At 34.9% G+C, this 107,854-nt stretch overlaps 12 protein-coding genes across 12 annotated transcripts; 6 read left to right on the top strand and 6 right to left on the bottom strand.

Annotated features, from left to right (window-relative positions):
* Nucleotides 1-1,302: 1,302 nt before the first annotated feature.
* Nucleotides 1,303-1,821, bottom strand: LOTGIDRAFT_123557 (hypothetical protein; the record flags this gene model as incomplete). Its single annotated transcript, XM_009060704.1, has 1 exon — nucleotides 1,303-1,821. One exon carries the CDS (start codon nucleotides 1,819-1,821, stop codon nucleotides 1,303-1,305), a length of 519 nt encoding a protein of 172 aa, XP_009058952.1.
* Nucleotides 1,822-6,883: 5,062 nt separating this feature from the next.
* Nucleotides 6,884-7,899, top strand: LOTGIDRAFT_123545 (hypothetical protein; the record flags this gene model as incomplete). Its single annotated transcript, XM_009060703.1, has 2 exons — nucleotides 6,884-7,064; nucleotides 7,700-7,899. Coding segments are annotated over 2 exons (381 nt in total), but the record flags the coding sequence as incomplete, so codon positions are not given.
* Nucleotides 7,900-13,033: 5,134 nt separating this feature from the next.
* LOTGIDRAFT_123677 (hypothetical protein) lies at nucleotides 13,034-13,258 on the top strand (the record flags this gene model as incomplete). The annotated part of the gene is made up of 1 exon (XM_009060702.1): nucleotides 13,034-13,258. A coding segment is annotated over one exon (225 nt), but the record flags the coding sequence as incomplete, so codon positions are not given.
* A 4,129-nt stretch (nucleotides 13,259-17,387) lies between these two features.
* On the bottom strand, nucleotides 17,388-21,635 carry LOTGIDRAFT_164195 (hypothetical protein; the record flags this gene model as incomplete). Its single annotated transcript, XM_009060701.1, has 6 exons — nucleotides 17,388-17,626; nucleotides 17,906-18,088; nucleotides 18,241-18,411; nucleotides 18,520-18,690; nucleotides 20,289-20,471; nucleotides 21,512-21,635. 6 exons carry the CDS (start codon nucleotides 21,633-21,635, stop codon nucleotides 17,388-17,390), a joined length of 1,071 nt encoding a protein of 356 aa, XP_009058949.1.
* Nucleotides 21,636-27,253: 5,618 nt separating this feature from the next.
* On the bottom strand, nucleotides 27,254-27,860 carry LOTGIDRAFT_123688 (hypothetical protein; the record flags this gene model as incomplete). The annotated part of the gene is made up of 2 exons (XM_009060700.1): nucleotides 27,254-27,453; nucleotides 27,674-27,860. 2 exons carry the CDS (start codon nucleotides 27,858-27,860, stop codon nucleotides 27,254-27,256), a joined length of 387 nt encoding a protein of 128 aa, XP_009058948.1.
* LOTGIDRAFT_66885 (hypothetical protein) lies at nucleotides 27,705-33,968 on the bottom strand (the record flags this gene model as incomplete). The annotated part of the gene is made up of 2 exons (XM_009060659.1): nucleotides 27,705-27,844; nucleotides 33,800-33,968. Coding segments are annotated over 2 exons (309 nt in total), but the record flags the coding sequence as incomplete, so codon positions are not given.
* Nucleotides 33,969-35,263: 1,295 nt separating this feature from the next.
* LOTGIDRAFT_164193 (hypothetical protein) lies at nucleotides 35,264-35,740 on the top strand (the record flags this gene model as incomplete). The annotated part of the gene is made up of 1 exon (XM_009060699.1): nucleotides 35,264-35,740. One exon carries the CDS (start codon nucleotides 35,264-35,266, stop codon nucleotides 35,738-35,740), a length of 477 nt encoding a protein of 158 aa, XP_009058947.1.
* A 529-nt stretch (nucleotides 35,741-36,269) lies between these two features.
* LOTGIDRAFT_233807 (hypothetical protein) lies at nucleotides 36,270-51,900 on the top strand. The gene is made up of 2 exons (XM_009060698.1): nucleotides 36,270-36,301; nucleotides 50,233-51,900. Exon 2 carries the CDS (start codon nucleotides 50,247-50,249, stop codon nucleotides 50,493-50,495), a length of 249 nt encoding a protein of 82 aa, XP_009058946.1. The 5' UTR covers nucleotides 36,270-36,301; nucleotides 50,233-50,246; the 3' UTR covers nucleotides 50,496-51,900.
* Nucleotides 51,901-53,267: 1,367 nt separating this feature from the next.
* On the bottom strand, nucleotides 53,268-55,010 carry LOTGIDRAFT_217974 (hypothetical protein; the record flags this gene model as incomplete). The annotated part of the gene is made up of 3 exons (XM_009060697.1): nucleotides 53,268-53,514; nucleotides 54,267-54,541; nucleotides 54,914-55,010. The coding sequence occupies 3 exons, from the start codon at nucleotides 55,008-55,010 to the stop codon at nucleotides 53,281-53,283; spliced, it is 606 nt and encodes a 201-aa protein (XP_009058945.1). The 3' UTR covers nucleotides 53,268-53,280.
* A 2,602-nt stretch (nucleotides 55,011-57,612) lies between these two features.
* LOTGIDRAFT_233805 (hypothetical protein) lies at nucleotides 57,613-64,511 on the bottom strand (the record flags this gene model as incomplete). The annotated part of the gene is made up of 2 exons (XM_009060696.1): nucleotides 57,613-60,453; nucleotides 64,439-64,511. 2 exons carry the CDS (start codon nucleotides 64,509-64,511, stop codon nucleotides 58,418-58,420), a joined length of 2,109 nt encoding a protein of 702 aa, XP_009058944.1. The 3' UTR covers nucleotides 57,613-58,417.
* Nucleotides 64,512-87,099: 22,588 nt separating this feature from the next.
* LOTGIDRAFT_164189 (hypothetical protein) lies at nucleotides 87,100-95,561 on the top strand (the record flags this gene model as incomplete). Its single annotated transcript, XM_009060695.1, has 4 exons — nucleotides 87,100-87,112; nucleotides 89,220-89,332; nucleotides 94,104-94,226; nucleotides 95,487-95,561. The coding sequence occupies 4 exons, from the start codon at nucleotides 87,100-87,102 to the stop codon at nucleotides 95,559-95,561; spliced, it is 324 nt and encodes a 107-aa protein (XP_009058943.1).
* Nucleotides 95,562-104,255: 8,694 nt separating this feature from the next.
* Nucleotides 104,256-106,355, top strand: LOTGIDRAFT_123438 (hypothetical protein; the record flags this gene model as incomplete). Its single annotated transcript, XM_009060694.1, has 2 exons — nucleotides 104,256-104,446; nucleotides 105,995-106,355. Coding segments are annotated over 2 exons (552 nt in total), but the record flags the coding sequence as incomplete, so codon positions are not given.
* Between the last annotated feature and the right edge of the window lie 1,499 nt (nucleotides 106,356-107,854).

Genomic DNA, 107,854 nt, shown 5'->3' with positions numbered 1-107,854 from the left:
TAAAACATCCTAAATTCCCTACATTTCATACACCAAAAACACCTTCAATCAATTTCCTACATTCCATCAAAAAAAGCATATTAAAAATACCCTTATATAAAATAACATAACATTTTTAATAGCCTCGTTTTAAGTAATGTTATTTTTAGTAGAAGGGAGATAACTCTTTTTTGGATAAAAAAAAAAACAGGCCATAATTTTCTACTCAATTTTCAAACCTTAAAAATGGCAAATAAAATACTAGATCCAATCTTTAGATTATACGATCCAATTCGTTATTCATTTAACAAGAAAAAAGAGGATTATATTATCATCTCACCCACTATTGGTTCTAAATCCCAAATTGAATGATGGTGGTAGAATTACCTTCGAAATAAATTCATTATCGAATTGGTTGCTTCTTTCCGATGCTTATTTCAGATGCGATTTCAAAATTAAAGACGCCACTCAGAATCAAGTTCCACAAACTAATACAACGTTAAAAAACAATTTCTTTCCATCTTTATTTTGCGAGATAGTTTTGGAAGCTGGTTCAAATCCGATAGAAACAATCAAACATCCTGGGGAATTCGACACAATGTTGAAAACAGTTTTATATCCTAAAGATTTCGATTCAGTCTCAGGTTGGATACCCGATGTTGGTGATGGAAGTGTTTTAAAAGAACCGGTAAGATATCTTGCAAATGATGCCGATTTAGCTAGAGTGAGAGTTGTTGCTCGAAACACGATAGAAAGAGTAGCACGAGCAGCTAAACATGGATTTGAAAAACGAGTACTTCAGTACAATAATATTGTTGAGAATAATAGGTGGGGTAATTACGTAAATTGGAAATTATATCCTTTATTCTTTCTGTTGGAACACAGAAAGGTTTCCATAGGCTTACCATAAAAAATTCATCTACAAAGAGAAATCAACGACGATACGATATTCTTTGGAGAGAATGGTTCAGATGCAAAATTAGAAATAACGAATCTCCAACTTTTCATACCCGTAATAACACCATCAATTGAAGTAGACACGAAAATATTCAACTCATTAACTAAAGATATTGAAATAGCTTTTCTTCATCGTAACACTGTAGGTAGCATGACTTTAGCTGGAGAATCCACCACATGGCCAATCACTAACAGCAATTAAATAGTTGGTTTCAAGAACTTACCAGATTCTCAAACGAATAACAATAATGTCTTTACAGTGGCAATGAACCAAACTCAAGATCCTTTAATCCATAAAGTTCAAGTAAGATTAAACGACGATAATTATCCTAACCAACCTTTAACAATTAATCCAACCACAAAGGATTAAGCAAGACAGTAACCATAGTGGTAATCATGACAGTAAGCAAGGTAATAACCATAGTGGTAATCATGACAGTAAGCAAGACAGTAACCATAGTGGTTATCATAACAGTAAGCAAGACAGTAACCATAGTGGTTATCATGACAGTAAGCAAGACAGTAACCATAGTGGTTATCATGACAGTAAGCAAGACAGTAACCATAGTGGTTATCATGACAGTAAGCAAGACAATAACCATAGTGGTAATCATGACAGTAAGCAAGACAGTAACCATAGTGGTTATCATGACAGTAAGCAAGACAGTAACCATAGTGTTTATCATGACAGTAAGCAAGACAGTAACCATAGTGGTTATCATGACAGTAAGCAAGACAGTAACCATAGTGGTTATCATGACAGTAAGCAAGACAGTAACCATAGTGGTTATCATGACAGTAAGCAAGACAGTAACCATAGTGGTAATCATGACAGTAAGCACGGGCTATAAAAGAATCAGATGTTTCGGACCAATTACTTACCATGGCATAAATAATGATGGTAATTTTCCTGTAATTTCATTCATTGCAGTCTGTGCTACTCAACTTAATAGCGTATTCGGAAGGTAAATTCATTTTAGGGATTATAACACCTACTGTTTAGTTGACACATACCATACATTCTTTTACATTACTCGACCTATATTATTTTTGTAGTATATTGTCAAAAATGATTTTCTATGAAAGGACACCTTTAATATCCCGTGTCAACGAAAATTCCCATTTGGAACAGCAACACCACTCTCTTATTATGATGATAAATGAGATAAGTTGTTACGAGTTCTTTTCATTCATTTCTGTACTTTCGGCAATTTCCGTAAATCTGAATTTTGATATAATATTTTCTACTTCGCGTATTTTTGGATGGAAGTTTAAGTTACATGATATTGAATCATTTAGGGAAAAATGAATGCCTAAGATTTTGATAGAGGATGTGCACAAGCGAATGTTATTTTCAGAGAGCAGTTTTGTCAAGTTTTTTATTTTACTGTTCAAATCTAATGTCTCCGTTTTTTGAAAAGTTTACTGAAAGGCCAGATACAAGACTGAATTGTTTAAGAACCTCAATCAGGTGTCTTACAGATTTGTAATCTGTGAAAAAGCACGTTAAGTCGTCTCCAAATCCAATTATTTTTAATTCTGTTCTTCCAAAGTAGAGACCGTGGATGTTACTGTCATGTCGTATATATATACAAAGAATTTCTATTATGAGATTAAATAGGTTAGGCGCACACCCTTTTCTATTGGGAAGTAATGGGTAGTATAACCATTGTTTCTGATAGCACATTCAATATTGTAATATAAAGTTAGTATCCAACGAATGAATATTTTACCAAAACTAAAATGTCGGAGGACTTTAACCGTAAATTTATGACGATTGAATAAAAAAGCCTTAGAAAAATCGATTGCCATAAGGAGTCCAGATATGCGCTTTTGTCGAGCTAAATTAATACAATCATCTATGATTCTGGTATTTTCTATCATATGTCTACCGTTTGATTTTAATGTCATGCTCTGTTTATATTCATCGTTTATTTGTATTACATTGATGCCTTTGAACGAATTTTACTGAACATGAATTACAGAACAATTCTGTCAGATCAAAATTGACGAGTATAGTTACATGCAGCTAAAACTTGATCGCCTTCCTACGTCTCGGGGTTTCAATGCCGGCATACATTGAGGGAATACTGTCGTGATTCACAGTGTCAGTGTTTCAGGTCAGATGGGTAGATACTCTGATAGTATCAGATAATAATAGTCGAATCTATGGAAGCCGGCTGCGCCCACGAGAAAGCGAGAAAACTCGACTGTTCGCCCACGAGAAAGCGAGGAAAAATTTGAGGAAAAAGGCGAGAAAGTGAGGGTTAAAAAAAGACGAGGAAAAAGACGAGGAAAAAGGCTGGAAAGCGAGGAAAATTCTCACCTTTTTTCCTCGTATTCTGGCCTTTTTCTCGCCTTTTTCCTCGCTTTCTCGCCTTGTTCCTCTCTTTCTCGCCTTTTTCCTCGCCCTTTTCCTCGCCTTTTTCCTCGCTTTCTCGCCTTCTTTCTCGCTTTCTCGCCTTCTCGCCTTTTCCTCGCTTTCTCGCTTTCTCACCTTCTCGCCTTTTCCTCGACTTTTTCCTCGCTTTCTCGCCTTTTTCCTCGCCTTTTTCCTCTCTTTCTGGCCTTTTTCCTCGCTATTAATATCTATGTATCTACTGGTCAAACTGAATTTGATTTCAATCCGTTAATTAACAAATGGATCGTTAATTACTAATTAGTTTCACCTAGTTTTGATGTTTGTCTTTTTAATGGCTCGATAATTTTAGTTGGAACCTTCAGAAAAATTAGGCGACATATATTTCTATAAAATAAAGCGTTTAATTTGCTTAAATCCGTACAGTAGTTTTCTTGCAATGAACAAAAACAATATTAACTTACAAAGTTTATGTAATGTGTAGCCTAGGCCTACTTCATAAGCTTATAGAATAGTTTTGGCGTTTATTGGCTTGATTTTTTAAGTTAAAACTTTCATATATCATTATTCAAGGACACTTTTTTCTAGATTTTGGTATATCTTTTTGTCAAAAATTTCAGCTAAAAAAAAAATTTCTTTACCTACAAAAAGAGGAATGCCACCGTTGAGTGAATTTCATATCAATCTGAAACCTAAAAATTGAATTTTTGTAAAAATATTTGTACACATATATCTTGTTACATATAAAAGAAAACCGAGTTTAATTGGTCTATATATAAGCCCTACAGACTCACAAAAACAGGTTTTTTTAACAGTGTGCCCCGGTCCGGTTTTTCAAAAGTTTTTATGTTTGATAGTCTATTTTTAATAGAAGAATAGTGAAGATATTCGATAACACTATATATACTCTTTCCTTTCAAATTACACACTAAGATATAAGTCCTGTGCCTGTGCTTTCGTAACTATGTCATTAGTACCAAATTACACCCGACATGGGTACCGATTTTAAATACGGAATGCAAAATACCGTATGCATGGAACAACAGCAAAACTATTTTGAAGGAATATCTGTTACTTCTGATTAACATTCTTTCAAAATGAATTTCGTTTTTTTTTTTTATTTTTCATTAATTCAATTAAATTAACAATATGAAAAAAATGTGCACTGAATGAAGAAAGGCGGGGAAAAAGGCGAGGAAAAGGCAAGGAAAAAGGCGAGAAAGTGAGAAAGCGAGGGAAAAGGCGAGCAAGCGAGAAAGCGAGGAAAAAGGCGAGGAAAAGGGCGAGGAAAAAGGCGGAAAAAGCGAGGAAAAAGGCGAGAAAGCGAGGAAAAGGGCGAGAAAGCAAGGAAAAAGGCGAGGGTAAAAAAAGGCGAGGAAAAGGCGAGAAAGCGAGAAAGCGAGAGAAAGCGATAAAGAAGGCGAGAAGTCGAGAAAGCGAGGAAAAAGGCGAGAAAGCGTAATTATGATAGTAACTATGACAGTAATCATGATAGTAATTATAACAGTAATCATGACAGTAATATTGATAGTAATTATGGCACTAATCATGGCAGAAATCATGGTGGGGAACCATGACAGTAACTATAATGAAGTAATCATTTCTCTACAATGTGGCAATTATTGTTTCCTAAAATTCGTACATTTCTAACACCAGTCAAAAACGTAGCGATGTTTGAATTTAAAGGGATTGCAAAGAGGTATTCTAGCCTTTTTATATGTACCAGTGACCGGTTTCTAATACAGTGAGGCGATCATTTGGTCCAGTAGTAGTTGTATCACTGGAAAACATTATTTACCAAATCGCATCCTTTAAATGTTTATATTTTCAACAACTATTCAATTTATCGCTCGGCGCAATATTGCCCTTAAACCATTCAAAATAATTTGTTTTGTACAAAATTATTTTCCACAGCAGTTTCTTTTTCACATGAGATAACACTGCGGAACGTTACGTTCTTTCTACTGTGTAAATACAGCTCACCCAGTCCTAGACTGAATAGGAAAGAATTTCTTAAAGATGGGTTTCCTTATTTTTATTAAATTCAGCAAACTATTTGATTAGTTGGTGTTTCTATTGAATTATCATGTATTCTTAATCATATATCATTATGTCCTTATTGCATATAATTAGAAATTTTAACCAGTCATAAATCCATGTATGTATAGTCTGGATAAACAAAAAAAAAACCTTTCTTGATCGGTCACTCATTGAAATTCTGCTGGTAATTCTCTTCTCATTTAGCTGAATATGAATTAATTATGGACATGTGACACAAACTGGTATTTTTCCAACTCATTAGATCACCTCTACTTTCTATTCATATAAGTATTAGCATTACATTTTCATAAATAAAAATAAGGGAACCCATCTTTAAAACCATTCAAAATAAATTATTTTGTATGAAAAAAATTTTCCACTACAGTATCTTTTTCACATATATAGGTATATCACGACTTATAACTAAATAATTTTTTCTACATTCGTGACGCTACACTGGCTCTTTTTAAACTCTTTTCTTGTTTTGTTCTCTTTTAACCTGACCCTAACAGTTAACTGTAAAAACTTTGGTAGAGTCGGATCGAACATTTGACGGAAACGGATCCAAATTTTGGCAAATGGGTACGGACCCTATCTTTGACGAATAATATCATTTTTAATTCATTGACGGTGGCGGATATAGGTAGCCATGAGAATTCAAGTTTCAGCCATTTTGTTATTAGGTGTTATTGTAGCCTCGGGGGCAGAGCCAAATGAACTGGTTTCCTTTGCGTGTCTGTTCTTTAAGGACATGTTTCAAGATTGTCTGAAAGGTAAGGTTTGCTTTTTTAAAACGTTCGATATCTTGAAGTTGAAGGATTTTCAAAGAGGTTTTCTAAATTTTTTATGTGTATCGGGGACACTGATAGTACCCATTTGCACCATTCCCATTTTCGTTCATACGTCTATGGTTCTCGAATTTTCACCAAAACTAAGTGTTTGATGACGTCACTAATCGCAAACTATGTTTTATCGCAGTAAGTTAAGTCGTAAAACACGTAGTTTAGTTAAATTACAGGATCCAGATACATCTGAACGAAAATTGGAATGGGGCAAATTAATGCTATCAGTGTCGCCAATACACATACAGTTTTTAGAAAACTTCTTTACAATCTCTTTAAAAGGCACAGATCACAGTAATAATCATAATTATGACATGAAAAAGTCATGTAACTTCTAACCTATATATAGAAAAACAAGATATTGTACAAATTTGTATCAAAACGATGTAAAACCGGTGTTTTAATTTATCTTTAATATTAAAATGTAGAATTATGCTTATACAAATTTCACTCATTTGTTCAGAAGCCTTCGATTCATACGCCTTTGATATTACTGGATAAATCATTGATACAGAGAATGGATGTAAATCTTGTTAAACAAATTTAAAATAATCCCAGAAATGGAAAAGTGAAAATATCAGAAGTAAAGAAAAGAAACAATCTAAATTAATAGAATTGATGGTTATAGGGCTTGATGATAAGTGATTCAGCATTTTTAGGTCCCAGCACAGCTTGCTATTGATTTGGACAAATTGATGTTTCAGTGGACGGAGTGTGGGGAACATGGGGACCTTATTCACCATGTTCATCAAATTGTATCGGAGGAACTCGTACACGAACCAGAAACTGTGACAATCCTTCCGCATCAAATGGTGGATCCAAATGTCCTAACAGTATCACAGGCGCTACACAGACAGAGGACTGCAACACAGAAATTCCATGTCCTGGTACGTAAAATATATATCACTTCCTCGTACTGGTACGTATAATATACCTGGTACGCATAATATATACCAATTCCACGTTCTGGTACGTATAACATACACCAATTCCTTGTCCTGGTATGTATGATAAACATCACTTTCAAGTATTAGTATGTATAATACCCGTTCTGGTAAGTATTATACACGTCAATTCCACATCCTAGTACGTATGATAAACATCACTTTCATATTTTGGTATATATGATAAACATCAATTCCTCGTCTTTTGGTTTTAGTTTTAGTTTATCATAGGTTCAACAGGAAATAACATTAATAAGACAGAACGCATTGATATTTTCGTACTACTTATTTCTGAAGTAGGCAATCAATCCTATATTCTTTTACATAATTCATGATTTAAATTGTACAAAACCCTGTGGTAATGGCACGTGAACTCGACAACCCCTTTGTGATAATCCAAGTCCTGCACATGGTGGTGAAACTTGTTTCGTAAATCAAACTGAAACTGTGGCATGCGCAGAATTTCTCTGGCAGGTAAGAATTATTGTTTGTTTGTTTGTTTGTTTGTTTGTTGTAAATGTTATATTTATGTTTGTTTGTTGGTTTATGTTTTAGATGATATATTGATCTATTTACAGTGGATGGAAACTGGGGAGAATGGTCGGATTTTAGCGACTGTTCTACAACATGTGATGGAGGAACACAAAACAGAACAAGACTATGTGATAATCCAGAACCGAGTAATGATGGTGCTACCTGTTCTCCTCCTGGTAGCGAAACTCGATCATGTAATACCACTTCATGTATAGGTAATACCTACTTATTTATTTTCAAATGACTTCTGATTTGATTGTCACATACATCAGCTAAGGTCTTTCAAAATACAGACCTGGATGTTTCACTTGCGTTGTCACTACACTTGTACTTGATATCAATGGCAAATGTCAACCACAGAAAAACTAGAATTGAGCTCACTGACACTGTGAAACACGACAGTATTCCCTCGTTGTATGCCAGTATTGAAACCTCGAGCCGTAGGAAGGCGAACAAGTTTTAGCTGTGTATAACTATACTCGTCAAGTTTCATCTGATAGAATATTTCTGTAAATCATGTTCAGCAAAATTCTTCCAAAGGCATCAATGTAGTACAAATAAACGATGAATATGAATAGAACATGCGGTAGATATATTGATCAGAACATCCTATCGATATATTAGTATATATTGTATGACCTAGAACACGAGATGTATAAAACTTTCGTCAGATCATGGATGTGAAATTTGAATTATCTAGCTCAATAGCTCGGTTTCCTGTCAAAACTGTTCTTATAATCAAATCTATATGCCATCAATTAAACTGTTTCAGAAGAAGTTTGTGCAGAGAAGCAATATGTTTATGATAAAAAAACCAACATTTGCATCAAGCTATATACACAACTGAACGACTTCGACAATGCCAATGCTCAATGTAGCGTATATGACGCTTTTCTTTTCATAATGGATACAACTGACAAATTAGAAGTTGCCAAAGCGATCAGTGAAAATACAGGTAATATCATTTGTTGAAACTTTTATCCAATATGTTGATTGTATGCACGTAGATCTTTTCTTCTACGATCAATGAAAAGCTACAACCCTCTATCAATCTTCACAATGAAAAGCTACAACCCTCTATCAATCTTTACAATGTCAAGCTACAACCCTCTATCAATCTTTACAATGTCAAGCTACGACCCTTTATCAATCTTCACAATGTCAAGCTACAACCCTCTATCAATATCCACAATGTCAAGCTACAACCCTCTATCAATCTTCACAATGTCAAGCTACGACCCTTTATCAATCTTCACAATGTCAATTACAACCCTCTATCAATCTTTACAATGTCAAGTTACGACCCTCTATCAATCTTCACAATGTCAAGCTACAACCCTCTATCAATCTTCACAATGTCAAGTTACGACCCTCTATCAATCTTCACAATGTCAAGCTACAACCCTCTATCAATCTTCACAATGTCAAGCTACGACCCTCTATTAACCTTCACAATGTCAAGCTAGAACCCTCTATTAATCTTCACAATGAAATAGTACAAATTGATGTGATACACAAAAAAAGTTTCGAAAATCTCTTTACATTCCCTTTATGGATTCCCTTATTTTCATTTATGAAAATGAAAATGCTAATGAATAGAAAATAGAGGTGTTCTAATGATTTGAACAAAATACCAGTTTGTCCATGATTAATTCATAATTAGATAATTTAGAAGAGAATAACCAGCAGAATTCCAGTGAGTGACCAATCAAAATGTCGTGATTTATACCTGAAATTATTTCTAAAGTATGCTGTTTATATCTATGCATCTACTTGATCAAACTGAATTTATTCTAAAGGGTTTAATTAATCAGTTTGACCTCATTTTGGTGTTTGGCTTTATAATGGCCTGTTATATTTAGTTAAAACCTTTACACGAGAAATATATTTATCTACAATTAGGCGTTTATTTGACTAAAAATCCGTACAGTATTTTTCTAACAGCTTGCAGAAAGTATAACGAACTTTAAAACTATGCGTAAGCTAAGGTAAACTTTTCAAATAGTTTCGGTGTTATGAAATTAACGGCTGGATTTTTTTATTTAATACTTTCAGAAAAAAAAAATTCGACTTACAAAAAAAGCGGAATGCCTCTTAAAGCTACGACCTTGTAACATGATATCTTATTTCTTCCAGAATCAGATCAGACTGGCTATTTAATTGGAGCACGAGATGACAATAATGATGGGACATTCAAATGGATTGATGGTTCCGATGTAACGTGGATTGGAAACGCCCCAGATAATCCAGATGAAGATTGTGTAAGACTCAGGAAAGATAATTATCTTATGGATGTAACTTCCTGTCTAGAATCTCAATATTTCTTTTGTCAGATAACTGTACCCACCAGTAGATATCCAATAATATAACCAAAGAGAAGTGTTATTTTATGACAAAAACAAATTTCTCCCCTTTCTACGGTGGTTTGTTTAAGGCATGTTTAACCTTTTTATGATTTGATTCTTCTCATTTTTCTATTTTTGTTTTTTTTTTATATTCAGTAAACAAAAATGAAAAATAAATAGAATTAAATCATAATTAAAAAAAATAAAACCAGCGTTACTTTCCGCTACAAGATTTTATATGAAATGTTTTTATTGATTCATTTTTCATTAGAATAAATTGTATTTCCGAGGGTTTTTTGTATTTTAATTTCTAGACACCAATATCGTTTAGTTTTAAGTTGACAGAGACTAGATACTGTTCATAATTCTATATCAATAGCTAATCTCAAACACCCATCACTTGGCAAGGGCATTTACTGAAAAGGCTTCAGTAAGTATGGATAGACGGACATGGGTGAGGATAGACCGAACTCCATGTAGATGTGTCATGTAGTAATAGTAAAATAGGCCAGAAAGCTTCTATAATAATCTTCAAAGCGCATGTATAGATGTCGGTATCATTCGGTAATCCTCGGCAGTGAATGAATTTTTATGTTGATTAATAGACTTTTTTTTATTAACAAACTGCGATGCAACATATTTTGTGCCAATGTTCCTGCCGGTAACGGAAATTCGGGAACATTCGGTAATCCTCGGCACTTTCCGTATATGCTGTATTGCGCTTGTAGAACTTTCACGGTATTTCCGTCTGAGTTCGGTATGTGTTCCGATATACATTGTAAAGTCTCCCCATCCTATAATACAATAGTCACAAACCTGGTGCTTCTCTCTTTTAAATTTCAATAGAGTTCTTTCTTGATCGAAGTAGTTCACCAGGTTACGTAAGTAGTACGTTAAAAATTGTATCCTCTAGATTGTTTACCTGCTAGAAATAAACGTGTTTCGAAGAACTTGGGTAGTGACTCCAATTAATCTAAATTCATCCTTTGGTGAAATTAAAAAAAAACACCAGAGTTTCCTTCATAGATTTTGTCTTTCAGAATGTAAACGAAAATTATATTTACAAAAATTTCAAGGTGCAAGGGAAATAACTCTTATAATTATTTTTCGAGTTTATCCTTGAGATATATTCCGAATAAATCCTAAATTATGCCTACAGAATGTTAACCATATTAAACTTGGAAAAATTTCGAAGAGGACTCACATCAAATATTTATTTTTACTTCGATATAGTTCATTGTTGTTGATCAGCACTGGGTTTCCTCCAAATCAATCAAGAATTCTGCCTTCTTGAATACAGAATTGTGGAAAGACGGGTGAACACGGGTTACTACAAAATGTGGTCTATATTTCATGTGGGCAAATAATAATGGAAGCGAACTGGGGCTGTGACAGTACTAGTCCGAAACATCTGCCTCTATAACGGCCTCTATAACAACTATATAGACAAATGATCACGTGATTCTGGTAATTTAGATATTAGAGGCTGGCTGATCAGGACTACAAGTGTTTGTAAACAAAAACAATGAAAAACTTCGTGCAATTTGGATCCAAAATGATGATAGAATGTAAACTGATAGTCGCAATAAAATAGTATATCTTAATCTTACGTCAGAATGATGTTCTAAGGTTTTATATTCTGGTCTCAATATTACTATCGCTTGACAAATATTTACTTTTCTACTATCACTCCCTTCAATAAACAAGTTAGCCAAATCGGCGTTTATTTTCCAATAACTGTAGTTTGTCACGTGACAATAAGGCGTATGAATACATCGAAAACGAAAACAAGGATTGACCCAAGTTTTTTTACCTAGAGTCTAATCTAATTTTACAATTTATTGAAATTTACAATTGTTGTTAATATTTCAATGGAATAATAAATATTTGATAATTCTATCATCCAAATAAGACTGTCGATTTATAGAACTATATTGTTAGGGGCGGGTCGGTGCAGATAGGTTTCCCTTTAATATCATCTAGACTCTATGGACCTCCTCTAGGAGCTGTCCGGGTTGGTACAGTTATCTGACAAAAGAAATATCTTGGTTTTGTACAAGAAGTTTCATCCATCTGATAAGTTGACTTCTTGAGTCTTACACAATTTTGATCTGGATTATTTGCGGCCTTTCCAATCAGATCAGTCTGATCTGATTCTGTAAGGGATTGTAGAGAGGTTTATTAAACTATTATATGTATCGGGGACACTGCTAGCATTATTTTGTACCATCCCAATTATAAATCATATGTCTGTGGTTCCTATATTTCCACCAGAACTAAGTGAAGCGGCAAAACGCACTTACTGTTTTACTGGAATTGCAGGAACCAAAGACGTCTGATTGCTAAATTGAAACGGTGCAAATGTGCTATCAGTGTCTACATTACAATTCAACTAATTGTAAAACTTTTTAAGAATCTCTTTTAACATTGTAAAGATGGATGCAGTATCGTAACTGGACATGGTGACAATTGAGTGCAATAGATACCTATCGCGTGTCCCGGAAGTTTGTAATGCAGCTATCTGATTGGAATTTTGGATGATGAAGTCTCTGATTGCCAATATACGCTGGTGAACAGTCCGATCAAATCGCTGCATCGCTGCATCGCTGCATTGCTGAAGAAAACAGGTATCTATTGTAGTCAAGGTATAAGAAGACGAAGATCTTATTAACTTGACATGGAAAGAAGGCCTGCGTACATGCAACATATTGAATAAAAATTTCAGAAAATGATAATACTTCTATCTTCACTGATCGCTTTGGCAACTTCTAATTTGTCAGTTGTATCCATTATGAAAAGAAAAGCGTCATCCGCTGTACATGCAGCACTGGTGAATGGGTCAAATCAACTGTTTTATTATCAACCCTGTCTTTAACATCTACCTGGCAATCAAATCAGTCCTTTCAATTAAATGTTATATTTATGTTTGTTTGTTGGTTTATGTTTTAGATGATATATTTATGTTTGTTTGTTTGTTTGTTTAAGATGTTATATTTTTGTTTGTTTGTTGATTTATGTTTTAGATGATATATTGATCTATTTACAGTGGATGGAAACTGGGGAGAATGGTCGGATTTTAGCAACTGTTCTACAACATGTGATGGAGGAACACAAAACAGAACAAGACTATGTGATAATCCAGAACCGAGTAATGATGGTGCTACCTGTTCTCCTCCTGGTAGCGAAACTCGGTCTGAGTTCAATCAGTTTGTACCGCTAACCCCGTTTTTTAATCCTGCAAATATATATTCAATATAAAAAAAATTTACAATATAAAAATGCTCATATATCACACTGAGCCCAGTACACATTTTCCTCAAGAGGATCCCACTTGGCATAACCCACTGAATTACAATGTAGAGATCGCGTTGTATAGTCATTCCTGTGAGTAAAGTCTCTTCCAGATATGCTTGGAATACCCTGCTTGTATGAGATGGCATCTCGGGATGGAAAAAACGGTTGCGATTGGTGGTCGAAGATGATGGAGGGTAACTTGAATAAAGGTTGAAATAGGTAAGTTGCCTTGAAATTGTATTTTTTGGCATGTTATTTTGTTAGACAACAACAACTTCTGGGTTTTGGAAGAGATGAGACAGCTGAGATACTGATACTACCCGTCGAACTTTTGGGTGTTTGTTTTGGAGCACCCGCTTTATATGTACATAAGTAACCACAGTAGTCATCATTGCTCGATAAAATGAAACATTTTTAATCTATTTTCAACAGAACATATTGTTATTTAATCCATATTCAATTCATATATACATAATATCTTAACATACTTTCAGATTAATAGCTTATTCAGAGATAACATCAAGCATAACAAATAATGAATATCGAATTTGAAATATTAAAAAAAGAACAAGATTAAAATGAGTATTAAAAGAGCCAGTGTAGCGTCACGAATGTTTATGTAATTCAAAAGGAGGGGTGGGGTTTCGTAGCTATCAAGTGCAAGGCATTACTACATGCCCCAAAATTAGTTAAGTTCAATTTTTTCGAACAAAATACATAATAAATATAATTGGCTTATATCTTTGAGATGAAATCTGTCATTAGGTGAAAACCAAATACATAATTAATTATCATTGAAATGATATAAGTATGTGGTGATATCAAATAAATTTGTGAAAAGGTGAAAACACGAACAACGGAAATGTTTCGAGCGATCGACACGATTCCGGGGCGCAAGTATGCGAAAGTACGCTGAAGTACCTGGAGGTACTCGCTTCCGATGTCTCCGTTCTTCCACCGTTCTCCTGATATTGGTTAAATGCGCTGAATGCAGGAAGCCTTTGTATTACCCTCATTTCATTAAGGATTAAAACAATCTCAACCAGATTGTCTCCCTCCGATGATTTATTTTTTTCTGATTCGTATAAATCATCGGCTCACAAGATTGAAATCAATTTAGTTAGAATAAAATAAAAGCGCGCCAAGCATTATTTCAAATATGCCGAATACATTTACAAATCAAATAGACATTGTTTACTAAACTAGTTTGGAGTTGTCAATTAAATTGCGTTTATTTTTGTTTATATTTCCTTGTGTCGGCACTATTCGCCGCGTAATTGCGCTTATTTTCGACATGTTTAATAAAAACAGATCAAGCTTCGGCGATTTGTTCTGGAACGCACTACGAGCGCTCTGGGATCGAGAAGATCGTCAGCCAAGCGTTGTAACATCACCATGAGTGGTATAAAGCGTCGTACACGCCTGGCAAAGACGTTGCAAAAACGTTAGAACGCAATATGGTCACATAATTCGAGTGTTTCTAAGTTTGTAATTTTAAAGGATTTATTCTCAGCTTTTCCACTTTTGACCGCGACTTTGTACATTCCCAGTCACTGTAAGATCGCAAACGATCACAGTCTGGTGTGACAGGGCTATAAACAATTAGACTAAGGTACCCCTTAAAGCGACTCAGATTGTATTTTAATTTTTAATTTTAATTTTTTCTACCGTTTTCAGCTTGGCCTTGACATGAGAAAATCAAATTGTGTAACGTTAGATTCTTTCGCTATGATTAGGGATTACATAGGCTCACCCAGTCATTAACTGAATATGAAGAATTTCTTAAAGATGGATTTCCTTATTTTTTAGTGTCAAATTAAGCAAACTATTTGATTAAATGATGTTTCTAATGAATTATCATTTATTCTTAATCAAATCATTATGTTCTTATTGCATATAATTAAAAAAAGAAAATAAATGTCCATTTATGTACAGTCTGAATAAACAAAAAAAGACTTTTTGACCTTGATCACTCATTGGAATTCTGCATTGTCTCAACTGGAGGGCTAATATTGTCCTGTCACCTCCAAATTTAAGATACTCGTGAAGAAAACTTCAAATCAAGCCAAGGTTATAGTTCTTCCGAAACTACGTATGAATCTTTACAGGTTATTTAGTTATCAGTCTCCAAGCGATAAATTAAATAGTTATTGAAAATATATACAAAACGATGCGATTTGTTAAATCAAGTTTGTCCAGTAATACTACCACTACTAGACTAACATTTAATTGAAAGGACTGATTTGATTGTAAAAATGGTCTGAATCAGGGAGACGTTCTGCCCCCTATACTTTTCTCAGTTTATGTTAATGATTTTGAGTCTCACTTACGTGATGACAAATGTCCATTCATTAAATTACAGAAGTTAAGTTTATTTTTGTTCGACTCACTGTATTACTGGACTAACATGATTTACCTAACTGTATTCCCCGAAACACATACAAGGCTAAATGAAATGAATGGAGTTTTACATCCTACTTTCCTGCACCACGTTTGCTAATGAAGACAGGCAATGCCATGCAGGGTGCAATGAGGGAAATTTCGGAGGATTAGCCATTGTGTCCAAACCACACCTCCATTCGTCATACTTCCATGGGGGCCGTGGTAACACAAGTGAGAAAAATTACGTATTCATAGCTAAATATTGTCCAATTAAACTTGGCCCTACTGTATTGGTAGCAAATTTCAGCCAATCAAAACAAATCACTTGTTATGACGCTTTATATGTTGATGAATATGTAGGCCTATGGTACAGAATTGAGTAAGATTTTCGTTAAAGAACTGAAGCCGATAGAAAACCAAACCTTACTTTGAAATATTTATTTGGAAAGAATGTGTTCTTATCACTTCAAACGGCGGCAAAGCGATGTTGTGTAGTGGGCTTAGTTTTAAACGGGTTAATAAGACCATGTCAAAACCCGTATTCGTGAAACGATGTAGTATTAGCCTGCTCTTTTTCGATGATCAATCGTCGAAGGTCTTTAACAATCTGAAGCACCCGGGGACTCGATGTATTGTGCCATCCTAACGACTAGACGCTTGAAAACCTATTCAAAATCCCTTTAAAATCAAAATGAAATGAATTGAGTTTTACGTCTTACTTTTCTGCACCATGTGGGCCGAGACGGGCAACGCCATGCAGAGTGCAATGAGGGAAATTTTGCCAGGACAGCGGGATTAGCCTGCTCTTTTTCGATTTCCAAAAGGGATCTTCAACGTGCACAGCCTTTAGCACACGGGGATTCGGTTTATTGTCCCATCCGAACAACTAGACGCTTTTTCCATGTCAGCCCCTCTAACCTACATCACTGTCAGGGGTATAAGCGGGTTAAAAAATCCGAAAGTATTATCTCGACCTATGCCGTGATTGAACCCTGGACCTTCAGGTTAGCGAGCAAGAGTCTAACTCAATGAGCCACCGCGGCTCCCCCTTTAAAATCAAAGGATGACAGAACAGAAATTTCAATACGCAAAAAAAATATTTCAAATAAAATCTTGTTGAAAAATTGTGAGAAATTTGCTTCTGTCATAAAAAAGATACATTTTTTCTAACATATTTTTATATGATATCCGAATTTAATCTTAAAATAATAATAGTCCAATTAACACCAAATTTTAAAAATGATACCAATTCTAGTTATCTAATCGAACGATTAGCTAATTATCTTTGGTCATATTACTTTTAATCATAGTGACAAGAAAGACAGACGTGCTCTATGTGTGTTTCTTGATTTATTACATAAAGTTTCCTTTAAAACTCATCTCCACATAACTGAGGTTTGTTTAGGTTTGTGATGATACTGATTTCGATATTGTTACTTACTTACTACTAAGGCATATTTATCAATGGTTCAGGGATTTGGGGCTTTCACAATGGTATTGACATTGAAAAACTACACTTACACTTCTGAAAGATAATTTTATCACTGGATTTGTATGGTTTATTTCGAGCTTGGTCAATTCACAGAAATATACATATCTTTAAATTGTAGGAAAAATTTACTGTGAATTAAATGGACAAGAACGCCAAACTTTTTCTATGTGTGTTTCTTGATTGATTGCAGATAGTTTTCCTTTTAATATCATCTAGACTCTATGGACCTCCTCCAGGAGCTGTCCAGGTTGGTACAGTTATCTGACAAAAGAAATATCTTTTTCTTCCACAAACAGCTTCATCCATATGATAATCTGCCTTCCTAAGTCTTACACAATTTTCATTTGGATTATTTGGAGCGTTTCCAATCCACGTTACTCTGGAACCATCCAACCATCTGAAAGTAGCATCCGCATTATCATTACGAGCTCCAATTAAATAGCCACCCTGGTCTGATTCTGAAAGAAATAAGATATCATTTGTTAAAGGGATTGTAACATGTTTAAAAAGCTTTTGTGTGTATCGGGGACACAGATAGCATTAATTTGTACCATTCCAACTTTAAAACATACATTATTGTCCTTACAATAACACCAGAACTAGTTTGATGGCGTCACTTATCATCAAATCGCAACCAGTTCTAGTGGAATTACAGGAACCACAGATGTCTCATTGAAAAAATGACAGTCTAGGTATAAGATGACATATTGGATAAATATTTCAGAAAATAATACTACTTCTATCCACAATAATCTCTTTGGCAACTTCTAATTTGTCAGTTGTATCCATTTTAAAAAGAAAAGCACCATCTGCTGTACATGCAGTATTGGCGTCGTCGAAGTTTTTCTTATCTGTATATAGCTGGATACAAATACCGATACTGGCATTGTAAACATATTGCTTCTCCTCACAAACTGCCTCTGAAAAAAGTTTGATTTATGGCATAAATTTATGATTATATGATCAAAGAATATGAATTGGAAACCGAGCTTAATGAATTAGTAATTGCAAATTTCTGACTCAAGTGAAACATCTATGTTTGTATTTTGAAAATAAAATAAGAAGGTCCTACCTAGACATGAAATGGGATTACAGGACCTAGTTTCGCTACCAGGAGGAGAACAGGTAGCACCGTCATTACTCGGTTCTGGATCATCACATAGTCTTGTTCTGTTTTGTGTTCCTCCATCACATGTTGTAGAACAGTCGCTAAAATCCGACCATTCTCCCCAGTTTCCATCCACTGTAAATAGATCAATATATCATCTAAAACATAAACCAACAAACAAACATAAATATAACATTTTAAACAAACAAACAAACAAACAAACAAACAAACAATAATTCTTACCTGGGCAGGGAATTTCTGCGCATGCCTCAGTTTCAGTTTGATTTCCGATACAAGTTTCACCACCATGTGCAGGACTTGGATTATCACAAAGTCGTTGTCGAGTCCACGTACCATTACCACAGGTTTTTGTACAATTGGAAAAGTCTCCCCAGTTTCCCCAATCGCCATCAACTGTAAAGTAAATCATGAATTATTTAAAAGAATATAGGATTGTTTACCTACTTCTGAAATAAGATGTCACGTACGTGCGTTCTTCCTTACAAAAATTTTATTTCCCGACGAATCTATGATTAACTGCAAATACAGAAGGACTATATTATAGGTTCTAGGAGTTAAAATTGGTGTATATTATACGTACCAAGATGGGGAATTGATGTATATTATACTTACCAAGACGAGGAATTGATGTATATTATACTTACCAGAACGTGGAATTGTTGTATATTATACGTACCAAGACGAGGAATTGATGTATATTATACGTACCAGGGCGTGGAATTGATGTATATTATACATACCAGGACGAAGAATTGATGTATATTATATTTACCAGAACGTGGAATTGATGTATATTATACTACCAAGACGAGGAATTGATGTATACTATACTACCAAGACGAGGAATTGATGTATATTATACTTACCAAGACGAGGAATTGATGTATATTATACTTACCAGAACGTGGAATTGATGTATATTATACTACCAAGACGAGGAATTACTGTATATTGTACGTACCAGGACAAGGAATTGGTGTATATTATACGTACCAGAACGACGAATTGATGTATATTATACTTACCAGAACGTGGAATTGATGTATATTATACATACCAAGACGAGGAATTGGTGTATATTATACGCACCAAGATGAGGAATTGATGTATATTATATGTGCCAAGACAAGGAATTGTTGTATATTATACATACCAGAACGTGGAATTATTGTATATTATACGTACCAGGACGGTGAATTGATGTATATTATACATACCAAGACGAGGAATTGGTGTATATTATACGCACCAAGACGAGGAATTGATGTATATTATATGTGCCAAGACGAGGAATTGTTGTATATTATACATACCAGAACGTGGAATTATTGTATATTATACGTACCAGGACGGTGAATTGTTGTATATTATACATACCAGAACGTGGAATTATTGTATATTATACGTACCAGGACGAGGAATTGTTGTATATTATACGTACCAGGATGAGGAAGTGATGTATATTATATGTACCAGGACGTGGGAGTGATTTATATTATACGTACCAGGATGTGGGAGTGATTTATATTATACGTACCAGGATGTGGAACTGATTTATATTATACGTACCAGGATGTGGAATTGGTGTGTATATTATACGTACCAGGAAGTGGAATTGATGTATATTATACGTACCGGGATGTGGAATTGGTGTGTATATTATACGTACCAGGATGAGGAAGTGATGTATATTATACGTACCAGGATGAGGAATTGATGTATGTTATACGTACCAGGACGAGGAATTGGTGTATATTATACGTACCAGGACGAGGAATTGGTGTATATTATACGTACCAGGAAGTGGAATTGATGTATATTATACGTACCAGGACGGTGAATTGATGTATATTATACGTACAAGGATGAGGAAGTGATGTATGTTATATGTACCAGGACGTGGGAGTGATTTATATTATACGTACCAGGATGTGTAAGTGATTAATATTATAAGTACCAGGATTTGCAAGTGATGTATTCATTATACGTACCAGGACATGGAATTTCTGTGTTGCAGTCCTCTGTCTCTGTAGCGCCTGTGATAATGTTAGGACACTGGGATCCACCATTTGATGCTGAAGGATTGTCACAGCTTCTAGTTCGTGTACGAGTTCCTCCGGTAAAATTTGATGAACATGATGAATAAGGTCCCCATGTTCCCCATACTCCGTCCACTGAAACATCAATATGTCCAAATCCAAATCACAATTATTGACGGATTTGGATAAAACTTAGTGTATTTGTTATTTAAAACGCGTTCAATTTATTTATTTCTTAACACTCTAGATGCCACAATTTTTGAGACGGTTGTTTAGATGAAATTTGATTTAAGTTTTATAATCACCCAAGAAAGAGCTCTATCGAAAATCAGAAAAAGTTTTAGGTCTTAAACACTGTAGAAGGCACAATTCGTGATGAAATTGGTCATTCAGTACAAATACCTCATGCTTATACTCTGAGAACAATTCGTGAATGTTAAAAGTGTCTTTACAATTTTTTTTATTTCAAATCGTACAACATCTTGTAGAATATATATGACTTTTTCTTGCTATAATCAGTACTATGATACGTACCTTTTCAGGGGATTGTAAAAAAAATATGTGTATTTGAGACACACACAATTCCATGTGTTTGATGACGTCACTTATCCCGCAGGTCCTTATATGAGAAAGCATAGTTTGCGATTAGTGAAGTGATCAAACACTTATTTTTAATGAAATTGCAGGAATCACAGACGTCTGTAAAAAACTATCAGTGTCTTCGATACACATATAAAATTTAGAAAATTTCTCTACAAACGCTTTAAAGATGCTTTCCTTATTTTTTAGTGTCAAATTAAGCAAACTATTTCATTTATTGGTGTTTCTAATGAATATCACGTATTCTTAATCAAATCATTGTGTTCTTATTGCATATAGTTAAAAGAGTTGTAACCAAACATAGATTTCCATGTATGTAGTCTGGATAAACAAAACAATACTTTTTAACCTTTCTTGATCGGCAACTCATTGTAAATTTGCTTGTAATTCTCTTCTAATTTAGCTAATTATGAATTAATGATGGTCATGTGAGACAAACTGGTATTTTTCCAAGTCATTAGAACACTTCTACTTTCTATTCATATAAGTATTGGCATTTTTATTTTCATAAATGAAAATGAGGGAACCCATCTTTAACTTCAAGATATCGAAAGTTGTATAAAAGCAAACCTTACCTTCCGGACACTCTTTAAACATGTCCTGAAAGAACAGACACGCAAAGGAAACCAGTTCATTTGGCTCTGCCCCCGAGGCTACAATAACACCTAATAACAAAATGGCTGAAACTTGAATTCTCATGGCTACGTAAGATATCGCCAAAAAGTTAAAAGATATCTGCCTCCGTTAATGAATTAAAAGTTATATTATTCGTCAAAGATAGGATCCGTTCCTGTTTGACAATATTTCGATCCGTTTCCGTCCGTCATTTGTTCGATCCAACTCTGCCCAGTTCTTAGAGTTAACCGTTGCCTTCGTCTGTATATATAATAAATATATAGATATTCTTATGTACCTCCAAGCATGACAAATAATGATGATTGCACCTCAAATATGTAAAATAAAATAAAAATTAAAATGAGTTTAAAGGGACAGGTGTGCCAATTTGATTGATTGATTTGAGTCTTCAGAAGTCCTAAAAATGTTAAAAAATTGCATAATTCTTTCAAAACTAGGAATTACTTTTCCTATTTCTGTGTATGTCTCTTCTTTACATGTCAGTATCTCGAGAAAAGACGAACCGTCTTTAAAAACTGTCAAATACAGATAATTCTAGACACACGTGGATTTAAAGGCGTAAATTTCGACGGTGAGCTGTGAACACTATTACCGATTCACTCAGCTAAAACCTTCCAGCAACTATCCCTTTAAAAGGGCCAGTGTAGCGTCACGAATGTTAAAGTTATTCGAAAGAAGGTGTGAGGTTTCGTCAACCATTACACGTCATTAGATTAATTTCAGAAAATACATAATTTATGTAATTGGATTACATTTTTAATATGTAATAAGTATATCGATAAATATTGTCGTTCAGGTGAACTCCCCTGCATGTGTTTGGTGCTCACTAGCGCGGTTTTACCACATTATGCTAAAGGGATAAAGAAGATTTCTAAAAATAGCATGACCAAGTAAGAAAAATTGCGTATTTATAGCTAACTATTGTCCAATCCCTTGACGTCTTCAGCTTGGTAACGTCTGATTGGTCAGATTTAAATGCCTCCAATCTCATTTCCACGCCCCTAAAACGAAGTGGAGTGGGCTTAGTTTAATACGGGTTAATAACATACTGTCAAAAACCGTATTCATGATACGATGTTCTCTGCCAAGTTTCACATCGATAGCAAAACGGGGAGGCGGCGAAACAGCAACAGTGTCGTTAAGGGCAGTTCTTCGCTGTATAAAACAAAAGATATCATTAGTCTACATATAAATAGAAAAATTATTTCAAAGAACGGTACTTTATTCCGTTCCTTATATCTTGTTCAAACTAGTATGGGTTGTCAAAAGAATAAAAAATAAATTTACACATTAATGAGCTCATAAAATCGATTCACAATTCTGAATTCAAAGTCACGTGGTAAGTGGAAATTAGGAAAATTGTACGTTAAGCCCGTTTTACTCAGTTGACTTTTTCTAGTATAGAATTTTTTACTCTTTTCTGACAAATTAACTTTATGAACGTTACGTTTTTTCTGTGCTATAATTTATCAATTAAACTTCTCCTTACAGGTAAGCCTCGATTAATTTATAAATTCAGTCATACTGTTTGACGTAAGCTTCGAGGTCACGTGAGACTTCAAAATACGGGGCGAAATACCTGAGGTTGCTCGAATTTCTAACCCCGTTATGAAATTTTTTCATTAGGGGCTGCGAGGGGGAGGTGGATAACCATCCTGTTCCTTTGACTCCGCCGATGCACAGACCTAACCGAATGTGGTGTAAAAACAGAAGTATCTACTCCAGACATTTGCAAAAAGTGTCTTTCGAAACACCTTAGCAAAGTGAAACTTAACTTATAAATAACTTATTGTTACATCTTCATGGAGAAATCCTACCTAAATATTCAGCATAAACAGTATATATATATATATATATATACAAAGACGCCTATCAGTTGCATAACTTTTAATAAATATATATTTTTAATGGACACCTGGCCTAGTTAGTTTAACAATATCACCAATCCTTATCTTTATTCCAGACGACCTGAAAGTATTGTTTCCTATGTATAATAAGTGTAGAGACTGAACGCACTGTCCACACAACAGTGCCAATAATTTATAAAATTACCATTTTAATGATAATTTACATACTGGTGAAAGCATCCTGAGATATAATATTAGAACAAACATCCCATATCACTACCCATTTCTGGGTAAGGAAGGCCTTAAATTAAAGCCAGAAAAGAATGGATTTAAGATTTTCACCAGTTTTGAATTTATATCTTTTTACCCGTCTTATCTGTGAATATATTTTAATACTAGGGTATCTTCAAAGAGATCACCCGTATCCGTACCACCAGTTTTACTGGGTACTTTTCTTGATTAACTTCCAGCAATTTATTGATTTGATCATCAACTTCCTGTACTTGTTTGAACCTATCTTGGGTCAGTGCCAACGATACAGAATCCGACTCACTGTTCAACTCATCTCGTAAAAAGACCCTTTTCTCGCAGATTTTGATTGTGAGCTCATAGTGAGTCTATTTAGGACATTGGAGCTATTATCAGATTGCTCTATGGAATCGCTTATTAATTTCTTGAACTGAGCGAATGATTGTTCCGTGCGATTTGCTCATTTGGGCCGTTTCTTCACTAAAAGAGTCTAATTCATCTTTCCTTGTATTCATCATGCTGCTAGAACTGCCCGGTCTCTCGTCCGTCTGAGCCAACTTACGAATTTCACTTCGATATTATTACCGGTGTTTTTAATTTAGTTTAGATCCACTTGCAATTTTGCCAGTTGATTCCCTTTTATTATTAGAAACCGGTACTTGAAGCACTTTGTTGTCGTACTTCTTAGAAACCGAGTGCTTAAAAAGGCTTCGGCCATTATGGCGATAAACGATGACAAATGTAACTTGTGATTACTTACACAAGGTAGCAAACAAATCACTATCATAGATGTGATGTGAAAAGAAACCAATTATGGTTTAAAAATGGGTTCCCTTTTTTCATTTATGAAAATAAAAATGCTAATATTTATATGAATAGAAAGTAGAGGTGTTCTAATGACTTGGAAAAATACCAGTTTGTCTCACATGTCCATCATCAATTCATAATCAGCTAACTTTGAATAGAATTACCAGCAGAATTCCAATGAGTGACTGATCATGAAAGGTCAAAAAGTCTTTTGGGGTTTTATTGTACACAACGTTTCTACAATTTACATTGTCATCATCAGTTTATATGGTATGATACTCCTGAGTTTATTGTACACAACGTTTCTACAATTTACATTGTCACCGTCAGTTTATATGGTATACTACTCCTGAGTTTTGTTGTACACAACGTTTCATCAATTTACATTGGCATAATCAGTTTATATGGTATACTACTCATGAGTATTATTGTACACAACGTTTCAACAATTTACATTATCATCATCAGTTTATATAGTATACTACTCATGAGTATTAATGTACACAACGTTTCTATAATTTACATTGTCATCATCAGTTTATATAGTATATTACTCCTGAGTTTTATTGTATACAACATGTCAACAATTTACTTTGTCATTATGTTCACCTAACCAAAACTAAAGGGAAATAACTGTTACATCTTACATTTGAAAACTTTTCACTTGTATTTTCAACAGTCGTCTCATAAAATTCGATGAGCACAAAATTACTGATTGTCAATTCGGATTCCGAAAAACAAATTCAACAGTGGACGAAATATTCATTTTACCATCTTTAATTTTCAAAAAGAGATTATACGTGTTCTTTGTGGATTTCACAAATCGTTTTAATCTTTGGTTTAAACTCATTAAAGAGTAAAAGTACAAAAAAGTTCAGTGATGTGTGAAATATAACGGCAACGTCTAACATTTTAATGGTAAAAATGGTCTGTTTCAGGGAGAAGTTCTCTCCCCTTTATTATTCTAAGTTTATTTTGAGTCTCACAAACGTGATGAAAAACACCCGAAAGCTTCTTATATCTTTTAAACTAGCCATTAACCAGTGGCGGCTCCGGCATCTCGAGACTGAGGGTACTAGGGAAGTTTCGAGGCTAAATCCAAATGAAGCAATTCTGTGGAAGTGTCTTGTCGCTAGCCTCCCATGAGAGGTTTCTCCAAAGAACATGTTAGAAAATACAAAATAATAATGTTAATAGCTTTAACCATTTGGGTATTTAATTTCAAGGTGAAAGTCTATGGCCGTCAGTCCATTCAGAAGCATATTTTCTAACCATAACATTCTTAACAGTGTCTGTATTAAATCTGTACGAAAATCCATTAAGACAGATAACTTCTAACAATACTGGAGAGAAACATTAGACTTGTGATGTTTGTAGTAAATCATTTAGTTAGAAAGTTTGTATAGAAACGCATCTATAATGTATATTTGTGATTTTTGTTATTGTCGGATAGGAATAACTTTACAACAAATGTCCAATTAGATAACTATATATAGCTGTATGTCCTAGAACACATTGTATATATAGGAACTCATATGACAGTACACACATTCCAATACGTAAAATAAACTGGAAATATATTTAATTTTGATGAAAACCTAATCAATGAAAACATATTTCAAATAAAATCTTGTAGTGGAAGGAGGAGATATTTGTTTTTGTATAAAATGGACACTTTTCTGATGTTTTTATACGATATCCGAATTTAATCTTAAAATAATAATAGTCAAATTAACACCAAATTTTAAAAATGATAACAATTAAAGTTATTTGATCGCACGATGAGCTAACTATCTTGGGTTATATTACTGTGAATTATATGGAGAAGAAAACCAAACTTTTTCTATGTGTGTTTCTTGACTGATTACAGATACTTTTCCTTTTAAAATCGACCTCCTCCAGGAGCTGTCCAGGTTGGTACAGTTATCTGACAAAAGAAATATCGTTTTCTTCGACAAACAGCTTCATCCATATGATAATTTGCCTTCCTAAGTCTTACACAATTTTGATCTGGATCAACTGGAGCGTTTCCAATCCACGTTACTCTGGAACCATCCAACCATCTGAAAGTAGCATCCGCATTATCATTTCGAGCTCCAATGAAATAGCCAGGCTGGTCTGATTCTGAAAGAAATAAGATATCATTTGTTAAAGGGGTTGTAACATGTTTAAAAAGCTTTTGTGTGTATCGGGGACACAGATAGCATTAATTTGTACCATTCCAACTTTAAAACATACATTCGTGTCCTTGCATTTACACTATCTAGAGTTTGATGGAGTCACTTATCGTCAAATCGCAACCAGTTCCAGTGGAATTACAGGAACCACAGATGTCTCATTGAAAAAATTGACAGTCTAGGTATAAGATGACTTATGAACATGATATTGGGAAGAGGACCCACGTGCAAAATCAACATATTGGATAAATATTTCAGAAAATAATATTACTTCTATCCTCAATAATCTTTTTAGCAACTTCTAATTTGTCAGTTGTATCCATTTTGAAAAGAAAAGCGTCATCCGCTGTACATGCAGCACTGGCGTCGTCGAAGTTTTTCTTATCTGTATATAGCTGGATACAAATACCGATACTGGCATTGTAAACATATTGCTTCTCCTCACAAACAGCTTCTGAAAAAAGTTTATATTATACAGATTTTGATTATATGATCAAAGAACAGATTTGATAGGAAACCGAGCTTAATGAACCAGTCAAAAACATCCAGGTCTGTATTTTGAAAGAGTTAAGTTGATTCGATGGGACAATCAAACCAGAAGTCATTTGAAAATAAATAAGTAGGTACTACCTATACATGAAATGGTATTACAGGACCTAGTTTCGCTACCAGGAGGAGAACAGGTAGCACCGTCATTACTCGGTTCTGGATCATCACATAGTCTTGTTCTGTTTTGTGTTCCTCCATCACATGTTGTAGAACAGTCGCTAAAATCCGACCATTCTCCCCAGTTTCCATCCACTGTAAATAGATCAATATATCATCTAAAACATAAACCAACAAACAAACATAAATATAACATTTTAAACAAACAAACAAACAAACAAACAAACATATATATATAACATCTTAAACAAACAAACAAACAGACAAACATATATATATAACATCTTAAACAAACAAACATAAATATAACATCTTAAACAAACAAACAAACAGACAAACAAACAATAATTCTTACCAGGGCAGGGAATTTCTGCGCATGCCACAGTTTCAGTTTGATTGCCGAGACAAGTCGCACCACCATGTGCAGGACTTGGATTATCACAAAGTCGTTGTCGAGTCCTGGTACCATTACCACAGGTTTTTGTACAATTGGAAAATTCTCCCCAGTTTCCCCAATCGCCATCAACTGTAAAGTAAATCATGAATTATTTAAAAGAATATAGGATTGTTTACCTACTTCTGAAATAAGATGTCACGTACGTGCGTTTCTTCCTTATCAAAATTTTATTTCCCGACGAATCTATGATTAACTGCAAATTCAGAAGGACTATATTATAGGTTATAGGAGTTAAAATTGGTGTATATTATACGTACCAAGACGGGGAATTGATGTATATTATACTTACCAGGACGAGGAATTGGTGTATATTATACGTTCCAGGACGTGGAATTGATGAATATTATACGTACCAGGATGTGGAATTGGTGTGTATTATACGTACCAGGATGTGGAATTGATGTATATTATACATACCAAGACGAGCAATTGATGTATTCATTATCTGTACCAGGACGAGGAAGTGATGTATATTATACGAACCAGGACGAGGAAGAGATGTATATTATACCTACCAGGAAGTGGAATTGATGTATATTATACGTACCAGGATATGGAATTGATGTATATTATACGTACCAGGATGTGGAATTGGTGTATATTATACGTACCAGGATGAGGAAGTGATGTATGTTATACGTACCTGGATGAGAAAGTGATGTGCATTATACGTACCAGGAAGTGGAAGTGATGTATATTATACGTTCCAGGACGTGGAATTGATGTATATTATGCGTACCAGGATGTGGAATTGGTGTGTATTATACATACCAGGATGTGGAATTGATGTATATTATACGTACCAGGACGTGGAATTGGTGTAAATTATACGTACCAGGATGAGGAAGTGATGTATATTATACGTACCAGGATGAGGAAGTGATGTATATTATACGTACCAGGATGTGGAATTGTTGTATATTATACGTACCAGGAAGTGGAATTGATGTATATTATACGTACCAGGATGAGGAAGTGATTTATATTATACGTACCAGGACGAGGAATTGATGTATATTATACGTACCAGGATGTCTAATTGGTGTATATTATACGTACCAGGATGAGGAAGTGATGTATATTATACGTACCAGGATGAGGAAGTGATGTATATTATACGTACCAGGATGAGGAAGTGATGTATATTATACGTACCAGGACGAGGAATTGATGTATATTATACGTACCAGGATGTGGAATTGGTGTATATTATAAGTACCAGGATGAGGAAGTGATGTATATTATACGTACCAGGATGAGGAAGTGATGTAAATTATATGTACCATGATGAGGAAGTGATGTATATTATACGTACCAGGACGTGGAATTGATGTATATTATACGTACCAGGACGAGGAATTGGTGTATATTATACGTACCAGGAAGTGGAATTAATGTATATTATACGTACCAGGACATGGAATTTCTGTGTTGCAGTCCTCTGTCTCTGTAGCGCCTGTGATAATGTTAGGACACTGGGATCCACCATTTGATGCTGAAGGATTGTCACAGCTTCTAGTTCGTGTACGAGTTCCTCCGGTACAATTTGATGAACATGATGAATAAGGTCCCCATGTCCCCCACACTCCGTCCACTGAAACATCAATTTGTCCAAATCATAAGCTGTGCTGGGATCTACAAAATCCACAATTGCTCGGAAACATACAAGTCACAATTATTGACGGATTTGGACAAAACTGCAATTGTTATTTAAAACGCGTTCAATTTATATCTTCTTAACACTCTTGTTGTCACAATTTTTGAGACTGCGGTTTAAATGAAATTTGATTTAAGTTTTATAATCACCCAAGAAAGAGCTCTATCGAAAATCAGAAAAATCGATTTAGGTTTTAGGTCTTAAACACTGTAGAGGGCACAATTCTTGATGAAATTGGTCATTCAGTACAAATACCACATGCTTATACTCTGAGAACAATTCGTGAACGTTAACTTTGAAAGTGTCTTTACAATTTTTTTTATTTCAAATCGTACAACATCTTGTAGAATATATATGACTTTTTCTTGCTATAATCAGTACTATGATACGTACCTTTTCAGGGGATTGTAAAAAAAATATGTGTATTTGAGACACACACAATTCCATCAAACTATGTGTTTGATGACTTCACTTATCCCGCAGGTCCTTATATGAGAAAGCATAGCTTGCGATTAGTGAAGTGATCAAACACTTATTTTTGATGAAATTGAAGGAATTACAGACGTCTGTAAAAAACTAACAGTGTCTTCGATACACATATAAAATTTAGAAAATTTCTCTACAAACGCTTTAAAGATGCTTCCTTATTTTTTAGTGTCAAATTAAGCAAACTATTTGATTAATTGATGTTTCTAATGAATTATCACGTATTCTTAATCAAATCATTGTGTTCTTATTGCATATAATTAAAAGAGGTGTAACCAAACATAAATATCCATGTATGTAGTCTGGATAAACAAAACAATACTTTTTAACCTTTCTTGATCGGCAACTCATTGTAAATTTGCTTGTAATTCTCTTCTAATTTAGCTAATTATGAATTAATGATGGTCATGTGAGACAAACTGGTATTTTTCCAAGTCATTAGAACACTTCTACTTTCTATTCATATAAATATTAGCATTTTTATTTTCATAAATGAAAATGAGGGAACCCATCTTTAACTTCAAGATATCGAAAGTTGTATAAAAGCAAACCTTACCTTCCGGACACTCTTTAAACATGTCCTGAAAGAACAGACACGCAAAGGAAACCAGTTCATTTGGCTCTGCCCCCGAGGCTACAATAACACCTAATAACACAATGGCTGAAACTTGAATTCTCATGGCTACGTAAGATATCGCCAAAAAATTGAAAGATATCTGCCTCCGTTAATGAATTAAAAGTTATATTATTCGTCAAAGATAGGAACCGTTCCTATATTTCGATCCGTTTCCGTCCGTCATTTATTCGATCCAACTCTGCCAAAGTTCTTAGAGTTAACTGTTGCCTTCGTCGGTGTATATAATAAATATATAGATATTCTTATGTACCTCCAAGCATGACAAATAATGATGATTGCACCTCAAATATTTAAAATAAAATAAAAATTAAAATGAGTTCAAAGGGACAGGTGTGCCATTTTGATTGATTGATTTGAGTCTTCAGAAGTCCTAAAAATGTTAAAAAATTGCATAATTCTTTCAAAACTAGGAATTACTTTTCCTATTTCTGTGTATGTCTCTTCTGTACATCTCAGTATCTCGAGAAAAGACGAGTCGTCTTTAAAAACTGTCAAATGCAGATAATTCTAGACACACGTGGATTTGAAGGCGTAAATTTCGACGGTGAGCTGTGAACACTATTACTTGCTTAGCTAAAATCCTCCAGCAACCATCCCTTTAAAAAGAGCCAGTGTAGCGCCACGAATGTTAATGTCATTGGAAAGAAGGTGTGAGGTTTCGTCAACCATTACACGTCATTAGATTAATTTCAGAAAATACATAATTTATGTAATTGACTTACATTTTTAAATCGTAATAAGTATATCGATAAATATTGTCGTTCAGGTGAACGCCCCTGCATCTGTTTGATGCTCACTAGCGCGGTTTTACCACATTATGATAAAGGAATAAAGAAGATTTCTAAAAATAGCATGAATCACATTCGACCAAATTGTCAATTTTTCAAAGCGGTGTAGATGACACTTTCGAACATTAATCTAAAAATTGACGATGCGACACAGTAATGCTTTCTGATAACTCACATACTTACTTCATACTTATCAGACACATCGTACTATATTTAATCATAGCGAGTCATGCCCTTATTGCTGCATCGCACCTTGAGTATTGGCGATCGCGATATTGGCACGAAACACTGTGATAACTAATCTTAGATGGATAGAAACGTTGGACACATTAAGTACATGTACTTCTCTGCCAGTCGTGTCCAAACCACACCCGATTCGTCATACTTCCTCGAGGCGGTGGTAACACAAGTGAGAAAAATTACGTATTCTTGTCTAATCAAAATTGGCCCTACTGTATTTCTAGCACAATACAGCAAGTTGAACAGTCAGATAGAAAATTAGTTCTTTACATGATGTCTTCAGCTTGGTAACGTTTGATTGGTCAGATTTAAATGCAATCTCATTTCCACGACCCTAAAACGAAGTGTAATGGGCTTAGTTTAATATGGGTTAATAAGACCACGTCAAAACCCGTATTCGTAATACGATGTTCTATGCCGAGTTTCACATCGAGAGCAAAACGGGGAGGGGGAGGGGGCTGTATAAAACAAAAGAATACATGATAATTCATTAAAAACACCAATTAATCCATAGTTTGCTTAATTTGACACAAAAAAATAAGGAAACCATCTTTAAGATTTCTGTCTGATCAGAAGCTAATGATTTCATGCTCGGCAGCATGTGCATCTCACGTGACCTCGAAGCTTGCGTCATATAATATAATAGAATTAGACACACCCAGTCATTAACCGATAATAACGGGCCTCGTCTAAAGAGGTGATAGGAATTTAAAACCCACCGTCACTTATTTCTTCTGAAGGTTTCACTCTTGCCATAATAAGGCGAAACACCAACCCTAGATCAAACTGTTAAAACAACAGCTAGTATACTCTGTTAGGTGTTCAATTGTATACATAGTCCTCAAGGGACATTTACAGTTGTCTCAGAACACAATTATATGGTATACTACCTCTAAGTTTTATTGTACACAACATTTCAACAATTTACATTGTCATTATGTTCACCTACATTAACAGTCGTCTCATAACATAGCACAAAATCATCCAAACACAATGTTCAACAGTGGACGAGATATTCATTTTACAATCTTTAATAAACAGAAAGAGATTACACGTGTTCTTTGTGGATTAGACTAAGGCCTTCTATTTCATAAATTGTTTTAATCTATAGTTAAAGAGTAAAATTACAAAAAAGTTAAGTGATGTGTAAAATATAACGGCAACTTCTCTGAATATTTTGATTTTAAAAATGGTCTGTTTCAGGGAGAAGTTCTCTCCCCTTTCCTATTCTCAGTTTAGGTTAATGATTTTCAGTCTCACTTACGGGTTGAAAAATGTCCATCCATCACATTACTATGGAAGCCGGCTGCGGCCATATTACCCTCGACTTCTCGCCCACGAGAGGTCGAGAGACGAGAAAGCGAGCAAAAAGGCGAGAAAGCGAGGGCCTTTTTCCTCGCCTTTTTCCTCGATTTCTCGAAATTCCTCACTTTCTCGTGGGCGAGAGGTCGAGATTCCTCGCTTTCTCGTGGGCGAGAGGTCGAGATTCCTCGCTTTCTCGGGGCGAGAAGTCGAGAGTAGATATGGCCGCAGCCGGCTTCCATACATTACGTTAAGTTTACTTATTTTTTTTGCTGTATGCTGATAATAAAGCAATAATCTCCGAAACACCAGAAGGCTTCTTATATCTTTTAAACTAGCTATTAACCAGTGGCGCCAGCATCCCGGAAGACTGACTCAATGGGGGCGGGGCAAGTATAAATTCAAATGCAGCCATTCTGTGGAAGTGTCTTGTCGCTAGCCTCCCATGAAACATCTGAAAAGGTTCTTCCATGAAAATGTTACAAAATACAAAAATCGATGATGTTAATAGCTTTAACTGTTTGGGTATTTAATTCAGTTCCAAGATGAAAGTCTACGCCTCGTCATTAGTGGTTGATATTCGGCATTGATAACAAATGTAGTAACAACGCAAGTGAAACATCCAGGTTTGTATTTTGATCAAATTGTGGTATACTGTTGTCCTTTCTTCATCAAGTAAACCGAGACCCCATGTGTGCTACAGGCTGTGCACGTTTAAGATTGGAAATCGAAAAAGAGCACGCTTATGCCACTTTCCTGGCAAAATTGCCCTCATTGCACTCTGCATGGCATTGCCCGTCTTCATTAGCCCACATGGTGCAGAAAGTAAAATATCCATTCATTTCATTTCATCAACCAAAAATGTGTCAGAAAAGTTTGGTGTAAAACGAAAATTAATAAAGTAATACCTATACATGAGACCGGATTACATGAACTAGTTTCGCTACCAGGAGGGGGGCAGGTAGCACCGTCATTACTCGGTTCTGGATTATCACATAGTCTTGTTCTGTTTTGTGTTCCTCCATCACATGTTGTAGAACAGTCGCTAAAATCCGACCATTCTCCCCAGTTTCCATCCACTGTAAATAAAAACATATTAGTAATTTACAAGTAGTAGTGTCATCGAACAAGCATTCAGAGCTATGGAGGAAAGGCCCCCTTGAGAACCTCCCCCTCACTTGGAATAAATGTGTTTTTCTGGGCAGTGATTTACTTCAAATGCCATAGTTTCAGTTTGGTTTACGAGACAAGTTTCACCGCCATGTGCAGGGATTGGATTAACACAAAGTCGTTGTCGAGTCCAGGTACCATGATTATTACCACGATTACTACCATGATTACTGTCATAATTACTGCTACGATTACTGTCACGGTTACTACCATGATTACAACCATGATTACTACCATGAATACTGTCACGGTTACTACCATGATTACAACCATGATTACTACCATGAATACTGTCACGGTTACTACCATGATTACAACCATGATTGCTGCCATGAATACTGTCATAATAACTGTCATTATGCCCGCCATGAATACTGTCATAATAACTGTCATTGTGCCCGCCACGATTACTGTCATGATTTCGTCCATGATGATCAGAATGAGACAATGCATAAAGAAGGTTATCGGAAACTAGGGACGCAGATAATCTCACTCAATAAAAAAGCATTTATTAACATAAGAGAAATTTTGTTCTTATAATGGGAGATAAATCGTCCTGTTCTGTTAATAGAAATCATTTATGAATTTAGTCCATTTCGTAATTTGGAGAGTTTAACCTCTCTACGAAGCACTTAATTCCAACAATCTGTTTACAGCATGCTCTGAAACTCTAGTGTTTCTTTCTTTCTATATTTCGTATATCAAGCCAATCGTCAGTTTGTTTATATTCTAAAATAAATATATTTCACGAGTCAGTGAATCACCAACCTCTTGACCTACATGCTATATTATAGATACTTCACATCTCACATGATTAATAGTGAGGCTGCATATGACTTGTGTCAAGCACGTTAAAGTTACACATTAAAGAGATATAAACGTGTTTTCTTATCCAGCTGAAAAAGCTTGAAAATCAGGCAACTTTTCGAAAACTGAACAGATTTAAATTTCGTCTTAATATTAAAGAGAGGTTGTCTAAATTAAGAAATAAATTATAATTTACCAGAATCACAACTTAGGTGTCCCAGAGCTGATCCTTTGCTAAATTTCCTGACATTGATTTTTCCTAAATTTTCCTAAATTTTCCTAAATTTTCTGCCCTATCTGAGAAAAAATATCTTCACCAGGTCACGAGTCTTGGATTTGAAACAATTGCTAAACGTTTGACTCAAGGAAATGGCGTCTTGCTTAGACGTAGATTAGAACCAATGGCTCAACATTTGACTCAAGCAAACGACGTCTTGCTTAGATGTAGATTAGAACTAATGGCTAAACATTTGACTCTAGCAAACGACGTCTTGCCTAGACGTAGATTAGAACTAATGGCTCAACATTTGACTCAAGCAAACGACGTCTTGCCTAGACGTAGATTAGAACTAATGGCTCAACATTTGACTCAAGCAAACGACGTCTTGCTTAGATGTAGATTAGAACCAATGGCTAAACATTTGACTCTAGCAAACGACGTCTTGCTTAGATGTAGATTAGAACCAATGGCTAAACATTTGACTCTAGCGAACGACGTCTTGCTTAGACGTAGATTTGAACCAATGGCTAAACATTTGACTCTAGCGAACGACGTCTTGCCTAGACGTAGATTAGAACTAATGGCTAAACATTTGACTCTAGCAAACGACGTCTTGCTTAGATGTAGATTAGAACCAATGGCTAAACATTTGACTTAAGCAAACGACGTCTTGCTTAGACGTAGATTAGAACCAATGGCTAAACATTTGACTCTAGCGAACGACGTCTTGCTTAGACGTAGATTAGAACCAATGGCTAAACATTTGACTCTAGCGAACGACGTCTTGCTTAGACGTAGATTTGAACCCAGGATTAGAACCCAGGATTAGAACCCCTCCTCACTACGCACTTACGCTCTAGCATTGTACTTTTGTCTGTTTTTTTAGATTTGAATAAGCGAGTGGTTGGGTGGCATCAGGTGTTCCGAAGGTGTGAGATATTTAATAGTTAGATATGTTGACATTTTCATTGTTGTAACGAAGTTGTGTCAAAGGTCTCGTTAATATTTCGATATTATAGAAGTTAATAAAGGTTATCAGAGATAGAGATAAAACAATTATAGAAGGGCCTAGTAAGCACTGTGATGGTGTGAGTTATATTATAAACTATAGCTATACGTACATCTGGTGTACTCGAACGTGGCTGAGTGATATTATACAGGTAATACCGGCGAGTTCAGTTGTGTTGTGTGTTTTAGTGTTTGGATAACTTTCTGCAAGGTAAGAAAAGTTTAATACGATAGGTGGCATGCATTTTGAAATGATTTTTGCGTCCTACTTTTCTTCACCATTTGGTCTAATGACGACGCACGACGCCATAATATGATGTATAAGGATACTGAGAAGCCATCATTTCTTTATAATCAATTAGTGAACGTTAAGGAGACTTGCTTTCTATTTTATACATGTTTTCTGCATTTGTGCTACCGAAGACGGTAACCGCCATTCAGTGTGCAGGGAGGGAAATTTGGCAAGGACAGTAGGGTTCGGATTAGGACTCTTTTTCGATATTATCTGTCGAGGAATCTGTAACGAGCACCGTCTGTAGCACACGGGGGTGAATGGTTCAAAGGTAAATGGGATGGAGTTTTTATTCCCAATCCTTATGTTTGTCTTATGCGACTGTGCTGGAATGAATTGGAGCCTATTATTACCCCCTAGCCTCTATTAACCCAGTTCCGATGAAATAGATTTGACCTCGTATCGTACTGCTTTAATGAAATAGAGTGGAGGTTAACGGCCTATTATTAAAATATGTTTTACCAAGTTATTAAGATATTAATTCTCACTGTAGATCAACAGCTGGTATAATAGTCGATATCCTAGTTGTCTCAGTTCAAAAAGGTCGCTGTAAAGTTTATTCGTAGTGAACTGTAGATATGCCTTAACTTTTAAGGTAACCACAGTCCTAAACCCCTAAACCACATTCACACGCACAACAATAGATACATGTAGGTTTCCATGCAGGTCCGGAGCTACAGGGCCCGACAAAATGCCCCCCCCCCCCCCTCCATTACTGCAGCTAAACACCATATATAATTGCCCATCAGAACAATCCAAACGGGTCTGTTCCCTTGTAGCATTCAAAGGAAATCAGATGCGTTTCGTCCCTTCCAAATAACGCTAGTCTTCAATCTCATGACTTAGTACGTAACTTGTTCTCTGTGAACCAGTTGAAGTATACGAGTCAATGGACTAGAGTTTAGTAAAACAAGGTCACTTCAAATATTTGGTCTTCTATCAGTTCATAAAGGTCAACTTTGTTTGGCTTAAACTACGTCGTAGTGAAAATACAAACTAAGTAACAACACGAACGCTCGTAGACAGATCAATATACTATGGAGAAAGTTTTGATATATAATTTTGAATATGCCAAGTAAGCAATATATATCGGGGACACTGATAGCATCATACCATTCTTCAATCAGACGTCCGTGGTACCTGCAGTTCCACAAACACTAATCGTAAAATATGATTTATGCGATTAGTAACGTCATCATACACTTAGTTTACGTTAAATTGCAGGAACCACGGACGTCTGACTGAAAATTGGAATGGTGCAATCAGTGTCTCCGATATATATTGCTTACCTGGCATATTCAAAATTATATATCAAAACTTTCTCCGTAGTATATTCCGATATATATAAACACATTTTTTACAATCCCTTGAACTAAAAGTATTTTATGAAAGCGATGCAGAGTTGACAGACAGTGGTTCAGGTTCAGAAAAAAGACTCGCAATAAGAATTTGTCGTATTTATGGTATGATAAATTTAAGGGGTAGGTACGGGGGGGGGGATGATTTTAGTCTTGAATATATATGAATATAGTCTTCAGAAGTACTAAAAGCGCATAATTCTTAAAAATTTCTCAAACTAGGATTTGCCATAGATGTCTTTTCTATATATGGTAATGTCTCCAGAAAAGAAAAAACGCAGAAAATTCTGGACACACGTGGACTTGAAGGCTCGAATTTCGACAGTGAGATGTTAACACTATTACTGATTGACTTAGCTAAAAACAAAGTTGAAAATGTTTCTGAGACTAATGTATGATTGGTCAAAAAATTGCGCTAGTGTCCCTTTAAGAAGTACCATACTTGCGACAACATCGGACATTTTGGGCGAAAAGGGGGTGAATCTATATCGATTATCGTGGATTTCTTCGCTTATGAGGGACTGATCTGCAAAAAAAAACACATCACGGAAAGTCTTTGATATCTTAGTGTAGACTAATGTCAGTGCCTGGTAAAAGTTCCCTCAGTGACCTTGCTGTTATGTTATACCCTTACCAGCCAGTGTGACGTGAACCTCCAGTAAATTAAATGTTAACTGTCGTTACGGAGCTACCTTCTAAATATCAATAGTTCATATTGTTTTGGTTTGAGTGAAGTAAAACTTAAATTGAATATGGTAAGGTAAGAGCTTGGTCAGCGAAAAGTAGACAAATTTGTTTCAATAGGCGTTGATGTTATACCGTTACGGGGCTACGTTGATTGTTATACGGTTACGGGGCTAAGTTGATTGTTATACGAGTATTATATCTTAAGTTAACCATTGTTCGGGTGATAAGACACAGACTATAAATTATAACTGTAATAGTTTTATCTCTAGTGTATTCACAACACGGTCACCCGAGATTAAATCATATCGTAACGTTATTAATTTATCAAGGGCGGCTTTATTGGTCGCTAACAACGCCTTAATTCTAGTATCTTCAGGTCAGTGATACAGGTCGGAGGACTGACACGGAAAGCGACTAGTCCTTCGGATGGGACATAAACCGAAACCCCATGTGCTACAGGCTGTAAACTGTAAATTGAGTAGGCTAATGCCACTGTCCTGGTAAAATTTCCCTTCTTACACACTGCATGGTGTTACGGTTACCAGTTTCCATTAGAATAGTCAGATGCAAAAGACGAAGATCGTGAGACAATATGTTCCCAATCGCACCCCCCACCCCCCCACCCCTTTAATATCTTGACTATCTGAAAGATGTTACAGTTGTTTGCACCCATGCGTACATTACGACTATAGGCGTAGAACTCTAGTTTCGTAGTATCTGTCTAATGGTGTATACTTTCAGCCCCATTGCATATCATAACACACCATCATCGTATCATAGCTGTATTCAAACAATCCGATAATATAGCACCGAATTTTGCAATCGTTTACTGATTGGGGCTAGACTAATAGTCCGACCCCACGCACGCTCTCTCTTATCTCTTTCGCCCATGACTGATGATAAAATACAAACAACTGACACACACAATATGATTTAAACGCCCTGTTATTAAATCATATACTCCTAGTAACACAATATCCTTGTCTGTGTATCTCTTCATTGTCTTCACTCTTCATCGATTTCATTCACCTTAACCTCATTGATTTATTATTCCAATAAAACATCAGATTTCATTGGTTAACTGGCGTCATCGATACCGGGCTGCGCTAGTGCTCTCTCTCAGGTCCGTGTTGATAGTACTTAATGTAACAAAGTACAGCATGCGACCATGGCGATAACATAAATACAAACAATCAACAAGTATTTACCTGGGTGACAGAAGAAAGTTGGGTAGCTAGGATTGCTATATGATTACCTACTGGTTTAACAACAATCTAGAGAAGTAATTTGGAGAATACAGAACAGGTAAGTTAAGTATTTCTACTAGATGTGAACAGAAACTAGGAAATTAATATGTATGTGTAGTATTTTTCTATGCATGGAATTCAGGAATTGCAATACAGTTACCTTGATCGAAATATTATGAATTGTTTTGAATCTAAGGAAGAAAAAAGATAATTTCCTTCGTGTTTTAACGAGTTAGATGTTTTGAGGCATACTGTATAATACTGTGGATGTTCATTCGAAATAGTAAAAATATTTGTACATAGCCATTCAAAGTAGTTTCAAGTTCATAAATTATTATGCTACAGGATTGAAAGTTTCTATGTAGCAATGCAAAAGAGTTCGTAGTTTGTATATTATCGTGTTAAATAGTTTGAAGTTTGTACATAGACATAAGCCATGCCAAAAATAATTAAACTTGTACAGAGCGATTAAAGTTTGTACACAGCCATGTAAAATAGTTTAAACCCTATCATTAGCCATGCAAAATACTTCAAAGTTACATAGGAATGCAAAATATTTAACAATTTGTGCAAAGCAATGTAAAAATTTTCAAAGTTTGTATATAGCCATGCGAAATAGTTCAAATTCTTATGCATTGTCTAACCATGCAAAATAGTTTCAACTTTGTATATGCTCACGCAAACTAATTAAAAGTTTGTACACATCCATACAAAATAATTAAACATTTGTATAAAACATTGTTTAAAACTTTACATCTCTCGTCTTACCCACTAGATATGGTCCAGAAAATCAGTCAGTAGAGCAATATATTAAATGACAGTAAATCTAGGCAGGTCTGTAGAGCGATATGTTTATTTGATGAAGCAGTTCAATATCGTCTCTATTGTAATATTGATTAACTCCTTGTCTCGTTTAGTGGCGGTTGTCAACCTTCCTGCCTAGGCATTGACCTACTCCGAGCCCCGAGCAAACGGTCTACCGTGTATGTTCTACTAGGGCTCTGTAACACATTCGGGTTTACCGAAACTGTCGAAGATTGTCGAAGAATGCGACGTCCTCTCATCCAAAAAAACAAACCAGTTAATTTAGTGGTGGTTGTCAATTTCAATATTAATCTCTCTGGTGGAATGTCTAGGTATTGACATACTCTAACAGCCCGAGCAAACGATCTGCCTTGTATGTTTTACTAGCGCTCTGTAACAGATTCAGCATTGCGGAAATTGTGGAATGAGCCTCGAGCTCTAAAACTCTGGGCTATCAGCATATAGAATCATTGGGTAATTAACTGCATCCCTACCAATCATTATCCGAACATCACCCACTCTGCTAATCGGGTGCTGCCATGTTGTTTTATAATGCCCCCATTCCCCTATCCTCGAAACCGTTGAAGTACCACTTCCTGGCTCTTTACTAAGCAATTTAAAGGGGTTATAAAGATTTTTCTTGCCCAGTAATACTACGACTACATTTCCAGTTAACTCATTCTGGAATTGCAGGAACCACAGCGGACGAAGGAATGAAATGTCCCTAATAGATGTCAAAGGTGTCCCCGATACACATTAAAAGGCAAGAAAACCTCTTAACAATCCCTTTAAAATAGATTTTAAGCATCATGATCTGTAAAATATTTGAGATGAACCCTGCCCAGACGACATTATTTAGTCGGACATATTTTTCATATCAAATTCAAATCATTCGAAATAACTCGTCGCTTTTCATTGTTTTGTCGGTATGGGGATTTAAATAGGTTGCGAATTGAATAGGTGAATATCAGTTTCCTCTTGAGATCCTACCTTTAAACAAACTAAACAATTTCTGAGTAAAAAAATATATAATTCCTTTACAACCAATTAACTATGTAAACTATAAATACAGGATACCGAGTCCTTCTGTAAATTTACTACTTGAAATGTTCTGTTTATCTCATTATAAACCTTCTGATATTACCACTGATAAACATCTTGGTAGAACTATTTTATGAACTAGGTCAGATTTGGGTACTATGTTTAGTAGTTTATACTCTCTCATGTGTAAGTATAATTTGCTGACTCAGCTATCTACCAGGCTATATTAGAAACTAGACAAAATTCGGGTTCTACAGTTTAATAAAGAAAAATGAATGAAGTTTTATGTTCTATTTTTCTGCACCTTGTGGGCTAATGAAGACGGCCAACGACATGCAGGGTATAATGAGGGAAATTTTGCCACGACAGCGGTAGGATTTCCAACTGCCAGGGCATCTTTAACGTGCACAGCCTGTAGCACACGGGGCCTCGGTTTATTGTCCCATCCGAACAACTAGATGCTTTTTCCATGTCAGCCCCTCTTACCTTATCACTGACAGGGGGAAACCGGGTTGAAAAATCTGAAGGTATCATCTTGACTTATGCCGTGATTGAACCTTGGACCTTCAGGTTAGCGAGTTTGTATAAAACTATGGTTATATTCTCGTGTATAACCAGTATTTGTTGTTAATTTCTCTATCTTGGTTAAAAGCTAGTCAAGATTTTACAAGTATATTTGTGGGCTCAGCTATCTAGTATTAACAATTGTGTTAAAAACTGTCGATTGTTGAGTTTGTTGAGTAAAGAGAAAAATTGAAAGGTATTTTATAATTTTACATTTTGTGTTATTTATCTTTAAATAGATATCTTAAAGAGATTGTAAAGAGGTTTTCTACAAAATGTATGTGCATCAGAGACACTGATATCATCAATTTACACCATTCCAATTTTCAATCTGTGGTTTTAGCAACTCCACAAAGTGTTTGATGACGTGTGATAAAGCATGTTTTGCGAATTGCAGGAATCACAGACATCTGATTGAAAATTTGAATTGTGCAATTTGATGCTATCAGTGTTCCTGATAAACATTAACAAAATTAGAAAACCTCTTTACAATCCCTTTAATGTCTATCTTCATTCGTTCATCCATTATTCGAGCTGAGAATTTCCTTTCTATGATATCTTCATTTGAAATATATTTTTCATATTAAAGGGACAGATTCGCCATTCGTTTGACTAATCGTAGAAAAAAAGGTATATAGAAATAGAAAGTGAAATTCCTAGTTTGAAGCATTTTGGTAGGAATTATGCGATTTTCGCATATTTCTAGTACTTTTGAAGATTATTTACATATATTCAAAACCAAAGTCAACCCCCAAAATGGCGAAACTGACCCTTTGAGTATAACACCGAATTTCCTGCCACCTCCGCGTCGTAAACAGTAAATTGTTGATACGGGTAAATAGGTTTGTATACAATCGGGTCAAACATTATAAAACCCCAGTCACTGAAATACCCTGTGTATATAATATTTCTATTCACTCTACTATGGTATGTGTAGTATGTAGTTATATTTGAACAGTTTCAACAATATTTCGTGTTTCATAATTCATAAGTTATAGAAGTTTACTATAGGACGTACACGATCTTTCTACGGTGAGCTCAATTTTACTTATTCATTACATGTAACTTGTCGAAACGGGGTTGTGTTGTAAATTGCTGAAATGTTGCGATGCTCAATATTTTATTTTTATTATGAAAACCTTACAAGATGCTCAATTAAATTATGAAACATATAACTGTTTTATTCTAATGAATTTACTCCGATTATTGTTTTATAGTGTAAAGCGATATAATATGTTTTTATTATTAATTTTAATCTTAAAGTATTAAAACCTGCAGGTGCCCGCTTATATTCACTCAGTTTCTCAATCTAAGCCACATTATAACGGCACCCGTTATTCCAGTCCGTTGTTTGATTATTTCATATCCTGGTATAGGTGAGAATAAACGTGGTGCATTTTCCGGTTGACCGATACTATAAACAATAGGAGAAATGAATCGTGATGGCAAACCGTTCTTCTTGTATTCGCTTTTTCTACTGTATCGATAATCACGTACCGTATACCGTACCTCGTATCAATCCCATTTTAAATCAAAACCACGCCCAAAACTTGGTGAATCTTATCAAACCATCCAGTAAACAAAGCACGCCTCTCACTGTTGTAACGACATGCATGATGTATGTCGAATGATGTTTTATGACTATTATTTTATAAGTTTAACCTCTCTCAGCTAACCAGTTTCATTGTTCACGTGATATAATAAACCGACAATTCTTCTAGCAAAAGAGATTCCATAAAACTTTTGATGATGATGGTGATTTTGGTTAAAATCTAAAAGTTGATTATCACTCTTATTACACTTCAGATAGTACCGTACTGATGATACAACTATTCCGATTCGAGTGCCATTTACGGCGGTTATTGTATAATTATCGTACTAAAGTAGTCGCAAGTCAGACGGGGATTGTCTACTCTTCTTATATCATTAAGCTGTTTCTTTTAAAACAAAGTTTATCAGTATCTAGTTTTTAAAATTTGTTCATGTTCATGGCAAAACCTAATCGCCAAGCAGGACATTTTGCATCTTCACTATATCGTCTTATAACCTTTAACCTATAACCTTTCTTATATCATCCAATGCAGAATGATTATTGGATTGTACGCCAGCGGATACAGTCAATCATATCCCACGACAAACATACTGGCTTATTGTTTGAATAATGTCTGTCTGGGAATCCGAATGGCTACATTGGCTGACGTGCAATCCAACCAAAATCGCTGCATTTACAAATTTGGGTAATACAAAACGGTGACTATTGCAGTCAAGGTATTTTTACGAACCGGCGCTTTCCAAACTGTTCAATGTAACGTAGCTATATGAGTGATGTGAGTGATGGAGTAGAAAAAGAAAATACATACATCATTAATTTGATAGAATAATGTCAACATCACATGCTAGTTAACATACATAATGAGATGAAAAAAAACTTCAACTGTTCTATCTGAATATCAAAACAGCGTGTATATACTTTACATAAATATTCGTTTTTTCTCGTGATTTATGAATTTTAAAACATTAAATAACACATGAATATATGAATACAAACGTTGATTTATGTTTTTAATTGTCTCTGTATTTGTTGAAACTTGTATGGCTTGGATGAAGATAACTTGAAAATGGCTGAGGGATAGGGGTTGATTGAGAGCCGCTGACTATTCATTAGTCTACTGTCGATTGATCGCCAAATAAACCGACTGTTATTATGTGTGATCCGACTGTTAATGATCGGATGTTTATATACAAAGTAGAACATTAGAAATTGTTGGTAACTGTCGTGACTAAATTTGATTGAACGAAATGTCAACCTGGACAACAGTAAAAGAAGTATGCGCTTAACAGTGTGTCATTCGTAAAATTTGGAAAGTTTGGAAAGCGTCGGTTCGTAAAAATACCTTGACTGCAATAGTCACCGTTTTGTATTTGTAAATGCAGCGATTTGGGTAGGATTGTACGTCAGCCATTACTAAATGTGATTGATCGAAATGTCAACCTGGACAATAACCACAGCAAAACAAATATGCCCTAAACAGTGTCATTTGTAAAATTATTTTATCTTTATTAAAAGGTTAACATGAATGCATTCTATTCAGCATAATACCTATTGAATCTGTCTGCTCAAAATTCAACATATAGTTTTATATTGAATGGTGGTTTGAGAAGAGAAGGGTTGAAATAAAAAATACTATTACGTATAAAAGAATAAGAACTATTCAATTCAATCATGGTGGTGTTTTGAACGTAATTCGATCGCATTCCCATACATGCACATGCAAGTTTTAACAATTTAAGTCACGTATTTTTGTGGAAAATGGTTTCATTTCATTTCTTTTCAGAATGTCAAATATTAAATGCAAGTTTTATAATTCCACATGATATATGGTATGAAATGTGTTTTGGTTTTCATGTTTTTCTAGAACGTGGATTGTGAGATCTTTTTTTATGAGATATAGGTCGAACCATTGTAATATTTCTGAAAACATAATGTTGAATTGCATTCATTTCCAATCATATGGTTTAGCGTTGATATTTTTGTTTCTTTCTTATCGGCAATTTGCTCCAGTTGACTAACTAAATTAGCTTATTATTGGTTATACTTCGACAGTTTCCATTTATTTGTATCGAGTCGGAGCGTAAAAGTCAGAGTATTATTATATGTATAATGACCTTAAAAATGAAATGAATGGAGTTTTACTTCCTACGGTATTATGGTCTTAAGGCGGTGTTATAACTGAATGTTATGTTGAATTTGTTTATGATGGGACTTTTGGAGAAAATAAAGTTTTAATAACAATGATTATTGCCTCTTTTGATTTAAATGTTAAAACCAAAATACTTCACTGCCGTAAAAATATGATTATATATCATTGGCCTATTTGTTTGTTCAAATTGAACCCTTGACCTTTATATAAGTAAGCATTGAGCGACTGTGACCCCTTGTCAGATTTTGTTTTGCACGTATAGTCATGTTCCATTTCGGCATGTGCGTTAAGATTTTATATTCTCATCAGGGCAAAATGAAATGAATGGAGTTTTACGTCCTACTCCTGCACCATTTGGGCTAATGAAGACGGGCGACGCCATGCAGGGTGCCATGGGGGAAATTTTACCAGGACAGCGGCATTAGCCTGCTCTTTTTCGATTTCCAACTGTCGAGGGATCTTTAACGTGCACAGCCTGTAGCACGCGGGGCCTCGATTTATTGTCCCATCTGAATGACTAGACGCTTTTTCCATGTCAACCCCTCTTACCTGCATCACTGACAGGGGGAAACCGGGTTGAAAAATCCGAAGGTATTATCTCGACCTATGCCGGGATTGAACCCTGGACCTTCAGTTTAGCGAGCAAGCGTCTAATTCACTGAGCCACCGCGGCTCCCCTGAAGATAATATTGAAAGCTAACTCAACTAGGACGAGAAGAAAGCAAAAACTCGAATCTCCAGTTGAATTTCTCAATTTAAATCTAATTGGCTAGAACTCGTATATTATTACCAGATACGAGATATCTAACCTATTTATGAGATTTCCGCCCGAAAAAATTGCTTTCGGGGCTGCCAAAGGGGAGGGGGGGGGGGGGTGTTAATGACCCTCCGCCAATTCAAGTTTAGTAGTATTGACAGGTCTATAGATGAGGTTTGGGTGCGATGTGGACATGATTGGTTATTTCGATTTACTATATCGATATTCCAGCACAGTACAACACACAAGACACAATGACTCGCTTATCCACCGTCACCTAATTTGACTCAACAATAAAATCTTGCGTTATAAGTGTTTTGACAATGACACGGTGTCTATTGTTGTTATTGACAGATATTGTAGTAGCTCTAGAATATTAAGAGAAGTTGGACATTGTCAATAAGTCAAGTCAAGTTTTATATCAGACAATAACACTATTAAGAATAACTATGACAACTGTTCTGAGCAGGCCATGGCGTGATATAGTTTAATCCCTCACGTTTGAACACAAAGATTACTTTTTTCGCATATTTATTTGAATAGGGTTGTTCATTCTTTTTCCTTTTATTTGTGTGAAAAAAAATATTGCTTACTGGAAAATATATTATTTAATCAATATAAGATTTGAACGACATATAGAAGCGAGGAGCACATATAACAAAAACACAAGACAATATTATGGAATATAACACACTTCTTTAATAAGGTTAGGCATATAACGTTTCAACACAATATACACGTGTCGTTATCAGATGTTTTGGAAAACAATAATATGAAATTTTATAGTCCATAAGTGATGGAAAGGAACCAGTTTAATTGTTCACTTCTAGAGGTATCTAATTTGAGTTGAATACTCACAAAGAGCTTATTAATTTGATGTAAAAATCATAAATGGTACTGAAACATTTATTATTATCATATTTTATGTTAAAAATCTTAAAACCTTTTTTTTCTAATTTCAGATAATTTAAAATGGGAGAAGGAGGCGGAGCAGGAAAAGGAGGTTTATGCCCAGGAATTCTATGGGGAATCTTATGGTTTCTAATCTTGTGGTTTATTGGTTGGCCGGTTGCCTTCTTCATCGCCTGGTTGTACGTGTTCCTCATCCCCTTCTCTGCCTGTATCGAACCATTGAAGGGAGTCTGTGACGCCATTTTAAAACTAGTTCAGTTACCTTTAACGTGTGCTGAAAATATGATCGCTATGAAACCACTATGTGGATAAACGCGAACTGACTTTAATAGACCTGTATATACAAGACTACAAATTAAGTATAGACTTGATTAACCAAGCATTATTAGTTTCAATATATTAGTGATATGCTGCTATCTGCACTGGATGATTTTCTACCTAAATAAGAGTTATCTACCTCTACAGATAGCCTAGAGTTACGTATCTTGATAAGTTATAATCAGAAGATTGATCGACCTGTATCCATTATAATCAGAAGATTTTTAGACCTCCATCCATTATAATCAGAGAAGTTATCGACCTTCATCCATTATAATCAGCAGAGTTGTGTACCCTTGAGTTTCCGAACATCAGGAGTTGTGTCTCCTTGTCCTTGGTTATTGAAAGTCTCGAATTATGGACTTTAATGTGCTAAGTTTAAAAGAGTTATCGACCTTGGTATCAGGAATTATAAGTTCTAAGTTATAACCAGCGGAGTTATCGACTTTCGTCCATTTAATCAGAAGAGTTATGGACCCTTGAATCATTATAATCGGAAAGGTTACCTGCCCTTGTAGTGCCTTATAAAGAAATATAACTGCTTATCGTCTGCTGTATCAGAATCTCTTTACTTGTCACTGCTGCAATCTCTCACCTGGATTTTTTGATCAAACTGTGATACATTAAGGCAGCGTTTTACACAGAATTTCGCATCAAGTCAGTAGCTTCACTATAGACCCAAACGATCAAATGATACGAATGAATCTCGTCCTTTCTCTTTCTCTGCGAGAAAACCTTGCCAGTATATAACTTTGTAATGTATATCTAGATATAAGATATTTGCCAACAGGAATATATCTATTTAATATATTATGTATGAATGAAATAGATATAAAAATATAATATAAAACATTCATTATTAATTTATATATTAAATATCAAAATAAGTTTTACCAAGGATACGAATCAGGCCTCGCTCTATATTAAACACTTTGATAACTCTGTTAATTCGTCGTTTCGATTCTAGAATCTGCAACCTACCATTCATGCATTGGGGTGGGTGATATCCACAGATTGCGTTATAAATGTCGGCGTTATCTTAAGACAATTCGACAAGAATTCTGGCAATCTATTTGGTCGGAAAACCCTGGTCTGGTTTAAGGGGGAGTCATTCGGCAATCTTCGGAAGTTTTCGTAAAGCTGATTCTATCATGCAGAGCGCTCGTGTATAGCTTCTACGGTAGGCCGCTTGATGTAATACCGCCTAATATCGTGGTATATAGAGTTAGTCCTGGTACTACCTGTGGATAATGTTTATATTAAATTATTTATATTTAAAGGTACATACATTTATAACTATTATAAATCAATTATAAGTATTAGTGTAGAATTTGTTATAATGTTATTTTCATTTGATATAAAAAGCTTATACAAAAATAAATTTTTTCGTACTTAAAGCACAATCGTGTTAAAATGAGGGTTTTCATACAGTGTGTAAAGAGAGAAATTGTGCTAGGATAGCGGCATTAGCCTACATGTTTGGCCCTGGGGGGGGATTTGCAACTGTCGACGGATCTTTAACGTGAGCTAGTATCACACGGGGCCTCGATTTATTGTCCTATTCGAACAGCTAGACGCCTTTTCCATGTCAGCTTCTTCATCCTACATAACTGACAAGTAAATACCTGATTCCGAAGGGATTGAACCCTGGACCGACAGGTCATTCCATAAACTCCTATTAGATACAGAACGGTGGGTCATTAACTTCCATTTCATTTCATTAGTCCAATTAGATACAGAACGGTGGGACATTAACTTCCATTTCATTTCATTAGTCCAATTAGATACAGAACGGTGGGACATTAACTTCCATTTCATTTCATTAGTCCAATTAGATACAGAACGGTGGGACATTAACTTCCATTTCAATTCATTAGTCCAATTAGATACAGAACGGTGGGACATTAACTTCCATTTTATTTCATTAGTCCAATTAGATACAGATCAGTATGGCATTAACTTCCATTTCAATTCATTACTCCAATTAGATACAGATCAGTATGGCATTAACTTCCATTTCATTTCATTACTCCAATTAGATACAGAGCACTATGACATTAACTTCCATTTCATTTCATTTCATTAGTCCAATAAGATACAGAACAGTAAGACATAAAATTCCATTTTTTTTCATAAGTCCAATAAATACAGGTAGGACAAAAACTTCCATTTCATTTCATTTCATTGATACAGATCAGTATGACATTAACTTCCATTTCATTTCATTACTCCAATTAGATACAGAACAGTATGGCATTAACTTCCATTTAATTTCATTTCATTACTCCAATTAGATATAGAGCAGTATGACATTAACTTCCATTTCATTTCATTAGTCCAATAAAGTGAACATTAAATAAAGTTGGACATTCAGGATTAAATTTTCATTGTCCTGTATAACGACTAATAGACCAGGTAAAGAACACATGGACTTGAAACCCAAATCATTTTATATTTTCAGAATAAGACGTTAGAATGGGAGAGGGAAGCGGTTCTGGTAAAGCTGGTCTGTGTCCTGGTTTAATCTGGTCCCTGTGCTGGTTTGTCCTTCTCTGGTTTATTGGTTGGCCGGTTGCTTTCTTCATAGCCTGGTTATACGTCTTCCTCGTTCCCTTCTCGGCTTGTATACACCCACTCAAAGGAGTCTGCGATGCTATTTTAAAAATCGTGCAGCTTCCTTTGACCTTTGCTGAAAATATGATGTCTATGAAGCCGTTGTGTTAACTCTGTTTTAAATTTTAAACCAGAAGTGCAATAACTATGCTCAATCTGAATACAGCCGTCTACATATTTATTTCATAAGCTGATAGACCTCTGTCACTTTTTAGATAGTGAAAATCCGTATTTCGGTTTTGTTTTTAAATAAAAAGGTACCAGTGGACGTAACCTTTATTGTAAACAAACACATCGTTTTTCCACTACTGGACGTCGGTGATTGATCGTCATAGAGGATCTGTAAACTTCAAAGTTGTTCCCTTTCTTTGGTGCCTTTTATTTAAAGAATGATGCAAATCGATGCTATCAGTGTTACCATAGACATATATTTTTGTAGAAAACCTCTTACAATTCCTTTTATAGCTGAATAGATTAATTTGACGTCTATCATCTGTTGAAGGCAATATTTAGACGGCTGTGTCACTTATTAACTATGGTGCTTTGGAATCTAACGAGTCAAACGATGTCTTCAATAACTATATCTATATTTTCATAATTTTGTACAATGTATGTGTGAAGCCAATTCGGTGTAAAGCGAACATGGTCGATGACGAGACCACGAGGTTATGGAGTTATCTGTCCAACTGTGGATCCGCTAGCGAGTAGAGTCATAGGCTACTTACTCTTCCAGAAAACCGTATACCTCTTTACATTACTTTTTATGGATTAAGGTTTAATTGCTATAAAGAATATATGTATATGATTCTCAGTAAAATATAGTCACGACAAAAAAATGTCTAAGAGTTTGATAATTATGTTAATACTTCACAAATAATCCGTTTAGCTTATCATTAAAATTTGAAAGAAACGATCATGTAATAGTTTTATATGTTGTGGTAAGGTTTAGGACTATAACTCGAGAACTGCATCTTAACACTATGGGTTTTTGGGATCCTTGTTTATTATATCTGCCATTTTGTGTCTTTACTACAAAAAGTTTAAATGATAATTATTGTAAACAAACCTATAAAAAGTATTTATAGTCAAAGTCGACTAAATATACAACAACAAGTGTCTTGTAAATGAATATGTATTATCATTCAACTGTGAGTAACAACATGTTTCAGGTTCTGTCTTGATTTTTTCTAATCATTCATATTTAATAATTCTCAATATATTCTAATTCGCATACAGATTACTTTGTGATTTTTACTATTCGAGTCATTGTGCGGATGCTGTATTCATTACGCCTTGTATAAATGGGAAGTGGGGATTTCGCCTGTTGCTAAAGAAATATAAGTCTTATTGGAATCTTTGTTAAACCACATTTGATGAGTTCTGACGTAAAGATGTGGCAACAAATTTGCTTTATCGATGAATACTATTTTCCACAACCAAGAGGTAATGAATACAGTATAATTCTAGTCTATAATATAATATTATATCCATCGCTTATCAATAAATATCTTATTACAATGTTCATGTATTACTAACCAATTCTTCATATCCAAAAACCCTATTGAACACCCTGTAGATCTTGCTAGCCAGTTGCGGCGTGCTTACCCTATCTTATTGTCCGATTCAGTCCAAAAGCGTTGTTCAATATAGCTTTCAGGGTTATGACAGGCATAGATCTACGTAATTACTAAAGAGATCTTTAAGGAAGCTTTTAGGGTGTTGGAGTCATTCAGAGAATGCTTTTCCTTCGGATCTCCTAATGACACATTTGAAGTGTTCACATAGCTCGACACACTGAGAAAACAATCAGGCTATCAGTCCAAAGTCCGAAATCTTCATTTAATGGATTCGTCGTTTATTGTAAGACAGTTAGAGCATGCTTACGTTTTCAGAACACCTGGCCTGTTTCACTACGAATGGTGGGAAGTGTGGAATTAAACATTGAGAAATAGCACACTCAAGACAATAGTTATTGTTGTAAGTTTTATTTACAAACTTGGGCTGATCCCATGTAGATACACTATCTGGGTTTACTCACTCTTTACACCATCTAGGTTTACTCACTCTTTACACCATCTAGGTTTATTCACTCTTTGCACCATCTAGGTTTACTCACTCTTTACACCATCTAGGTTTACTCACCCTTTACACCATCTGGGTTTACTCACTCTTTACACCATCTAGGTTTACTCACTCTTTACACCATCTAGGTTTACTCACTCTTTACACCATCTAGGTTTACTCACTCTTTACACCATCTAGGTTTACTCACTCTTTACACCATCTAGGTTTACTCACTCTTTACACCATCTAGGTTTACTCACTCTTTACACCATCTAGGTTTACTCACTCTTTACACCATCTAGGTTTACTCACTCTTTACACCATCTAGGTTTACTCACTCTTTACACCATCTAGGTTTACTCACTCTTTACACCATCTAGGTTTACCCACTCTTTACACCATCTAGGTTTACTCACTCTTTACACCATCTAGGTTTACTCACTCTTTACACCATCTAGGTTTACTCACTCTTTACACCATCTAGGTTTACTCACTCTTTACACCATCTAGGTTTACTCACTCTTTACACCATCTAGGTTTACTCACTCTTTACACCATCTAGGTTTACTCACTCTTTACACCATCTAGGTTTACTCACTCATTTTACAGTCAAACTGTGAGGGCAGCAGATAGTTTGAGACATACCATGAAAAAGACTGATTCCTAGTTAAAACAACATTTTGCTCTCTTTACTAAGCAATGAAAAGAGTTCCAGGATGTACATTAATATCTTTCGATCTGCAATGATGCTAAATATTCCATCAAACTAATTCATTAAATTACTATATTTATTTTACAATTAATAACAAGAGTGAAAATGAACACAAACAAATTACGTAGCTTCCATAATAGCTCGCTTTCTTTTCCTATGTTTTTTCACCATGTCTGACGTAACAAGTTTTTCTGTTTCACGAGTCTCCCATCTCTGAAAGTCAATCAAACCTTTCTGTCCGGCTATAAATAAATGTCTCTCTGTTTCGTCGAGTTTCTGGGTGAGTCTAGAAATATCTTCGTTTAAAGAATTCTGTGAAGAATCCATGATGAGTCGAATCCTGGCTTGTAAAGTCTGAAAGAAACAAATAAAATTGAGTTTAGGTCATAGACTTAAACTCTGGGGTGGGCTAATAAAGGCAAATAGCACATTTGTCAAGGGTTTATGAATTAATTTGATAGCCGAATCTGTCCAAATCCACCATTTCAATATCCTTTTCACTCAATTAGTCCTGTTAAGGACAAAATTGGCTGCCAGTTATGTTTAGTGGAACAAACGTAAATTGTACAAAAGGGATTCCATAAAGGCGGCTAATTTTTATAGCTACATTATACTCCATGTGTGACAAAATCACTAATTTGTGTACAAAAAAGGAAATTTCATTTTGACAGCTACTTCATGACTAGTAGTACAAAGGTCCTGTTAAATAAAAAATGCATCTTTTGTGTTATTGATTAAATGGAGACAAGTCCAAAATAGAATAATATATGGAAATTTTCATTATATCACTTAACAAATGTGTTAAAGAATGAAGTACTTTTTAACTCACTTTTTGGCCTTCGGGGTCCTCAAAGTATTTAAAGCTAAGAGATAAGTAAGAGGGCAATACTTTTAATAAGTGGTTCAACTATCATAGGGACTGTTTAAACCAAGTTCAGGGATTTCCACCACTAAAAGGTCTCCATCCCCTGACAAAACTATCAACAGGCATTAAATTGACTAAAAGAGGGGTTTCAAAATGCAGAAGAGCAAAGGTTAAAATAATATTCCCAACCTACTGGCTACGAGCGCCCATTCACCTAGTTGAGCCACTACTTTCAACTCACCTTTAGAAGTGACTTGGCAATGTCACTGACTTCAGGGTGCTCAAAATTTAACAACTCAGAACCAAAATTATAGAAATACGGCCCTAACTGATGGAGGTCCACTACTGAAGCATCAGCTGTGAGGATTTCCCTATACCCCTCACGATATTGTCTGGGCATCTCTATACTGACTATCTGTCTACGTCGACTACACAACCCCCGGGCCATCCAGTAGGGAATTTCTAACTTTGTTCCTGCAACCAGATCATCACTGTCACTACTACTGTCTAGGTAACCTGGAATAAAACAATAATTAGGTTAAAACCACACTATGAAGTCAGGGTAGGTACCTTTTATGTGGGTTGCATACTGGTCCTATCTAAACTTCCTGCTCAGACATAATAGGCCTACACAAAGGTAGAAAACTGCATATGATTTATTATAATATATACGGTGGTCTGATCTCAACACACTTGATTATGCTACAAAGTAGTCAAACAGCTAAGTAAGCCCTCAACAAAGCAAGGAAGATATGAACACTGGAACTTGAGAAGGGGTTACTGATATACATGGACTGGCGACTGCTATGAGACCACGCCCACTTCTTTCTTCGCAAGTTTGAAGTTTGTTGACAAAGTATCAAAAAACAGATCTAAACACGATCTTACCTAATCTGTAGATAGGCATTTCAACTTTACATGGTATCCTCTCTTGTGTGGACAAAATTCCGTCAATACTGAAGTAGTTATCGCTTAATTTCGCCATTTGAAATTCACGATCGTGGAAAAGCAGTGATAAAAGCCGCCAAGTTGTTTTCATCTGAGGTCAAGGACGATTACGGACCGGTTATTGTGAAAAATCATATTTATATTAAATTTATTGAATTGTAGCTTTTATTCATATGAATTGATTATCAAGTCATTTGTCTCTATCAAGTCATATTTTACTCCTTTACCATAGTATCTACCTAAACAGAGAAAATATGCTTGAATATCTAAGCTTACAAAAACCGGTCCCCACCAATATCAACTTCCGGAATTTCCAACACACGTGGGTTTGTTTACATCAAGATTGTGGACTAAAATCGAGCTAAACACCTACAGGTAAGTGACTCTACGTGTACATAATTTTCTTTTGAGTTGACAGATTTAAATTTTCTTCGGTGATTTTCATCTTATGATGATCAAAGTTAATTTAAGGTTCGAATCTTCAAGTAATACGAATCGTACGATGGGCAGCCAAGAGTTGTCCCCCTTAGTGAGGGATTGACTAATTTCCGAGAAAGGTTCACATTATAAAAACACTAAGGGAGCTTTCAGTCAGTCATCTACCAACCAACCAATGTCTTCTCTTGTCCTGATGTTTGTCATGCGTTTAGTTAATTGAATATATTATGGTTTAAGTTTATAACATAAATACTAGCTACATTAGGACATTGTTATATTTATGAAATATCTGTTAGCGGGGCTTATCATTACAATAAGGTAAATTATTGCTGAGAGTTTTACCAACTCAGAGAGGATTCATGAATTATTTGTGGGTTAGGAACATTGAATATATTTGCAGTTATTTCCCCTCAATAAATTAAATCTCTCTTAAATATGTTGCCCAATGCATGCATCCCAATTCTAACTAGATAACGAGGAATGAAAAATCTCAAAACCGCCAAGGGCGGTCCCATCATAAAGTTCAGTGTTTAAGGCATGAATTTTTGGTCTTGGCCGAGTAAATAAGATATTGTTTCTGACCTTTCTGCTTGCCATCTTTTGAAATTTAATGCCATGACTAACGGGCTATATAATGTCAAATTCAGCTACTAAAACTTTGCTTCAATGTCTAGTGATCACAGACCATAAAGAATATTCGAAAGATTTCAACAAAAAATAATTTTTATTAGTATAATATATCATCAATATCATACGTTAGATACGATATAATACAATATAGCCTTACAGAACAAAATAATGGCACAGTTGTTACGCTTTGTTTCTTCTCTAATTTAATACAAAATAAAATTCTAAGAAAGTAAAAGAAAGAAATAACTATATTTCACATAAAAGGCTTACAGTTAATGATCCTGTTGACCATCTGGTCCATGGTCAAACGTCTTGGCATCGATCTTTCTCGGATTCAGTGGCGTTCCTAGGAAACATAGGATGAGAGGTGCTGTGCAGGGGCCACAAAATTTTCCAGGGGAGCCACAGGTCATTCTTCGACTATGTAAAATAATAAAATATTTGTAAGGGGGTGGCGAGGCAAAGCCAGGAAAGAATCTTTTCATGCCACCCACCCCTCCTGCACTAAAACCAATGCCCTGAAATTATGAGTGAAAATGAAATATTTATAGCCATTATAGTTATAAATGAGTGATCGTTCTCCAATTCGTCCAATTTAGATGCAGTGTGCAACAAAGGTTATTTCCCAGAATGCAGAATTAGCCTATACCATTTTCAAAGAGCAAGGGCATTGAGTCAATATCTAGCCCACCGATCTATGGAACAACTCGCCTATCTAACTGACCTATCTATCCCTAAACCTCAAGAAAAGATATAAGACAACTAGTCTTGACATTATTTGATTGTACACAGTGTCCGAGACGAAATCAATAGCTGATTGTTTGAAGTTCTAATCGCCTTCTGTCATGGTTTTACCTAGCTATTAATATTGGTCTTATTAATACAGTAATCCGATTAGTTTACTTTCACTTTATATCCGTCTTAGACTCAGATTTATCTTATAATGTCATTCACACTTTGTCTAAATTTTCTTTGAAGATCTTATTCCTTGGTGCTAGCACGAAGGTCACATTCTAGTGTGGTCTTAACCCTCTTGTCGACAGTTTCAGGGTGCTAGTTTGAGGGGCGCATTTGACATTGCCTAATTCTTCTTGGTTGATCCGATTCCTTGGAGCTAGTATGAAGGCAACATTGTCAGCTTGTCTAAGCAATCAGATAATCAGTGCTAGGAGAGGGGATTCTGACCTTGCTTCAACCAACCTGCAGTCAGTTCATAGGTTCTAGCATGAAGGGCACATTATTATCCTACCAAAACCATCTTTTAGACAATCCAGGGTTCAAGGACAAAGGGCAAACCAGTCTAAACAAGTGTGTTAACAGTTCCAGAGATCAAGCGATCACGTTGTTTGAATATCAAGAGCTCAAAGGAATGAGTTTTAAAGGTCTAAATCGTCTTATTAGTTTCTGGAAAAACCTGGACGATAGTTAGACAGGTCATTCTAATTTTGGCTATAGTTTGGAAGTAAAAGTGTCATAAAAAGTTTGGTAGGGGGCATTACAATAGATTTTTAGTATTCGCCCCGGCCTTACTGTTACCAGCAGTACTGAGTACCAGTAGTAATAACAATAGTAATGTTTATAAGTATATGAGGCACTTTAACAATATAAAATAATATACACAAATTATCAGCAATATGAACACCATCCAATACAATGCAAAAATTTTTGGTCCCAATATCACGATCCCGAAATACCAACATAGCTATGGAAGGGCATAACACAAAATATCTGTATTATCTACATAACATTAGTGAATTAGACATTTCTACTTAGCATCGACTTTTGGCACTGATGCCCTTCCATACATAGCTGTTTTGTCGTTATTCAAATTTCCAGTTCGCATTAAATGCTTAAGTGAATGCAGCCGTCTAAATATCTGCTATGCTAGTTGATAGCTCAATTTCATCCATTTCATATCACTTTAAGGAATAAAAATCTGACTTATGGTTCTCATACAATTCAACACGATTGTAAATTAGCTGGTAAAACACATATTTAGACATAAAACGAAACATCTGACTCTATTCCAGCCTCTATTTCGATGTTTCGGACTAATTTAGACACTAGATACCTTTAAATTTGAAAACTGAAATTCTCATTAATAGATTAAAATCAATCTTTTTGCAATTTATATTAAATTTGTAAAAAATCATCTGTTATATACACAAAATATACATTCTTTAAGAAGATAGCTCAACTCAGCAGCCCCTTCCGTGATCCATATATAGCTCCTTCACTAAAATCTCTCAAATCCTCTCCAATTTTTATACGAATTCTGTGACCCATGCAAGGTTTTGTCCATCCTGATTTTTTCGATTTTTACGATTACTGGTATGTAGAATAATCATAATAATAATAGTCATACAATATAAAAGATTACAAATTTGATGATTTTTCCAAATAAACGGCGAATTTATCTTTCTTGTCTTTATCGTGGTAAGAAATGATTAATTTGGGATGGTAATTAGTGTCCGCTTTCTGAACTATCAAAGTTTCTAATTTATCTTTTGATAGACCTAATTGGAACAACCATTTTGTCGCTTCCTCCCTTGTAAACACTGCCGAGAATTTAGGTTTCCCGTAATGATTGGAGACGTCTAAGTAAGACAGTTTGCGTCCGGCTTTAGCGTTTATTTTTACTGTTCTTTGTAGTTTTGGAGTCGTTAACCCGTAGTACATTTTAAAATTAACTTTTGGCGTATCGTTCTGTTTTAACAGAATAAAGGATATTTTCTGCTCGTCCTCGTGTAAGATGTAACTCTGAACTAAAGGATGGTAACCCTTCTCCAAATACAGCTCGATTAATTTCATATATGGTCTCGGAAAGTGGTGAATACCGAATTTCATTTGAGTATTGTTGTCGTAAGCACCTTTTCTAAAAATGGCAAGAAACGCATGTCGCGAGTCGTGTGAAATGCTTTTATAGTTCTGAAGGAATGTCATATTATAGCCCCGACCTTCCAGTAAGATCTTTTGCCTCAATAATTTATCCCCCATTAACCCATGTTGAACAATGTAGTCGTGTTTGTCCAGCGAATATTTTGGCGGGAGTTCGAATGGTTTTGAAATGATGGTGAAGTGAGTGTTTTGGTTTATATTAGAAGCACTAATCCACTGTAAGTCGAGATTTTCCAGTTTTAAGGCATTGATGTAGGCACCAAGATGATGTTCATTTAGCTTGTATTTGACCACCATCTCTCTATAGCCTGTAGAATTACACAAGTCCGATAGATCGGCGTAGAAAAGGTTAAAGTCGGACTCGGCTTTAAGAGATGACACCAATTCGTGCGATTTGTGCTTCAGATGTTGTAGACCTTTTCCATTCATCAGAAACACGAACGAGTCAACATCGTGAGCTTCTTTTGGTGTGGATTCATCTTTTGTTTTGTGATAGAGAATAAGGTCGTCCGTGTGTGGATCGGCTAGAGTCCAAATAGCACTGTGAGAATTGATTTTAAAGCCAGCGCCATACCAAGTATCACTATGTTGAATTGGAGCTGCGACTGGTCGGAGAAGCAGTTTTTGGAAGAATTCATCTTCAAGCAGTTGTCCATGGTGGTTCGTGTCTAAGCATCGCATGAAACGCATCAGATCGTAGACGTTAGACTGCCATCCTAAAGCGGAATCAATATCTTGAGGATCCAAGATGTCGTACAAAGAAACGTCGCGATCCTCGAAGCTGTCAGCTGGCTTGTCCGGGTCCGTCATGCTCGTTCCCAGATTCACGATCTCGACATTATCGTCGTAGCCACCAATTCGAGTGTGCCACATTCCACAAGGCACTAAAATGTTCGTTTTTATATAATCCTCATAGCTGGTTTCGGCAACTTCTTCGATGATTCGTCCTAAAATAATGTACCCGAAATTAGAATAAACCATTTTTGTGCCAGGGGTAAAGTCCAACTTCTGCGAGAACATGTATCTCATGGTTTCAGATGGCGTCAATGGTTCCGAGTGGCCCATCGTCTTCAGAATGTCTGGCACTTTGTGACCTCTTTTGAGGTAGAGTTCGTTCATAACAGGATCGTAAATTGGTCCTTTAGACAGATCCCAACCAGCAGTATGATGTAATAGATGATCCACTGTTATGTCATAGATCCGTGGATCCTTGAGATCCTGAAACGGTTGGATCATGTGTAAGACGCCTTCTTTACCGAAGACCTTCTCGTCCAGGCCTAAAAGTCCCTTCTGAACGAGCTGCATAATGGCTATCGCCGTGAAAGACTTTGATACACTGGAAACTGGAAATAGAGAACTGGCCGATAGTTTGTTATCAAAGCGATCCGTTCCAAATCCTGCCGCGTACACTAACTGTCCATTTTTCATGGCGGCCACAGAACCTCCTTCATACCCATGTTTATCAATGAATTCTTCAAATTTGGCACCAAGTTCATCCTTGGCTTTAGATTCACCTGAAATAGAGAAGAGGATGTCTATTAAACATGTTATTTACAATTTTCTCCTTGCTGGAGTAGATATACTGGTTTCTACTATCCAAGCTATAACAGCTTTGTACAAAGCTAAGAATTGTATGGGGTTTAGATCCCTTTCGAATTCTTGATTCTTATACCACTTTAAAACTTTCATTTCATTTCATTTTCAAAACTTTCATGATATTGCCTACCAGTGTATACTTGTTTTTTTGCACCCCAAAAATATTTACTAACGATGACATTTGACCTCGCATAACAGAGCAAAACCTTTGAATGGGGCGGCTCTTTTCAATTGTAATATTTATGTTAGGATAATATGAGATATCTGTTTATATTGCGAATAATGAGATTTGAAGGTTCACCAGTACACAGGCTCTCTCGACTTATATTTAAATGACCAATATCTTTTTAACAGTGTCGTATCATGGTATTAATTTTCACGTATCAATGACAGAATGAACCGAATGCCTGTGTGTAAGTAATATTGATAGGTGATAATAACCAGTCAGTCCTGTAGTATAGAGATAAGTAGAGTAATATAATATAATAATTAATATCTAGAATACAATCAATCAGTTCAAACTGTCAATTATCAGTCAAATATCATTCTATCTCCTTCTACAATCAGTCTCTATATAACAAGTGATATATATAATGATAGCTTGCTCTTAGTTTAAATTGCTACAAGAATTTAGGATTAAACCAATATATAAGCTCTGTGGAGTATTAAAATTATACTCTGAAAGTATTTCTTGTAGTTTTTGTAGGGATTGAACCCTGGACCTTCAGGTTAGCGAGCAAGCGTCTTACTGAGCCACCACGGCTCCCGACAAATTGTTCAAGTCGAAACATTCTTGTTTCCAATGTTATGGATCATGATATGATAATTCCAGTAAAGTCGTAATCTGTCATTTGTCAAGAATTCGTGCTGAAAACTTCTGCTCGTGGGATTTCAATGGCCGATTCGACTTCTTATCTTTTCCCGTCTCCATTATATTAATTTAGTACTCAGCTATCTTTGATCCCAATTGGCCATGCTCATTAACGAGGTGATTAACCTTTGACATAATGCGGTTCTACAGATTCCAAGGACGATGTTTGATGGTTAAAGAGGGGGTATGTGTCGGTTTTATCAAAACAGTAATTGGGGCCCAATCCTTTCTTGCTTCCAGTGTTCAACATTGCATGTGCATGTATGTTTTGTTATTGTATTTTGCAGTTTTTAATTCAAAATAAAAAGTGATATATGTCGTATGTGAGCCACCGTAGTACAGGAAGAAATCTTTGTTAAAGGGGTAACTTCTGTCAGCTTTATTCTATATGAATAATTCCCTCTCAGCAATATATGGTTTTCGTTTAATATTCTATTTATGGGAGTAGTTCTTGATTTGGAACTTCATCATTGCTTCAAATGCAGTCCAATTTTTAGAATTTCAACATCAGCCTTCTATCCAAATCTTCATTATGAATATTTCAAAATATACTCTGTAAATTGGTGCAAACTGCCACTTTACCGGTTAATATTATTATATGTTATTATGACAGATGAGGATTGGACAAAGATAACATAAATTGACTGATAATCTCTTGAGTCTATCTAAGATGAACTGTTGGCTCTTTACCATAAAGTCGTTACAATCAGTCGAACTAACCAATATTTAACGATATGATCTGGGGTGATATATTCCACATCCTACCATACTAATAGGTTCGATCAAGGACGACTTCGTAGACAGGATGCACGACATCCTAAAGGTTGATAACTGCCACCGTTTCTAATCTCGGAAGCACTGTCAGTGGCATCAGAATCTGTCTCACCTTAGGGATGATTCGACCTAGGAATGTTTAGGTTCTAATTGTCCAAATGTGTCTTAATTGTATTTGTGAAACAGATTAACAAATAATCTATTCCTTGAACATTATCAAATGTATTATCATTGCCGACTAAATGAGAGAATTTCTCCCATTTTTATTAAAGTGATACCCTATTTAAAATGGTGTCACTGTTATAATGCTAATAAGAAGCATCAGCCGGGGATTAAGATATAATGATAGCTTTCTCTTAGTTTGAATTGGTACAAGAATATAGGATTAAACAATATATAAGCTCTGTAGATTATTAAAATGAAAGTATTTCTTGTTGCTATTTAAGAGAAAGGTCCACAGATCCAGAGAAATTCTGATTTTCCCAAGAATTTAGTTCGATGCCTTGTTTTAAATTTTACTTTGTGAATACTTCTGACAACGATCCCCCTCCATATTCAAATACTAATTGATCCAGTTATCCAATATATATATCTGTTAACGGAAACGAAATGCTAGAATGGTTAATTTACGATCTTAGACTGTCGGTAGAATCCCACTGATCGATCAGGCTCCTAGAATTCAGAAGACAGAAGACAATCAGTGTAATGAATAGTTCCACAGTTTTCAGACTTCCGATTTGTCTGTAGAAAAGGCAACTTGAGATCGCTAGCCTGACAAACACGAATAAAGAAAGAATCGTCTCTTGATCACTAACTTGACAGATCAGAATAAAGGAAGAATCGTCTAGTTCAAAGTTAAGAATAAGACCGAAAAGAGTAGAGGAAACACGTTCTAATTCATACGTTTCATTTTTCATTACCTTTTGAGGTCAATGGGGCCAATTTTGTGTTTTGACGGCAATCGAATTTTGGATTAGACTGTCAAACTCGATAGGTGTTATAAAGACAGAAACAACAGTATTTCATAAGGAGAACAACTTCTAACAGCTGGTCCTTTGCTAAACTTTTTTCGAATCATCCGCACCCATTTACAACTGAGTCGACTGGAATTATGAATAAAGACGATTTATTCAAGCTCATCGGACTTACACTCGCTGATCGAGATAAGAACCCACAACCGCCATTTTTTACGTACGGTAACAAAGCAAATGACCTAATGCACATAAAGAAGCAGCGTAGGCCTAGTACAGTTAAACTGATATTACACTCTAGATTAAGTAGAAACTAATTTAATTATTTTTCCAAATCAATGACAAATCATTACAACAACTATCAAATCAATATTATAGATCATGTTATTATGTTTAATGTAGAACAGCTTCAAATACAATTACTGGTGAATTACGGTTATAATTCAATATAATTGAAAAATGCAATTTTCCCCATTAAACAATTCTGTCTAATCCGAATAACGTGAAACGGAAAACAATATCCTCAACACAAACGAGAAATTATCATTAATTTGATCGATCAAAACAAATAAAAAAAAATCGATGTTCAATTTTGATTTAATATAATCTAAAACAGTTTTGAAAATTTACAATACAATGGCAAACTTTTATAGCCATCTACCAAATCGAATCTGAAATTAAATTAAAGGAAATTATGAAATCATTGCGGATTACAATGAATGATGTATTTTGTTGAATTCTAAGTATGTTTTCATGATTAGACTTGCTGTAGTCTTATCGCTGTGGTAATTAACAATAACAGGTATGTGTATTAACATTGTTCATGATTGTATCGTATGTTCCTCGTGTATTGATTGTAGGTTTGTATTTGTGTTTTGGACTGACATGGAAATCTTGTTTCATTAACTGTTGGTGATATTCTGCCAATATTCGTCTTACCAATTTGAACAAAAACACTCGTGAAAATATTCTGATTGTCTTTTATTACTATTTCAACAAAAATGTGCGAAATTCCACAATTATCCCTGTAATTCCTGCAATTTATATAATTACTGTTGAGCATTATAATTTGTTGACGAGTTATTTTTTCTGTATATCTGATGAAAGTGTTTGTTTATTGAAGGCAAGGTTTGCCAAAACAATTGAAATGAATTCTTGTTTTTATCTCACTATTCTATGTTGTTCTTGGCAGTGACGACGAGAAAGGGCAAACACCACGCATAGCCAGTGAACCATTGGAAAATAGTTCCTGTAATTTTGTTGTTTTTCTCACTCAGTGGCATTCACCATTCACTAATTTAGTCATTGCAAGATAGTTGCCACCATTTTGGACAGTGGCAAAAACCATTAACATTGCCATTGGGAAATAGTCAAGTTGCTATACAATTTTGCAGTTTTTGACAATGTTCTAGTTTATTGGCAGGTATTGCATTTGTTACATTTTGATTCAAGAAATTCAATTGCATTAAAATCTTAGTGGGTCATTGAAAGATATTTGCTGGAATTTGACGATGTCCGAGGAAGAAGGAATCCCAGCATCTGGTATCTTGTGGTTAGGGATTGTCGTTGTTTTACGTGGATGGAATTTGCCCAAAAATAAGTCATAAATGTCCCATGTATACATGAAAATCATTTCAGAGTGAGCTGAACTGGTGGTACTTAGATTTTATACAAGTAATAAGGCAATTTTGGGAACCTTTTTAGGTGTGGAGAAATGTATATGAGACAATAGAATTAGTGTTAAATGGTAATTGATATTCACGATACAGAGTGAGAGCAGGTGCGCGGAGTAAGATATGTTTTATCAGGGTGTAGTGCTACTGGAGTATGTTTATGATTTTATTTATCATGGTGGTGTAGATAGAGTCGTGGATAGAATATAAACACTGAACAATCAGCTTAATGTTCCTATACTACACTACAGGAGACAAGCTTATTATTAATCGACTATAGCAGGGGTTTTCAACTAGGGGGTATTAACGCCAAGGGGGTAATTTATGATTTTTTGAGAGGTAATAAGGCGCTCTGTAGTCTAGAATAAAATGTGTGGACAATCATCATTTAATTTATACTATATACAGCCATCCTATATTCTTCAACTTAAAAAGATTGCAGGGAAAACCTGGGAGAATATCACGAAATAGTAAGGATTAATAATAGAAGAAGGGTAATGCAATCTATCATGATATACATTGGTTATAGAAAGGAAAAGGTTGAAAACTCCTGAAATATAGTCTAAACATTCCAGTAAATGTAAAGAGAGGCGAACTCTTGTCAGTAGAGTTATGAGACCAATAGTTCAAAACAACGTTGAGTGATAGACAGAGTGTGGAGGGTTGGGGGGGGCGCTATACAGACTATATAATATTACCAGGCTAACAACATGTAAATTTGATTAATCATTAATCACCAATAAGTAATATAAGTTTATAAATAGACGCACAACTATTACAATGGTCTAATGCAATATTCTAATATGTAAAATATCATTAATCACCTATTAGTATTACCAATATTCAACAGTCTAGTCTTATAATGATACTTAATCTCTTTAACAACCCCCTTGAAATACATAAAACTAATCTAACCCAGTTTGTAGCCCTCGGTCGCGTGGGTTCGAATCTACCACAGTCAGTCTTTCTTTGGGAAATAACAAGCCGTTGGTTCATTCTTAACAAAGTCAATGGTCTATTTTGTTTAGAAGAGGATAAGGTACTGACTAATAGTTGAATCGAATTGTATATATTATTTTTCGTCTCAACCGTTCATAAGTTCCTTAGATTTTATCAAGAGTTTTCATCTTGCACTTCGTCAGAAAACTTTGCTTTATATACTCTGATCGGCACCCTATTTTAAGATCATACCTATTAGGTCCATTTGTTTTTCTACATTAACAAGACACCCTGTATCGATTGTTGAAACTTGGTATTTTTAATCTCAGCTAACAAGATTCATGTGGAAAAATTAAGCCAGTTTCTATTAAATTGCCTTGAAAAGTTTCCGGTTTCTCATTGTACGGAACGTGGTTGATTACCCACGAATTTAACTCTCCGATGTTTTGTAAAGTGACTCGGTATGATTATAAGATGAAATGACTGAACGTGTTGATATTTTACAGTAAGCTGAAAGGCAGGGTCTCAAGTTACAAATGTTCATATAGTGTCCTAGTAGATGGTAATTTGTAAGTTCTTTTCTGTTGAGTTTATAAATCTTTGAGCACAAAACGTCATAGAGAAATATAACGCAGTAGTAGGTGAAGATATGACGGTCCTTATTTCCTTCGTAGGTGCTTGAAGTTTTAAAATAGCTTAACATAGGGCGATAGAGCGTCATTGCAGACTTAGACCTTCAAATCTTGAAAGTATTTATGAGAGGTCTAGAAAGTGTTTAATTGATTGGGGTGTTTTCAATTCAACAATCATCTCGACAAAATTGTCTTAGTGGTAGCATTGCACCTCGTATAGCAGTGCAGATACAGGTCGTAAAGTCTGGCATAAAACAGAAGGATGTAAAGGGTTTAATTTCAAGGTTAATAGTTAAACTCTATACCACACTGATGGACTATTTCATTACTAGTGACCAGCGGATTATCTAAAATATTGTTGTAACAGACTTCTGAAATTTCTACTGAGTCTTAATTTTGCTTTCTGTGTTGTTACAACTGCAGTAGTTGAAAGCTGAATACGGCTGTCTAAAGTAAAAAGTAATTTGTGATGTGAAAAATCAATTGTTTTGTCAATACCTAATTACATTACATTACCTCATTCAGTAGAAACAGTTGGTTTGTATGTCAAGTTTTATTAATCAATATACAACCTAACTAGTTATACATAGTACTACAAATCACCAGTAGATATCTGATATAAATGTACTGGTGATTATGTGGATAAAAATCACCACCATGCTGAATATTGAAAAATGAAATGAAATAAATGGAGTTTTACGTCCTACTCTTCTGCACCTTGTGGGCTAATGAAGACGGGCAACGCCATGCAGGGTGCCATGAGGAAATTTTGCCAGGACAGCGGCATTAGCCTGCTCTTTTTCGATTTCCAACTGTCGAGGGATCTTTAACGTGCACAGCCTGTAGCACACGAGGCCTCGGTTTATTGTCCCATCCGAACGACTAGACGCTTTTTCCATGTCAGCCCCTCTTACCTGCATCACTGACAGGGGGAAACCGGGTTGAAAAATCCGAAGGTATTATCTCGACCTATGCCGGGATTGAACCCTGGACCTTCAGGTTAGCGAGCAAGCGTCTAACTCACTGAGCCACCGCGGCTCCCGCTGAATATTGAAAGCACTGGCTAGGGCATTTGAAGCCGCCGCTGCCTTTTAGATTAGTTGACGATAATCTCAAGTGACTGAGCTTACCACTGGCAGTTCATCAGTTCATTCATATTCATATAACTCATGATAGGCAGAAACCAGGAAAAATGTCTCACCATCCAATCACAAGTTTATATTCCACACAGATACAGCAACTGTTTATTGTAAGAATTATTTATATTGGGATCTTGCATTTAAAAATAGCTCACTTACGACTAACGACAGTTGTTGATCGTAAGATTTTGTTAAACGGAGACTAAATGAAATTAAATGTATGGAGTTTTACGTCCTACTTTTCTGCACCATTTGGGCTAATGAAGACGGGCAACGCCATGCAGGGTGCAATGAGGGAAATTTTGCCAGGACAGCGGCATTAGCCTGCTCTTTTTCGATTTCTAACTGTCGAGGGATCTTTAACGTGCACAGTCTGTAGCACACGGTAAACGGAGACTAAGGGGTACTGGAATATCATGCCGTATTTCAGAACAATAGGTAGTAAAACTCCGCTTTTAATAGACGGAAACAGTAGTGAGTAGAAAGTTGCTGATCTGTGAAAGATCAGAGAAAGGTTAATAGATGAATTAAACAGGTTTGGTGTGAAGGGAATTGCATGTCATCTTTACATCATAGTCGCATTAATAATTCAAAACTATTGTATTTTATCGCTATGCTGTCGTGGTACGAAACAAATAGACATTTATTGACAGACCAACACATTGTTTTTATGACTTTTTCATCTCGAATTCTTTCTCGTCGTATTTATTGTCTTCGTTGTTTATTTTGGGTATGAAAATAGAACTTCCGTTTGGCATATTCAGATACATCTTATCAACAGCATTCTTCAAATCATTAATGTTAAAGAAGTCTGTAGGATTAATGAAAAACCGTAAGCATGATAGTTGAAGTTTTATGGGTTATCATCTTAAAGTTAAGATTCAAAAAGAGACATGTCATTTTCACAATGGTTAAGGTATTACGTTTTCATCTGTCTTATAAGACGATGACATAAAACCTTGAACATTGTGAAGATATGTGCATGTACATTTCTACCATTAGAGTACGCTATGTTAGGTCGTGTGAGGTTGTAACACGAGTAGCGGTTTACGTGTTTCGTTTCTGATTTCCCCTTCACAATTAACAGAAAAAAACGAGAAAACCACTCATTGATATTCATTGAACTGTTGTTTGCTTTGTTTTGACGGTTATGTTACTAATCGACTTTGTGCAATGTGTTACGTTCAGACGACCAGAAACAATAACAATCCGAACCACCCTTTTCATGAAGTGTAAGATTTAAATTGTAATGATGTAACGTAACTGTACTGGGCGACAGAAGTTATTTACATACACTCCGATATTAGCATGGACCTGAATAACACCCGATATTCTCTCAGTATTCACTGTTTATTTTTAATCCCTGTTCAACTCTCAACTTCACATATAATCAATGAGTTGGCCAATAAAAATAAACCTTTTTTCCATCAAGATTTATTTTAATCCTGCATCAACAAACCCAGCATCTTTATAAACAGTACTCAAGATCGTGAAGAACAAGCAGCTTACTTTTCAGATTTTACTCATGTGCATCAAGTCCTAATATTAGAATGCAAAAAGTCCAACAGCTATCCTGATGAGGATTTTATATCATAAACATATACCGACTGGTAGAGGGCTCAGTGGATTACTTTTCCAAATTTGCTCAAACGCATTCAGTACTGATATTATTATGTTAAATCCTATCCAGATGTCATGATGAGGATTGTATATCAGAAACATTGTTGGATTCTTGTCTTGGGTATCTCGATATTACCTTCATTACAAGATTAACTGTTATACATGAAACGGCGACATGTGGGAAATCTTGATCAATCACTGGATTCTGAACACACCGTGACCGAACAATTTGCAATTTCTACCAGTTGCATAACTTTGATCTTGCAGTGCATCTGGGCTGTCAAAATCTGCGATTATGGAGTTTATGGTAAGTTTACCTAAGCTCACCTATTTGTGAAGCCCTAAATACAGAACAGAACACTTAAATCAAACATTTTTAATATAAAACAAAATTTCGAATTCAATTTTTTTTTGCCCGAGGATGAAATATTGATTTTGTAATATTGATTAATTTTCAAAGAGATTTATTAGTCTACAAGTCTGTAATTACAATCGACATCGTCACGATTTTTGTCTGAAGTTAAAATTACAAAATTCCTCACTTATATCTGAATATTATCATCATTAAAATATGTTGCCTAGTAACAAGACTAGAATCACCTAGAATGACAATATCAGTAATTAAAACAGGTACGAACACAGAAATCATTGCTAGATAATGACCCATTGTCAGGAACTACCGGCACTTTCTATAATACTAGTAATTCTTTATTAGATTATACCACGATTGATTCCAAGATTTCCAGATTTCTTATTCATGAACTCGTGTCAATATTGGTCAGTCTAAATATACACAATAAGTCAACTCTGAATTATGCTCAAGGTGTCCAACGTGGTAGAAATACCAGACATCACCTTACACGGGCTTACAAATGTTACACTGTTGTACAACAGATGCCACCAAGCTCTGGGTTATATTCTATAGAGAGTGGTTTAGTGTTGTACTATTGTCTGTTTATATAACACCACACATCACCTAACTCGGGTTTATATTCTAGAGAGTGGTCTACTGTTGTACTATTGTCTGTTTATAGAAACATCAGATATCACCTAACTCTGGATTATATTCTAGAGGGTGGTCCACTGTTGTACTATTGTCTGTTTATAGAAACACCAGATATCACCTAACTCTGGGTTATATTCTAGAGAATGGTCCACTGTTGTACTATTGTCTGCTTATAGAAACACCAGATATCACCTAACTCTGGGTTATATTCTAGAGGGTGGTCCACTGTTGTACTATTGTCTGTTTATAGAAACACCAGATATCACCTAACTCTAGGTTATATTCTAGAGGGTGGTCCACTGTTGTACTATTGTCTGTTTATAGAAACATCAGATATCACCCAACTCTGGATTATATTCCAGAGGGTGGTCCACTGTTGTACTATTGTCTGTTTATAGAAACACCAGATATCACCTTACTCACGGTTATATTCTAGAGGGTGGTCCACTGTTGTACTATTGTCTGTTTAATGAAACACCAGATATCACCTTACTCACGGTTATATTCTAGAGGGTGGTCCACTGTTGTACTATTGTCTGTTTAATGAAACACCAGATATCACCTTACTCTGGGTTATATTCTAGAGAATGGCCTACTGCTGTACTATTGTCTGTTTATAGAAACACCAGATATCACCTTACTCACGGTTATATTCTAGAGGGTGGTCCACTGTTGTACTATTGTCTGTTTAATGAAACACCAGATATCACCTTACTCACGGTTATATTCTAGAGGGTGGTCCACTGTTGTACTATTGTCTGTTTAATGAAACACCAGATATCACCTTACTCTGGGTTATATTCTAGAGAATGGCCTACTGCTGTACTATTGTCTGTTTATAGAAACATCAGACATCACCTATCTCCAAGTTATATTCTAGAATGTGATCCACTGTTGTACTTGTGTGTTAATATTCTAGAATGTGGTCCACTGTTGTACTTCTGTGTGTTAATAAAAACACCAGCAGACATCATCTTAATGTGGTAAAAAGTTGTATTATGGTCAGACATCACATAACCTTGTGTAACATATGATAGTGGAATTATATTGTATATTCTTTTACATGTTATATGGCTTTTTTGCTGATGTACCTTATTCCCCTTCCATGTTTTGTTTTTATGTTTATTAGTCATTAGGAGAGTTATCAATGTGTATAACGTATTTGGTTTTTCTGATTGTTCATCCTATAACTACTATTGTATGTTAGGATTATCAATTGGTTCTATGGTGTATTGTTCAACTGACTACTTCAACTGACAGAGTTTGTTAGGCTAGTTGTTTAGATTATTGATAAAATATGGTCTTTATAAAACATTGTGTGGATGATAAACGATTGTTGAGGGCTAATATCATCTTCACAATGTCAAGCTATTACGAACTGCGTCTAATGGCAATAGCCACGTTTCTTGTATCACGCAAATTTGTTAATGTAGTGACAGTTTTTGAAATACAGAATGCAAACCATTTTGCGGTGCGTGTAATCACGGGTCTGTTACAAAAACGACATTTACAAATTTTTGTGATACAAGAAAAGTATTTATTGAAGTCAAGGTATAAAACACTATTCGTATTGACTTGATATTGTGAAGATGAGCTGATACAAGCTGGAGTTGTAGGAAACCAGGTTGGAGTTGACAGATTACATTGTAAATAGATCAATAGTTAATCGATTGATTGGTTTATAAACACTCAATTTACAATAGCAATTCTTCTACAAATTATTGGATTGGAAAACTTTCAAAGGTTTTATCCTTGCGTTCAATAGAAAAAAAAAACTATAATTAGCGTGTTCTTTTTTTTTAGCTTGGCCACTGTTAGTTTGCGATATCAGTATCCGTTGGAAGTGAACGTTAACTTTTCATCTACCAACTAACGTGGCCTCTGTTTTTCCGAACGAGTTGCTCTGTTGCATGTTACGTAGTCCACTAAAATCTGTCTTCCAGGGAGCCAATCACTCTTTTTCTTTTGAAAATTACCTTTAGAAGCAATCGTTTTGAAATAAATATGCATTTTTAGATCAATTTTCTGAACGTGAAGACTGCCTTTTCCATGAAGTGTGAAATGAGGGAAATTTTGCAACGACAGCAATATTAGGCTACTCTTTCGATTCCAACTGTCGAGAGATCTCTTGCATGCCCACTCTGTGATAATCTTGGTTAAAAATATATTAATCTTTTACATATTTAATAAATAACAGAATATCGTGTCAAACTAAAACTATGTCGTGATAAAAAAAAAAGAACTAAAGTGAAAATGGCAGGTTCGTGATGAATCGGTTTTATAAATCTTCAATTTACGTAAGATACAAAAAATACGAACTTACAGAAAGAGACTTGAATATATCTTGAAATAAATCAGCTTTTACAAATTACATAAACATGACATAAAAGGGAGATATTAATATAATCCACCTTTATACGGTGAAATGACATCAAAATCAGAATTAGATAAAAAAAAAAAAAGTTGAAAAAAGCGTCATAAAAGTCCTTTGCAAGAAGTTTATTGTATGTAACTATAATGTCTGTTAAAGCCTACTATTACAAACTGACATAAATGGAAGATTTATGATTTATATCTTATATATTGCTACGACTTTACATAAAACAAATACATGAGAATATTATTGCACTCGATGTCTTTTATATCTTACTATTACAAAATGACAAAAAAAGGAAACTATTTTGAATATAACTTATATATTACTACGCCATGACATAAAAGAGGAGAATAAATAGAAATATATAATATAGAAATGGTTAAATTTTATTTCCTATTCAATATAAAAATCCCTTTCTATAACAATGAAGGTAATTTAAAGAAAGTTATGTTTTTATGAAAGATTTGTGTCTTTAAAATGGCTTGATTTATACCTAGTTCTGTTCCATCATGACATTTAGCTTTTAGTTTCTATCATCTGACTTACACAAACAACTGAATAAACTTTACGTTTTTCATGGTAGTAAATGGGAAATTCGCCTCAAATCAAAGTATTGAGTATTTAAAGCATGCTTACTCTTGATAGATATTACAAGTTTAGTTTCTGTTTTGGACAGCGGGAATTTTTTCCAACTTTACAATATGTGGCGTGAATATATATTCGGTAGTTTAAAATCTCCCCGCAAAAATAATTTAAACATTTTTGTTGTCAAAAACGCGATATTCATATTTTTAAAAGTTTAAACCGGTTTAGGTCGTCAAATTGAAGGTATAGTTACTGTCAAATATGTAAATAAATGGGTGATTTATAATAAACTAGAGAAATACAAGGTTAATTTAGTTTAAATTTTGATATTTATCATTTTAATGGCTCTTTATTCTTCTTTTATACCCTCTAGTCATTTTAAATCCTAACATGCATTGTATACAATAGATCTATCAACTGCTTAGGCGTCTGGTACACTGATACAGTTATAACCCAAACTTAAGATGTTTATTTCTTTAAAGTTATTCAGGCTCAGCGAGTTAGATGTTTGCTCGCTAACTTGAAGGTCCACTGTTCAATCCCGGCATAGGTCGAGATGGTACCTTAGGATTTTCCAAACCGGTTTCACCCTGTCAGTGATGTAGGTTAGAGGGGCTGACATTGAAAAAAGTTTCTAGTCGTTCGGATGGGACAGTAAACCTAGGCCCCGTTTGCTACAGGCTGTGCACGTTAAAGATCCCTTGACAGTTAGAAATCGAAAAAGAGCAGACTAATGCCGCTGTCCTGGCAAAAGTTCTCTCATTGTACCCTGCATTAGCCCACATGGTGCAGAAAAGTAGGACGTAAAACTCCATAAAACTTTCATTTTATTTTAAAGTTATTAAGTTCTTATACCCTACAGTCATTTAACATCGCAATATGTCATTTTAGTCAAATAATCTAACAAAAGTGTATACTAGAAACAATACAGTTATAGTAAACTTAAAACTATTATATCTTCAAGAGGGAAGAGTGTGTCAGCGGTGGTTCAAATAGATTAGTGGAGGGAGGGACGTTGACTTACGTGGGGTGGGGCCTCTCCCACAGGAATGGGGCCTGTAGACTTGGTTCAACCAGTCCCTGTGGTAGTTGAGCACTGTGTGTAAGCTTTTTAAAACCAGGAATTGTGAAAAAATGCTTTTTTCAACAAATATGTCAAACAATGTACCGGTACAATATTGTGAAGTCAATTTTAGATTTTCTGTAATGTCAGCAGTAATAATACTTGTTTTATGAACTTCATGTGTTTAAAATGTTTTCAAACCAGCCCGATTTCAAAACATTTTCAACATTAGCTTTAATTCGAACTCTATAATTACGACTGATATAAATATTTCAAAATATACCTTATACCTTGACACACACAGCTATTTTCCAAAATATAAAAAATCGTTTGAAGAGCATTCAGTCTAAAATGTCACATGAAACATATCTTGAATAATCTTCAAACTCAGGGAAAAATATAGTCGTCTTGTTTGATTCATCGCCATTTTTTTAGCCAAGTCTTGACTTACTCTTTTTATATGGTGATATACTTCAATACATTTGCATAATATACACGCAAGTATTTAATTGAGATTAAGTGATGTGCAAACTAGATTATATCTGAAGAATGCTTTGAAGAGTCGTAGTAAAAAACTTACATTTGACAAACTTATTAGCACAATTTTGTACACATCTATTTATATACATTGCTAATGGTAACCAGACCCGTGATGTACATGTATGTAATTGAGCTAAATGTATTCCGTTTGGTTACAAATCCAAATATCAAAAAATTATGTCATAGGATTATTACGAACGTGTGATGCTTCTTTTATCACAAAACTATCAGATAATTATATCGTTTATGCAATTCAAATAAGGACAAGAAATAAATTATTCGTGGAATGGCTGGAGACAATGTTCTTTAAGCACTAGTAGGATATTCTTTATAGTGGAATAATTATAAACAATATATTCTACCCGTGCTTAAGGAACATTGAAAAAGTGAAATTCAAGGGAGTGTGAATAGCATGAACTATTAAAGACGGATATTGTTATGTAGTGAGCAATAAGGGTAGCCTTATCAATCAAGTTTAGAGTGATATACAAGGGATTTAGCCTGAAACAAGGATTGATTTAGTTAAATATTATGCACCGAATCGTATATATGAAAGCAGGCAATGCGGAAGTTGCGAGGTGCCAACGTACTGTCTATTTAGCTTCCTGTATATATTTTGACAGGTTTTTATTATGTATATAAACATTATCAATCTGATTAAATTAAAAAAAACGATATTTCCGTTGGTGATTCTTTTGGAGGTCTCGTCTGTTGTCATACATCGTGTGTATTCACCTCTAGAATTGACTAACAAAATCTAGGTATACATATTATGACTTCTATTATATAAATACCAGATATAACAGAGTTAACGTCTTTACGATAAGCACTCTGTAGAGACAATAAGACAGAAAACGAGATCGCTTATGGAAGGTAAAGAGACGGACAATGAGATCGCTTTTTCAGAAATGAAATGATGTTTTGCGTCCATTTGTTCTGTACTTGGCTGGGAAAATAAATAAGGATCTCTCGGTTAGAGACATTTATTTCACACTTCCTGTGTATGTTTAGCTGGTTTAGATAATTACAGAAAAACTGTGTATTTTGGCTGGTTTGTCACAAGGTAAATACAATCAAGTTCGGGACAGCAAAATATGTCTAAATTACCTTAACTGTAAAATTTCTATGATGCAACTGGTGTATATTTTGGCTGGTTTGTCATTAGGTAAATACGGGAAAATAAAGAATTACATCACCTTTTTAGATTAACGACATATTTAAACTAGGTCTGCACTTGGGGGTAAAAAGTTGTGTATTTTGTTGTGTCAGTGAGATATTTTGACTGGGTGTTCATTAGGTAAATACAGGATTAAATGGAATTATACTTCGATTTACATTGATGCATGTTAAGTAAATCTCTGAGCTAGTAACATATTTGACAGATGAAGGGTAGTTTAACGCCCTAATGTGTTCACTTTATACTTGTGATAAACTTGAGTTTTTCACCTATAGAGTTATGTAAGTTATGTACCTTTTTCGGAGCTCGTAAAATATTTACAGATAAAAAGTAGTTTTACTAGTCTATAGAGTTCTGAATGCAAGTGCCCTTTTACAGACAGTAAATTTACATATTCGCCTGGTTTATCATGACGTACATTCAAACTGAACTGGACTTTTACATCTTCACAAAATACATGTATACGATATGGATTTGTTATTAAATAAACACCAGAATCTGCAGTATGTGTAAACTCTTATGAACTCTTATCTAGTGAAATAAATAAATAGATTCTGTCCTGTATGACACATATAGATTACCTGTACCTTTCTCTCATATATTATACCAGTCCTAGCAGAACAATAGGTCTTTATATTCTTTACCTATATACGATCTAGGTTACACTTGCCATTCAGTTTTCTTATTTATTATTTATTGGTGGGTTATATAGCGAGAAAACTATAACATGTTTAAACCCCTAAATATCATGACAACCATGTAGTATGTAGCTTGTATTTTTTGTAAGTATAAAAGTAGAGGCAATAAGTTAACGAGTATGCATTTTTCTCTTTCCATTGTTAACAATGTTAAATATCTATAGTTTGTCGTCAGATACACCAATTTATACTAGTTTAAAACTGTGATACAATTAACTGTAAGTTTTTAACAGGTGCCTGATGACCTAGCATTGTATACTGATTTAAGTAAACTTTCAGATATGATTTTAATTAGTTTTAAGGTTTATAAATTTGTGACAAACTTCTTGTATTTTTCTGAATTTTAAAAATGTCACCCAAATAATGACAGAATATGTCTATGTTATGTATGGTGTATATTTCTAGGCCTATATATATATATAGTTTGTTATCCAGGTATAATTTAACTATATTACAAGGAAACGTTGGCTGATACAGTGTATGTTGTGTATAGTTTGGAATTTAAAAAAATGTTAATCAAACATAGACCAAATTACAACACGTAGCTGTTTAAAATTTTAACTTCTTACAGGGAGACTGTGGTTTAAAAAGTGTTGTGCAGGCTATAGTTTGTTAGTTATTTTACAATTAAAAGCTCAACATATGCCCAAGAAATCAAATTTTGAAGTTTGAAAATTTTACTCAAACATTACACCTAAAAATCACAGTACGAAGCTGTTTAAAATTTAAATACTTTACAAGGAAACTGTTTATATTAAAACTTGTGACTTACCTATTACTAACTGTAAAAATATACAGAAAATAAACACAGCTATATTCCTCTCCGCCATGGTTTCAATGGTTTACTAATTATCTATATCCAAGATAAGGGTTTAAGGTAAGACTAACGACTAATCACATGGTCGTGACTATCTGAACACCTGTTAAACTCCAGTGAGTATATCTCTCTCACTCACTCGCTGTATTTGTATCTACCGTCGTCTACCGAGAACTATAGTCAGTTTCAGTATGATCACGTGACTTGTAATGACAATACAGCCTGTTTAACAGTCAACAGTGGAGGTGCATGGTGTTTAAAGGAGATGTTGCATGTGAGGAAATGAAGCTTTACGTCCTAATTGTATGCACCTACACACATTTTATGAGTAGAAATTTTGATTTCCAACTGTCGAGGGATATTAAACGTGCACACGAGTCTGGGTTTATCGTTCCAACTATTATATGTTTGTCCCTGTCAGTTCTTCAAACCTGCATCACTGTGAAATCTAACGGCACTGTTTAAACCTCTGTTATCACTGACAATGTGTTGTTAATATTGGAAGTAAAGGTTGCCTGTAGAAGAAGAATCTTGTCTTGGTTTCGGTAGAATGAATTATTGGAAAGACATTAAGAACTCTTTAGGCAAATGTCATTGGGTAATTATTACTTTAAAACATATTGACTTTTTCTAACAGTAATACTGCTTCCACTCGAGTTGGGAATTGGAGTGAAGTATGGAGTGTTTAAAAGAGGTCGACATTTGTGGTTTTGCGATAGTTATGTCATCAATGGCGGTTGTAGTAACTCACAAAAAAATACTTAATGAAATAATTAGTATCTACATTCATGACATTATAATAAATCGAAAAATCTTTTGTTATGTTTTTATAAGTAGAAAGATCCAAGGGACAGATTTAACAAAGTAATTATAATTATTAGTCAGTCTTTCAATCTGCCTGCACCAAAGTGGACTAAGAATTCTAAACATTTCATTTCTATATGAGTTTATTGCCCTCCTTTCAATGTATATTCATCAAGGCTATTGTGGTTGATTGAAGTATTAAACTCATTAAAATAATATATTGGAAACAACTTGAGAACTTGGCTAACTATTCTGGTGGTTGTTGGTATTTATGATAGAAGGTATAATAATATTGACAGTAGTAGATCTAGCCTCTAGCAATAGTCTCCCTCTCTCTATTGTCTTCAAACATAAGGATGATAGAGCTTATTCTATTCACAATCTACTTTATAATTTATATAAATTTAAACAAATGTTTATGAAGTTCTCCTACTTATAGGGCTCAAGTTAAAAGGTTTGAGAAATGAGTAAGAAATTGTTCGCAAATCTGTCACCGGTTTACTCGGGTTTACAATAGAAAACATTCATTTATTTAGAGAGCACGTACGTAGAAGAATAAGGCGCTAGCTATCTGACTTGGGGTTCAAGTATAAGAAGGCCAGAGTTAGAATATGGAATAGTTCGGAAGTTGAGGTTACATATAAAAGAACGAGCAAAAAGATTGTGTAGTTTGGAAAATCTTACTTGGTTTACACCAAAGATTTAGATCATCTAATTCGCTAACATGGAAATCCTAATTATTGTAATTCAATGCTTGAAACGTTTGAGATTTTGCTCCTGAATTTTTTAGACGGTTTCCGTTTGTTCTGTTATATTATTGCTACCAGCTTCGGATTCATAACGTAAGTTTGAACAAACTTCAACGACCTCTACGAAGAAAATCTAGAATTCTTCCATTTGAAAATAATGTAACTAGTAGACCAAATACAACATTGTGTATGATGGCAGTGGAAGTTTAATTTCCAGTTGCAAAAGGCAAAGGAATTGAGACTATCACCAGCTTCCTTGGTAAATTAAGTCTAATCGATCTATTTCTTGTTTCTCTTGTCTTATATTCAACACATCTATCTATTGTCACATTCTTGTACTATGTTAGATTTAGATATACAAAGGATAGATGTTTTTTTTTTACAAATGATCGATCTTTGTTTATTTAGTGTTGTTATTTTTTTATCTATATGTCATATTTGTAGTCAAGTGTACATTATTCTTTGATTTTATTTTTACCTGTTTGTTTTTATGGAATTCCACTAAGACGAAATCAAAATTCGTCTTCAAAACTAGTGTTTATAGACCTGGAATATATGTTCTACAGTTTGTATATGTGGTAATGTTTGTACAATATGATAAATCGTTTAACATCGTGGGAGATCATCTTCATTACCTGTTGTCCGAAACTTACAAAATACTGACTTCCACCGAAACGTAGATAAGGTTAAAAAGACGCCAGACCATGTTCATAGGAGAGGCTTCTGGACATGCTATTTTCTACATAGTTTACAGGGTTATTGTACCATTGTTATCCCAGTATCAGGTTGATCGTTTTTGATGAACGAATTATTCAGATGATAGATTGTTAAATCGGTCAGATTTGTTACCGACTCTTATCTGTAGTCGAACATTGTCAATTGACAAACGATAACATTGTACTAGTTTCATTAGAACTATTTGTAATATTGGAATAAAAATCGGTACAAGCAAGACAATTCCGTTAATCAAAATCTCGTCCAAAGCATGGCAAAATCGAGAGGAATAACTGTATGGGAGTGGCCTCCTCAAACGATAAGTATCATCTAGTGTTTGGAAAAGTTTAAGCAGGGTCTTGCTACGACAATGTGTTCAAGAGCAGTAATTTTAACATGAAATGATTTTACAGACATATTAAATAGAAAGATTGTAATTTCTTCATATCCTGTTAATTTAACCCCTTTCATTATGTCGTTTGTTCAGAACTCATGTAAGAAATCATAAAAACGGGAATTTTTGCTGCTCCCATGTCAAGGGAAGTGTAATTTTCGGGCTACAGCATCTCCTGCAGATACCTGATTTAATTCATCCTATATCGTATTACTCATTAAATCTCATCAAATTAATATTAAAATTCTCAACTAGTCAGTCAGTAGGTCTCCAGTGCGATTCTTAACCTGTTTTTCATATTGCTAATGAATTATCAAACAGTGCCTTGGCAGTGGTATACACAGTTGCGGTGTATTTTGTTTATATTTTAGTAAAATATTTATACTTTTTTTTCCAATCTGCAAATTTATTTCAGTGCTGGATTTTGAATTAATTATGTGCTAATGGAATATCAAGAATTACTTTTATTTACCATTAGTGAACAGTTTCTGGCGTTTAAAGTTTACTTTTTTGCTCTGAATCTGCCAAGACTTAGAAATTTCTTACATAAATTTTGTTGACTTTCGTGTGGCATTCCATTAATTTTTTACGTTCTTTCTGTAGGCATTTGGCGATTTATAAAATGAAATGAAATGAATAGAGTTTTACGTCCTACTTTTGCGATTTATCAGGTGCACAATAATAATAATAATAATAATGATAATAATATGCATGTTTGAATGCACATCAGAAGAATAAGATGCAAAAATACATTGATATAACGGAACATATTTTGATGGATTACTACACCTGACGTTTGTACAATAAAACTCAGAAGTAGTATACTATATAAACTGATGATGACAATGTAAATTGTTGAAACGTTGTGTACAATAAAAATCAGGAGTGGTATACTATATAAACTGATGATGACAATATAAATTGTAGAAACGTTGTGTACAATAAAACTCGGGAGTAGTATACTATATAAACTGATATTGATAATGTAAATTGTAGAAACGTTGTTTACAATAAAACTCAGGAGTAGTATACCATATAAACTGATGATGGCAATGTAAATTGTTGAAACGTTGTGTACAATAAAACTCAGGAGTAGTATACCATATAAACTGATGATGACAATGTAAATTGTTGAAACGTGTACAATAAAACCTAGTAGTAGCATACTATATAAACTGTTGATGACAATGTAAATTGTTGAAACGTTGTGTACAATAAAACCTAGGAGTAAAATACCATATAAATTGATCATGTAAATTGTTGAAACGTTGTGTACAATAAAACTCAGGAGTAGTATACTATATAAACTGATGATGACAATGTAAATTGTCGAAACGTTGTGTACAATAAAACCTAGGAGTAGTATACTATATAAACTGATGATGACAATGTAAATTGTCGAAACGTTGTGTACAATAAATTTCGAGAGTAATGTACCGTAAAATCAGGTTCCGTTATTTAATGATATATGCCAAAAAAAAAAAAACTAAAAAAACTCCATGCCATTAGGACCTCCTGTTGAGATCTATCAGAATCAGACATATATTTCTTTCTGTTTGCTAAGGTTTATGTTTCTTTAATTGGTGTAATAAAACCAACATCAATTTAAATTCTCGAAATATTTTAAAAGAAATATTAAACATTAGTTCTGATTCATGGCTTGTTTTTCGAGTGATATCGATGCCAACGCTCTGCACTTTTTAACGATACCATCCGACCTAGTATGGGCATCAGCACCAAAATTATTACGAAATTATGACATATTAGAATGACACTTGACATATATTTGCTATACAACCTGATGGAGCTCGATATCAATTATCAATAATACTATTCAGAATTGAAATGAGATGTTTGATTTTCTTTCAGAAGCCTTTCTCCAATCAGCTGTTAAAGAGACAGATTCGCAATCCGTTTGACCAAACGTACCTTAGTCTCAGAAACGGAATATCCTGTAGCTAAGCTGATCCGTTATAGTATTCACAGCTCACCATCGAAATTTTAGACTTCAAATCCATGTATGTCCAGAGTTTGAAAGTTAAAAAGACGAGTCGTCTTTTATAGAAAAGACATACATATATAGATGAATGTATATAGAAATAGGGAGTCAAATTCCTAGTTTGAAGTATTTTGAAAGGAATTATATGATTTTCGTATACTTCTGAGGACTATTTACTTATATTCAAGACCCAAATGCCAAAATGGCGAATCTGTCTTTTCAACTATTTAGACGACAATGAATTTAGAGAAATACACCCGGAATAAAATATCAAAATGATAACATTATATTGAATGTATTGAGTATTTTTAATATGAAAATACGAAATCATAAAATCATCATAGAACGCCAATAGCGAATGTAATAAAAATTTCAAGCAAGAAAATTTCGTTAATCAAAATCTCGTCCAAAACATGGCAAAATCAAGAGTAAAATTATTATAGTAGTGGACTCCTCCAACGGGAAGTACCATCCGGTGTTTCTAGAGGAGTAAGCATGATCTGCTTCGCGTAGAAAATTCGGGAAAATATAGCCTAAATGACTAGCCTTAAACTAAATGGCTATTTTGAAACACTTTTTAAATCTTTATAAGCCAATGTTTAAAGAAAATGGAGAATAAAATTGAAAAATGAGTTGATAGCGTTTTTGCGGATCATTCTATCTAGATCTTATAGAACATCAAAGCTAGTATCTAATATCTTTGTGCATTTTATCATGCAATCTTACTTACCCGATACCCGAGATGGTAATCTTTTTTAATGAGGGCATTAAACTAAATACACAATAAAAACTATCTGTCAATATCTAAAGTTTATAAAGATTATTAGGTTTAACGTGTCAAGATTAAAGTTGAGTTTCTATACGAGGCTAATTAATAACGTATTTTCAAATGTAACACAATATATACATACAAACTTATAAAACTGTATTGTGTTTAGATGAAAATGTCGTAGAGCAACTTCTTATACAGTAGGCTTACTGCTTTATTAAGACAAGGAGTGCATGCTCCATGCAAAGGACCAATACCTCAAGAATAACGATCCGAAATTTTGATCCGCCTTTGCAGCGTTACTACAGCCTAATTGTGTAAACTTGGGTGGTAGTTTTTGCTTATGCCAGTTCAATTTTGTTCAGATGTTTTCTAAAACTCTTATCATCATGTATAATAGCACCTTTCATAGATAGTTGTTATCGAATGGAGTTTTAATGTACCCATGTATTTATAAGATATGCTCAATATTTGTTAGTTTTTTTTTCGTAATTCTGGTCTAGATATCAAATTAAATTAAAATTTATTATCTATTTCTGGATAGTATTTAATGTCGAAATACAGAATTTTCAAGCCCTCTCTAACCCTGAGTTTATTTATTAAAATCAGGTTTAAATTCGCAGAAGTTTTTCATAACTCGAAATCTTTCAGGCCCTCTTTAACCCTATGCACGCCGTGTTGAGTTTATTCACTTACTGTCAAATTAAAATACAGGTTGACTGGGGGTCAGAGGTTAAGAATTTCACCAGTATAAAAATCTACTCTCGTGTTTTATGTTTCTCCACATGCATGTCTTTGAATTTTTATATCGTTTTGTTTAAGATCTATTATAATATTATAAAAGATTTATTTTATGATAGGTATGCCAGATTTTTTGTATAAAATGACATATTTATTTTTTTTTCGATATTTTTGTCTGTTTTAAAACCACCTGCTATTTGATAACGGTTGTGCTCTGGTGGTATTTAAAATATGTCGATACAGTAAACCTTGTTTAATCCGACATACATTGGGATCACATAAATTTGTCGAATTATGGAGATTGTTTTGTATTTCTTTGTCAATCAAAGGAGATTGTTTTGTATTTCTTTGTCAGTCAAAGGAGATTGTTTTGTATTTCTTTGTCAGTCAAAGGTGATTGTTTTGTATTTCTTTGTCAGTCAAATGAGATTGTTTTGTATTTGATGTCAGTCAAAGGAGATTGTTTTGTATTTCTTTGTCAGTCAAAGGAGATTGTTTTGTATTTGATGTTAGTCAAATGAGATTGTTTTGTATTTCTTTGTCAGTCAAAGGAGATTGTTTTGTATTTCTTTGTCAGTCAAAGGAGATTGTTTTGTATTTGATGTCAGTCAAATGAGATTGTTTTGTATTTGATGTCAGTCAAAGGAGATTGTTTTGTATTTGATGTTAGTCAAATGAGATTGTTTTGTATTTCTTTGTCAGTCAAATGAGATTGTTTTGTATTTCTTTGTCAGTCAAAGGAGATTGTTTCGTATTTGATGTCAGTCAAAGGTGATTGTTTTGTATTTGTTGTCAGTCAAAGGTGATTGTTTTGTATTTCTTTGTCAGTCAAAGGTGATTGTTTTGTATTTGATGTCAGTCAAATGAGATTGTTTTGTATTTCTTTGTCAGTCAAAGGAGATTGTTTTGTATTTGATGTCATTATATTTGTTCCAGCCACCCTCAGTATTTTTCTTTGTTTGATGAAAAATGTCAACAACTCCATTATGACAAGTTTAATGAAGGCTTCAGACATGATAATACTTCTCGTTACGGTGATTCTATTGTCTTTTTAACATTTAAGTTTTTAAGTTTCCAATGATGTCTGGAATTTTAATCCTCATGTTCTCTGTTGATTATTCTGACTACAATTACTAATTTATGCTAAATGGACAGAAAACGGATTATTTAAGTAATTCAACAGGTTAGTTGAATTTGCTACGCTTGCCATTGTGCAGGGTATATTTCGAATCAGAGGGGTCACCCGGACACCCCCCCCCCCCCAAGACATGTTTTTCGGGCACAAAAATCTCATAACAAGGTTAGAATTTCGGGCAACCTCACATATCCCCCCTCCGGACGTAAACCTGATTCCGCCACTGTTTTGAATATACTTTTATCACAGTCGTAAGGAAGATTTAGAACTAGAGTTAATGATGAACGTATTTTGACAATGAGACCGTGTTAAAGAAACTATTCCTTCTGTTGTCATTACAGAAAAAGCCAAAATTAACGAAAAAATATTCAACAAAAACGCAATCATATATTGTTTTATACTGGGAGAAAAGATTTAGTTATAGTCAGTTTGGTTTTATTATGTATTATTTGGAATGTGAAAAGTTAGACTATGATTGTCGATGATCATTAAGAAACGTGAGAATAATGTTCAATGAAGTAAGGATACGGCCACTTCGGCTCTTAGTATTGAGAAAATAATCTAATTCAAACCTAGTTTTATTATGAATAGTTCTGAGTGTTGTGATTGTTAATAGCTGAATTTATAAAGGTAAATAAATAGCATGTGGTTTATTATTATTCATTAGACTACTGCTCTCACCTAGTGTAGGTTATTGATATTGGTGGGGTCGTAACCTCTCGAGTATAATCACTCTCTAGTGCCCCGGTGTGATGTACGTGACGGCCGTATTCATTTTGTCACATCCACGTCACACACCGACAGCTGCCAGATTTCATTAATTAATAAACTACTTAATGCATTCAGAAGAAACATCAAGAGATTGTAAATTGTAGATTATTGATCATAGATCTAGTTAAAATCGAAAAATGTGATTTCGAGTAAATCTGTTGATAATGTCAGAAGAAATTGCACGTGATTGAAAGATTGTAAATCTAATATTGAAATCTAAATAAAATCAAAACACGTCATTTCAAAATCTATATCGTCTATTAATTGCACTAATTTAGTACGTAAATCTCCAGTTCGAATCAGTAACTACCGTGGAAATGAAATGAATGGAGATTAACGTCTTACTTTTTATCATGCACTCTTCATCTAATGTCCATAGATGCTGTATCACTCATCTGTTTTATTGGCCCAACCTGGACGCAACATTAAAAGGATGTTAACTTCCAATTTTGATAGAACCCACTTCTTTTTAAATGAATCACCTACGTTTCAACAAAATTAACCCTGTCCAGATCCCTGTTTGTTGTTATATTCACAGTACTGGTCAAATAGCCTTTTTTCAGAGTAGGAAATAGGGTAAACTGGTATTTAAATGCTGATAAAAATTTGTTTTAATGACATTTTGTAATGAAATTTTGCATACTTGTTGACTTATGTATTGTCTTGAAATTGTTTGCATTAGTAATATACTGTATGTACTTTAGTAGGGGCAGAAGAAGATCAGTTGTCGAAAGATCGCAAACGTGATTATACTCTGAATAACAATATGATTTAGGTTCTTATATCTTCTTTTTATTTCAATGTAAATGTTATAAGTCTCTCATCTCAATGTCTAGATATTTAAAGGTTAACTGGTGGGAGTTATAAAATCTTGTTTAATATAGTGATAATGAAAGAGATTAGTCGAGTGGTTTTGTTAATCTATTTATTACAGTTGACACCAGACTTGACATTTGTTAATAATATTGTTAATATATTTCTCAGTCTTTATTGATATATTCAGTTGTTATCTCACTTTCATTGTTATTCTGTAGGACTTTTAAGTGATATTGATTAACAGAGGACACTGGGCCGACTCCCGGAAGCACTAGCCATGGCAAAGGAATTGGAATAAAGTAGTAATACCATATATGACAAACGGTGACAATGTAAATTGTAAAATGTTGTCTAGAATTAAAGGAGCATATTAACTGATGTAGCCAATATACATTAAGAAGCACACAATATATGGGGAACAGTGTAAGTTGTAGAAACGTTGTGTACAATAAAACCCAGGAGTAGTATACTATACAAACTGATGATGACAATGTAAATTGTTCAAACGTTGTGTACTATAAAACCCAGGGGTAGTATACTATATAAACTGATGATGACAATCTAAATTGTTGAAACGTTGTGTACAATAAAACCCAGGAGTAGTATACTATATAAACTGATGATGACAATGTAAATTGTCGAAACGTTGTTTACAATAAAACCCAGGAGTAGTATACTATATAAACAGATGATGACAATGTAAAACACAATCATCGAAATATTTTTGTTAATGGGAGAAAATTACTTTTGTTGATGTAAAACTATACTGTATGGGTTTATGTGACACAATATGGCCAATCGGCGTATGTTACCTTGCCTGACAGTCCAATCCTGTTAAAGTTGGATGGTCACATCGCTATGGTCAGCTAGTCAAGTCGGCGTATGTTACCTTGCCCGACAGTTTCACCCTGTTAAAGTTGGATGGTCACATCGCTATGGTCAGCAGGTCAAGTCGGCGTATGTTACTTGCCTGACAGTCCAATCCTGTTAAAGTTGGATGGTCAAATCGCTATGGTCAGCAGGTCAAGTCGGTGTATGTTACCTTGCCTGACAAGCTATTATTATTACTATCAATATAAAATTTGTCGTTTCGCAATGCCAGTTTAACCCTGTTATAGGATGGTCATCTCGCTATGGTCAGCTGGTCATTGTAGATTGTAAATGAAAGATTATTTGATATTGTGTAAATAGATAATGGCCTCTATTGTTAGAGTAAAACATGTCAAAATTCGCCAATACTTGATAATGTATGAATAAAGAACTTTTTTCAACCATTTGATTAGCTGAACTCTTTCAACTGATTGAGAGGAGAGGAGAATTTAGATTAAGGATAGTCAAAGATATTTTAGTCGTTGTATTTGAAGCTTCTTATTACACCATTCCAATCTCCAATCCGACTTCTGTGGTTTGTTCAATTCCAGAAAGACTGACCATACTTTGTAAATTCAATGCAAAACCCTTTGCAATTTTGTATGTGGTAAAAGAATTTCAGGAACCGCAGATGTAAGGCATGCAAATACATGTAGAAGCAATAAGTGAGCACATTCACAGACCAGAAAACCTTTTTGAACCTCGTTAAGTCCTATGTATTTTATTATTCATATTCAATTCTAACTATTGTGCAGAAAAGTAGGACGGAAAACTCCATTCACTTCATTCATTCATTTACTCAATTCTAACCATTATAACAATAACACTATCTCACGGACCACTTGACTACAGATAGCCCAAATTAAAGGCAAATTAACTCGTGTATATAAGGTCACTTTTATTATTCAAATCCCCATTCAACCATGATTAATCCCTGTTTAACACGCTGACCACTTGACTGAAAAGGACTACGGTTAAAAATGAATAACTAAATCTCGTTGGAATATGAATATGAATAATTCAACCGGTGGTAATCCAGTTTTACACTCTAGACACTTGACTGGAAAACGGGATAAAGAATAAAGGGATATTTTCGTCGAGATATTTGTTTAATCAGCAGATGAAACTCAGTTGCAACTATCTATAGTACTTGCCATATCATTATGTGCCTGAGGACAACGGGGGGAAACACGTCGAAACGTTGCATAAACTTTAACCAGTGATTGTTGTTCCATAAAGCTGTATATATTTCGTACTCACAATTACTAAATGCTATTTAAAGACTTTATCTCTAGTACTTTTCAAAGTGAAGCCCCTAGCCTGTCAAAGATACCTTCATTATATTCCAATTGAAGAATTGAGTTAAAAGAATATTATTTGTTCAGTTCGTCGCCAATAATAGTAGTTATTGAAAGCAAGTATTCAGTCTCTGTAAATCAATTCATGAATCAAACTGGTTAAAATACAGATCTAAATGTTAGTTTTGTGGGTTTTGTTGGCGATGGTGACAACCTGCTGTAAAAACCCACAAAACGAAAGACCCCAACAGACTACTCCAACATATAGCCTATTTAGGGGTACCGGTAGTTGAAATATTCAATAATCTCAACCATGTGTATTTGATAGAGATTAACATAGGGACCACTTGAATGAATTGATAGCTTTATAATTTGTTTAGTTGAAAACTGAATAGTGATAATGCTCACACTATAAAGTGTTTATTTTCAATGTAAATAATTTGATCGTCTTATATCGCCATTATTAAGATGTAAAATTGTAAAACTGTAAAATAAAATGCTTCTAATTCTTGCTTGATTGCTCTTCATGGGTTTAGTTTTTATTCACCACTACCGGTTCAATAGCAAACGGTTTTAAGTGTTCGTCACAGCTTCTTTTTTACCATTTTGACTTTTTGTATGTGGTTCCCATTGGTGTTTGCTTTTGCAAGTTTGGAACCATGGCCGTAAATCATAGTTCTTAGACACGTTCATCACTCTGCCTTGTTGCTGTATTAAATGGGTGTATATATGTATATTTTAGAGATGGGTAAGAACAAGAAAGGAAAGAAGAACAACAACAATACAGGAGATAAAACTAAAGTTAGTAGAATAAAGAAACTGAAGGCCAAACCAGTGGCTAAAAATTTAAAAAGGGTAATTATTTTTCGTCACTTCCGATAGAATGTTTGCACAAGAAACCCTCCACTTACTAAGACCTAAGAGATCACCCAATAATAAGACAGTTAAAGGGAAATACTAAACTTCCCAACCCCCAAGTATGATTACGTACATGAACCTCAACAATCCCTTTTAGATATAAACAGGTGCTTGCAACCCTACCAGTGATCAGGACGTTATATTGTTATATTTTTGTACGACGTAAAACATCAATTTTACAGCAAAATATGTTTCCACAAATAATTTTGTTTGTATGTATATAAGTTTGGTGAAATGCAAGAATGGTTTTGGGTCTTATTTCTTACCCTAATTAAGTGATTATTATTATTATTATTATCTTTCCAACAGACATCAAGTTATATTTCATATCCAAGATCAGGAACAATTTAGACATAAAATTCCAATTTATCTCGTTCTATTTGTAATCTTCTATTACCAGTATTCCCAGTCAGTCATAAATATGACACCAAAACCTCTACTGTCATTAATCCCCCTCTTGGTTTATGTATTTTATAGAGCTAGAGTCATGTGTTGTAAGAGAATATTAATATTGGTATAAGCCAGGGACTGAGTACAGCTCGTTTCAGATCTTCTATGTGTATTTCTTTATTAGATCATAAAATAGCGGGTAATATTTGATCACCCTGATGTATTGAATCAGAGCAATAATCTCGTGTTTAACACGGTAAGACGTGTGGATTGCCCTGAAATTCTAATCACTTCCCAGCAGGTAATAAAGGAAGATGTTCTAGTAAACATCTGAACCTTTTTTTTTCAACCTTTTCTTTATATTACCCCTTTCATAATCCTTGATCAATTGCATTACCCATATCTCCCCTATAAATCCTTACTAATTCGTGAATTTTTTAACTGTTACCACCCTTCCTCTATAAATCCTTACTAATTCGTGAATTTTTTAACTGTTACCACCCTTCCTCTATAAATCCTTACTAATTCGTGATTTTCTTAGATTTTCCCTGCAGTTTTTTTCATGTCGGATAATATAGCCTGACCGAATTGAACGACTTAAATTATAATTGTCAGAAAATTTCATGCTACACTACAAAGCGCCTCGTCCCCCCTGATCTGCAATGGCATCTTCCTGAGTTCTTTACCACTGACACAGGGAATTCAAATGCGTTGAACCTGTAGGCTAGACATAGTCGAAACCGGAAGTGTAACATCTTTCCAATGTGTCCTCTGTCATAAATAACCATAAATATTCAGACTGCTTTCAGAAATCTTTGAAAACGGAATTCCTTCTGGTATAAAACACTCGCGTATAATGTAATGAAACTCCGAACCCCACATATTGTTACCTTAACGAGTTACATTCTCTTCGTTTATTGGAAGGCCGTGGCTAAATGGGCATTAAAAACATATGGCCATCCCTACCTAACCCTAACATAGTCACTTAATATCATTCTTGACAATCAAAATAGCTTCACACTTAAAAAAAACAAAAAAGAAAAAACGGTGACGGTGCAAATAGCCAGTGTGTTATTTGGAAACCAGTGATTGTACTCGATGTCATTAAAATATTTCCCTTATTACCCACTGCTAAGCATTACCCACTACAAAGCATTACCCCTACTTGACTTTAATATCATATCAATTAATTGGAAGCACGTCCTTGAATATACGGAAAGAATAGTGGGTATCATGTTGGTGATAAATCAAGAGATTGAATAGAAACAAGTAGTGGTCTGATTCCTCTCTCGAGATTTCCTTCTCTGCTATTTTTATTATTACCTCATCTCTTGCATAAAACATGATGCATATTTCATTTTATTGACTGATAGGTCGTGGGAATTGAAGGCAAGTCAAGCTTCAGCCATAATGGTATTAAACATGGGGTTGGAATATTATGGAGAATGATTAGGTAGGGTGAAGTAGGGGAAAGGAATTGGTTTCGAACGGATGGGTTGGGATAATAGGAAGAAGCTTTAGTCATTAAACTTGGGGATGCAATGAGGTATGAGGACTAGATTTGGGATGTGTTTAGGGATGGGATAATGTGGAGGGGGGGGGGGGGTATGAAATGGAGTAGAGGGTATGGGGAGGTTGTGATGGAATAAGATATGATGATAGTGTAGGTATATAAGGTGCTATAAGATATTAGGATAGAATAGGAAGGAATAGTTGAGATGTGCATTAGTAAGATGGTATAATATAGGGATGAGATAAGATAGAGGGAGATAGTATAATATTACTGTATGATACAGTTGGATATCATGATATATAATAGGTTGTGTTGATAGCATAGTACGGATTATAATATTATAAAAGAATAAAACAATTACATGTTCTTCTTGAAATGGATCTTTCTAACTATTGAAACTGTTTAAATTGACATTCGATTGTCATTGACTAAAAACTAGCAAACACACAACAAACAACAAGAACACCTATTCAAATGGTTTATACACGAGGGCGTTAGTTATCACCATCATCACCGTCCTATAAAAATGCTTGTAATTTAGCACGAAACCGATTGAAAAAACCTGATCTGAGTCCATGTTCAATGTGATTATCTGTAAATAGATTATGGCTGTAAAAAGATAATGTGAGTAAAAATAGACGATAATAAACGATATATTTTAAGAGCGACTAATGGGGGATAATGACTTGAGACAAACACAATTACAGATTTACCGTTTCCTTATCTTCAAGAACACTTTCTTAACTTAAATCAAATTTACTTTCTCATTGGCTTCAAGAACACTGTTTTAAATAGAATATTGACACAATGTCGCTGTGATATTTAAATGACGTCACTAAGGAATTACCAGTTGCCTATTAATCAACTATAATGGTTAAACTTGAAAATTCGAGCCTTCAGCCCAGTCACCAGGAATGAATTGGTGCTGGGGCTCAGATTTAGAAATTTCGAAGAATTAAAGGCCCAGAGAACTCATTTCTGACATTTTTGAGGTGCCAAGATAATATCAAAATCTATATCTTTTTGATTTTGTACAAAGACACTGTAAATAAATCTATGCTGAACTGAAGAAGTTTTTACTGGGGCTTAAGTCTCACTTGCTGGGGCCCAGCCACCACGGACCCCACCCTTACGAAGGTGCTGTACTGTTCTTTACTCTGTGACCTTTAAGAATTTGATAATCCAGATTTATTCATATATTATAGAATTATCAATACTAACAGTGGTATACCTTGTAGTTAAAGGCAACACACCTCCCTGATTCTAGCCTGACTAGTGAATCAGAGACTGTTCTTATGCTTTCTGTTTGGTTTTCCAGCAACATAAGCATTACAAACATAGATACAGCTTAACGTTATTGTTAAAGAATCGCTGGTTAATGATGTATGCAAAGCTTCGATGTGTTTCTCTCATCGCCCTACCATAGTATTTAATGGTACAAAAACAGAAACTTTCAGAAATTGTAATCTACCAGAAAGCGCCGTATTTTTAGACGAGCTCTAATTGTTATTACAGCAATACGATCTTTTTGTTTGTTGACGGAAGGTAAAATAAACCGTAGTTGTAAGTGAAACGTAAATAAAGTTTCGTTCCATTTCAGTAATTACTATCAATTAAGGTAAAGAATGGAGGGAATGGGTTGGAATAATCTCATCAATTTAAAGCGTTAATACTTCATTTCACTTCAATAGTTTTATTACTATAACTGACAACAGAACTGTCCAATATTGAAATATTGACAAATGATTTTTATTTTTGTTATTTTGCTAAAATCGTTGGGTCTGATGTATTGCTTATTTTATTATTTGAATTATTACGTTCCCTTAAGGTGCGAATGGACGATAGATGGTGTCCGGTGCTGTAGTATCAATACAGTAGAAAATAGAAGAGGCGATGCACGGGGTACGGGTCATATCACGTTGTATTTCTTTTAAATGCTGTCGTATCGACAATTCCGCACTGAAGACTGTACCTTGTTGGGTTTTGTTGGTTTGTTGGTAGACGACAAGTTATCGTACTTTATTTCATGGACAATCTTACGGCTGTATTTTGATATTTAACGATTAAAGAGATTGTTTTAACTTTTAATGAACATAAAATTTGAACGATATTTAGAAGGGAGAGCATAAGGGAATATATAATATGGTATAACACACTTCTTTACTAACAAAGTACATAATCTTGAGAAATTGTAAAGGGTTTGTTCGAATATTTGTCAAGTGAAAGCTGAATTTGATCTATAAATATTTAGACGACTGTATCACTTAAACTATAATGCTCCTACCAAGATTGAACCTGTCACAGTATTCCATGTTTGATAAATGATATCTGTGTACTGTTTGATGATAATATTGATATTCTGTCAGTTGGTAACTTCATAATAAATCTTTTTATCTTGTCGAGTTCCACAGCTGGCTTTGTCATTTATCCTTTTTTACAATTACAAAATTCAACCATATCAGATCGAACTCTCAGTATTTCTTTAACACGAGTAGTTTTGTCCGGACCGGACAATTTGGCAAGTCGTAGAGTAAAGTGGGTGAAACATACCAGGTCTATCTCAATTGTATGCAGATATGATATAATCCAGCGACTATATTGTGCGTATGCCCAGACACGAGAAGAATAGAAAGAATACCACATAAACATTGCTAGCTAGGGAACTCTCCGAGAGGGAACCCTAGCTAAAAAACGCAGTCACAGTTTACACGCCCTGCCAACATCAATACATCTACAGTGTCCATTAGAGAGAAGCTTCAGTTATAACCCGGCAATGAGTTCCTTGTATACATTTTCTATTTTCAGTTAAACCAGATAAATAAAGCTCAAACTGAAGATTTAGATAAAGGCTATGATAGTTTTAGACATAAAGTTATAAAAACAGCTCAAGATGGTCAAAAATCTCAACAGAAACCAGTTACACAGAAGGTAGGTCGAATAAAGTTCTTGATTAAGCATCGAAGCCTATTCTTAATGTGTAGGCCAAGAATCCCTCCCCACCCCCCACACACGCACACGCACACGCACACGCACAAACACCTCCTGCTGCTTGTGACGCTACTTTAAAATAGTGAAGAGGTATAAAAGTGTGAAAAAGCCCAGATGGCATCTACCAACCAACCTAGAAAGCTTATTCCATAATATTATCTCGTGTTTGTGATATCTAGGAACCGTATTTTATTCTATCAAAGATATTCTAAATCTTTCTAAATTGATTTTGTCTTTAATTATTGCTGTTTCTCGGTGATAAATCTTATAAAAACATGGATTTGTTGTGAAAGAAAATAAAACTAAAATAAAAGACAAACGAAGATTTATTTTATCGTTTGAATTAATTTCTATTTTATTTGTTTTCATTTAATTTACATGTAATTTAGAAGCTATTTAATATCTTGCTGAACATATAAAATTGATTAAAAGCCAAGGTTTTGCTATCTGTTCTTTTATTTCTGTTTAATGTATAATTTATTTGTCAAAATTGGTGATTTTCATTAATTCTTTTTAATATTTTATCATTAAAGATGGGTTCCCTTATTTCCATAAATGAAAATGCTAATACTTATATAGAGGTGATCTAATGACACGGAAAAATTCCAGTTCGTCTCACATGTTCACAATTAATTCATAATTAGCTAAATTAGAACAAAATTACTAGCAGAATTCCAATGAGTGACCGATCAAGAAAATAAACTAAAGTCTTTTTTTGTTTATCCAGACTGTACATACATGGACATTTTATGATTGGTTAAAAATCTTAATTATATGCAAGAAGAACATAATGATATGATTAAGAATACATGATAATTCACTAGAAACACCAATTAATCAAAAATAAGGAACGCATCTTTAATTATCTGATGGGACTGTACAATAGAATACAATACGTGAAAATTAATTGTGGACTTACTTTCAATATCTTATTCAAACTACAGACAACTGCCATTGTTCCGAGCACAGTTCTGCTTGCTTTTGGACAGGTATATCTCCACTAGCACCATTGTTAGAATTCCACTGGTCGCATATGTAACTTAGCTGTGGTCATATTATTAGTTAGGAAATAAATTTGATTTTATTCTTAATGAGATAGTGAAGATGTAATGACCAATGAAATGGTATCAATTTTAACTTTTGAGACGACAGGCTTGAATACAAATTAATAAACAAACAAATATAATATCTATGTTTCAGGTGAAGCCAAAACGAGAAGAAAGAAAACCGGAACCGGATATTGATGTTGCTATGGAGGATTTCTCTAAATTATAACTGTTGTGATTGTTATTGTAAATAATAATATAGGGAATACGTTTGTATATAAACTATGGTACATTCTGAATGTGTGATATATTCAAACCATTATTTCGAGGAGGTTTCCATTATTATTTATTTTACCCTCATATAAAGTAGGCACTGTATGTTTTGAATCGTCCACAGAATATGTAAAGTTCGATAATGAACAATATGACATAAGCCTTTTTTGATTAGCCCAATGAACAAGAAATAGAACTGTAAACTTTATTTGATTAATTTTGGGTCTGCCTGAAGTAGAATTTAACCCAGATATATGAATTCTCACGAATAATGACAATCAAGTCTTGTAACAGTAACAAAATAACAACTGGTGTCCTAACCTAGATTTCTAGCAACACGAAACTTACATTATAATATATGAATAGTTCCAACAAAAGGCCTATTTGATTTGTTTATTTATAAATGACCGAGTAGTCTTTAATACTTTACTTTGTACATTATAGCCCCGTCACACAATACTGCGACTATTTGCGATCTTACGGCAACTGGAAAGTACTGGCGGATAAACGTGAGGAAAACTAAAGAAAAGGTCCATAAACAATTGTAAACTTCAAAATCCAATCCCTCGAGTTATGCGTCCTTGCCACGCGAGTACTGCACATTTAAACCGCTCAAGTAGATGTTACATCGCTTGTCTGACGACCTTCTCGATTCCATGGCACGTTACAGAACAGATCGCAGAATCTTGGCGTTCGTTTTGAACATGTCCATCAAAATGTTTTATCATCAGGTAACTTACGAAAAAAACAAACAACACACCCCTCACCCTTTACCCCTATTCTATGTTTGAACGCATCTAATACTCTCTCACTCTCCATCTGTCATGTAAAGGGAGGAGATGGAGGTGTAGCTTTACCAGGCGTCTCAAACCTCATTTGGTTTACAAAACGCTACCATTTTAATTGTCCATGAGACCTCTCAGGTACCCCTGTTGTGTTCGCTGGTAAAGAATCATCACCCTCCTTGTTCCTGGGCTACTAGACTGTAACCTCGCCATGGAAATATGAAACTATATTTTCCAGTACAGTGATTGTGTTCAATTTAATATTAAAAGTTGAAGTAAGCTGATATTAAGATATATTTTTATAGAAAATAATCTCTATTCAGCTCGTCTCAGTTGAATTATTGTTTTGATTTGTAACAGATTACACGTATTAAGGCAAAGCGTGTCGAAATCTTTTATTAAAGTGTTGAATTGAAAAGAGGGTGGAATTTGAGTCTTTATCATGCCTAATTAATGCACTTTTTAATTTCTTACATGTGCACAAATTGCTCGTAACATTTAGTCTACCATTTTTTTTTTCAAATTAAACCTGTAAGCATTAATATCGGAATTGTATAACGAGGTGTTCTATATTTCTATGTGCATCGGGGACACTGATGGTATCCTGCAATTCCACTAAAACTAAGACGTCCTTGATCTCAAAATATAGCAGCGTCATAAAACAGTTTTTAAAAGAACCACGGACGTCTGATTGAAAATTTAAAAGGCGCAAATTGATGCTATCAGTGTCCCCACAACACATACAAAATTTAGAAAACCTCCCTACAATCTTTTAAACTATAAATTTAATGTAATCACTTGCAACGTTTAATGAAATGGAAATGAGGTATGTCTTACTTTTTTGCTCCAGGTTGGGCTTATAAACAACTGGAACAACCAGTGGTTCAACTATACCATATGGACTGGTTGAACCAAGTCCACGAGCCTCAACCACCAGTAAAAAAACTTATCTTAAAATGACAATATCTTAATGGTTAAAAACTAATATGGTTAAATTAACTAAAATGGTTCGCAAGGGTCCTACCATGGTCAATATTATGTCCTTTTGTAAAAAAAAAAATCCCCGGGGAGGGGTCCAGTTCACAGGACTTTACTCATATAGTTGAGCCACTGGCAATATACGTTATACTGTTGCCCAACCTGTTGAGTTATCAGGTGGAAAAGAAGGGGAGCAGAATTATCAGGGAGGTATTACAACACCAGGCGTTCTCTATGTAAAATTATAAGAAGCGTTAAAACGATTTAAGATTTAACGATGAGATAAAAGATAATTTCAGATTTTGCGATAAAGTTAGCTAATTAATGTAGAATTAATATTAAATCTATATAAGAGATATCATCGGGGTTTAATCGCCTATAAATATCAACATCGATACACGTGTCCAATTTATACATCTAAATCAGATATAACTGACTAAAAAATAACAAGCCCAGTTAATGTATACGTCAGTCTAACTTGAAAAACATATCAAAATATCGAAAAGAAGCTGTCTAGCCTTTAAATGTGTATCGTGGACACAATATATAGCTTCTATAATGCAACATTACGATGTTAAGTTCGACGTCGATGGTTAAAATATTTACCAAGTTCTGACGTCACTTTCCAGAATACCATTCACACTATTTGATATCTGACAATATTGATTTAAAAATTCTGCCTTTTGGTGGACCGCAACTTCCTGACTATATGCTATCATGTATCGTGTATTTAAACTATAATTGAGTTGGTAAGTCTAAATCTTACCCTAAATAAGGACTAATAATAGGGCAAGAGAAATCAGACCCAGTCTTTGAACAATTAAAATAAAGTGTAGGGGTAATACGATCCTACCCCAGAATAAAAGAAATATATAGGGCACAGGTATCTAGACCCGACCCTGATCTCACGATGATAATTCTAAAAAGAAACCAGAGCCGACCCAGACCAAAGGTAATACCTGGTGAATGAAGTTACTAATTGGACCCCGACCTCGACATAATATCTATAATCACTGGTATCGGGTAGATAATAATCTGGATTAGGTGTCAGTATCACCATTCTGGATCATTCTGAAAAAATGCCACCTAGAAGAATTGTCACTTAAAGCAGGAACCATCTCGCTACGATAAATAGAAAGATACAGCTGACCGGCTGAGCAATCGCAGTCGCCGCTAGCCACCCGTTGGCAAAATTTAATCAACCTGAGAAATCTACGACCTTTCAGTTGATTAAGAGACAATTTGGAAAAAGTGCGTGTCGAATCTGAAATCCATTTAATCACCAGCCTTGAACCAACTTTAATATTCCTTCTACATGTGAGATGAAAACCATCAAATTCCTAAAAAATTCACAACATTTTCTATTTGGGTATATCAATCAACCATTTCATTACTAACCCCACACCAATGGTTGGTAATCGTGCTGCCTGCCTGTCACAATCACCATCACTTCCTCCCAACCCCACCCTACCCCCACCCCCACCTGTCAGTAATACATTTCCCTCCTCCGAAGATCTCACCATGCTGCCTGACTGTCACAATCACCATTACCTCTCGACCCCCATCCCCACCTGTCAAAAACGTAGCTGGATGATAAGATACAGTAATTAAATTAGAATATATATAAGATGACTTGACTATTGTGTTACAATATAAATCTATTTTGACATTTTTAAAAAGAAATATGATGCTGTACAAAATAATGACACATTTTACAAAGGGTTAGATTTATATTGACGATACAAAATATCATGGTACTAATAAAAATCATAGGTAGAAACTGAGTTGAAACTTGTTGAAAACAGGTAATTGAACTGAAACTAAACTCAAATGGAGTTTTACGTCCTATTCTTCTGCTCCTAATTGGGCTATTGAAGTCGAGCCACTCCATGCAATGTGCAATGGGGATAATCTTGCCACGACAGTGGCATCAGCCTTCTCTTTTTTGATTTCCAACTGTCGAGAGATCTTTAACGTGCACAGCCTGTAGCACACGGGGCCTCGGTTTATTGTCCCAACTAAATGAATAGCCCATTTTCCAAGTCCGACCCTCGGACCTACATCACTGACAAGGGGAACCGGGTAAAATAACGTTTTAAATCCTATACATGTTCATGAGTGAAAGAACTCTAATGATTTACCTCAGTGAAATGTTACTGGCAATGTTGTTCTGGAGTACATGAAGAACAAAACCACAAAATAATGATTGAACTTTGATTGATAGAAACATCAACCTTTTTAGTTATTCAACTTATGTCGCTATCCTGGCAAACTCTTTGTAAACTGCATGAATTTTCCAGTCATCGTAATCCCAACCATGTGCAGAAAAGTATGATGTAAAACTCACCTCTTTTCATTTAATCGTTAGACCGAAACTGGTCAAACCATGGGGAGTTATTTCCCTTTCACAACTATTACGAACTACACTTCTCCAATGACCACAAAGAAACGGCAAAGCAAGAATCTGGAAATCCAAGGCACCGATAACAGTGTATTCAGTTCGAAGGTGGTAACAATGAGATTGGCTCAATCAGAAAATGTTAATATTTAAATAACTTATTGATTCGACCCAGATTCCTTCTCTTCTACGAACAAAATATCACCGTAAACATATTTTTGAAAGTTCAAAATATGTTTTACCGTCATTGGTCCGCAGTAAAGAAACGTACCCAATTAATTTGAACGACGCCCTTATATGGCAAATGATAATCAAGGCGCCATGGACTGGACTAACCTAGCATAGTAGTGTTATAGCTCAGGTAGTAGCGGATGTTTCCTCGTGATAACAAAAAACTGGTTAGATTGTCGTCTGCTTGGTTCGAATCCCCTATTCTGATGTCACTGCCAGTGCTCCCGTGTGTCGATACGGTGTTGGCTTCCAACCACATATACCTAGAAATAAGCCTCTGGAAAGATCTATGGTATATTATGAACTAATAAATCATAAACAAAAAGCAAATCAGATGAGAATGTGTCTCAGTGATAGAGGAATGTTTTGATGTCGTAACCGAGTTTCTGACCAAAGTAATTATTACCTCCTTTACTCTTCAATCAAAGAGAATTCTGGGCGTCGAGTTGAAATATTGGTCGACAGTCTCAAGGGTCCAGCATAATTATTGTTTATTTTATTAAATTAAAGTATGTGTTACCACCCCACACCTCTCCAAATACCCCCAAAACATAAATGACGACATTTACATATGAAAATAAATGTAATGTGCACAGAAAAAGGGGCATTGGACTGTTTCTGTCAATTACAAGTTAAAAATCAACCTAACAACCTATCTATTCTTTAATATAGATTACCCTGGTGTTTACAGATACACCTACCCTTTTTACCGATATAATATATAGATACGCCCTTTATAATGACCACGTGGGAACTTTCCGAAAAACGTGTTTGCCTTCTGATTGTCAATAAGGGCTGACTGAACAGTTAAAAGATATTAGACATTAAAGGGTACATTTAGGTCTTGTAAAAAGTAAGAAGTACTAGAAAAGTACGGAAATCTCATAATTCCTTCAAATATACCACAAACTATATATGTCAGAGTCGCAAGAAAAGACGAGTCGTCTTTTTAACTTTAAAACGCGGATAGTTCCGTACACAAGTGGAATTGAAGGCTCAAATTTCGACGATGAGCTGTGAACGCTATTATTGATTATCTGAGCTATAGAATTTCCGTTTTTGAGGTACGAATCTGTCTCTGTAATGATCTATCAACGCTGTGTTTCGACAAAAATAACTGTCTTTCTGCTTGATATTAACACGATATTTTGTGAGGCTCATTCTGCTGTCTAAAGACATTTCCTTCATTTCACAGCGTTTTCATTCTTCTTTCGGCCAACTGTCTTTATTAGAAAACTAGCCTATAAAACATCTCATTAGTTCAATCACGTGCAAACAGAACGATGTAATACTCCATTTCATTTCTACGGCGCAATCAATAGTAGAAAAATCAAAAATATGACGTAAAACTCGTTTTATTTTATTACATTGAACGTTAAGCTAAAGGAGGATTGTACAGAGATAAAAAGTAAGAGTAAAAGTGAGTATCAGTAAGAGTCAGTGAAGGTAGTAGGTAGGGTAGGATCACCACTACCAACATGTTGAGATCACCACGCCTCTATCTGACAGTTCTATTCTGTTTTATAGGTAACGATGTTTTTACTTATTACAAACAACTTCTACAACAACAGTCAACTAAATCAGGCTTGGTTTTTATTTGAAGTAGTTTTACATTCGAAACTGTGGATATGATATTCGAATCAGAAATATCACTAATAATTTAATTCGCAACGTTTTAGACTTAAACTTAAAATGTAACTTTGTGTTTCGTTTTTGTAATGAATATCCGACCATTTACGGGTTCGTTCAAAATCAAATATTAGTACCTTACTGCAAAATTTACGGTGGTTGTTATAAACCACTATTTGAAGAAAGGGAATTACAAACATTATATGATAAATTGGATTGATAGAAATGGTTCCTACATGTTTCTGGTGATCCTGAAGACTAGAAAACATTTTAAAATTCTTGTAATATTGAGGACAGTCATCGCATAGTCCAACACTTAACATTGTGCTAGGCCGTAGCGTGTTTGGAGCTCATGAGGCTAATGTCTTTCTGTTGAAACTACGGCTACTTCTTTTTCAATTATGTATTGAAAAGCAAACCTTTACATCAAGTTCACTTGGATTATAAGTCCGTGTCTTGTTGTAGGTCTGGTGATAGCTGCTCCATCCGGTTCACCATATTTAAAATGTTACCAGTGTGACGACCCAGAAGATGTCGAGGACTGTTTGTTTGAAGAAGTAACTTGTTCCAAATCTCAGGTGGGCCAATTATATTTGACTATCAAAGTTTTTCAACATTTTACATCAATAACCAGGACAATTTTAAACTCATGGTTTGTATTGTACACGAGGTTTCTATAATTTACATTGTCATCATCAGTTTATATGATACACTACTCCTGAGTTAATTTGTACACAACGTTTCTATAATTTACATTGTCATCATCAGTTTATATGATATACTACTCCTGGGTTTTATTGTACCCAACGTTTCTATAATTTACATTGTCATCATCAGTTTATATGATATACTACTCCTGAGTTAATTTGTACACAACGTTTCTATAATTTACATTGTCAACATCAGTTTATATGATATACTACTGAGTTAATTTGTACACAACGTTTCTATAATTTACATTGTCAACATCAGTTTATATAGTATATTACTCTAGTTTTATTCTACACAACGTTTCTACAATTTACATTGTCATGATAAGTTTATATGATATACTACTCCTGGGTTTTATTCTACACAACGTTTCTATAATTTACATTGTCAACATCAGTTTATATGATATACTACTGAGTTAATTTGTACACAACGTTTCTATAATTTACATTGTCAACATCAGTTTATATAGTATATTACTCTAGTTTTATTCTACACAACGTTTCTACAATTTACATTGTCATGATCAGTTTATATGATATACTACTCCCGCGTTTTATTCTACACAACGTTTCTACAATTTACATTGCCATTAAATAACAAAATATGATATTTTAGTATTATACTACATTATCTAATTTATACTTAATGATAACTGAATATACAACGTTTCGGCAATTTGCATTACGTAGTACACTTGTATGAAAACTTCTCTTGGGTTTTCACTTATACAATTTAAATTGTCATTCATAAACGAAAAAAAAACAACCAGCATTTTGATGATCTTGGTTAGTCTTATTACTGACGACGTTTTCATTGTAGGTTTGTTTTTCGTCAGTGTTAAAAGGAGATGGTGATTTGCACCATTCTCTGGGATGTGTGGACAAATCGGTAAGATATATTTTCTAGAAATCATACACATATATATTTGATATTATAGCGTGTGAAATTGTTTCAAATTATCAATTTTGAAAGATGTTGCTTAAAAGCTCAAATATCTTCTCAAAATTGAACTGATGTCTAGATCTTTAAAGTATAGACAGTCGTAGTTGTAAATGATTTACTTACTAAGTTAGCTAAAGGTTTAACCCACGAATGCCTGGTACACAGATACCATGCTTATACGCCTTGGCTGTTTGTATCTTTCTTTGAAGTCATAATATCGACAAATAAGTTGTATTATTTGGTGCACTGGCCTAGGTGTATTGGATGCTATATTTGTATGACTTTCAGACCTGTCAGGGTTGGTCTAGTAACAACACCGAGAGATGTAACAGTGGGTTTTTTCTAGAAGGAGACCAATGTTCGTATTGCTGTGAGAAAGATTTGTGCAACATGGACACCATTATAATGGACGGTAAGTAAACTTATCTTTATTGCGATAATTCACACCCGGTCCCGGATCCAATCGTTTGACTTATAGTCATGTTTCTTAGCATGTTTACTAGTTTGTGTTTTTCAGTAGTTTTCTTTTGAGGCTTTCTTTAATGGGGATATCACACTCCGGATCCATTCTTTTGGTTCTATGTTCATGTGGTTATGCATGCGTGTGTTTTCGTGTGCTGTTTATATTGTGAAATGTGTTGGGAGTTCTCATAGCTCTGTGAACATTCTGTTTGTGAACACTGTTTTTACTCATCAATTTATAATTGTCTGATTAACTTTTATTTCAGAAATCCCTCAAGAACGTGTCGAACCTCCACCGCCACATCATTCTAAGGAGCATAGAGGCCCTTCCAGACAAAAATCAGGTTCGAAAAGCCATAGAGGTCCTTCAAAAGAAAAATCAGGTTCGAAGAGCCATAAAGGTCCTTCTAGAGAAAAACCAGGTACGAAAGAACATAAGAAGCCAGCTACTCACGAAAGGCGACCCACAACAGCCAGGCCAACTCGGTCAACGACTGTGCGAGAAAGAATCACGACAAAGCCTTCTCCACAGCCAACGTCTGCATCAACAACAATAGAGACAACTCCTGTAGCAACATCAAGAGAGACAACTCCTGTAGCAACATCAAGAGAAACAACTCCTGTAGCAACAACAAGGGACACAACTCAAGAACCAAGCACAAGGGCGCCAACTTCTACTCCCACAGAAGCCCCTACTTATAAGTCCACGAAATCCATAAATAAAATTATTGAAATCATCTCCAAAAAGGGCAGCAAATCCAAGTCCAAGGAAAAAGGAAGCAAATCTAAGTCCAAAGAAAAGGGTAGCAAATCGAAGGAGAAGGGCAGTCATTCCAAAGAATCGTGTAGCCATTCCAAAGAAAAAGATAGCAAGTCTAAGGAGAAGGGCAGTCATTCCAAAGAATCGTGTAGCCATTCCAAAGAAAAAGATAGCAAGTCTAAGGAGAAGGGCAGTCACTCCAAAGAATCGTGTAGCCATTCCAAAGAAAAAGATAGCAAGTCTAAAGAAAAGTGTAGCCATTCAAAAGAAAAGGATAGCAAATCCAAAGAAAAGGGAAGCAAATCCAAAGAACATGGGAAACCATGCAAACCTGGCTGTGACGGAAATCATAAGCCCTGGAAGCCTTGCAATCAGGGAAAACCGGACAAGCCTGGGTGTGGAAAACCTGGTTGTGGAAAGCCGGACAAACCTGGAAAACCAGATAAACCTGGAAAGCCTGGATGTGGCAAACCGAGTTGTGAGAAACCAGACAAACCCGGAAAGCCAGATAAACCCGGAAAACCCGATAAGCCTGGCTGTGGAAAGCCTAGTTGTGGAAAGCCTGACAAGCCCAATAAACCGGATAAACCCGGAAAACCCGACAAGCCAGGATGTGGCAAACCTAGTTGCGAGAAACCCGACAAACCAGATAAACCCGACAAGCCAGATAAACCTGACAAGCCAGATAAACCTGACAAGCCGGATAAACCCGACAAGCCAGATAAACCCGACAAGCCTGACAAGCCAGATAAACCCGACAAGCCTGACAAGCCAGATAAACCCGGCAAGCCGGATAAACCAGACAAACCGAATAAACCCGACAAACCAGATAAACCCGGCAAGCCGGATAAACCAGACAAACCGAATAAACCCGACAAACCAGATAAACCAGACAAACCGGATAAACCAGACAAGCCTGGATGTGGAGGCTCATGCGGGTGTACCAGCTGTGGTTGTTGTAACAATGTTGTCATCCCGCCCATTAGCATCTCCATCAACGTCAATATAGGTTTAGGCGGAGGGGGAGCAACGTGTCCTTACCATAAACTAGCGGAAGTACTGGGGTTAGTTGATCAAAAGAAACATGCGCAATGGCACGAATATATCACATCTACAGCAAACAGTATGTATATTTTAATTTATATATTTCAACATTATTTTGTGGACGTACCGTCACCTTTGTCAGTCAGCCCATCCATCAGTATACAGTTCGCTTGTTTTATTAATAACCATGGTACCCAGTGCTTGATGTTCTTCTTATCCGTTTAGCTGTTTTGTGGACCAGCAGCTAATGGGAACCCCAAAAACACGCCCCAATAATTACAAACATGCAATCAGTCCCCTTTCAGCTATATCAAGATAGTACAATTTCTGAGTTGTCTTCCCTCAACCCCTATCACCATGTAATATATTTCAATGTTAATTTTAGGTACTGGAACCTTTATATCTATTGACACTAATGAAAAAAATACTTCTGTGGTTATACCCAGAAAATCTGAGAACTCGACTACAACTTTACCTCAAACTTCCTCGCTAACCACAACACACCAACCTGTCACTACCTCTACAGAACAACCGTCTACCGTGTTAGCTAGTACATCTACTTCTACGGTTCAACCAACAACGTCTACGGCGCCACTATCGACATCAAAGGTTCGACCTACGACCACAAAGGTTCAACCAACGACCACAAAGGCACAACCAATAACCACAACGGCACCAACTACCTCAACGGCGCAACCAACTACCTCAACGGCGCAACCAACGACATCAACGGCGCAACCAACAACATCGACCGCTAAACCAACGACCACAACGATTCGAGCAACAACAACATCAGAAGGTCAGTAAAATTTATCTAATATTAATCTTTGTTCAAAGTTGAAGAGGATTAACTCGCAGTCATTGTGATTGTTAGACAGACTAAAGTACAAATAAAAGAGGTACGAAGTCATGTATGGTATATGCAAACGATTCCCGATGTTCCTCGTGAATTCACTTTTGATATCATCTACTGATTGAAGAACATTGAAAGTGTGGGTGGGGGTGGGGGAACAAAGCCGAAACAGCCTTTTTTCTGGTGGAGATGAGGGGGGGGGGGGTCGTGGAAACGCCGTTGGTACCTATTATATTCACATGTCGACACTTTCTTGTTTCATTGGTATAATGTTTATTTCAGCCTTTTCGTGTGAGACGTGTACAGACGAATCGTGTTCTAAACAAGAATCCATGGCGTGTCCTGTTACAGCTCAGTATTGTATGACCAGTATAATTCAAGATAAACAAGGAGCTAGAAACGTTACCAAAGGGTGAGCATTGAAACAATGAAATCCTACAACGAAAGCTACGATGTGTTATGAAGATTGGTTGAAATTTAGTCAGCACAAGTTGCTTTAACTACTTTTTTACATTGAATGTGCATAGTCTGGTAGCAGACAGGCCTCTGTTTATTATTCAGTCCACGACACAAGAACAAGCAGATTAATAATTCCCACTAACAGCTTATTAAGTAATGGCAAAAAGCCAAGAGATTTCGTGTTTTATGGTTTTAGAAATGAACCACCAAGTTCAAAACCAGGCAAGTTAACAAACAGACAAAATATACCCCTTATCCAATTTATGTGATAAAGCTTTTAGAAATAAACTGTCCATTACACCTCTGATTAGTAAACAAATATAACAAATATAAGTCCCATTTATTTAGCTTCATCTTCCCCCATTGTATTTCAGATGTACCAGCGAGTCGACCTGTATCAAAGAATGGTGGTTGAAGACTGCCGGACAAATGACTGTTTCTTCTTGGAGTCGGGGGAGAAGGGACCACGTGACTCGCCAATGTCTTGTACATTCTGTTGTACCGAATCATATTGTAACGACGGTTTTATTCCTGAGTTTAGCAAACTTTACTCTAAATATCACGCTTAATGTAATAAATAGTTTACAAAATACATAGTTTACATGAATAGTTTACAAAATACATAGTTTACAAAATACATAGTTTACAAAATAAATAGTTTACAAAATACATAGTTTACAAAATACATAGATTACATGAATAGTTTACAAAATAAATAGTTTACAAAATACATAGTTTACATGAATAGATTATAAAATAAATAGATTACAAAATAAATAGATTACATGAATAGTTTACAAAATACATAGTTTACAAAATACATAGTTTACAAAATACATAGTTTACAAAATACATAGATTACATGAATAGATTATAAAATAAATAGATTACAAAATAAATAGATTACAAAATAAATAGTTTACAAAATACATAGTTTACAAAATACATAGATTACAAAATAAATTATAACGGGGGGGGGGGGGGGGGGGGGGGG

Source organism: Lottia gigantea, assembly GCF_000327385.1.
Source record: "Lottia gigantea unplaced genomic scaffold LOTGIsca_44, whole genome shotgun sequence".
NCBI lineage: Eukaryota > Metazoa > Mollusca > Gastropoda > Lottiidae > Lottia > Lottia gigantea.
Note: the sequence above shows the minus strand (reverse complement) of the source record. Positions and strands in the feature narration are given on the sequence as shown.

Bases quoted from the DNA above. Each gene is read 5' to 3' on its own strand.
- LOTGIDRAFT_233807 (XM_009060698.1), top strand. From the start codon at position 50,247: ATGGGAGAGGGAAGCGGTTCTGGTAAAGCTGGTCTGTGTCCTGGTTTA.